The sequence below is a fragment of the Pseudophryne corroboree genome, chromosome 4, assembly GCF_028390025.1.
Source record: "Pseudophryne corroboree isolate aPseCor3 chromosome 4, aPseCor3.hap2, whole genome shotgun sequence".
Taxonomy (NCBI): Eukaryota; Metazoa; Chordata; class Amphibia; order Anura; family Myobatrachidae; genus Pseudophryne; species Pseudophryne corroboree.
This window is the reverse complement of record NC_086447.1, coordinates 376,935,839-377,080,017: the sequence shown is the minus strand read 5'-3', so window position 1 is coordinate 377,080,017 and position 144,179 is coordinate 376,935,839.

Genomic DNA, 144,179 nt, shown 5'->3' with positions numbered 1-144,179 from the left:
CAAGTCCCTAGTAGGTGCAAGGCACCACAATAAGCTGGTTCAGGTGAAACACTGACACCACCTTTAGGGAGAGAACTGGGGACGAGTCCGCAGCTCTGCCCTGTCCGAATGGACAAACAGATATGGGCTTTTTTGAGAAAAAACCACCAATTTGACACTCGCCTGGTCCAGGCCAGGGCCAAGAGCATGGTCACTTTTCATGTGAGATGCTTCAAATCCACAGATTTGACTGGTTTTAAACCAATGTGATTTGAGGAATCCCAGAACTACGTTGAGATCCCACAGTGCCACTGGAGGCACAAAAGGGGGTTGTATATGCAATACTCCCTTGACAAACTTCTGGACTTCAGGACCTGAAGCCAATTCTTTCTGGAAGAAAATCGACAGGGCCGAAATTTGAACCTTAATGGACCCCAATTTGAGGCCCATAGACACTCCTGTTTGCAGGAAATGCAGGAAACGACCGAGTTGAAATTTCTTTGTGGGGCCTTCCTGGCCTCACACCACGCAACATATTTTCGCCACATGTGGTGATAATGTTGTGCGGTCACCTCCTTTCTGGCTTTGACCAGGGTAGGAATGACCTCTTCCGGAATGCCTTTTTCCCTTAGGATCCGGCTTTCCACCGCCATGCCGACAAACGCAGCTGCGGTAAGTCTTGGAACAGACATGGTACTTGCTGAAGCAAGTCCCTTCTTAGCGGCAGAGGCCATAAGACCTCTGTAAGCATCTCTTGAAGTTCCGGGTACCAAGTCCTTCTTGGCCAATCCGGAGCCATGAGTATAGTTCTTACTCCTCTACGTCTTATAATTCTCAGCACCTTAGGTATGAGAAGCAGAGGAGGGAACACATACACCGACTGGTACACCCACGGTGTTACCAGAACGTCCACAGCTATTGCCTGAGGGTCTCTTGACCTGGCGCAATACCTGTCCCGTTTTTTGTTCAGACGGGACGCCATCATGTCCACCTTTGGTATTTCCCAACGGTTTACAATCATGTGGAAAAAAAAACTTCCCGATGAAGTTTCCACTCTCCCGGGTGGAGGTCGTGCCTGCTGAGGAAGTCTGCTTCCCAGTTTCCATTCCCGGGATGAAACACTGCTGACAGTGCTATCACATGATTTTCCGCCCAGCGAAAAGTCCTTGCAGTTTTTGCCATTGCCCTCCTGCTTCTTGTGTCGCCCTGTCTGTTTACGTGGGCGACTGCCGTGATGTTTTTCCCACTGGATCAATACCGGCTGACCTTGAAGCAGAGGTCTTGCTAAGCTTAGAGCATTATAAATTTACCCTTAGCTCCAGTATATTTATGTGGAGAAAAGTCTCCAGACTTGATCACACTCCCTGGAAATTTTTTCCTTGTGTGACTGCTCCCCAGCCTCTCGGGCTGGGCTCCGTGGTCACCAGCATCCAATCCTGAGTGCCGAATCTGCGGCCCTCTAGAAGATGAGCACTCTATAACCACCACAGGAGAGACACCCTTGTCCTTGGATATAGGGTTATCCGCTGATGCATCTGAAGATGCGATCCGGACCATTTGTCCAGCAGATCCCACTGAAAAGTTCTTGCGTGAAATCTGCCGAATGGAATTGCTTCGTAGGAAGCCACCATTTTTACCAGGACCCTTGTGCAATGATGCACTGTTTTTAGGAGGTTCCTGACTAGCTCGAATAACTCCCTGGCTTTCTCTTCCGGGAGAAACACCTTTTTCTGGACTGTGTCCAGAATCATCCCTAGGCACAGCAGACGTGTCGTCGGGATCAGCTGCGATTTTGGAATATTTAGAATCCACCCGTGCTGTTGTAGCAGTATCCGAGATAGTGCTACTCCGACCTCCAACTGTTCCCTGGACTATGCCCTTATCAGGAGATCGTCCAAGTAAGGGATAATTAAGACGCCTTTTCTTCGAAGAAGAATCATCATTTCGGCCATTACCTTGGTAAAGACCCGGGGTGCCGTGGACAATCCAAACGGCAGCGTCTGAAACTGATAGTGACAGTTCTGCACCACGAACCTGAGGTACCCTTAGTGAGAAGGGCAAATTTGGGACATAGAGGTAAGCATCCCTGATGTCCCGGGACACTATATAGTCCCCTTCTTCCTGGTTCGTTATCACTGCTCTGAGTGACTCCATCTTGATTTGAACCTTTGTAAGTGTTCAAAAAAATTTTTAGAATAAGTCTCACCTAGCCTTCTGGCTTCAGTACCACAATATAGTGTGGAATAATACCCCTTTTCTTGTAGTAGGAGGGGTAATTTAATTATCACCTGCTGGGAATACAGCTTGTGAATTTTTTCCCATACTGCCTCCTTGTCGGAGGGAGACCTTGGTAAAGCAGACTTCAGGAGCCTGCGAAGGGGAAACGTCTCGACATTCCAATCTGTACCCCTGGGATACTACTTGTAGGATCCAGGGGTCCTGTACGGTCTCAGCGCCATGCTGAGAACTTGTCAGAAGCGGTGGAACGCCTCTGTTCCTGGGAATGGGCTGCCTGCTGCAGTCTTCTTCCCTTTCCTCTATCCCTGGGCAGATATGATCTTATAGGGACGAAAGGACTGAGGCTGAAAAGACGGTGTCTTTTTCTGCAGAGATGTGACTTAGGGTAAACACGGCGGATTTTCCAGCAGTTGCCGTGGCCACCAGGTCCGATGGACCGACCCCAAATAACTCCTCTTCCTTTATACGGCAATACACCTTTGTGCCGTTTGGAATCTGCATCACCTGACCACTGTCGTGTCCATAACATCTTCTGGCAGATATGGACATCGCATTTACTCTTGATGCCAGAGTGCAAATATCCCTCTGTGCATCTCGCATATATAGAAATGCATCCTTTAAATGCTCTATAGTCAATAAAATACTGTCCCTGTCAAGGGTATCAATATTTTTAGTCAGGGAATCCGACCAAGCCACCCCAGCTCTGCACATCCAGGCTGAGGCGATCGCTGGTCGCAGTATAACACCAGTATGTGTGTATATACTTTTTATGATATTTTCCAGCCTCCTGTCAGCTGGTCCTTGAGGACGGCCCTATCTATAGACGGTACCGCCACTTGTTTTGATAAGCGTGTGAGCGCCTTATCCACCCTAAGGGGTGTTTCCCAACGCGCCCTAACTTCTGGCGGGAAAGGGTATACCGCCCATAATTTTCTATCGGGGGGAACCCACGCATCATCACACACTTTATTTAATTTATCTGATTCAGGAAAAACTACGGTAGTTTTTTCACATCCCACATAATACCCTCTTTTGTGGTACTTGTAGTATCAGAAATATGAAACACCTCCTTCATTGCCTTTAACGTGTGGCCCTAATAAGGAATACGTTTGTTTATTCACCGTCGACACTGGATTCAGTGTCCCTGTCTGTGTCTGTGTCGACCGACTAAAGTAAACGGGCGTTTTAAAACCCCTGACGGTGTTTTTGAGACGTCTGGACCGGTACTAATTGTTTGTCGGCCGTCTCATGTCGTCAACCGACCTTGCAGCGTGTTGACATTATCACGTAATTCCCTAAATAAGCCATCCATTCCGGTGTCGACTCCCTAGAGAGTGACATCACCATTACAGGCAATTGCTCCGCCTCCTCACCAACATCGTCCTCATACATGTCGACACACACGTACCGACACACAGCACACACACAGGGAATGCTCTGATAGAGGACAGGACCCACTAGCCCTTTGGAGAGACAGAGGGAGAGTTTACCAGCACACACCAAAAACGCTATAATTATATAGGGACAACTTTATATAAGTGTTTTCCCTTATAGCATCTTTTTTATATATTTCTAACGCCAAATTAGTGCCCCCCCTCTCTGTTTTAACCCTGTTTCTGTAGTGCAGTGCAGGGGAGAGCCTGGGAGCCTTCCCTCCAGCCTTTCTGTGAGGGAAAATGGCGCTGTGTGCTGAGGAGATAGGCCCCGCCCCTTTTTCGGCGGCCTCGTCTCCCGCTCTTAACGGATTCTGGCAGGGGTTAAATATCTCCATATAGCCTCCGGAGGCTATATGTGAGGTATTTTTAGCCAAAATAGGTATTCATTTGCCTCCCAGGGCGCCCCCCTCCCAGCGCCCTGCACCCTCAGTGACTGCCGTGTGAAGTGTGCTGAGAGGAAAATGGCGCACAGCTGCAGTGCTGTGCGCTACCTTTAGAAGACTGAGGAGTCTTCTGCCGCCGATTCTGGACCTCTTCTTACTTCAGCATCTGCAAGGGGGCCGGCGGCAAGGCTCCGGTGACCATCCAGGCTGTACCTGTGATCGTCCCTCTGGAGCTGATGTCCAGTAGCCAAGAAGCCAATCCATCCTGCACGCAGGTGAGTTCACTTCTTCTCCCCTAAGTCCCTCGTTGCAGTGATCCTGTTGCCAGCAGGACTCACTGTAAAATAAAAAACCTAAGCTAAACTTTTCTAAGCAGCTCTTTAGGAGAGCCACCTAGATTGCACCCTTCTCGGCCGGGCACAAAAATCTAACTGGCTTGGAGGAGGGTCATAGGGGGAGGAGCCAGTGCACACCACCTGATCGGAAAGCTTTACTTTTGTGCCCTGTCTCCTGCGGAGCCGCTATTCCCCATGGTCCTTTCAGGAACCCCAGCATCCACTAGGACGATAGAGAAAATAGGGGCGTGGCTTCGTGGGGAAGGGGTGTGGCCACAAAATAATACCAGTTCATATGACGGTGCACAGTAGTCTCCATTATTCAAATTACGCCGCACGGTAGTACCACTACACCAGGTAGAGACCCTTTTACACATTATGGCGGACAGCTTCACCTTTTTTACACATTACGGCAGACAGCACCCCCCTTTTTACACATTACGGCAGACAGCATCCCCTTTTTACACATTACGACAGACAGTGTGCCCTTTTTACACATTACGACAGGCAGCGTCCCCTTTTTTTACACATTACGGCAGACAGCGTCCCTTTTTTACACATTACGGCAGACAGCGTCCCTTTTTTACACATTACAGCAGACAGCATCCCCTTTTTACACATTACGGCAGACAGCGTCCCCTTTTTACACATTACGACAGACAGCGTCCCCTTTTTTACACATTACGGCAGACAGCGTCCCTTTTTTACACATTACAGCAGACAGCGTCCCCTTTTTACACATTACGGCAGACAGCGTCCCATTTTTTGCACATTACGGCAGACAGCGTCCCATGTTTTGCACATTACGGCAGACAGCGTCCCATTTATTACACATTACGGCAGACAGCGTCCTATTTTTTGCATATTACGGCAGATAGCGTCCCATTTATTATACATTACGGCAGACAGCGTCCCATGTTTTGCACATTACGGCAAACAGGATAGATAGATAGATAGATAGATAGATATACTTACCGTTTCCGCTGGCTCAGGCTCCTCGTGCAGCTTCTGTTCTGGCAGGGGAGAAGAAGGATGAGGAGGGGTGGAGGAGGGAGCCGCAGCAGCGCTATGTCATTGGTAGAAGCGCTGCTGCTGATGGACCTCTCCTTTACCATAGGCTGCCCTCCGCCGCTGTGAATGCTGGGATGCGATGCGCATCCCAGCATTCACAGCGGCGGAGGGCAGCCTATGGTAAAGGAGAGGGCCAGCAGCAGCAGCGCTTCTACCAATTACACAGCGCTGCTGCGGCTCCCTCCTCCATCCCCCCTCCTCCTCCTCCCCCCCTGTAGCCGGTGCGCGCATCATCTCCTCGGTGGCGGCGGAACACAGCGGCAGCCAGGCGGCATGTAATGAGTCAGTTTGACTCATTACATGCCGTTCTGGCTGCGGGCCCCATGACAGTTGCGGGCCCCAGTGCAAGGCACTGCCTGCACTGGCGCTAGTTCCGCCTCTGGCCCATACACTTGTGAGATAATCGGTGCTATCCTTCAACCTCATCTGTGAGGGAAATCGAAGGATTGTATGCACATTTTAGGTACCTTGAGACGCGATGCGAATATCGCGTCTCAAGATATTATGTGCTGCACTTAATATCTCTCGCATCGCAGTGCGATCACATGTGGTTTTAAAATCCACATGAGATATATCGCACTGCGATGTGCGATGGGCACCCGCCAGAAGCGGCCAGAGGCCGCTTCTAATTGGCAGTGACGTGCCCATCACGTGATTACCATGCGATCTATTGCATGATCTATTGCATGATCGCATGGTAATCACTTTGGCAGTTCAGGTGCTATTTTATCGCACCTGAACTGCTGGTGCGATGCCCCACAATGTTGCAGCGCGGGGCATCACACAAGTGTATGGGCACCATTATGTGCATCATACCAAGTCTTTTTTTCTTCCAAGTCACAGAGGACATATTTGGAGAGTCACAGTACTCACCCAGCATAGTGTATTGGGGGAGTGCTGTACTCACCTTGCAAAGAGTATACTGGGGGGGGGGGGGGGGGGGGGGTGTCAGTGGACAAATATGACAAATATTGGGGGGTTACAGTATTCGCCCTGCACATAGTATGGGGGGTTCAGTGCACATATTGGGGGGTGAGGGTCAGCGCTCATAGTGCATGGTGTACAGTGGGGGTAGGTCACAGTACTCAGTCTGCACAGTGTATGGGGTAGTCAGAGTACATATTGGGGAAAGGGTCAATACTCATCATGTATGGTATGTAGCAGTGGAGGGGATCACAGTGCTCACCTTGCATGGTGGTCCCAGTGGTGGGCAAGGGTCCCGCCACTGCCATGCTGAGCCAACAGATTGAAGTGGGCAGGCACAGGGAAAGCAAGCAAGGCAGGGTTTGGATTTTCAGCTGTTACAGCCACCTGTCTCAAGCAGGTTGAGGGTGGCCCTCTCTTCAGGTAGGGCACAGAGACTGAGAGCAGGCCACCTCCATAGTCAAGCTCCTAGGCGTGTCCCGGGCTGCGCTGCCTCCTGTGCTGGTGTCACCACTCCGGTGGCCTCAGGTTGAATCCCAGCGGCCCAATCCATGCATGACTGGATGCAGGAGGAGCATCAGGCCCTGGAGGCCCTATAGTTGCACCCCTTGTACCCACGGTAGTTACACCACTGCTTAATACTCAGAAATATAATTAGCCTAGGCTCATTACAGCAAGTGATTCTTTTGTGGAGCACTCTTTTAACAAGTATATGGATAAGTGGCAGTATAATAAAACATAACTTTTATTACAAGACTATAGTGAGAAAAAATTATATAGTTAATCCCTAGGGGTAAATTTACTAAAGTCAATGTTTGCCTGAGACCAAACACGCGATTGTTAGGTAAAATACAAGTTCAAGGACATATGATCAAATATACCATCGGCCAAACTCAGATGTCATTTCCACAGACAACACTGAAACATGGGAATTTACCTAGAATCGTTCCTGTAAATACACCCGTGAATTGTGCAAACTCAGATCAAAATGCACTTTTCAAATAGACATCCTCAACATCGTCTTCAGAGTGGCATGCACAGATCAGTGAGAAAAGTATTTAAAGTGTTAGAAAATAGGAAAAAAAACTGTATGCCCCCCCCCCCCCCCCTCTCCATTACCAACCTTGGGCTCTTTGAGCCGATCCTGGTTCAAAAAAATACAGGGTGGAAAATGCATGCGGTCCCCCTGTATTTTAGGAACCAGCACCAGGAGTCTTGGATCGGTCCTGGTTTTGCCTATATTGGTGCCCTGGCCGTATCATAAACCCCCCCTAACTAGTCAGCCCTGGCTTGAATTTCCTGGGGAAGTGAGGACCCCCCCCCCCTGATAAATGGGTTTCCCCTCTCTAGGCACCCACCGCCAGGGCTGAAGCCTGGGGCTATCCCCGGAACCCCTGAGCTGTGGGTGCCGAGTTGATAGTCAATTAGTTACTTTAGAGTTGTAAAAAAAATTGTCTGTTACAGGAGGGACTACGGGTCCCAGAAAGCCTCCCCGTTTGCTGGTATTTGGAGAATCAGAAGTACCAGCATGTGGGGCATTAAAGGACTACTGGTACCTATATTCCCCTTGTAAAAGAAATTTAAAAAAATACAGAACACACACCATGAAAGCATAACTTTAATAAGCACTCTTGCACACTCACACATACAGTACTTACCTACATTACTTGTAGCCATTCTGTCCTCTTGCCAAGTAGGATCCAAAATAATTCATACTCACCTATTTCTAGTGGAGATCAGGTCCTCTTAAGTCCAAGTATGCGTCCCAGGGTTTAAAAACATAACAAACCGCAAACCTGAATCAATATGGACATGAGAAAGTGTATGTGTTAAGGCATACACTTCCTCTATGCGACTGAGTGGGACCTGGGTGTCATTAGAAAAACCTCCAGCCAATCACCGGATACCTCCATAGGTGCTGTTTACTGTTGAGCGGTTTTCCAGTGATGAGCAGCTTTTGAGCTCAACCAAACCCACAACTATAGACTTCAATGGTTGGAAACCTCTGTTGAAGCATTTGTTGGAAACCATTAGATTGTATCCTATGATGTTAACCACAAGGTTAACTTCTATTAACCTTTTAGTTAGTTTCCCTGTATTGCAAAGAGACTCCTTCTATCAACCTAATTTACTTTTCCAAATATGAGCTTTCAGCATCAAAGCACTCCAAATGCATACAATTTAATTGAAAAAGACAATTGACTGATATGGCTGCATGTAACATCAGTCTGTATAAAATGCACTTCCTAGTACCACATGATAGTGTTATCAAGCGTGTGTGCACAAAATAGCTGGATGCACCAGATGACCATGGACGGATGATACAAACAAATACTCTGTGTTGCTTCTTCAGTCTAAATTAGTAGATCTCAAACTATTTTGTCTGGGACTCCATCAGACAATAAAAATTGTAACAGGATACAGCAAGTTACTGCAGAAAGGCCGCCACACGTGTGGTAAGCAGACCGCACATGCACAGTAGCATTTGTGTAGGCTGCTAATGCAGTCACTTCATTTGTTACACGATTGCAGGGACTAGCTCCTTTTCGGAGTCCCTGCCCTGCATGTGTTTTTATATATTCATACAAAGGTTATGTTTATACCTGCTGTGGAGGACTTAGGGGCCAGGGGGAGGCAGTGGGAGTTGGGAATGGCACAGTTTAGCAGTGGGTGACATGGATGGGAGAGGGGGACAGATGGAGGCGGTGGCTAATGGGAGATGGCAAGGGTGATGGAAGGATGGAAGAAGGAGGCAGAGGGTGACTGGGGAGAGGCAGTGGAGGTTTAATTAATGTGTTGCCCTGTTCCCCCTCCACATCCTACACTGTGTACTCCATTGTTACCCCCATCCAAAGACACAAAGTCTGTGCTCAGTGCTCCTCTCCTTCCCACTCATAGTCCCCTGCTGCTACTTCCTGGAACCCTCCTCCCCCATAGTGCCCTCAGATGACCCTGAGTTTAGGGAGAAAGACAGCACATTAAACCCTGAAGACTCTGAACCTACAGGTGAAGCTACAGGTAGCAGGGGTACAGAAGAAATGCAGGAGGAATTGAACACAGAGGAGACACGTAACCACACAGGAAGCAGATGAGGTATAACACTGCAAAAGACAGATGATGAACATGACAGATTATGCAGCTGACACAGAGCTGGACACAGGAACTCTGCAATGGAATTATAGTAGGAACCAGGCAAGGTATCCACAGGCTAGAACTAGTACCAAGAGACAAGGGCTCCCGCTGCAGCCAGGACACTATGACCAGCAAGGAGTGAAAGACAGACAACACATATAAAGGAGACAAGAGCCAATGAGAATCACAACACAGTCAACCTCCCCTGATTAACAACTCACGGCAGCTGTGCTGCTCTATGTCCACCAGCCTCCTGACCCCTTACTGAGGAAGCTTCCGGCTTCCTCGCTGCCTGGCAACCCCGGAAGTTTGGGAGCATCTCAGTCACCTAGCGATGACCGGACTATGTGTGCTGCGGCTTGTAACAGGTTTGAGGGTCACCATTTGCAAGAGTAAGGTTCACCTCATTGTTCAGTAAAACATTTCCCTAAACTACTCTAAAAAAAAAGTACCTTTATAACAATATTCTATAACATGTATTCCTCAGAGTAATACATACAACTAAGGATGGGTACACACTAAAACGATCTCAGGCCGATATGTCATTTCCCTCCAAATTGGAATGATATATTTTCCAGATCATTAAGTGTGTACCTGCAATATCTTCCAGTCACATACGATGCCATGCTGCCAAATGCAGCATAGCATCCTACATCTTGCCATTGTTCCCTGCATTATGCAAGTGTGTATGAACTTGCTGTTAGGATCTACTGCTCTGTGCTGCCACGTCGCCATGGCAACCTGGAGGCAAGTGTTAGCGAAGTAACCTGAGCGCAGCTGATACTCCGGTCCGGGTTTTTACTGTGTAGTGGTTACAGGCTCTGTGCACGGCAGGGAATCCGGCGCTGGTTTTGTGCTCACAGTCTGTGAGGTCTGAGTGGGGCGTGGACAGCACCTGCTATATAAACCATCCTCTCAGGCTAGGCAAATGCTGCTGAATCTTTGTTTGTTAGTCAGTTCCAGAGAGTTAGCTAGTACTGTGTGACTTTGTATTTACTTGTTGCTTACTGCGAATAGGCCTTGGGATTCGGTACTTCATTCTGCCAATCCGGACCTAGCAGTAAGACTAGAGTCAGTTGTTTGACCTGCTGGGGTTCTTTTGCTATTCTGTGAACCCAGCAGGTTTGCGGCTGTACTCTCAGACCTGCTTGCTTAATCCTCCCTCACTGTGCAGGGCGTCCAGGTGTCAGTTTAGTGGCAGTAAGCTGAACCTGTGCCCTGCAAGTGGGGGTTAGGATTGTGGATACTCTCCTTGTGTCTATATTTCTATCTCTGACCAAGGAGTTTATTCCCACACCCGTTGGTAACCCTTTGGGGTTTTTTCTGTTGCTCTTAGCAACATCATTTCAGGTGCTCCACATGTTAAATCACTACGCCTCGCTTCATTGTCCGCTCTATTCCATCTGAGCATTCCTGACACTAGGGAGACACCCAATTCCTGAGCCTTTGGGCTTCTCCGTTCACTTTGTGTTTATTAGTTATTCCATCACCTCCTGTGTATGTTATGTTATACTGTCTGTGAGTTCGTTTGCTTCGCTTCCCTCTCTGTTCATACACCGGTATACTCCTGTTAGCACTGGTGTGTGTAACATATTCAGCAGCCCTACTCCTGTTGAAATTTTGTGGGAATATGGAGCATACCCCTCAAAATACTTTGCAACAGGTGGTCGATCAGGTGCAGGTCCTGACTCGACAATTTAATGAGATGTCCATTAAAATGAACACCCCGCAGGCCGCTAGCGGAGCTCCCGCAGCAGCAGCGGCAAGTTCAGGGGTTAAGGAGCCGAAAGTAAATCTCCCGGATCGTTTTTCTGGAGATCGCTCGCAGTTCTTTTGTTTCAAGGAGAGCTGTAAGCTATATTTCAGGCTTAGGCCCCAGTCTTCTGGGTCGTAGATTCAGCGGGTGGGCATGGTGATTTCCTTGCTACAAGGAGACCCACAGGTCTGGGCATATGGGTTACAGCCTGACTGTCCGTCGCTTAAAAGTGTTGATGCTTTTTTTACGGCACTGGGCATTTTGTATGATGACCCTGACAAGATGGCTTCAGCCGAGGCTCAGATTACGGTTCTTAAGCAAGGGCGACGGCCAGCTGAGGTTTATAGTATGGAGTTTCGGAGGTTGGCTCATGATACCCAGTGGAATGACCCAGCCCTGAGAAACCAGTACCGAAGGGGCCTTTCTGACCAGATAAAGGACCAACTGGTACAATATCCCTCGCCTGATAGCTTAGATCAGCTCATGCAGTTATCCATCCGGGTGGATAGACGGCTGAGAGAGCGTAGGCTTGAAAGGGAGACCGCAGTTTCCTTTTTTCCCAAGGGAACCTCAGACTCTGAGGAACATTCCGAGGAGCCTATGCAGATTGGGGCTACCCGCCTCTCCTCGCGTGAGAAGATGCGGAGGAGACAGCAGGGTTTGTGTTTGTACTGTTTGAATAAAGGTCATGTTGTAGTATCATGCCCAGAAAAACCGGAAAACTTCAGGGCCTGAGGGTGATGGGAAATATCCTGTCAGGCCAGAAGTCAGAATTTCCCAAAAATACTTTTCTCATTCCGGTGACTTTGGAGATCCTCGGTCAAACTGTCAAGACTGAGGCCTTTGTTGACAGTGGGGCCGATGGGGTTTTCATGGACCGTCAATTCGCCCTGGAACACTCTGTTCCCTCAGTACCTTTGGCATCAGAGATTGAGATCTGTGGGTTAAACGGGGAACCATTGTCCCAGGGTAAAATTACCTCCTGCACCAGCCAAATTCCTTTGTTTATTGGAGCCACACACTCTGAAAAATTGTCTTTTTATGTGACTGTCTGTTCTTTTGCCCCATTGGTTTTGGGGTTACCCTGGTTAAGGGCCCATAACCCTCAATTTGACTGGGTCTCTGGGGAGATTCTTAGTTGGGGTAGTGATTGTTTCAGGAGTTGCTTGAGCCTTCCAGTCAGGCTCTCGCAGCTAAGTTTGCCAGGATTGCCAGGCTGTTATGCAGATTTTGCGGATGTGTTCTCCAAAAAAGTTGCGGAGGTACTACCTCCCCATCGCCCCTATGACTGTGCCATTGATTTGTTGCCGGATGCTAAGCTTCCCAAGAGCAGGTTGTACTCCCTGTCACGTCCTGAGACTCAGGCTATGGCAGAGTACATTCAGGAGAACTTGGCTAAGGGATTTATCAGACCCTCACAGTCCCCAGTTGGGTCGGGGTTCTTTTTCGTGGGTAAAAAGGACGGTTCGTTGCGACCCTGCATCGACTTCAGGGAATTGAACCGTATCACGATTAAAAACTCGTACCCACTGCCTCTCATTTCGGTTTTGTTTGACCAGCTTCGTGCTGCCACCATTTTTTCTAAGATTGACCTACGCGGTGCTTACAATCTAATCCGAATAAGAGCGGGGGATGAATGGAAGACTGCCTTTAATACCCACTCAGGGCATTATGAATATTTGGTGATGCCTTTTGGGCTCTCTAATGCCCCGGCAGTCTTCCAGGAATTCATGAACGATGTGCTCAGGGAATATTTGGATAGATTCTTAGTTGTTTATCTAGATGACATCCTAATCTTCTCTCATTCCCTGGAGGAACATCGGAAGCATGTACGCTTAGTCCTCCAGAAACTCAGAGACCACCAGCTTGGGGCGAAGCTGGAGAAGTGCGAGTTTGAAGTCCAGCAAATCGCATTTCTAGGGTATATTATCTCCTCAGAAGGTTTCCAAATGGAGGGTTCTAAAGTACAGGCAGTCCTGGATTGGGTGCAGCCCACTAGTTTGAAGGTGCTTCAGCGTTTTCTGGGCTTTGCGAATTTTTATAGACGGTTTATCGCTGGATTTTCGTCTATAGTGGCCCCCTTGGTGGCACTCACTAGGAAAGGGGCGGATGTTGCTCACTGGTCTTGTGAGGCCAAAGCGGCCTTTGCCCGTCTCAAAAGGGCATTTGTCTCGGCCAAGGTGCTGCGACACCCAGATCCAGAGCGTCCTTTTGTGGTAGAAGTGGATGCCTCTGAGATAGGTATTGGGGCAGTGCTCTCTCAGATGGGGGTGTCTGATAATCGCTTTCATCCCTGTGCTTACTTTTCCCGTAAATTTTTGTCTGCCGAGATGAATTATGATGTGGGTAACCGGGAATTGTTGGCTAGAAAGGATGCACTCGGGGAGTGGAGACACTGGCTTGAGGGGGCTAAGTTTGTGGTCTCAATTCTCACCGACCATAAGAATCTGGCATATTTAGAGTCAGCGAAGCGGCTCAATGCCAGGCAGGCACGATGGGCTTTGTTTTTTGCTCGCTTTAATTTTTTGATAACATATCGCCCTGGGTCAAAAAACATCAAGGCTGATGCGCTCTCGCGGAGTTTTGCTCCAGTTCAAGAGACCACCGAGGAGCCATTGCCCATTGTGTCCCCATCATGTATTAAAGTGGGCATTACCCAGGACCTCTTGTCATTAGTCCTTAGAGCACAGGAGCAGGCTCCTCCAGACCTTCCGGTAGGTCTCTTGTTTGTGCCTCCTAGGTTAAGACAGCGAGTGTTCCTGGAATTCCATGCCAAGAGGTCGGCAGGGCATCCGGGTATTGCCAGAACTCGGGAGTTGCTGTCAAGGGCGGTGTGGTGGCCCTCGGTGGCTAGGGATGTGGATCAGTGGGTTCGGGCATGTGACGTTTGTGCCCGAAATAAAACTCCTAGAGGGGTTCCTGTCGGCCCATTACATCCACTCTCTATTCCGTCTAAGCCATGGACCCACATTTCCATGGATTTTGTGGTGGACTTGCCCAAATCCTCGGGGATGACAGCCATTTGGGTTGTCGTTGACAGGTTTTCGAAGATGGCGCATTTCGTTCCACTGGTTGGTTTGCCATCGGCCAGACGCCTGTCTGAGTTATTTATGCAGCATGTTGTGCGCCTCCACGGGTTGCCACTTGATGTGGTCTCTGACCGTGGATCCCAGTTTGTGGCCAAATTCTGGAGGGCATTTTGTTCTGATCTCCAGATTTCTGTGAGCTTGTCGTCAGGCTACCATCCACAGTCTAATGGGCAGACTGAGAGGGTGAACCAGTCCTTGGAACAGTTCCTCAGGTGTTATGTCTCCAAGTGTCATACTGACTGGGTTGCTCATCTGTCCATGGCGGAGTTTGCCTATAACAACGCGGCTCACTCTGCTACAGGGATCTCTCCCTTCCTTTGTGTGTATGGGCATCATCCTAAGGCCAATTCTTTTGACCCCCTGGATTCCACGCCTGGTGGTTCCTCTGTTGTTTCGGTCCTTAGGGGTATTTGGAGGAAAGTGAAGAAAGCCCTTGTGTCTGTGTCATTAGTGACCAAAAGGGTTTTTGATAAGCGGAGAAGACCCTGCAGCTTCAAATTAGGAGACTTCGTCTGGTTGTCCACCAAGAATTTGAAGTTGAGACAGCCATCTCATAAGTTAGGCCCCCGGTTCATCGGCCCTTATAAGATCACCAGGGTTATCAATCCGGTGGCATTTCAGTTAGATCTGCCCCGTTCATTGGGTATCAATAAAACATTTCATTGTTCCCTTTTAAAACTGGCGGTTAGTAATCCTTCTTCCAGTGGAAGACCTTCTCCTCTTCTGATACGGGGTCAGAGGGAGTTTGTGGTTGAAAGGGTTCTTGACTCCAAGATGGTTCGGGGTCGGCTGTCATTTTTGGTGCACTGGAAGGGGTATGGCCCGGAGGAGCGGTCGTGGCTGCGCAGTTGTGATCTTCATGCCCCCAGACTGATACGCTCTTTCTTCTCGCAGTTCCCCGATAAACCCGGTGGTAGGGGTTCTTTGACCCCTCGTCAGAGGGGGGGTACTGTTAGGATCTCCTGCTCTGTGCTGCCACGTCGCCATGGCAACCGGGAGGCAAGTGTTAGCGAAGTAACCTGAGCGCAGCTGATACTCCGGTCCGGGTTTTTACTGTGTAGTGGTTACACGGCAGGGAATCCGGCGCTGGTTTTGTGCTCACAGTCTGTGAGGTCTGAGTGGGGCGTGGACAGCACCTGCTATATAAACCATCCTCTCAGGCTAGGCAAATGCTGCTGAATCTTTGTTTGTTAGTCAGTTCCAGAGAGTTAGCTAGTACTGTGTGACTTTGTATTTACTTGTTGCTTACTGCAAATAGGCCTTGGGATTCGGTACTTCATTCTGCCAATCCGGACCTAGCAGTAAGACTAGAGTCAGTTGTTTGACCTGCTGGGGTTCTTTTGCTATTCTGTGAACCCAGCAGGTTTGCGGCTGTACTCTCAGACCTGCTTGCTTAATCCTCCCTCACTTTGCAGGGCGTCCAGGTGTCAGTTTAGTGGCAGTAAGCTGAACCTGTGCCCTGCAAGTGGGGGTTAGGATTGTGGATACTCTCCTTGTGTCTATATTTCTATCTCTGACCAAGGAGTTTATTCCCACACCCGTTGGTAACCCTTTGGGTTTTTTTCTGTTGCTCTTAGCAACATCATTTCAGGTGCTCCACATGTTAAATCACTACACCTCGCTTCATTGTCCGCTCTATTCCATCTGAGCATTCCTGACACTAGGGAGACACCCAATTCCTGAGCCTTTGGGCTTCTGCGTTCACTTTGTGTTTATTAGTTATTCCATCACCTCCTGTGTATGTTATGTTATACTGTCTGTGAGTTCGTTTGCTTCGCTTCCCTCTCTGTTCATACACCGGTATACTCCTGTTAGCACTGGTGTGTGTAACACTTGCCAATGCAGAGTCCCGTCACCTAACGGATTATCTTGTACACATCATTCTAGTTTGTTACCAACCTAACTCTATTAATATTTTTATATAATACCTCATATGGAATAACTCATCTTTATACAGCAGTATAAAACAACCTTAGTGGCATATAAATCTCTTGTGGGCTTAATGGTGGGTTCAGCTGATTGGTGCACAGGTTGCTCTGGTGTTTATCTCAGTGAATCCTAATTTGGTTGCTACCTGAATGCCACTGTAGTAATGAAACTGAATTTCAGCTTTAACGAATAATTATTGCCACTTTTTACAAAAGGTTCTGCAGCTCAAACCAGTAAGGAGAATTGAAAATCTCTATCAGTTTCAATGTTGTAATTTAAATACTGACTACAATGTAACAAGTTCTGGGCTTCAAGCCAAGAAGTAGCAATATGTTTCTAATATCACTCTCAGACATAAAATGCCAGCTTCAACCCACCTCGGACCCAGGACACAGAGCACAAAGTTGACGCCGGGGTTACCCTTTCATACATGTGTGACGACCCAATTATTACTGGGTCAACCCCCTTCACACCAGACCCATGTCTTCCAGTGACCCGTGTCTTCTGGCATTAATTGGGAGTTTGGAGATTATCTCTTCTCCAAGCGCTACTGTCCACAGTCGATCATTTTTTTTAGGGGTCACCAAGACCTTGGTTGCACCTTTCAGACCTCAGCCGGGTCGTCTACTTGGGTTGCACATCCTGGGAAAAAGCCTGTGTCATGTACCTAGGACTCTCAACCCGGATAGATCTTTTCAGACATAAACCGGACCTGGTCGATGCACTTTCACCGGCAAAAAACAGGGTTTTAGGTTTATGTCTGAAAGGGGTATAAATGAACTCCGTGTGCAGGTGAGTTTACTGTGTTTTAAGACTTGCTGACAAAATGCAATGCACACAAAATGTTTCTTTTCAGCACTACTCTCTTCACGGTTACTTTCTCTAAGAGTACAGTGGGGCTAACAATTGTTATGGCAGTTTTAAATGAGGGTGTTGTCCTAAAACATGTATTTGTAGATAGTAAACTCGATTTCTCTACTTTGCTTCACTATTTCTATAACAGCAGAGTCTATCTTAGTACATAGTGAGGCTTGAGCCAGGGCTACAATTTAACTGTCACACCCCTCCTCTGCTACTTGCTTAGTGGGTGTCAAGGCTGTTGTAATGGGCAATGAGGCTGCTAACAGAGTAGTCCCAAATGTATTAAGTCTTAACAAGAGATAAAGTGGAGACGGATAAATAGTGATAAAGTACCAGCCAACTAGCTCCAAACTGTCATTTTTCAAATACAGCCTGTGACATGGTAGTTAAGAGCTAATTGGCTGGTCATTTATCCCTCTTTATCCATGGCCGCAACTAGGGGGGGGGGGGGGGGGGCACGTGACCCGGGCGCCGGCTCAAAGGGGGCGCTGACAGAACTGCCACAAGTGACAGCATGCACTGCTGAACAGCGCCGGATCAAAGGGGGTGCTGACAGTGCTTCCGTGAGTGACAGAACGCATTGCTGAACTGCGGCGGATCGAAGGACAGTACTGCCGCGAGTGGCACCGGTGCCATCCCCACTCCACCAGCAACAGGTGATCTGCATCTGCCTGACAGGCAGGAGGCTCCCGGCTGCTCTGATTGCAATTATATGTCAATCAAAAGCAGCAGCCGCACTGCCTCCTCATTATGCTTCCCGGCCATCGCTGTCATAGCCACGATCCGGCATGTAGTGGGTGAAACGAGTGGCTGTGCTACTAAGAAGTCTGCTAGAATGCTGATTGGTGAATAGTACTGGCCAATCACAGTGATGAGAGGGCTACACGCTGATTGGTGGATGGCTAGTGTTATTCACCAATCAGAGGGCAGTAAGATGAAGAGCTCAAGGCAGACTGCTGGAGAGCTCGTCTGCAGAAAGGGTGAGTTATGTGATTGGGTCGTCCCATAGAGCTGAGGTCTGATTAACATTGTGAAAGATTTACATTCAATTGTTATTGGGCTGTTGATCTGACTATACAGGGCACATCCTTGTTTTGTGGAAATAAATAACTTTGCTTGAGGGTTTAAATAGAGGATCAAAAGGCACAGAGAGAAGTGTGTGTGTTGGAGCCGTTCAGTGTAACCCAGTGTGTGTGCTGGAGCAGTGCAGTGTAACCCAGTGTGTGTGCTGGAGCAATGCAGTGTAACCAGGTGTGTGTGCTGGAGCAGTGCAGTGTAACCCAGTTTGCGTATGTGCTGGAGCACTGCAGTGTAACCCAGTTTGTGTATGTACTGGAGCAGTGCAGTGTAACCCAGTTTGTGTATGTGCTGGAGCACTGCAGTGTAGCCCAGTGTGTGTGTGCTGAAGCTGTTCAGTGTAACAAGGTGTGTGCGTGCGCTAGAGCAGTGCAGTGTAACCCATTGTGTGTGTACCGCAGCCATTTAGTGTAACCCGCTGTGTGTTTATGTTGGAGTAGTGCAGTGTAACAAAGTGCGTGTGTGTATGTGTGTGTTGGAGCAGTGTAGTGTAACCTGGGCTGTTTCTAGCCAATTTGGCTCCCAGTGCGAGATTTCAAAATGCGCCCCGCCCCCATTGACATTAAAAAAAATGTGCCCCCCCCTTAGCTATAAAAAAGAAAAAGCATGCACCTGAGGCAGACACCCGCGTTCACGGCAAGGAGGTGTGGCCTCATTAAAATGGGCGTGGCCTCATCTGATATCATCACGGCCACCACAGGGAAATAAATAAATAAATCAAAAGTCCCCATTTTACACAGTACGGCAGGCAAGAGTCCCCATGTTGCACATTACAGCAGGCACGTGTCCCCATTTTACACAGTGCGGCAGGCAAGTGTCCCATTTTACGCAGTACGGCAGGCCAGAGTCCCCATTTTACACATTACGCAGGCAAGAGTCCCCATTTTACACATTACGCCAGGCAAAAGTCCCCATTTTACACAGTGCGGCAGGCAAGAGTCCCCATTTTATACAGTACGGCAGGCAAGAGTCCCCATTTTACACAGTGCGGCAGACAAGAGTCCCCATTTTACACAGTGCGGCAGGCAAGAGTCCCCATTTTATACAGTACGGCGGGCAATAGTCCCCATTTTACACAGTGCGGCAGGCAAGAGTCCCCATTTTATACAGTACGGCAGGCAAGTGTCCCCATTGTACACATTACGCAGGCGAGAGTCCCCATTTTACACATTACGCAGGCAAGTGTCCCAATTTTACACATTACGCAGGCAAGAGTCCCCATTTTACACAGTACGGCAGGCAAGTGTCCCCATTTTATACAGTACGGCAGGCAAGAGTTTGTTTTTGTTTGTGTTTGTGTATGTATGTATGTGTATAATTGTTGTGTGTTTTTTGGAGGAGGGGGCGCACCAAATTACAACTTTGCCCCGGGTTCCAAAAATCCTAGTTTCAGCCCTGCTTTATCCATCTCCACTTTATCTCTTGTTAATGCTTAATACATGTGGGCCCTTATGAGCTATCTGGGGTGTGAATTTGTTTATCTCAAGGCTCTTTCTGGTCCACTGCTAGGCTCACCACTGTTGGCCTGGCTCCATGGGGCAATTCTAAGGTCTGGGAGGTGATTTACCCTGATTCACAGCTGCCCAATGCTGTACTTACTGATGTTCCTCTTCTCAGATTGGTTCTCTGCTCAGCCTGGTCTCTTTGCATACAGTGTATAATTTCCAATAGCCCTGCCTCCAGTTCTGCCATCACTCTTTGTCCAGAATAGCTGTACAAGTTACTGGGGGTGGGATGCATCAAGCATCGCATTTTGCATGCAATGCATCTTGCCACTCATCACATACATATCAACATTTATTAATGCCGTATGCATGAATATTTCTGCAAAGGACTGCTTTCCCAATGAGAGCTGTCCCTTGCAGTGTGGGAACGTTTGGGTGATAGACCCAGGAGTCCGTCTGCGACTGTGCCATATATGTAATATGTCAAATCAGAAAATGTTTATAATTTTTTCAGGAAGACAGAAATACAACTTTAATATATAGACTTATGGCCAACTGCAAACTAGGCAGCTGGTTATCATCTTACCATCATGATAATGGGCCTGTTTTTATGTTCAGGCCTGCAGCTATAGCCCATGTACTCCATTTTGAATCTGGTCCTCAGTGTTGCTAAAGAACATGTCTATACAAGGTTTGTGCATACACACTGTGGCAAAATTTCCATGAGATGCTGACTACAAATGCACTTTTGAGCAAATTTAAGGGCTGTATTTATTAGTCGGCAGGTTTTAAAAGCTTACAATTTTTGGTGGTTTTGACTGCTCTGTTGACAACAGTAATAATAATGAATCAGAACCATTCCATTTAATATTACTGTATTGCCATTCTAAATCTCGCAAGAAAAACTGACGAACATCGTCAGCTGTGAAAACCTACCACTTAGTCCTAAATCTGGCCCCCAATGTCCAGGAGAATTAGGCATGTCAGGCTTAGAAGAAATCACTGTATACTACTAATACTGGTGTCAGCGCAAAGATCAAACAGTACCTGTATAAGTCATATACAGTTTTTGAAATTTGTTAATCCTTTGATTAATGATCCAGTGAAAAACAAAGACATCTGAGCATAAACAAGAGGAATGTGTGATGATGACAGTAGTTTCCACTGACATTCCTAAAATGACTTGTGTTCCTGTAATAAAGGAAGCTGCTATTGATGATTGTGTAGTAACGTTGGACCTATTCCTGAAAATGTAGACAAAGGGCAGTTACTTGTAGTTATTTATAGTGAGACATTCACTAAGAAAGGCAAATTTTACAGTTGTAATCATTTATGCCTGTTCTTCCTTAATAGGGTGGTTCCCCATCATGTAATAAGCTAAAATGTATGTTAGCCATTTCTAGATAAATATGTTTGAACTTCTAATGCAAAATTCTATGGGCTACATTTTTTTTAAATGGGGGTTAGTAAAAATGGGGTCAGTTTAGCCATTCTGTAGAAAAGTGGACATATTAATGACTGGCATCCACCAGCTCGGGTTTCTGCCTATCACATTAATCATTATTAATTTTATGTGGTACTGGGACAACAACCAGGCACCCCTGCAAGTTTGATAACCACTGCTGTAAACAAAATATATAATATTTTAGATCAACCAATAATATAAAAAAATGGAAAACAGTATGACGTTTACGGGCATATTTTTCAAAAAATATTTGCAGAATACTTGCAAAATATCAAGTATGCCCGAATGTACATTATCTATGTGGGACTGCAGCATATATCATAGATATTGCTGCGATCCCCCATTTTTGAGTGCAACAGCAGCCCTCTTAGGTTTCTGTGGGGGCTGCTTAATTTTGCATTCTTCAGATGGTGTTAGCCGATTAGCCTATAACACAGGTTCTCAAACTCCTTCCTCGGGACCCCATACAGTTCACATTTTCTAGGTCACCTGTGGATTTTTAAAATGTGACAGTTGGTGGTACACAGTGCACCTGATGGGCGACCTGGAGAACATGAACTCTGTGGGGTCCTGACTCCTGAGGACCGAGTTTGAGAACCACTGGCCTATAGGCTACACGGGCACTCGCACATGCATGGTCAACAGGCCACACATGAGCAGTTGCACAGTGGGGTTCCAAAGGAGAAGTGAATGATCACTTCACTCCACTGCTAATACATCACAGGGATGGGCTTCAATCAGAGCCCAGGTTCTAGCATGAATGTATTTTGTTAAATTTCAGTGAAACTTAATTTTTTTCATTGTGGCGATAAGACATTAGGTCTTAAGGTCTAAAACCCAATAATTAATAAATATGCTCATCATAGTAACATAGTAACAAAGGAACATAGTATTTGAGGTTGAATAGAGGCAAATTGCCCATCGTGTTCAACCTGTTTTAAGTTGTGATGTTTCTACATACTTGCTAAATAATGTTTTATGACTAGTTAGCTACTATAACTCATGTTACCCCCAGATTAACCACGTTTATATTTTAAGTATTATTATAACCTTGGATAGCTTTTTCATTCAGAAATTTATCTATTCCTTTTTTAAATCCAATTACAGAGTCCGCCATTACCACCTTCCCTGGAAGGGAATTCCACATCCTGATTGCCCTAACTGTGAAGAACCCTTTCCTCCGTTGCGTTCGGAACTTTCTCTCCTCCAGTCGCAGCGAGTGCCCACGTGTCCTAAACTGTGTTCTTTTAATAAATAATTCCTCTGATAACTCTTTGTGATGTCCCTTTACATATTTGAAGATATTAATAATATCTCCTCTTAGGCGCCTCTTTTCTAGTGTATGCATATTCAGCCTGGTAAGTCTTTCCTTATAGTCCAATCCTTCTAGGCCTTTAATCAATTTAGTAGCTTGCCTTTGAACACTTTCGAGTTCACTGATGTCTTTTTTTATACAATGGTGCCCAAAACTGAACACAATATTCCAGGTGCGGACGTACCAATGCCTTATACAGCGGCATGATTACATCCGCCTCCCTTGTCTCAATTCCCCTGTTTATGCACCCTAGCACCTTACTTGCCTTCTTTACTGCGTTTTGACATTGTGTACGGTTATTAAGCCTATTATCAATGAATACCCCCAAATCTTTTTCCAACTCTGTTTCCCCTAGGCGTTCCCCATTTAATATGTAGGATGCAAGTTTGTTTTTAGTCCCAAAATGCATAACCTTGCATTTGTCTGTATTGAACCTCATTTTCCATTTAGACGCCCAGAGTTCAAGTTTAGATAGATAATTCTGCAAGGACTCCACATCCAATTCTGAATTAATTACCATACACAGTTTAGTATCATCTGCATAGATTGACACTGTGCTTTCCAGGCCTATTTCTAGGTCATTGATAAATTTGTTGAACAGTAGTGCTCCGAGTACGGACCCTTGTGGTATTCCGCTGACTACTGGGGACCAGGTTGAGGACTTCCCGTTGACCACTACTCGCTGTACCCTGCTATCCAACCAGCTGCTTATCCATGTGCAAATAGTTTTTCCTAGGCCAATCTCCTTTAATTTGATCATCAGCCTCCTGTGAGGAACTGTATCGAAGGCTTTTGCAAAATCTAGGAAGACCACATCCACTGCTTTTCCTTGATCAAGATTATTGCTCACTTCCTCGTAGAAGCTAATTAAGTTAGTCTGACATGACCTGTCCCTCACAAACCCATGCTGGTTCTTGCTAATAATCCTAGCGGACTTTAGATACTCCTGTATGACGTCCCTTAGAATTCCTTCCAATATTTTCCCCACTATAGATGTTAAACTAACTGGTCTGTAGTTTCCCGGAAGATTTTTGGATCCCTTTTTAAATAATGGCACTACCTCAGCTATACGCCAATCCTTCGGTACCATGCCTGATCTAATTGAACTATTTAAAATCAAGTATAGGGGTAGTGCTAGTTGTGAACTAAGCTCCATAAGAACCCTCAGGTGAAGTCCATCAGGACCAGGTTATTTATTAATCTTAATTTTGCTTAGTCTCTCCTGGACTACTTCTTCGCTTAAACAAGTATCTAACCATGAATCATTACTGTCACAATTGTTATGCTCTACTCCCACCATCAGTTCTTCACTGGTGAATACTGATGAAAAGAATTTGTTCAGTATTTCCGCTTTAATTTCGTCATCATTTATCAATTCTCCTAATTCATCTTTTAATAGACCTATATTCTCCTTTTTTAACGTTTTACCATTTATGTATTTAAAAACTTTTTAGGATTGGTTTTACTCTCTATAGCGATTTGCTTTTCATTTTCCATTTTAGCTGCTCTTATTGATTTTTTGCATTTCTTATTACACTCCTTGTAATACTTGAAAGACTCCTCCTTTCCATTAGATTTAAATGCTTTGAAAGCCCGCTTTTTTTTTATCCATTTCTGCTTTAATCTTCTTGTTAAGCCACATCGGTTTGAGTTTAATACTCCTGCATTTACTGTACATGGGAATAAAGTTATGAATATTGCTATCCAGTAACCCTTTTAAAACATCCCACATTTCTGAAGTGTTCTTGTTATTAAACAGAACCTCCCACTCTATGTCGTTAAGTGCACATCTAAGCATACTGAAATTAGCCTTCCTAAAGTTAAAAGTTTTGGTGGAACCCCTGTAGCTATGTTTCCTGAAACTGATGTCGAATGTGATCATATAGTGATCACTGTTACCCAAAGTCTCCCCAACTTTAGTGTTTGATATAATGTCCACATTATTAGTAATTACTAGATCCAGGGTAGTTTTACCCCAGGTTGGGTCATCGACTCATCGAATGTATGGAAACTCTTTTGTGGAACACTCTTGGTTTACAATATTAAAACCAGTGGCGTCAGAATGTGGGTGCAGGGGGTGCGTCCTGCACCCGGGTGTCACCCGCCGAGGGGTGACACCAAAGTGCCGGCTCCTGCTCAGTGACAGGAGCCGGGTGTTGCACTGTAATATTACGTGCAGCAACCCGGCTCCTGTCACCATGTTGAAGCCGGCACTAAAGAAATTCCAGTCTCTGGGGTCATGCCGCATCTCCCGGACCCCCGATCTATCAAAAACAGGGGTAGGGACGCGAAGCCACGCCCCGATCCCCAAAGCTATGCCCATTTTTTCAGTCAGCCGCCCCGGGTGTTTGAGAGGTGAGTGACGCCTCTGATTAAAACATTACTTTTATTATAATAATATGAAAATTAGGGTTATTTTAGACAAGCAAATATAAACAAGTCTATTCAAAACTACATTTACAGCACTTTCTTCAGTATCAAGCTGAGAAAAGAGTGGAGAAGTGGCCCATTGCAACCAAGCAGCTTTAAGAAAGTATTCATCAAATACGTACATTCTATAAAACGATAGGTAGATGCTTATTGGTTGCTATGGGCAACTTCTCCAATGGCCCACTTTACTCTTTTCTCTGCTTGATACATCAACCCCTAAGTACAATGGCTCTGCATAGCTTCATCTGACCATCTATTAGTAGTCAGTCGAAAGTACCTATCTGCAGATTCAGACTGGCCCACAGGGGTACAGGGGAAACCCCCAGTGGGCCCCGCAGCCTGAGGGCTCACCCCATCCTTTAGGGATCAGGTTCCAGACTGTGCACTTTCATTATACATACATTTATGTTACTTTATACTAGAGATGAGCGCCTGAAATTTTTCGGGTTTTGTGTTTTGGTTTTGGGTTCGGTTCCGCGGCCGTGTTTTGGGTTCGAACGCGTTTTGGCAAAACCTCACCGAATTTTTTTTGTCGGATTCGGGTGTGTTTTGGATTCGGGTGTTTTTTTCAAAAAACACTAAAAAACAGCTTAAATCATAGAATTTGGGGGTCATTTTGATCCCAAAGTATTATTAACCTCAAAAACCATAATTTACACTCATTTTCAGTCTATTCTGAATACCTCACACCTCACAATATTATTTTTAGTCCTAAAATTTGCACCGAGGTCGCTGTGTGAGTAAGATAAGCGACCCTAGTGGCCGACACAAACACCGGGCCCATCTAGGAGTGGCACTGCAGTGTCACGCAGGATGTCCCTTCCAAAAAACCCTCCCCAAACAGCACATGACGCAAAGAAAAAAAGAGGCGCAATGAGGTAGCTGTGTGAGTAAGATTAGCGACCCTAGTGGCCGACACAAACACCGGGCCCATCTAGGAGTGGCACTGCAGTGTCACGCAGGATGTCCCTTCCAAAAAACCCTCCCCAAACAGCACATGACGCAAAGAAAAAAAGAGGCGCAATGAGGTAGCTGTGTGAGTAAGATTAGCGACCCTAGTGGCCGACACAAACACCGGGCCCATCTAGGAGTGGCACTGCAGTGTCACGCAGGATGTCCCTTCCAAAAAACCCTCCCCAAACAGCACATGACGCAAAGAAAAAAAGAGGCGCAATGAGGTAGCTGACTGTGTGAGTAAGATTAGCGACCCTAGTGGCCGACACAAACACCGGGCCCATCTAGGAGTGGCACTGCAGTGTCACGCAGGATGTCCCTTCCAAAAAACCCTCCCCAATCAGCACATGATGCAAAGAAATAGAAAAGAAAAAAGAGGTGCAAGATGGAATTGTCCTTGGGCCCTCCCACCCACCCTTATGTTGTATAAACAAAACAGGACATGCACACTTTAACCAACCCATCATTTCAGTGACAGGGTCTGCCACACGACTGTGACTGATATGACGGGTTGGTTTGGACCCCCCCAAAAAAAGAAGCAATTAATCTCTCCTTGCACAAACTGGCTCTACAGAGGCAAGATGTCCACCTCATCTTCACCCTCCGATATATCACCGTGTACATCCCCCTCCTCACAGATTATCAATTCGTCCCCACTGGAATCCACCATCTCAGCTCCCTGTGTACTTTGTGGAGGCAATTGCTGCTGGTCAATGTCTCCGCGGAGGAATTGATTATAATTCATTTTAATGAACATCATCTTCTCCACATTTTCTGGATGTAACCTCGTACGCCGATTGCTGACAAGGTGAGCGGCGGCACTAAACACTCTTTCGGAGTACACACTTGTGGGAGGGCAACTTAGGTAGAATAAAGCCAGTTTGTGCAAGGGCCTCCAAATTGCCTCTTTTTCCTGCCAGTATAAGTACGGACTGTGTGACGTGCCTACTTGGATGCGGTCACTCATATAATCCTCCACCATTCTATCAATGTTGAGAGAATCATATGCAGTGACAGTAGACGACATGTCCGTAATCGTTGTCAGGTCCTTCAGTCCGGACCAGATGTCAGCATCAGCAGTCGCTCCAGACTGCCCTGCATCACCGCCAGCGGGTGGGCTCGGAATTCTGAGCCTTTTCCTCGCACCCCCAGTTGCGGGAGAATGTGAAGGAGGAGATGTTGACAGGTCGCGTTCCGCTTGACTTGACAATTTTGTCACCAGCAGGTCTTTCAACCCCAGCAGACCTGTGTCTGCCGGAAAGAGAGATCCAAGGTAGGCTTTAAATCTAGGATCGAGCACGGTGGCCAAAATGTAGTGCTCTGATTTCAACAGATTGACCACCCGTGAATCCTTGTTAAGCGAATTAAGGGCTGCATCCACAAGTCCCACATGCCTAGCGGAATCGCTCCCTTTTAGCTCCTTCTTCAATGCCTCCAGCTTCTTCTGCAAAAGCCTGATGAGGGGAATGACCTGACTCAGGCTGGCAGTGTCTGAACTGACTTCACGTGTGGCAAGTTCAAAGGGCATCAGAACCTTGCACAACGTTGAAATCATTCTCCACTGCACTTGAGACAGGTGCATTCCACCTACTATATCGTGCTCAATTGTATAGGCTTGAATGGCCTTTTGCTGCTCCTCGAACCTCTGAAGCATATAGAGGGTTGAATTCCACCTCGTTACCACTTCTTGCTTCAGATGATGGCAGGGCAGGTTCAGTAGTTTTTGGTGGTGCTCCAGTCTTCTGTACGTGGTGCCTGTACGCCGAAAGTGTCCCGCAATTTTTCTGGCCACCGACAGCATCTCTTGCACGCCCCTGTCGTTTTTTAAAAAATTCTGCACCACCAAATTCAAGGTATGTGCAAAACATGGGACGTGCTGGAATTTGCCCATATTTAATGCACACACAATATTGCTGGCGTTGTCCGATGCCACAAATCCACAGGAGAGTCCAATTGGGGTAAGCCATTCCGCGATGATCTTCCTCAGTTGCCGTAAGAGGTTTTCAGCTGTGTGCGTATTCTGGAAAGCGGTGATACAAAGCGTAGCCTGCCTAGGAAAGAGTTGGCGTTTGCGAGATGCTGCTACTGGTGCCGCCGCTGCTGTTCTTGCGGCGGGAGTCCATACATCTACCCAGTGGGCTGTCACAGTCATATAGTCCTGACCCTGCCCTGCTCCACTTGTCCACATGTCCGTGGTTAAGTGGACATTGGGTACAACTGCATTTTTTAGGACACTGGTGAGTCTTTTTCTGACGTCCGTGTACATTCTCGGTATCGCCTGCCTACAGAAGTGGAACCTAGATGGTATTTGGTAACGGGGGCACACTGCCTCAATAAATTGTCTAGTTCCCTGTGAACTAACGGCGGATACCGGACGCACGTCTAACACCAACATAGTTGTCAAGGACTCAGTTATCCGCTTTGCAGTAGGATGACTGCTGTGATATTTCATCTTCCTCGCAAAGGACTGTTGAACAGTCAATTGCTTACTGGAAGTAGTACAAGTGGGCTTACGACTTCCCCTCTGGGATGACCATCGACTCCCAGCGGCAACAACAGCAGCGCCAGCAGCAGTAGGCGTTACACGCAAGGATGCATCGGAGGAATCCCAGGCAGGAGAGGACTCGTCAGAATTGCCAGTGACATGGCCTGCAGGACTATTGGCATTCCTGGGGAAGGAGGAAATTGACACTGAGGGAGTTGGTGGGGTGGTTTGCGTGAGCTTGGTTACAAGAGGAAGGGATTTACTGGTCAGTGGACTGCTTCCGCTGTCACCCAAAGTTTTTGAACTTGTCACTGACTTATTATGAATGCGCTGCAGGTGACGTATAAGGGAGGATGTTCCGAGGTGGTTAACGTCCTTACCCCTACTTATTACAGCTTGACAAAGGGAACACACGGCTTGACACCTGTTGTCCGCATTTCTGGTGAAATACCTCCACACCGAAGAGCTGATTTTTTTGGTATTTTCACCTGGCATGTCAACGGCCATATTCCTCCCACGGACAACAGGTGTCTCCCCGGGTGCCTGACTTAAACAAACCACCTCACCATCAGAATCCTCCTGGTCAATTTCCTCCCCAGCGCCAGCAACACCCATATCCTCCTCATCCTGGTGTACTTCAACACTGACATCTTCAATCTGACTATCAGGAACTGGACTGCGGGTGCTCCTTCCAGCACTTGCAGGGGGCGTGCAAATGGTGGAAGGCGCATGCTCTTCACGTCCAGTGTTGGGAAGGTCAGGCATCGCAACCGACACAATTGGACTCTCCTTGTGGATTTGGGATTTCAAAGAACGCACAGTTCTTTGCGGTGCTTTTGCCAGCTTGAGTCTTTTCAGTTTTCTAGCGAGAGGCTGAGTGCTTCCATCCTCATGTGAAGCTGAACCACTAGCCATGAACATAGGCCAGGGCCTCAGCCGTTCCTTGCCACTCCGTGTGGTAAATGGCATATTGGCAAGTTTACGCTTCTCCTCCGACAATTTTATTTTAGGTTTTGGAGTCCTTTTTTTACTGATATTTGGTGTTTTGGTTTTGACATGCTCTGTACTATGCCATTGGGCATCGGCCTTGGCAGACGACGTTGCTGGCATTTCATCGTCTCGGCCATGACTAGTGGCAGCAGCTTCAGCACGAGGTGGAAGTGGATCTTGATCTTTCCCTAATTTTGGAACCTCAACATTTTTGTTCTCCATATTTTAATAGGCACAACTAAAAGGCACCTCAGGTAAACAATGGAGATGGATGGATTGGATACTAGTATACAATTATGGACGGGCTGCCGAGTGCCGACACAGAGGTAGCCACAGCCGTGAACTACCGCACTGTACTGTGTCTGCTGCTAATATATAGACTGGTTGATAAAGAGATAGTATACTCGTAACTAGTATGTATGTATAAAGAAAGAAAAAAAAACCACGGTTAGGTGGTATATACAATTATGGACGGGCTGCCGAGTGCCGACACAGAGGTAGCCACAGCCGTGAACTACCGCACTGTACTGTGTCTGCTGCTAATATATAGACTGGTTGATAAAGAGATAGTATACTCGTAACTAGTATGTATGTATAAAGAAAGAAAAAAAAACCACGGTTAGGTGGTATATACAATTATGGACGGGCTGCCGAGTGCCGACACAGAGGTAGCCACAGCCGTGAACTACCGCACTGTACTGTGTCTGCTGCTAATATATAGACTGGTTGATAAAGAGATAGTATACTCGTAACTAGTATGTATGTATAAAGAAAGAAAAAAAAACCACGGTTAGGTGGTATATACAATTATGGACGGGCTGCCGTCAAGGACTCAGTTATCCGCTTTGCAGTAGGATGACTGCTGTGATATTTCATCTTCCTCGCAAAGGACTGTTGAACAGTCAATTGCTTACTGGAAGTAGTACAAGTGGGCTTACGACTTCCCCTCTGGGATGACCATCGACTCCCAGCGGCAACAACAGCAGCGCCAGCAGCAGTAGGCGTTACACGCAAGGATGCATCGGAGGAATCCCAGGCAGGAGAGGACTCGTCAGAATTGCAAGTGACATGGCCTGCAGGACTATTGGCATTCCTGGGGAAGGAGGAAATTGACACTGAGGGAGTTGGTGGGGTGGTTTGCGTGAGCTTGGTTACAAGAGGAAGGGATTTACTGGTCAGTGGACTGCTTCCGCTGTCACCCAAAGTTTTTGAACTTGTCACTGACTTATTATGAATGCGCTGCAGGTGACGTATAAGGGAGGATGTTCCGAGGTGGTTAACGTCCTTACCCCTACTTATTACAGCTTGACAAAGGGAACACACGGCTTGACACCTGTTGTCCGCATTTCTGGTGAAATACCTCCACACCGAAGAGCTGATTTTTTTGGTATTTTCACCTGGCATGTCAACGGCCATATTCCTCCCACGGACAACAGGTGTCTCCCCGGGTGCCTGACTTAAACAAACCACCTCACCATCAGAATCCTCCTGGTCAATTTCCTCCCCAGCGCCAGCAACACCCATATCCTCCTCATCCTGGTGTACTTCAACACTGACATCTTCAATCTGACTATCAGGAACTGGACTGCGGGTGCTCCTTCCAGCACTTGCAGGGGGCGTGCAAATGGTGGAAGGCGCATGCTCTTCACGTCCAGTGTTGGGAAGGTCAGGCATCGCAACCGACACAATTGGACTCTCCTTGTGGATTTGGGATTTCAAAGAACGCACAGTTCTTTGCGGTGCTTTTGCCAGCTTGAGTCTTTTCAGTTTTCTAGCGAGAGGCTGAGTGCTTCCATCCTCATGTGAAGCTGAACCACTAGCCATGAACATAGGCCAGGGCCTCAGCCGTTCCTTGCCACTCCGTGTGGTAAATGGCATATTGGCAAGTTTACGCTTCTCCTCCGACAATTTTATTTTAGGTTTTGGAGTCCTTTTTTTACTGATATTTGGTGTTTTGGTTTTGACATGCTCTGTACTATGCCATTGGGCATCGGCCTTGGCAGACGACGTTGCTGGCATTTCATCGTCTCGGCCATGACTAGTGGCAGCAGCTTCAGCACGAGGTGGAAGTGGATCTTGATCTTTCCCTAATTTTGGAACCTCAACATTTTTGTTCTCCATATTTTAATAGGCACAACTAAAAGGCACCTCAGGTAAACAATGGAGATGGATGGATTGGATACTAGTATACAATTATGGACGGGCTGCCGAGTGCCGACACAGAGGTAGCCACAGCCGTGAACTACCGCACTGTACTGTGTCTGCTGCTAATATATAGACTGGTTGATAAAGAGATAGTATACTCGTAACTAGTATGTATGTATAAAGAAAGAAAAAAAAACCACGGTTAGGTGGTATATACAATTATGGACGGGCTGCCGAGTGCCGACACAGAGGTAGCCACAGCCGTGAACTACCGCACTGTACTGTGTCTGCTGCTAATATATAGACTGGTTGATAAAGAGATAGTATACTCGTAACTAGTATGTATGTATAAAGAAAGAAAAAAAAACCACGGTTAGGTGGTATATACAATTATGGACGGGCTGCCGAGTGCCGACACAGAGGTAGCCACAGCCGTGAACTACCGCACTGTACTGTGTCTGCTGCTAATATATAGACTGGTTGATAAAGAGATAGTATACTCGTAACTAGTATGTATGTATAAAGAAAGAAAAAAAAACCACGGTTAGGTGGTATATACAATTATGGACGGGCTGCCGAGTGCCGACACAGAGGTAGCCACAGCCGTGAACTACCGCACTGTACTGTGTCTGCTGCTAATATATAGACTGGTTGATAAAGAGATAGTATACTCGTAACTAGTATGTATGTATAAAGAAAGAAAAAAAAACCACGGTTAGGTGGTATATACAATTATGGACGGGCTGCCGAGTGCCGACACAGAGGTAGCCACAGCCGTGAACTACCGCACTGTACTGTGTCTGCTGCTAATATATAGACTGGTTGATAAAGAGATAGTATACTCGTAACTAGTATGTATGTATAAAGAAAGAAAAAAAAACCACGGTTAGGTGGTATATACAATTATGGACGGGCTGCCGAGTGCCGACACAGAGGTAGCCACAGCCGTGAACTACCGCACTGTACTGTGTCTGCTGCTAATATATAGACTGGTTGATAAAGAGATAGTATACTCGTAACTAGTATGTATGTATAAAGAAAAAAAACCACGGTTAGGTGGTATATACAATTATGGACGGGCTGCCGAGTGCCGACACAGAGGTAGCCACAGCCATGAACTACCGCACTGTACTGTGTCTGCTGCTAATATATAGACTGGTTGATAAAGAGATAGTATACTCGTAACTAGTATGTATGTATAAAGAAAGAAAAAAAAACCACGGTTAGGTGGTATATACAATTATGGACGGGCTGCCGAGTGCCGACACAGAGGTAGCCACAGCCGTGAACTACCGCACTGTACTGTGTCTGCTGCTAATATATAGACTGGTTGATAAAGAGATAGTATACTCGTAACTAGTATGTATGTATAAAGAAAGAACAAAAAAACCACGGTTAGGTGGTATATACAATTATGGACGGGCTGCCGAGTGCCGACACAGAGGTAGCCACAGCCGTGAACTACCGCACTGTACTGTGTCTGCTGCTAATATATAGACTGGTTGATAAAGAGATAGTATACTCGTAACTAGTATGTATGTATAAAGAAAGAAAAAAAAACCACGGTTAGGTGGTATATACAATTATGGACGGGCTGCCGAGTGCCGACACAGAGGTAGCCACAGCCGTGAACTACCGCACTGTACTGTGTCTGCTGCTAATATATAGACTGGTTGATAAAGAGATAGTATACTCGTAACTAGTATGTATGTATAAAGGAAAAAAAAACACGGTTAGGTGGTATATACAATTATGGACGGGCTGCCGAGTGCCGACACAGAGGTAGCCACAGCCGTGAACTACCGCACTGTACTGTGTCTGCTGCTAATATATAGACTGGTTGATAAAGAGATAGTATACTCGTAACTAGTATGTATGTATAAAGAAAGAAAAAAAAACCACGGTTAGGTGGTATATACAATTATGGACGGGCTGCCGAGTGCCGACACAGAGGTAGCCACAGCCGTGAACTACCGCACTGTACTGTGTCTGCTGCTAATATATAGACTGGTTGATAAAGAGATAGTATACTCGTAACTAGTATGTATGTATAAAGAAAGAAAAAAAAACCACGGTTAGGTGGTATATACAATTATGGACGGGCTGCCGAGTGCCGACACAGAGGTAGCCACAGCCGTGAACTACCGCACTGTACTGTGTCTGCTGCTAATATATAGACTGGTTGATAAAGAGATAGTATACTCGTAACTAGTATGTATGTATAAAGAAAGAAAAAAAAACCACGGTTAGGTGGTATATACAATTATGGACGGGCTGCCGAGTGCCGACACAGAGGTAGCCACAGCCGTGAACTACCGCACTGTACTGTGTCTGCTGCTAATATAGACTGGTTGATAAAGAGATAGTATACTCGTAACTAGTATGTATGTATAAAGAAAGAAAAAAAAACCACGGTTAGGTGGTATATACAATTATGGACGGGCTGCCGAGTGCCGACACAGAGGTAGCCACAGCCGTGAACTACCGCACTGTACTGTGTCTGCTGCTAATATAGACTGGTTGATAAAGAGATAGTATACTACTAATATTATATATACTGGTGGTCAGGTCACTGGTCACTAGTCACACTGGCAGTGGCACTCCTGCAGCAAAAGTGTGCACTGTTTTAATATAATATTATGTACTCCTGGCTCCTGCTATAACCTATAACTGGCACTGCAGTAGTGCTCCCCAGTCTCCCCCACAATTATAAGCTGTGTGAGCTGAGCAGTCAGACAGATATATAATATATATAGATGATGCAGCACACTGGCCTGAGCCTGAGCAGTGCACACAGATATGGTATGTGACTGACTGAGTCACTGTGTGTATCGCTTTTTTCAGGCAGAGAACGGATATATTAAATAAACTGCACTGTGTGTCTGGTGGTCACTCACTATATAATATATTATGTACTCCTGGCTCCTGCTATAACCTATAACTGGCACTGCAGTAGTGCTCCCCAGTCTCCCCCACAATTATAAGCTGTGTGAGCTGAGCAGTCAGACAGATAATCAGATATATATAATATTATATATATATAGATAATAGATGATGCAGCACACTGGCCTGAGCCTGAGCAGTGCACACAGATATGGTATGTGACTGAGTCACTGTGTGCTGTGTATCGCTTTTTTCAGGCAGAGAACGGATTATAAATAAAACTGGTGGTCAGTGTCACGATCAGCAAAACTCTGCACTGTACTGAGTACTCCTAATGCTCCCCAAAATTAGTAAATCAAGTGTCTCTCTAATCTATTCTAAACGGAGAGGACACCAGCCACGTCCTCTCCCTATCAATCTCAATGCACGTGTGAAAATGGCGGCGACGCGCGGCTCCTTATATAGAATCCGAGTCTCGCGATAGAATCCGAGCCTCGCGAGAATCCGACAGCGTCATGATGACGTTCGGGCGCGCTCGGGTTAACCGAGCAAGGCGGGAAGATCCGAGTCGCTCGGACCCGTGAAAAAAAACATGAAGTTCGTGCGGGTTCGGATTCAGAGAAACCGAACCCGCTCATCTCTACTTTATACACAGTACTATGGTGCATTTCCTGCAGTGCATTAATCTGGTAAATTATCATGCATGGACTATAGCTATAGAAGGGCCCAGACCAAAACACACTCTAATGGTTAGCTAAGCCTCTGTAGCATGAGCCCCTACCACTGCATCCTCCTGGTGGGCCCTTCATGCCCCAATCCGACACTGCCTATCTGTATAATCAATTTATAGGTTACAGTAATTTAATCAAGTAGCTATAATTAGGACACTGACCTACATACTAACAGAATAAATTCCACATGATTACTAATATGTGTTGCTACTACACAGGTATAAGGGCTAGAGAGGTGCACAAGTCCTGTGGTGGCATAGTTATGCAATTTGAGGTGAATTAACTCCATAATCTCAAAAATAAATATTAAAAATGTTCCACAAAATTCTAATATAGGGGGTCATTCAGATGTGTTTGGAGTTACTTTCAAGGAACCATCAGTGATAGCGCTGTATGGTAATGCAGCAGGAGGTGTCTATTACAAGCAGACGCCTCCTGCTGCAGTAGTGATGCAAGCTGCATCCTAGAACGCAGCATTAGATCTCTCTCCTACCATTGGGTGGCTTGTGGCCCTCATGGTACCGCGCAAGCCACCTGTCACAGTCAGTAGGTCGACCCCATATGGCCAACATGCATTAGAGTAACACTGACAAAAGGTCGACATGCACTAGGTCTACACATTAAAGGTCAACACAGAAAATTGTTGACACAAAAAGGTTGACCCTTTTTTGTGTCGTTTTCACCGTCAGAGCACAGGGATTCCCAATTAGTGTACCGCGTCCCTTGCATTGCTCTCCTCACTCCCCATGCTGAGTGCAAGGTGCCTCGCTCCACTATCGCTGCGCTCGGCACAGGTTATTATTCCCAATCGTAGTCCACATGGATGGTAAAGTATAAAAAAAGGTGTAAATAATGCAAAATTCCTTACAAAGCGGTGTGGACATGTGTCAGCCATGTCGATCATCTGAACTTGCTGACCTTTTCCAGTGCCAACCTTTTGTCAGTATTAACTTAATGCATGTCGTCTTTTTGTCAGCGTCGACCTAATGCATGTCGACAATATGGGGTCGACCTAATGCTTGTCGACCTAGACATTGTCTATCTAAACATTGGAACCCGTTTTCAGAAGATATTATTTTCACTTTCCCTTTTGTCCTTGGAAGCTCACACCTCTGTTATCTATACTGTATAGCCAGATATGAGTCAGCTGAATCACTGACAGCTGTCTGCAGAATTCCAGACCCGAAGGCTGCTTCCCGTAAGACTGTCTAGACATTAATGCTTTGTAAATGTGTGAGGATTTCCAAGTTGCTGCCTTGCATAGATTATCAAAGGACACCTGTACCACCTGTCCCTAGGAAGGTGTCCTAAATTTGGTGTATTGGTGCTCAGTTTGCAATGTGCACTGATCAGCCAAACAGCAAATACAGTATTTCTCTACTTGCACTATAGGCCTTATTCAGGTTTGTTAGCAAACCAAAAAAAGAAGCTATTGGGCAAAACCATGTTGCACTGCAGGTGGGGCAGATGTATCATGTGTAGAGAGATTTACATTTCAGTGGGGTGTGTTCAAACTGAAATCTAAATTGTAGTGTAAAAATATAGCAGACAGTATTTACCCTGCACTGAAACGGGATGCAGTTACTATACCATCTGTCGGCATCCCGGCGTTCAGGAGACTAACGCCAGCTGGAATACTGACAAAGGCTCCCAACTGGAGTGGGAATAGAACCAGCGGCGAGCGAAGTGAGCCACCGGGCACGAAGTGCAGCGAGCCTGCGAGGGGACCCGCTTCCTCGCTGCTGGTATTTCAACAGATGGGATGCCGCTCTCTGTATAGTGGCAGCAGGCATCCCGTCCCCGACTCATGTGAAGAGCCAGGGCTACTCAGAATAATGAGAATGCAGTTGCACCATTTTTAGTCGCAACTGATGTCAGATATATGCCCTGAAAACGGCCATGATCTGCCTGCGTTTTTCCAAGCAAGCCCCACAAACGCCATGTAACTACCCACAAATGGACACTTCCTGGCAACCAATATGCGATCACACCTTGCTGGGCCTGCAATCTCATTGCAGCTTTGATGCATGTGCAATGCGTATGCAGCGCATGCGCAGTCGTCTGACAATCAGACGATTTTCGATTTTGCACAACTGCAACTGAACCTGAATAAGGTCAAGTGTGTCATAGTTCTAGGACTCCAAAAGCGGTGCTTCCTCAATATGATGTATTGCATATCTAGCAATACCCCAAAAACAGATCATGGCAGAGGTACGTAATTTATCTTGCTTCAAATTTCAAAGATTTATGCAGCACAAATTCATACTGTACCTCTCAACATATTGAAGATGGGAAGAAGGACCCTCTGTTCGTGCCTTTGATGAGCCTACGGAAAAGGACATGGCTTTGCAGTTAGTGGGCGTGGCCTCACATCACACCCCATATTCATCGCTTTGGGGGCATGCCCAGTGCTTCCTGAGCTGGTGGTCTGCCCCCAGTCTCTTCCCACTGCTGTTTCGATTAACGTTCCATGCGCTATGCAGAGATACGGTGAATGCTCCCCCAACCTTCCTGTCCCCACTAAGGACACTCCAGCTCACGGGACAGTGCCCGAAAAGCAAGACTGTCTTGCCCATAGCAGGATGATTGGGGCATATGAAAATTCATTGTTTAAAAAAAAAATATGTTTTCCACAAGATACTGTAAGTAAAAGACAGTATCATGGAACTTAAAGAGTCATCCTCTAATATATTTAACATGCATTAGGTTGACGTGGACAAAAGGTCGACCATGTTAAAAGGTCGACATGGCAATGGCTGATGCAGTAAAAGGTCGACAGGAGTTTTTAAAAAATATTTATTTTCAACTTTTTCATACTTTACCATCCACGTAGACTACGATTGGGAATAGTAACCTGTGCAGAGCACAGAGGTAGTAGAGTGAGGCACCTTGCCTGCAGTATGGCGAGCGGTGCACTAATTGGGGTTTCTGGTCATGTTACGGAGAAAACGACACCAAAAACATTTAACAAACTCGTGTAAACCTTTTTTATGTGTTAACCTTTCCTGTGTCAACCTTTTTTACTATGTCAATCTTTTTCACATGTCGACCTTGTCCATGGCAACCAATAGTGGTCGACCTATTCCTTACCCAGGTGGACCCATTGATCCATAACCGACTTTATCACTTTTTCTTTTTTATAAATGCAGCTAAGAAATTCTTTATCATACATACATACATTATTTGCCAACATTTGGATTGTAAGCCTTGCAACACAGAAAAATACGTGTTGTATATATACAATGATATATTTTATTATTCAATATTTGAGTGTTCCTCACACTGATTGTAAGCTATCTGCACAAAGTATACTGTGTACAGTATAGTGTTGATATAGGGCAGGGCTGTATTATTCATAAGGCTGACTAGGATTAGGATGAAGCCTAGGGGCCCTAAAGGAACTAGGAGCCCATAAATGATTTTGTGGAGACACTGTTACCTGTTATAGTTAAATGTACTTTGCATTCTGCACCGTAGCAAGGCACACTCATGGTCAGCTGAGGTTTGTTTTGAGACAGTAGAGAGACAGCAAACCAATAGCGCACTAGCATCAGGGTTGTGATGTCATGCCGCCTCCTCCTCCCTTATTACACTTCCATGAGCAATACAGTCTAGTCGTGACCTTGAACGCGTGTGCTCGAATGTTCCCTCGGGCCGTTGGGACCATCCAAAACAGTTATTATTTATACATTTTTAAAAAGAACAAATAGCAGTCAACATGTATAAGCACAAGTCAGGATTTGAAAAGAGAAAAGAAATAATGGTCCACAGACTGTATGTCAACTGGGTATCTGTGTCCATGTGAATACTGAAAGTGTAAATGATGGCCTAAGCTCTGCTTCCCAAATGTCAGATGTATTGTGGTGAAAGTCTGAAGTGCCCGAAATACCTGAAAGCCTAGGAGTCCGGCCATGGGTTAATACAGCCCTGATAACCCTTGTAGCCATAAGGATTTCCCCTATGGTAGAAGGAGATAGCTCATGTAATTATAGTTATGGCTGTTTTCAGTTCTGCTGCAATGAAGGGATTCAGTAGCAGAGAGTCATTTAGATGCCAGGTGTATGGACAAGAGGAGGTGTTGAGTGTTGTGTGCACGGCTGAGTGATCTGTCTATGGGAGAGGATGAAAGACATATTTTGTTATGTGTTGTGTAATTAGGAGCCTGCAAACAGCATGGCTATCTGTGCACAGTGCTATCATTATCGGTAGAGGTCTTAAGATGTCATGTATCATACAAGTTTTGTGCTTTGAGCAATAGTGTGAGCTTCTTTGTGTGGGCTGCTTTTCTGTGAATTACTGGATGCTGGGTGCAACTGATCACAAAAGACACAAATGAGTCTGAGGGTCATGCAGAGTGGATGTAGCTGTGGGCAGCCACAGAAGCCTAATTACCTTATGCAATGCGAGAATCCATAGGGCTAATGCAGGGGTTTGTGTATCTGCAAGCAGAAACCAGTGTCGTTCATTGATTTTACCCCAGCCGCTGCAAATGTCATTAATTGTATCTGCACTTACACTAGTCCCATGCTCAGTGGCGGTTTTAGGTGCGGGTCAGCAGGGTGGGTACACAGAGCGCTGTGGCCTGAGGGTGCAGCCACAGTCACCATGACCGCACCTTCAGTGCCTGCCGGCACCGACTTCCTGCATCGCACCTGGCCTGGCCTGTCCCCTGGCCACCTCCCGCTGCCAGCACCCCGCTCCCCCACCCCAGCTGCTCATTTCCACCCAGCTTCTCCCTGGGCAGAAGTCAGGTAAGAGAGCATGGAGCCGGGGGACCTACTGTGTTAAGTGAGTCTATATTCCCTTTATGGACAGGAGTCGGCACCAGATGGTGAGTGACGTGGACACAGGCAGCATGTCGGATAGCACACATACAAACACACACACACACTCACTCTCTCTCTCTCTCTCTCTCTCTCTCTCTCTCTCTCTCTAGAGGCGCTCTATCTGGCACAATGTGTATAAGGGGCTACCTGTTGCAATGTGTATAAGAGGCTACCTGGTGCAATGTGTATAAGTGGCTACCTCGTGCAGTGTGTATAAGGTGCTAGCTGGTGCAATGTGTATAAGGGGCTACCTGGTGCAATGTGTATAAGGGACTACCTAGAACAATGTATATAAGGGGCTACCTGGCAAAAAGTGTATAAGGGGCTACCTGGCACAATGTGTATAAGGGGCTACCTGGCACAATGTGTAGAAGAGGATCTACCTGGTGCAATGTATATAAGGGGCTACCTGGTGCAATGTGTATAACAGGCTATACCTAGCACAATGTGTAGAAATGGCTCTACCTGGTGTAACGTGTGTAAGGAACTATGCCTGGCATAACATGTGTAGGGGGCTCTACCTGGTGAAATGAGGGTAAGGGGCTCTACTTGGTGCAACATGTGTAAGGGGCTGTACCTGGTGCAACATGTGTAAGAGTCTCTACCTTGCACAACGTATGCAAGAGGCTCTACCTGGCACAACATGTGTAAGAGGCTCTTCCTGGCATAATGTGTATAAAAGGGCCTCTACCTGGTGTAACATGTATAAAAAGGGTCTCTACCTGGCATAATGTGCATAAAAGGGGCTCTACCTGGCATAATGTGTGTAAGTGGCTCTACCTGGCGCAATATGTATAAGGACCTCTTCATGGCATGTATAAGGGGCACTACTGTGCAATGTAATGTGAATTTGTACTATTCTGTGTACAAAGACAAAGACATGTCCCATTTTTCATGGTCTGTCCCGCTGTCCCACGGTGTGGGGGGGGGGGGGGGGGGGAGTTGGGAGGACCCCCTCTGTCATTTGCTGCTCTGATCAGAGCAGCGGTGAATAAAATAAGAATTTACTTACCGATAATTCTATTTCTCATAGTCCGTAGTGGATGCTGGGAACTCCGTAAGGACCATGGGGAATAGCGGCTCCGCAGGAGACTGGGCACAAAAGTAAAGCTTTAGGACTACCTGGTGTGCACTGGCTCCTCCCCCTATGACCCTTCTCCAAGCCTCAGTTAGGATACTGTGCCCGGACGAGCGTACACAATAAGGAAGGATTTATGAATCCCGGGTAAGACTCATACCAGCCACACCGATCACACCGTACAACCTGTGATCTGAATCCAGTTAACAGCATGATAACAGAGGAGCCTCTGGAAAGATGGCTCACAACCACAATAACCCGATTTTTGTAACAATAACTATGTACAAGTATTGCAGACAATCCGCACTTGGGATGGGCGCCCAGCATCCACTACGGACTATGAGAAATAGAATTATCGGTAAGTAAATTCTTATTTTCTCTGACGTCCTAGTGGATGCTGGGAACTCCGTAAGGACCATGGGGATTATACCAAAGCTCCCAAACGGGCGGGAGAGTGCGGATGACTCTGCAGCACCGAATGAGAGAACTCCAGGTCCTCCTCAGCCAGGGTATCAAATTTGTAGAATTTAGCAAACGTGTTTGCCCCTGACCAAGTAGCTGCTCGGCAAAGTTGTAAAGCCGAGACCCCTCGGGCAGCCGCCCAAGATGAGCCCCTTTCCGTGTGGAATGGGCTTTTACAGATTTTGGCTGTGGCAGGCCTGCCACAGAATGTGCAAGCTGAATTGTGCTACAAATCCAACGAGCAATAGTCTGCTCAGAAGCAGGAGCACCCAGCTTGTTGGGTGCATACAGGATAAACAGCGAGTCAGACTTTCTGACTCCAGCCGTCCTGGAAACATACATTTTCAGGGCCCCGACTACGTCCAGCAACTTGGAGTCCTCCAAGTCCCTAGTAGCCGCAGGTACCACAATAGGCTGGTTCACGTTAAACGCTAAAAACACCTTAGGGAGAAATTGAGGATGAGTCCTCAATTCCGCCCTGTCTGGAAGATCAGATAAGGGCCTTTACAGGATAAAGCCCCCAATTCTGACACGCGCCTGGCCGAGGCCAGGGCCAACAACATGACCACTTTCCATGTGAGATATTTTAACTCCACAGACTCAAGTGGTTCAAACCAATGTGACTTTAGGAACCCCAAAACTACATTGAGATCCCAAGGTGCCACTGGAGGCACAAAAGGAGGCTGTATATGCAGTACCCCTTTTACAAAACGTCTGAACTTCAGGAACTGAAGTTAGTTCTTTCTGGAAGAAAATTGACAGGGCCGAAATTTGAACCTTAATGGACCCCAATTTTAGGCACATAGACACTCCTGTTTACAGGAAATGCAGGAATCGACCTAGTTGAAAATTCCTCCATCGGGGCCTTACTGGCCTCGCACCCCGCAACATATTTTCGCCAAATGCGGTGATAATGCTTTGCGGTTACATCCTTCCTGGCTTGATCAGGGTAGGGATGACTTCATCCGGAATGCCTTTTTCCTTCAGGATCCGGCGTTCAACCGCCCTGCCGTCAAACGCAGCCGCGGTAAGTCTCGGAACAGACAGGGTCCTTGCTGGAGCAGGTCCCTTCTTAGAGGTAGAGGCCACGGGTCCTCCGTGAGCATCTCTTGAAGTTCCGGGTACCAAGTCCTTCTTGGCCAATCCGGAGCCACGAGTATAGTTCTTACTCCCCTCCTTCTTATAATTCTCAGTACTTTTGGTATGAGAGGAAGAGGAGGGAACACATACACTGACTGGTACACCCACGGTGTTACCAGAGCGTCCACAGCTATTGCCTGAGGGTCCCTTGACCTGGCGCAATACCTGTCCAATTTTTTGTTTAGGCGGGACGCCATCATGTCCACCTTTGGTTTTTCCCAATGGTTTACAATCATGTGGAAGACTTCTGGGTGAAGTCCCCACTCTCCCGGGCGGAGGCCGTGCCTGCTGAGGAAGTCTGCTTCCCAGTGGTCCACTCCCGGAATGAATACTGCTGACAGTGCTATTTCATGATTTTCCGCCCAGCGAAGAATCCTTGCAGCTTCTGCCATTGACTGCTTCTTGTGCCACCCTGTCTGTTTACATGGGTGACTGCCGTGATGTTGTCCGACTGGATCAACACCGGCTGACCTTGAAGCAGGGGTCTTGCTAAGCTGAGAGCATTGTAAATGGCCCTTAGCTCCAGGATATTTATGTGAAATGATGTCTCCAGGCTTGACCATAAGCCCTGGAAATTTTTTCCCTGTGTGACTGCTCCCCAGCCTCGCAGGCTGGCATCCGTGGTCACCAGGACCCAGTCCTGAATGCCGACTCTGCGGCCCTCTAGAAGATGAGCACTCTGCAACCACCACAGGAGGGACACCCTTGTCCTTGGTGACCGGGTTATCCGCTGATGCATCTTAAGATGCGACCCGGACCATTTGTCCAGCAGGTCCCACTGGAAAGTTCTTGCGTGGAATCTGCCGAATGGCTTTGCTTCGTAGGAAGCTACCATTTTTCCCAGAACCCTTGTGCATTGATGCACTGAGACTTGGCTCGGTTTTAGGAGGTTCCTGACTAGCTCGGATAACTCCCTGGCTCTCTCCTCCGGGAGAAACACCTTTTTCTGAACTGTGTCCAGAATCATCCCTAGGAACAGAAGACGAGTCGTCGGAACCAGCTGCGATTTTGGAATATTGAGAATCCAATCGTGCTGTCGCAACACTACCTGAGATAGTGCTACACCGACCTCCAACTGTTCCCAGGATCTTACCCTTATCAGGAGATCGTCCAAGTAAGGGATAACTAAAACTCCCTTCCTTCGAAGGAGTATCATCATTTCGGCCATTACCTTGGTAAAGACCCGGGGTGCCGTGGACCATCCAAACGGCAGCGTCTGAAACTGATAGTGACAGTTCTGTACCACAAACCTCAGGTACCCTTGGTGAGAAGGGTAAATTTTGGACATGAAGGTAAGCATCCTTGATGTCCAGAGACACCATGTAGTCCCCTTCTCTTGAATTTGAACCTCTGTATGTAAGTGTTCAAAGATTTTAGATTTAAAATCGGTCTCATCGAGCCGTCCGGCTTCGGTACCACAACAGTGTGGAGTAATACCCCTTTCCCTGTTGCAGGAGGGGTACCTTAATTATCACCTGGTGGGAATACAGCTTGTGAATGGCTTCCAACACTGCCTCCCTGTCTGCTTGTAAAGCCCCAGCGTCATGCTGAGGGCTTGGCAGAGGCGGGAGAGGGCTTCTGTTCCTGGGAACTGGCTGATTTCTGCAGCCGTTTCCCTCTCCCTCTGTCACGGGGCAGAAATGAGGAACCTTTTGCCCACGTGCCCTTATGGGAACGAAAGGACTGCGCCTGATAATACGGCGTCTTCTTATGTTGAGAGGCGACCTGGGGTAAAAACGTGGATTTCCCAGCTGTTGCCGTGGCCACCAGGTCTGAAAGACCGACCCCAAATAACTCCTCCCCTTTATAAGGCAATACTTCCATATGCCATTTGGAATCCACATCACCTGACCACTGTCGTGTCCATAACCTTCTTCTGGCAGAAATGGACAGCGCACTTACTCTTGATGCCAGTCGGCAAATATCCCGCTGTGCATCACCCATATATAGAAATGCATCTTTTAAATACTCTACCGGCAATAATATACTGTCCCTATCTAGGGTATGTGGGGTGAGGGGATAGTGTCCTGCACAACCTGTTTTGAATGGTAATGAAAAAGATGTAACAAACCAGCAATATGGAAGATATTTGTGGAGAATGCTCCGAGAGTAAATTATCCTGCTGGTGGTGCTCCCCGAGGTCAAAGATAAATCAATCACAAGAGAAGGTTGTTCCTTGAAAGAGATCAGGGAACCTAGAAGTAAACCTCTTTGTGGGGGCACTCTTATTTAATTATTATAATTTAAAATATAACTTTTATTTAATCAATTTAAATGAATATAGTATTCAACCTTTCCCAAACATAATTTTTTTCAAATATAATTTTTTAAATATGCATAAAAAGTAATTAGGTTCAGAATGCAGTAAATATACTCAAAAAACTGAGAGTTTCTTTATCCTAATTAATCAGGCCCCAAAATGCGGGTCGCCCATGGGTGAAAATATAGTCTCTTACAATTTTGAAAAATAAGGTCAAGAAAAATAATAATCTTATTCTGACCCAACGGCACGTCAGAATTTCCTAGCGGGACACCCGGCCTGCGGCTCATAAAAAAGTATCAAGATCATATGATGTCTAAGTGTTGGTGGTTACTCATAAAACCACCAAAAGCCGCTAATTCTAACAATATCTCACACAGTCACATAGTGTTTATGTATGTCACTCCTGTTGGAGAAAAAGATATACTGTAAAAATTAATGATTTCGCAGCAAGGAGATGTTCCCAAGTACCTGTAAAAAAGTATCAAGATCATATGATGTCTAAGTGTTGGTGGTTACACATAAAACCACCAAAAGCCGCTAATTCTAACAATATCTCATACAGTCACATAGTGTTTATGTATGTCACTCCTGTTGGAGAAAAAGATATGCTGTAAACATTAATGATTTCGCAGCAAGGAGATGTTCCCAAGTACCTGTAAATGAGAGAAACATGTATCTGTTTTTTGCAATTAATTGCTGTTTCTGATGAAAATAGGAACCGTCAAAACAATCTTTGTGAATCAGAATCTCAGACTTTGTATTGCTAGTTACATTGGAAATATCAGACAATAACCAAAAAACAGAAAACAGGTAGGTAACTGAATGATGTCGATCTCCTTTTAAACACTCCACAAGTTTATGACAGTCCACTTTAGTAAGATATAGTAATATTTTTGTTGCAGCAAGAAGGAGTAACAATGAGATTGAAGTCTCTCTGTGACTGATGCAGATATAAATTGACAGAATTGGATTTTCAAACAATTATAGCTCAAAGACATGTAATGTGGAGAATACTGATCATTTTCTTTAGCGTTGTGAAATATCTAAATCATCTCCTGCTGTAGATAGTACAGAGGCCCGTCCCATATGTCTAACCGACTTCTGCTGCCTTCCCATATGTGTGCAAGCACACAGTGAATGAGAGGTGAGAGAGCCGGTCCGGCGGTAACGGGCTGAAGAAAGAAAGAAGTGTATCATCTGTCACCCGCTGCGGCGCCCTGCAACCCTGTTAACCGTGGTCAGCGCAGAGTTCACAGGAGCCGCCGTGCAGGTGATGAGAGTGCACTGAAATACCTAGTGGGGATGAGATGTCCCCATGTGCAGCGGCTGCGGCTGGTGTCTCCGTCAGTGCCGAAGTCCGGGCCCAGTGACGTATCTCGGGATTCCGGAAGTTGCGTCATGTGACGCGTAAGAACAGGAACGTACGTTTCACCCTAACAGCGGGCTTGATCACCATCTGCCTGACTGGTATACCCCTTCATGGAGATTTTAAATGGTAGTGACCCAATCACCATCAAGCTAAAGTAATGAATGACAGTTCGATCAACCAATGAGAGAGTAATTAAATCATTGGTTTCCATGTGTGATGTAGTCTGAGAATTTCACTAATTCAGCGCAAAGAATAGGGAAAGATAGTCCCTATTGCTGATTTTTCTAGTTCAGTTAGTAAATAAATATATAAAAAAAGGATGAGTAAAATTAACGGAAAAAAGGACAAAAATAAATAACAAATGAAAATATAATAATTGAGGATATAATTAAAGGTTATGTAAATGATGAAATTAAATAAAAAATAATAATAATAATATGTAACGTTTCTGAAAGAAATAGGAAATAAACTAAAAAAGTATATATACTAAAAAAATATATATATACTAAAAAAATATTGTTGTAGAGGATTAGAAATAAAATATAATAGGTAAATGAGATAGTGTAGATAAAGGATCAAATTACTGAGTGTGATGATTTACTGAGGATATTGTGAATATAAAGAAATAAAAAATATTAAATAATAATAAATAATAAATAATAATAAAATCAAAATAAAGAAATATATAGAAATATAAAAATAAAAAATATATAGTAGGATAAATGAAGATAAATATTGAAGAGTAATTAAACATGATATAATTATGAGCTTATGTGGATAGAAGATGATGATAATAAACATCTGAGATAGTAATTATAATAATATGTGTAATTTATTGTAATTTTTTGTTTTATAATATGACTATATTGATATATGATAAAAATGACAAACGCGTATGCAATTATGCACTCCCGTCTGTATAATTCGCTAGATGTCTATGATTGACTTGATACAATTAACTATGTACTGACATTTATAGGTATCCACTGGATATATATGAATAAATAGGTATAATTTTGAATGAGGAGTAAAGAAAAACAATGAGATTGATACGGAGGGTTAGGTTAAGTTGTTAGGAAAGCACTATAATTAATGTTTTCATTAAGGCCCATGGGAGATATCGAGCCCAATCTAAAAATCCACTGACTCTCCCTTCTAAGGAGCTCCTTCTGAAGGTCACCCCCTCTTATACCCAAGTTGATTTTTTCGAGTCCAAAGACTTTTAGGCAATCCGAGGAGTTCCCATGGACATTGTGGAAGTGTCTAGCCACAGTCGTTAATGATTTGAATTTCTTGATGTCAGTTTCTGCATTTCTTATAGTCCCGATATGCTCCAGGATGCGTTGTTTAAGCATCCTGGAGGTCATCCCAACATAACGAATGTTGCACGTGCATGTGATGCAGTATATCACATTTTTGGTCTTGCAATTAAAAAAGTCTGTAATAGTGTGTTCTATACCATATTTGTCTTGTATAGAAGATTGTGTGTGGATGTATTTACAGGCTTTGCAAGACCCGCATGGGAAACTACCTCGTACTGATGATTGTCTGGGGAGTTTTTCCTCAAAGTGACTTTTCACCAGTCTATCTTTGAGGTTAGGCGATCTCCTCCAACTCATAGAGACTTGTTCTTTCAGAACACTGGCCAGGTCATCGTCCAGGTGTAATACAGGCCAATGTTTTTGAATGATCTGTTTAATTTCTCGCCACTCGGTACAGAAATTACCAACAAATCTTACTTCTGTATCACCCTTCTGTTTTGTTTTCTCTCGAAAAATCAGAGTTTCTCTGTCTGTGTGCTCCACTTCTCTTTTGGCTTGTTTTATCAATCTGTGACTATACCCCCTGTTTTTGAGTCTGCTTGTTAGCTCGATACTCTGATCTTGAAAGATACGTGGGTCCGAGCAGTTTCTTTTAAGCCTCAAAAATTCACCCTTGGGGATATTTTTCACAGTCGGTGGAAAGTGGGAGCTAGATTGATGAAGCACAGAGTTTGTAGCTGTTGGCTTACGGAAAAGTTCTGTGGCCATGTGGCCGTCGTCTGTACGATATATGGACAAATCCAGGAAGGAGACTCTATCTTTGTTGGTAACGTACGTAAACCTCAGATTTAAGTCATTTTTGTGTAGATCTTGAACAAAGTCTTCAAAGGATTTTTCGTCCCCGTTCCAGATGACCAGGATGTCGTCTATATATCGTAACCACATTAAAATTCTTTGAGTGTGGTGATCATTTTGGTCAGAAAAGACTTGTTCACGTTCCCACCATCCGAGGAATAAGTTTGCATACGTGGGGGCACATGCCGCCCCCATCGCCGTGCCCCTCGTTTGTACGTAAAATCTATTATTAAATGTAAAATAATTGTTATGCAAAACAAAGTGTAAGAGGTCGAGGAGAAAGCGATGGAAATCACTAGTCCCCTCTGTGTCAAGGAAGTGTTTGACTGCATTGATTCCTTTCATATGGTCAATTGAGGTATAAAGTGATTCCACATCCATACTTATCAATAGTTGAGTATCTTCCAATTGTACATCATGAATCTTCTTTAGAACATCCGTGGTATCTTGAACATAGGATGGTAAGGTAACCACGTGGTGTCTCAGATGAATGTCAATGAATGTACTAGCTTGTTCCAAAAGGCCTCCGATCCCGGAGACAATCGGTCTGCCAGGGGGTGAACAAGACTCTTGTGCGTTTTTGGGAGGAGGTAAAATGTAGGTACCTTTGGATTTGTGACATTCAGGTACTCAAATTCAGTTTTGGTGATGGTGTTATCCTTAAGTGCCTTCTCAATTAACCTGATGTATAGGGTTAGGAGATTCTCTGTGGGGTTAAAGATGGATCTCTTGTAGCAATCTGTGTCACTTAGTTGTCTCATAGCCTCTCCAATATAGAGTTGCTTGTCCCAGATCACAACATTGCCACCTTTATCAGATGGTTTGACCACCACGTCTTCCCATGACTCAATTTCAGTAATGGCTGTCCTTTCCCTGTAATTCAGGTTGCGTCGACCGGATCCTTTCCGTTTCTGATGTAAATTGTCGAGATCTTTAGACACAAGGCGTGTGAAGACCTTAACCTCTGGACATATGTTGTCCTGCGGGAAGAAGTTACTTTTCTTTTTGCATATAGGTCTACTGGTGGATGTATCATCATTGGTATCCTGATCATCCTGGAGTTCTTCCAGTATGGCGAGCATCCTCCTATCATCCTCCGATGATAGTTCAGTTTGTTCAGCAATAACAAACGTAGAACTAGATGGTTGGCTCATATATACCTCCTGTTGGACACCCATCATAGGGGCATCAGACTTGTTTTTATTAGCAAAAAAATTTTTTAAAAGCAATTTTCTCCCGAAGAGGTTTAGGTCTTTCTCCCATTGGAAGCGGTCGAATTTCTTTGCTGGTGCAAATGTGAGGCCTTTGGATAGGACCTTTCTGTGGTCATCAGTGATGATGTGATCTGATAAATTGATAATTGTGAGACTCGAGTCCTCTACTAGTACTTCCTTCGATTCCGTATTGGATAGTGAGATGGAGGTGGAGGGTCCCATCTTCGTTCTCCTCTTCCTCTTCCTGCCGCCCCTCCTTGGCTTCCTTTTGGACGTCCTCTTCTGGGTCTCTGATTCTCTAAAAAAGAGGAAGAAGGGTGATGTTGTGCCTGATTGATATTGGTTTCGTCTCTATAATGTGAGTAAGTTTCTCCTAGATCCTCATCGGTCCCTGATGAGTCAATCTCCGATGATGAGGGGTGTCCTTGTGAGTATTGTGGTCTTTCCCTCCTAGGTGGTCTGTTCCACCTGAAAATTTTGCCCGAGGAGAAATCCTGTTTATCACGTTGAAATTTGGATTTCTTACGTTCTGTGATTACCTCCTCATATTCTTGGAGAGCTTTTTTGTCCAATTCAAATCTAGTTTGAAAGGAAAGCTCATTCTCAAATGTTTCCAGTTTTTTACCTATGTTATCTATTTCTTTTCCTACTTCCTCCAAAATTAGATTGTTGTGCTTGATTAGTATCAATATCAAGTCGTTGGAGCATTTCAATAAACAGTTTTCCCAATCTCGTTTCAAATTTTCCGTTGCTAGTGGATAGGTCGGGAAAACCTTTGGGCGCAGACCTCGCGGGACTATCTTCTGTTTTAGATAATTTTCTAAACTTATCAGGTCCCAATTGACTCTTGTTTGTCTTTGTCTTAGTAATTTCAATTTGTGCATATCATCATTCCAACCTGCAGAAGAGGTGGCAGATACAATGGGATCCGAGAAAATACCCCCAAGGTCCTCAGTCCTTCGTTTATTAATCAATTCATTCCTCAGACTGAAGCTTGACATCTTTGTCAAAAGACTTTGGGTCAAAAGATATTAGGCAGTTTGTAAAAAAAGGAGACAGGGAAAGGAGGATTTCAGAATAGGCCTAGTATATCTATAAGGCAAAGAAGTGGTGTGCTCGGACAGAAACTGAGGTGACCTCAGTAAATATGGTGTGTGGGGTGAGGGGATAGTGTCCTGCACAACCTGTTTTGAATGGTAATGAAAAAGATGTAACAAACCAGCAATATGGAAGATATTTGTGGAGAATGCTCCGAGAGTAAATTATCCTGCTGGTGGTGCTCCCCGAGGTCAAAGATAAATCAATCACAAGAGAAGGTTGTTCCTTGAAAGAGATCAGGGAACCTAGAAGTAAACCTCTTTGTGGGGGCACTCTTATTTAATTATTATAATTTAAAATATAACTTTTATTTAATCAATTTAAATGAATATAGTATTCAACCTTTCCCAAACATAATTTTAAAAATTTTTTTTGCTAATAAAAACAAGTCTGATGCCCCTATGATGGGTGTCCAACAGGAGGTATATATGAGCCAACCATCTAGTTCTACGTTTGTTATTGCTGAACAAACTGAACTATCATCGGAGGATGATAGGAGGATGCTCGCCATACTGGAAGAACTCCAGGATGATCAGGATACCAATGATGATACATCCACCAGTAGACCTATATGCAAAAAGAAAAGTAACTTCTTCCCGCAGGACAACATATGTCCAGAGGTTAAGGTCTTCACACGCCTTGTGTCTAAAGATCTCGACAATTTACATCAGAAACGGAAAGGATCCGGTCGACGCAACCTGAATTACAGGGAAAGGACAGCCATTACTGAAATTGAGTCATGGGAAGACGTGGTGGTCAAACCATCTGATAAAGGTGGCAATGTTGTGATCTGGGACAAGCAACTCTATATTGGAGAGGCTATGAGACAACTAAGTGACACAGATTGCTACAAGAGATCCATCTTTAACCCCACAGAGAATCTCCTAACCCTATACATCAGGTTAATTGAGAAGGCACTTAAGGATAACACCATCACCAAAACTGAATTTGAGTACCTGAATGTCACAAATCCAAAGGTACCTACATTTTACCTCCTCCCAAAAACGCACAAGAGTCTTGTTCACCCCCCTGGCAGACCGATTGTCTCCGGGATCGGAGGCCTTTTGGAACAAGCTAGTACATTCATTGACATTCATCTGAGACACCACGTGGTTACCTTACCATCCTATGTTCAAGATACCACGGATGTTCTAAAGAAGATTCATGATGTACAATTGGAAGATACTCAACTATTGATAAGTATGGATGTGGAATCACTTTATACCTCAATTGACCATATGAAAGGAATCAATGCAGTCAAACACTTCCTTGACACAGAGGGGACTAGTGATTTCCATCGCTTTCTCCTCGACCTCTTACACTTTGTTTTGCATAACAATTATTTTACATTTAATAATAGATTTTACGTACAAACGAGGGGCACGGCGATGGGGGCGGCATGTGCCCCCACGTATGCAAACTTATTCCTCGGATGGTGGGAACGTGAACAAGTCTTTTCTGACCAAAATGATCACCACACTCAAAGAATTTTAATGTGGTTACGATATATAGACGACATCCTGGTCATCTGGAACGGGGACGAAAAATCCTTTGAAGACTTTGTTCAAGATCTACACAAAAATGACTTAAATCTGAGGTTTACGTACGTTACCAACAAAGATAGAGTCTCCTTCCTGGATTTGTCCATATATCGTACAGACGACGGCCACATGGCCACAGAACTTTTCCGTAAGCCAACAGCTACAAACTCTGTGCTTCATCAATCTAGCTCCCACTTTCCACCGACTGTGAAAAATATCCCCAAGGGTGAATTTTTGAGGCTTAAAAGAAACTGCTCGGACCCACGTATCTTTCAAGATCAGAGTATCGAGCTAACAAGCAGACTCAAAAACAGGGGGTATAGTCACAGATTGATAAAACAAGCCAAAAGAGAAGTGGAGCACACAGACAGAGAAACTCTGATTTTTCGAGAGAAAACAAAACAGAAGGGTGATACAGAAGTAAGATTTGTTGGTAATTTCTGTACCGAGTGGCGAGAAATTAAACAGATCATTCAAAAACATTGGCCTGTATTACACCTGGACGATGACCTGGCCAGTGTTCTGAAAGAACAAGTCTCTATGAGTTGGAGGAGATCGCCTAACCTCAAAGATAGACTGGTGAAAAGTCACTTTGAGGAAAAACTCCCCAGACAATCATCAGTACGAGGTAGTTTCCCATGCGGGTCTTGCAAAGCCTGTAAATACATCCACACACAATCTTCTATACAAGACAAATATGGTATAGAACACACTATTACAGACTTTTTTAATTGCAAGACCAAAAATGTGATATACTGCATCACATGCACGTGCAACATTCGTTATGTTGGGATGACCTCCAGGATGCTTAAACAACGCATCCTGGAGCATATCGGGACTATAAGAAATGCAGAAACTGACATCAAGAAATTCAAATCATTAACTACTGTGGCTAGACACTTCCACAATGTCCATGGGAACTCCTCGGATTGCCTAAAAGTCTTTGGACTCGAAAAAATCAACTTGGGTATAAGAGGGGGTGACCTTCAGAAGGAGCTCCTTAGAAGGGAGAGTCAGTGGATTTTTAGATTGGGCTCGATATCTCCCATGGGCCTTAATGAAAACATTAATTATAGTGCTTTCCTAACAACTTAACCTAACCCTCCGTATCAATCTCATTGTTTTTCTTTACTCCTCATTCAAAATTATACCTATTTATTCATATATATCCAGTGGATACCTATAAATGTCAGTACATAGTTAATTGTATCAAGTCAATCATAGACATCTAGCGAATTATACAGACGGGAGTGCATAATTGCATACGCGTTTGTCATTTTTATCATATATCAATATAGTCATATTATAAAACAAAAAATTACAATAAATTACACATATTATTATAATTACTATCTCAGATGTTTATTATCATCATCTTCTATCCACATAAGCTCATAATTATATCATGTTTAATTACTCTTCAATATTTATCTTCATTTATCCTACTATATATTTTTTATTTTTATATTTCTATATATTTCTTTATTTTGATTTTATTATTATTTATTATTTATTATTATTTAATATTTTTTATTTCTTTATATTCACAATATCCTCAGTAAATCATCACACTCAGTAATTTGATCCTTTATCTACACTATCTCATTTACCTATTATATTTTATTTCTAATCCTCTACAACAATATTTTTTTAGTATATATATATTTTTTTAGTATATATACTTTTTTAGTTTATTTCCTATTTCTTTCAGAAACGTTACATATTATTATTATTATTTTTTATTTAATTTCATCATTTACATAACCTTTAATTATATCCTCAATTATTATATTTTCATTTGTTATTTATTTTTGTCCTTTTTTCCGTTAATTTTACTCATCCTTTTTTTATATATTTATTTACTAACTGAACTAGAAAAATCAGCAATAGGGACTATCTTTCCCTATTCTTTGCGCTGAATTAGTGAAATTCTCAGACTACATCACACATGGAAACCAATGATTTAATTACTCTCTCATTGGTTGATCGAACTGTCATTCATTACTTTAGCTTGATGGTGATTGGGTCACTACCATTTAAAATCTCCATGAAGGGGTATACCAGTCAGGCAGATGGTGATCAAGCCCGCTGTTAGGGTGAAACGTACGTTCCTGTTCTTACGCGTCACATGACGCAACTTCCGGAATCCCGAGATACGTCACTGGGCCCGGACTTCGGCACTGACGGAGACACCAGCCGCAGCCGCTGCACATGGGGACATCTCATCCCCACTAGGTATTTCAGTGCACTCTCATCACCTGCACGGCGGCTCCTGTGAACTCTGCGCTGACCACGGTTAACAGGGTTGCAGGGCGCCGCAGCGGGTGACAGATGATACACTTCTTTCTTTCTTCAGCCCGTTACCGCCGGACCGGCTCTCTCACCTCTCATTCACTGTGTGCTTGCACACATATGGGAAGGCAGCAGAAGTCGGTTAGACATATGGGACGGGCCTCTGTACTATCTACAGCAGGAGATGATTTAGATATTTCACAACGCTAAAGAAAATGATCAGTATTCTCCACATTACATGTCTTTGAGCTATAATTGTTTGAAAATCCAATTCTGTCAATTTATATCTGCATCAGTCACAGAGAGACTTCAATCTCATTGTTACTCCTTCTTGCTGCAACAAAAATATTACTATATCTTACTAAAGTGGACTGTCATAAACTTGTGGAGTGTTTAAAAGGAGATCGACATCATTCAGTTACCTACCTGTTTTCTGTTTTTTGGTTATTGTCTGATATTTCCAATGTAACTAGCAATACAAAGTCTGAGATTCTGATTCACAAAGATTGTTTTGACGGTTCCTATTTTCATCAGAAACAGCAATTAATTGCAAAAAACAGATACATGTTTCTCTCATTTACAGGTACTTGGGAACATCTCCTTGCTGCGAAATCATTAATGTTTACAGCATATCTTTTTCTCCAACAGGAGTGACATACATAAACACTATGTGACTGTATGAGATATTGTTAGAATTAGCGGCTTTTGGTGGTTTTATGTGTAACCACCAACACTTAGACATCATATGATCTTGATACTTTTTTACAGGTACTTGGGAACATCTCCTTGCTGCGAAATCATTAATTTTTACAGTATATCTTTTTCTCCAACAGGAGTGACATACATAAACACTATGTGACTGTGTGAGATATTGTTAGAATTAGCGGCTTTTGGTGGTTTTATGAGTAACCACCAACACTTAGACATCATATGATCTTGATACTTTTTTATGAGCCGCAGGCCGGGTGTCCCGCTAGGAAATTCTGACGTGCCGTTGGGTCAGAATAAGATTATTATTTTTCTTGACCTTATTTTTCAAAATTGTAAGAGACTATATTTTCACCCATGGGCGACCCGCATTTTGGGGCCTGATTAATTAGGATAAAGAAACTCTCAGTTTTTTGAGTATATTTACTGCATTCTGAACCTAATTACTTTTTATGCATATTTAAAAAATTATATTTGAAAAAAATTATGTTTGGGAAAGGTTGAATACTATATTCATTTAAATTGATTAAATAAAAGTTATATTTTAAATTATAATAATTAAATAAGAGTGCCCCCACAAAGAGGTTTACTTCTAGGTTCCCTATCTAGGGTATCAATATTTTCAGTCAGGGAATCCGACCACGCCAACCCAGCACTGCACATCCAGGCTGAGGCGATTTCTGGTCGCAGTATAACACCAGTATGTGTGTAAATACATTTTAGGATACCCTCCTGCTTTCTATCAGCAGGATCCTTAAGGGCGGCCATCTCAGGAGAGGGTAGAGCCCTTGTTTTGACAAGCGTGTGAGCGCTTTATCCCCCCTAGGGGGTGTTTCCCAACGCACCCTAACCTCTGGCTGGAAAGGATATATGCCAATAACTTTTTAGAAATTATCAGTTTTTTTATCGGGGGAAACCGACGCTTCATCACACACCTCATTTAATTTCTCAGATTCAGGAAAACTACAGGTAGTTTTTCCTCACTGAACATAATACCATGGTACTCGTATTATCAGAAATGTGTAAAACATTTTCCATTGCCTCAATCATGTAACGTGTGGCCCTACTGGAAGTCATATTTGTCTCTTCACCGTCGACACTGGAGTCAGTATCCGTGTCGGCGTCTGTATTTGCCATCTGAGGTAACGGGCGCTTTAGAGCCCCTGACGGCCTATGAGACGTCTGGACAGGCACAAGCTGAGTAGCCGGCTGTCTCATGTCAATCTCTTTTGTAAAGAGCTGACACTGTCATGTAATTCCTTCCAGCAGTTCATCCACTCAGGTGTTGACCCCCTAGGGGGTGACATCCCTATTACAGGCAATTTGCTCCGCCTCCACATCATTTTCCTCCTCATACATGTCGACACAAACGTACCGACACACAGCACACACACAGGGAATGCTCTGATAGAGGACAGGACCCCACTAGCCCTTTGGGGAGACAGAGGGAGAGTTTGCCAGCACACACCAGAGCGCTATATATATACAGGGATAACCTTATATAAGTGTTTTTCCCCTTATAGCTGCTGTATTGTTTATACTGCGCCTAATTAGTGCCCCCCTCTCTTTTTTAACCCTTTCTGTAGTGTAGTGACTGCAGGGGAGAGCCAGGGAGCTTCCCTCCAACGGAGCTGTGAGGGAAAATGGCGCCAGTGTGCTGAGGAGATAGGCTCCGCCCCTTTCTCGGCGGCCTTTTCTCCCGTTTTTCAGTGTAATCTGGCAGGGGTTAAAATTCATCCATATATCCCTGGGGGCTATATGTGATGTATTTTCGCCATCCAAGGTGTTTTTATTGCTGCTCAGGGCGCCCCCCCCTAGCGCCCTGCACCCTCAGTGACCGAAGTGTGAAGTGTGCTGAGGAGCAATGGCGCACAGCTGCAGTGCTGTGCGCTACCTTGGCGAAGACAGGATGTCTTCTGCCGCCGATTTTCCGGACCTCCTCTTGCTTCTGGCTCTGTAAGGGGGCCGGCGGCGCGGCTCTGGGACCGGACTCCATGGCTGGGCCTGTGTTCGATCCCTCTGGAGCTAATGGTGTCCAGTAGCCTAAGAAGCCCAATCCACTCTGCACGCAGGTGAGTTCGCTTCTTCTCCCCTTAGTCCCTCGATGCAGTGAGCCTGTTGCCAGCAGGTCTCACTGAAAATAAAAAACCTAAAACTAAACTTTTCACTAAGCAGCTCAGGAGAGCCCCTAGTGTGCACCCTTCTCGTTCGGGCACAAAAATCTAACTGAGGCTTGGAGGAGGGTCATAGGGGGAGGAGCCAGTGCACACCAGGTAGTCCTAAAGCTTTACTTTTGTGCCCAGTCTCCTGCGGAGCCGCTATTCCCCATGGTCCTTACGGAGTTCCCAGCATCCACTAGGACGTCAGAGAAAAGCAGTGCGCATGCGCACAGCGTCTATTCCAGGCAGAGAGGGACAGGGGGCATGGCCAGCAGCTCTCTCAGCGTTGTCCATGCCACCATAATGACGAAAACGGGGGGGCATGGCTTGCGATCGCAGCGCTTGTCATGAGGTCATGCCCACTTTTAGATAGGCCATGCCCCCTTATTTCGGGGCGCGATGATGTCCCTCCCTGGCTCAGCACAAAGTTTGGAGGTATGGGATAATACAGTATTAAACTGTGTGCAGCAGGTAGAGGATACAATTTCTCCAGATTCTGCCAGAAACGTATAGAGTTAATGTTGGTTGGCATAGTGCACCAATATGCACATATGCACACAGTGGTGGTTGCTGGATGTATGATATATGTAGTAGTGGTGACACAGTGGTATTGTAGGGTCTCCAGCAGTGGTACACAGTTTCCATTATAGGAGATACTCAGGGGCACGTCCTTCACAGCGAGATTCAGTGAACTGCGCACTTGGCTGAGTCAGAGGTCACACATCCGGTGGTCTTGGGTTCTAGTGCCCAGAGAAAGAAGAGACAGTGCACATAGCGCTCTACAATAATTTCCTGTAAGAATATTAAACTGTCTTGAATGCATTAAAATAGGGAAGCAAAATATTTTTTATGTGGGGGCACTCTTTGAAATTGAATACCTCTTCTTTCTGCATTCTCTTTTTGCGTAATGTCTGTCTTTCTGGGTCCATCATATGGCCAGTATGTATTAGAAATTAATATAAAACATATAATACTTGAAAGCGAGTTGACATTTTAATAATTTAACATGGTTTCCAAATTGGATGTTTGAGTGTTGCCCTATACAGATATCTAATGTTTTGTGTGTGGAACGTTTACAGGCAGCCTGCGCTATGCTGCATTTCTTCAGGGTCCCGCATCGTCTTGGGGACATGGCTTTGCCTCCCTGATAGACCACCTTTATTTACTTGCCATTACGGGTGAGGGGCATCAACATGCTATTTGCTATCTGAGGAACTACATGGTGACCGTAAAGGACAGGACCAGTAACATTAGTACAGTGTTAGAAAGGATCCGACGGTTAGAACTGAAGCAGGCAGAGACTTGAAAGTCAAGTTGCAATTGCATTAAAACAAGAGAGAGATCAAAATATAATTCAAAATAATAGCCAAAATAACATGTTGCTGAGACACAAAGCTGTGCATTACGAAAACAAATTGGAACCTGGTACTGTACCTGGCGCATCAAGTATAATACACAGGTTATTGGCGCATGCTGCATGTGCCTAAAGAGAATCGGACAGCGCCCTGCAATAGAACATGAGACTCTTTAGGGAGCATGGTATTATGTGATACCTCCAAATTTATTTATTTCTCCACCTAAATTTATTTTTTATCATGTTCAAAGGAAATCATGTCCATTGTAGCGTCCTCCCCCTCAAAAGGTCAATTACGGATGTCTTGACTTATCCCTTCATGATCGTTGCTGTTGCATATTTGGGCCTGATTCAGAGATGGATGCAGATTACAGCCATTGTGTCCTTGTATGTAGCGGCTGTGAGATAATATGCTAATGCTGCAGGATGGCGCTTTGTGGAAATAGATGCCCTCTGCCGGCTTCTGTGATCCACTGCTGCCTTCAAGGATGCAGCTATGTTATGAGTCGCCACCGCAGCTCATTCCTGTTTGTATTCCGGCTGTCACCTAGCAACTAGGATGCTGGCTAATACATGCAGCAGCACACCTGTTTGGAATGCCTCATTATTTGACTCCAGCCTGATGTTTCTTGTGATTGGTCTGGCTCCCTTTCATTAGAACTTCTGGCCAGTTGTGCAACAGAGAAATTTGCAAAAAATCAGATGTCTGTCCTGAACGTTGATTTTACTAATATCTCACAGTGGTGAAACTAAGTGACACTCTATTAACTTTGTCCCTAATCACCATAAACTTGCACAGGGCCTGACTCAATGCCAAGGTTTGCACTGTTAGCAGATGTTTTTTTCTACTGCACATATGCCGCAATTGTCTTGTGATGGCAGTAGTAGTGTGTATTAGGTGCTGTGGCCCTGTCCTGTGTGCTGTAAAAAGAAAGGGGCACTGTTCTGTGTGCTGTAAAAATAAAGGCGCTGTGGCCTTGTCCTGTGTGCTGTAAAAATAAAGGGTTGCTGTAAAAATAAAGGGGCACTGTGGCCCTGTCCGTTGTGCTGTAAAAATAAAAGGGTGCTGTAAAAATAAAGGGGCACTGTTCTGGTAATGGTAATGGTAGGGGGAACTAGTTCCACCACCTCCATTGCCCTGCACAGAAATGCCAACAGAAACACCTGCCCCATCACCTACATAAATAGATGATGCAGGCTGTGCTGGTGTTACTGATGAGCTGCAGCCACCTCCCCCTTCCTTAGGTCTTTGTGGCTCCATGATCCTCCTCCATTTACAGCCCATTCCTCCTGGTATTCAAACACGCTGTGTCTGTTGGACAGCATTTATCCCCTCTTCAGGTCCCAGTGGTTTCCTTTTCCGGCACAACGTATGTGATGTCATACTGTCACCGCTGATGAAGTGAAGAGGAGCAATGAAGAGGAGCAGGCTCTGTGCATCTTGAATATAAGATGAGAGGTGGCTGGGGAGTCAAGAGAGGTGGGGAAGCTGCTGAAGGGATACAGGGCATGGAGCTGCTGGAGGGACAAAGGGGCACTGTGGCTGCTGGAGTGCAGAGGCAGAGATGTGTATAAGGGGCACTACTGTGGGCATTGTATATATGTCACAGGCCACCAGGTGGTGAAGTGGCGGTGTTTCGTACCTTAATTTCCCCTGATGATGTCGGTCCCAGTCTTCTTGGACTCTGCTTTCTTGTCACCTCTAGACACCCAGCAGAAGGATGAGGACCCCCGAACAGACCCCAGGCAAACAAGTCTCCACACTTTTGGACAGTGACTGGTATTTTATTATCACCAATAAGGTGTCACTGCTATTGGGTTAAATGGGTTAGTAGGGTAGAATTGAAATTAAGCAATGTCACTATATATAGGAATAGATCAATATACAGATCAGCAGTTCAAGATCATATGGTATCACAGGTAATATAGTCAAGCATTAAACATTTTAGTTACATATAACAAATTCACGGCTTTTAGGAGAACTCACAATTGCAAGTATTTCTTCAATACACTCGTCGTAAATGAACTTCTCACAAATTATTTATCGTATACTATTACGTCACTATTAACCATAACCTTAAATGTCTACCAATTGACTGGCAGAAACTAACCAGGAACGGTGTCCAAATTAGTGTCACAAGTGTCCACACAGTTGCTGTAGAATTACTATTAACCGTAGTGTTCCTTACAGTATCTCAAGTGTCCACTAGAGGGTGTAGGAGTACAATCCGGCAGTGACTAGTAACTGGGTTTTGTATATTATCTCAGATATCTTCTAGGAAAGCTTTCAGTACAAATCCTGAGGTAAATACGCACTAAGATAACTGGATGCAATTCTGTCAGATAGCCACTCACTATCTAGGGTAAGGGGGGGTCAATACTGTTCGCACGTGCTGGTTCTGTCGGCACTAGTGCTGACTAATATCACCTTCTTTAAGGTAACTCCTAATAGGCAGTAACCTCTTTTTCTCATTCCTTGAATACAACACTGTCGCTGTCCCTGGATGACCTTGCGCAGATTAAAAGCATCAAATTCTCCCCCTGGGCTCTGCCTGTCGGACACGGCTGTGCTGCTGCTGTACTGGTTGGCTGACAGGTGTCATATATCTCAGGGCTCTTCCCCTCTCTGTCTGTAGTAACAAATGGGAATATTGCTGCATGAGGGAAGCGCCTGGCTGAGTTGGCAAGGGTTGGCTGGCTGTCAAGTTGAGCTGCTGCTGAAATGGCCTCACTGACTGACAACACCTCTAACTGTCTGTCTGACCCTGGCAGCCTCAGATGATGGGTGACAGGGGTCTTAGGCTGTGCTGACAGACTTAAACAGGGCTGACTGGAGAATGACACAAAAAGGGATTCTGGCTGTCACTGGGGTAGGGCTGGCTGTGCTGAGGCACTGTCACTGAGGTATGGCTGGCTGTGCTGAGGCACTGTCACAGACACAATGTGAAGGGGCAAGGTTACTCACTGTTCCCCCCCGCAGCTGCACTCCACCCTCTCACTGTCGGGCAGCCTCTTCAGTGCTTCCCAGCTGTGATGACAGATACTCCATGCTGCTTCACTTGCGGCTCGCACGCTGATATGATTCCTGTCAGCACTTCTCTCTCAGCAGCTGCAACGCTTCCTTCCCTAGCGTCTCACTCAATTGTCGGGCGCAGACAGCTCCACTTGCCACCGCTCACCTTTCGCCGCTGGTCACCCCTTTTAGGGCTCTCTGGACGACAACTCTCCACACTGCAGCCTCACACACTCTCCTCAGAGCAGTAACCCTGCCTCCTCAGCTTCCCGCTCTGTAAAGGTCATGGGGTCAGCCAATTGCAGGGTACTTTTCTCCCAGCTCTCTGGCTGTGACAGTTGGGCGCCTCTGATTCTAGGCTTGACTCCCCTGGGTCCTAGTGCCCCCCATGTCAGCTCCTGCTGACATCACTAAAAGTTAGGGGATAGTTAACCTATGCAGTGCTGCGTTGAGAGGCATCAATATGCATGGGCCTGTGCTGCAGTGGGAACACCACAGGATAGTGGGGTGCCACACACATAGTGCTCAGCCTGTCTGTCTTCAGTAAGTCCGCCCCTAGACTACTGTAAAACCAGCCAATGGGAGTCTGGGGGCGAGCTTATTGAAGATAGGCTGAGCACTGTGTACCTGTGTTCCGTGCTGTGGCAAATAAGTTATCTTCATCAGACATACTGTATAACGCACAGAGGTTAGTAATTATTGCCATATTGTCATATATTAATACCCACACTGTGATCCACCTTTTGCAGAGAGAAACCCACAGCGGTGAGCCACCTTTTGCCCGCACTGTCTCCAACCGCTTAGTTTCCCGGGACCTCCACCACTCTCCCCTAAGGAATCATTTGGAACTGATCAAGAGCCCCTTGGTCCTAAATAACACAGAAAAGGTGCCGAAAGGATGTGTTCTGAGAGGCAGGCAGTAATGCTAACCATGAGACTATCATGTCACTCATATCATAATGGGAGTTGATCTGTGCTGAACCAACCCATTCCATCACTGTCCTGACGTTATTAGTATCCTGACATGGGCTTTTGTTTGCTCTTATGTATGCAAACATTGGACCCTATTCAGTAAGGTATGCAGTAAGGGACCTACACATGCGCCCGCCGGGCGAACACAAAAATTCCAGTTGGAACTCGATTTGCGACCCAACCTGAATTAGGCCCAATGTGAATAAAATCAACAAAGGTTTATGTCATCTGAAACATGCGTGGATTCTCAAAATTATCAACTTTGAAATTTATACAATAACCCATCTACTTCAATTGTTACCATATACATGGTGAATATTCATTATTGTAGATACTGTACATAATGGTTATTTGCTTCTTGCAATATTAAGCAGTTGGTATCTATAAAGGACTGTCTGACCACCATTGTTCAATTCAATGTAATGCAAGGTGGACAAGAAACACACAAACATAGCGGGTGGGCATATATCCTTAGTTATTAAGAAGTCTCCTCAACTCCAAAGGTAGTTGTAAAATGTCTTAAGGGCATCATTGTGCATAGAAATATTGTTGAAAGCATTAGACGAGCAATTACTGATATTAGAGATGTAACTGCTCCACCTAGAGGCAGTCCCCTAGAAAGCAGAAAATTAGGTTTCTTTGCGAAATACCATATACAGCATACAACACGTGCTAAATCCTAAGGCCTAGTAAGAAAAGATACTTTACCAACTGATGTTTCCTTGCCATGCAGGGCTAGGCCTCAGATTTAAGAGATTCTGAAGTGCTATATAAGTATTTAATTGTAAATAATGCATTTTTGTTGCTGTAAAAGACTAAGGGCAGGATGTATCATGCATTGCATACAGTGGGGCATATGTATTAAGCCTGGAGAAGTGATAAAGCAGTGATAAGTGCAAGGTAATAATGCACCAGCCAATCAGCTCCAATATGTAAATTGACAGTTATGAATTGATTGGCTGGTGCATTATCACCTTCCACTTATCACCACTTTATCACTGCTTTATCACTTCTCCAGGCTTAATACATCTGTATCAGTATTACACGTGTGACATCCTGCAACGTACCGCATGCATAGTGGTATTTATTCATGCAGTATGCATGAATAATTGCAAATATAAACGCAAAGGATGACTCTTCCGATAAGAGCTGTCCTTTACATTGAGAGAACTTCAGGGCTTATGACCATGCAATCCTACTGCACATGTGCAAGCTGCAGGTGGGGCAGAGGGGGATCCGTTGGTTCCCTCTCAGGAGATTCCTGCGGTGAGAAGCCTATTGGCCTCTACAGAGCTGGCCCTAACCAATATGAGGCCAAAGGCAAGATTTTGGCTGGTGACCCCTTGCACAGACGCTAGTTCCGCCTCTGACCCTCTACTGCTTTACCAGCACCATCAGCCCTTACCCATAGCAGTCCCCATTTTGGTGCTACTACCCCCTATATTTAAAATAGGAAAAGTGTGCACATTTGTGCGCAGCCCAAACCGGGGCGTGTTCTTGCTGGTAAGGGGCATGGACAAACAATAATAACCCCAGTTGAAATTATGCCACACAGTACTGCAACTTTATTTACATTATATCATGCAATAGTGTCTCTTATTCACGTTAGATTACACAGTAGAACCACGGTACTCCTCACAGTAGTGCCCCTTATTCACGTTACACCACACCATATTGCTCTTTATTTACATTAGACCACACAGTAGTGCCCTTTCTATACGTTAAGCCACAAAGTACTGTAGTACACCTTATACACATAATGTCGCACATTAGTAATGCATTTCGTATGTAGATACAGCCGCAGTCACACACAGAATATAGGCATGCTGCATATAATTTTAATCAGCAGAAGCTGCTTGTGCCCCTAGGCATTCCAAATGCCCTAGGCATTTGGCTAGTTTGCCTATGCCTAGGGCCAGCTCTGGGCCTCTATAAGTAATGCCATCTATAGATGGCTTTGCCTATCAGGTACAAGCTCCGGAAAGTTTCTATTACTGTACAGTATAACAAAATACTTTATAAAATACTTATTAAATACATCAGGAATTAATTTAATGGAAGGACTAGAGAGATGATGTTAGCTTGCATTATTATCAGAGTAAAAGACATGCTAATGAAAATTGCGGTCAATTAATCTTTCAAAATCCATTTAATATTTGTTTTATGTGTATAAATAAGTAGAGGCATATTTCTTCTTTATCGATACATGTGTGGATTATGGCAAACTTTAACCACATTTTACCCTTAGTACATCCCACCCTATATTATGGTTTTCCACATCCAGGAAGCACAATTACAACACAAGCCCATGTTGTCTTGTGTCTTACTATGGTAGTTGTACAGAAAATAAAAAGAGCTACAGATATTGCCTGACTAGCAATATACTGTATATTTCTAGGACACATGAGGGGAAATGTAGTAGGGTGTGAGAATCAGAGAAAGTGAGAGATTCTGTGAGAGTTCTCCTGTTTTTTTTAAAGTGGCAATCATTTACATGACAAAATCAACCTGGTTTTGCCATGTAAATGATTGCCACTTTAAAAAAAAAACAGAATTCTCACAAAACCTCTCACTTTCTGATTTTCACACCCTATAACATTCGTCCCGTACCTGAACTCCTCACCTCCAAGACTTTACTATTTTTCACAGGAATATCTTTTTTTTTCCTTTCAATTATATGTATATATCTGGTCAGACAGATTTACTTGTGGTACCATTATAAAAAAAAATAGAGAAAAGTTGTAATATAGCTCTGGGTGCACTTTGGGCATTGGAAATAAAGTGTAGATCTGTATTGATATGTGTTTGTTTTTTTTGTTTTTTTTAAAGGGTTCAGCAAACAATGCAAAATATTAAAAGGCTGTAAGAACTGATAAAGCTAAATATTTATCATATATATATAACCCTTTATGAGGTCTAAGAACACTGGGGGTAATTCCAAGTTGATCGCAGCAGGAAATTTTTTAGCAGTTGGGCAAAACCATATGCACTGCAGGGGAGGCTGATATAACATTTGCAGAGAGAGTTAGATTTGGGTGGGTTATTTTGTTTCTGTGCAGGGTAAATACTGGCTGCTTTATTTTTACACTGCAATTTAGATTGCAGATTGAACTCACCACACCCAAATCTATCTCTCTCTGCACATGTTATATCTGCCTCCCCTGCAGTGCACATGGTTTTGCCCAACTGCTAAAAAATTTCCTGCTGCGATCAACTTGGAATTACCCCCACTGTACGCTATCTACGTAAGAAGTACCGTAAGGGTACGCAAGTTGCGTAACGATCGCTCAGCCGTAGGCGAGACGCTCAAGCGTCGCGTTCGCTCACGGCCCAGAGATCACAGGCATGCACGCTATTGGCTGCCGACGAACGAAATGATTCGCTATGGCGTAGCGGACGCTCGGGACCACGAGGAGATCACCAGCGGCGCAGACGCTCACAACGTTAAACCTTTATATCTATACCTTTAACAATGAGATACACAGTATACTTTAGTGTAGAGACAGAGTGTAAGTGCAACCTGGTGTAACCTAATTAACTACAAAGCTGCTTTAGCGTCACCGACGCTCTGTGAACACTTAACACTATAAGGAATACACAGATACCTGGGTTTAGGGTCCAAAGCCTATTATATGTATTATGACTATTATACTTGCAAAAAGGAATCACAGTACAAATGATACACTACAATATAACAGAGACTACCTAACCAGATAACTACACAATAAATACAATACAATACAATGAAGTCTAATCAAGGGAAAAATACGAGGAAAAGAGAAGAGAGGGAGAGAGAGAAATGGCTCACAGTAAGACAATATGATTACGGAGAAAACTTACGCACAAGGGGAAACGATCGCAAGCGCCTCGATATCCAGCTCCCGGTTATCAGCAATGAGAACCGTTGATGAGAGAGTGCAGTTGGATATGGTCGGCCCGCTATTTATGCCCCACACACAATACAATTCAATGGTCCCTACAATCTCATTGTTCATTGGACACAGGAATTCGGCTCTGCATTATAACAAAAGGTCATAGGTTGATTCATACAGGTGGGCTGTCTTGTATCAGTGGCCTTGGTTATGCAAAACAAAGGGTGATGACTAACACATTCCTGTCTTCTGGAGAGCTATTGTTTGGCGAATACAAAACAAAACCCTGTCTCTGGGTTTTGTTCAATATTCATGATGTCCACTTTCAGTTGAGACAATGACATCTCAGCCATCATTCTCCTGGATACAAACCCTAACCCATTCGTAAACACAGGTGTTGGCCCTCCTCATTGAGTCTCAAAGCTCAGCGTAATTAAAGGCTATTGTACTCCGTCTGCGGGAAAGATACTGATTTGGAGTACAATTAATCTTCAATTACTATTCCTGTGCTTACCTTATGCATGTGAAGATGTGAGGCCCTCCCAACATGCAAACTATTGTTTGGGGGATCTCTAAGGTCAAAGAGCCATTTGAGACCCACTGATACCTGTTTCCAACTGTTACTAAGTAAGAACAAATAATAGTAAATGGACATAACTTCTTATGTCCATAACTATTCGCACGAGCGATTAATCCGCTCCAAACCAACACCGGAATATTGCTATTTAAATACTCTTCCGATGGGTACCAAACACCACTGTATGACCCCTGTTAGACCCTTCGCACAATACAAAGAGGAATCTCTCTGTTCAGGAACATGCTATATTAACCAAACTTTCAGAATCTATCAAAGGGACCATGATCTACAAAATACATTATTACTGAAAATATGTAACGATTGAGTCGCACGCTACGACTACACAAACTTTACCATAAATACGCATACCGTGCACCAGCGGGTGCACGCAACTGCGGGTATGCGCCTTCACGGGAGAGCGCACGCATGCGCAGCGCGGACCAGTGTGAGGTGCAAATATGGCAGTGTGCATAGAGATATTTTTCTGACTTTGACAGTCTACCCTTTGGCAGTCAATAATAACTGCCACCTTCTAAAACATTTCAAAAGGAGAAAAATATATGTCAAGGGTTAATTCATTTCTATGGTTGGGTAAGGGAGGAGAGAGGAGAAGGTGTGAAGAGGGTATGACCTAGTGAGATAGCAGAAGCATGTGTGTATGAGTCCATGTTTGGGGGGTCATGTATCATCGTGCCGTACGTGTTGTAAATCAAGCTTCGAGGTATTGCGAAGTATACATTTGAATTCCTTCTTATCCCGTGGTACGGGTCTGTGGATGGGCTGTCAAACTTTACCGAGCTCTTTTCGGATTTTGAACAAAAATGGGGAGCACATTTTAGTTGATGATACATGAATGGGGGAATATGTGATTGCTGATATCTGTGCCTGTATTCCCTATACTATGTGTGTCATTACCTGAGGGTTGTAGAAATGAAGAGAAGACATAATTACGGTAAATGCAGTGGTATTCTATGTCAGGTTAATGTACATCTGTCGGTTGAAGTTTTGTTCGGTATCAGTTGAAAGTCGTCTTCTTTGCGCTGTTTTGCTCATTAGGCGTGAGCAATAAGCTTTGTCAATGCCATCAGATTTACAAAAAATGTTGGGCTAGCGTAAGTTTAAGAATTCTAGGGAAACTGGAGATCCATGGCAAAGTTCATCAAATGTCCGTATCTCAAGTGGTCAAAACTCCTTCTTTGGTCCATCCGTTGTCTGTATAGCGTCTCGTCAACTTCCTCGTCCAAGGGGGTCTTTTTATCTTGGAGAAAAGCAGAAAAACAGGTGAAAGAAACGGACCGTATAATCGCATTTTCATCACATCATTGTTTCTATCGTTGGGTCGTAAATCAAATCCAGGTTAATTACAGTTTCCTCACTCCTCAAACTCATCACTCTGGTACTTTGTTTGCACCTCATTAAAGCCTGCCCGCATCTAAATATCAACCCAATCGATATAACGACACCCAAGATACATAGTAGAAACTTCCCAACATCCATTATGACTCCTTGAGCCCAGTCTCCCAAACCGGAGAACCAATTTCGCGGGTTCAACCATGACACCCAACCAGTCAGCTCATTACCTACAGCAGCAAGAGTGAGATTGTGTTTTCGGCGAAATTCCCACTTTAATTGGAGAATATCGTCCATCTTTTGGTCTATGACCTCTACCGGATCCTCGGTGCTATTCGTGATATACGTGCAACACTTCACGCCGTACTGTGTTGCCAATGTAACACAATATCCGCCTGTCACTGCTGTGAGGTAATTAAGAACCATTCTATGCTGCACCAGTTCTGTTTTATAAGCTTGAAGTTCCCTTCCAGTATATCTAAACGTGTCATCATACATTTCAGTGATATTATCTAACAAATTTGCGAGCGCCGATATGTATTTATAATTTAGCACTCCTCTAGCGGTGCGGGTGAAATCTAACGCGATTAGGAATTGAATCCCGGTGGATTCACTTATCAGATCAGAGGCCGGATGCTCTGACCTTTCTGACAGTTGTCTTTTAACGAGGTGCTCGTAATGAGTGTGAGTATAAGGAGCTTGGGCACCACGGTGTATGTCTTTCATTTTATCATGAGTTACAGTCATTACTTCAGGCAATACTCTTCCAATATAACACAATCCTTCAGAGTTTGGGGCAAGCCACTTGTACGCCTTTCTCCCGCATATGAAATATGCATCATCGGGGAGAACATATGGGACGGAGAAGGACATGACCATATTACACACCTTCCATGTGAAATCTCCTGACCCTAATTCTTCCATCTGCTTAATACACGTATCAGGTTGTACGATATGTGCACAGTATCCTGGTGATACTTCTCCAACTCTAGTAATCCTAATTCCTAAGGTGTACTTATACCGAAAAGATTTTCCTCTACTGGCTATGTGGCGTACATGCTCTGTATCTGTAGGCATTCTATCTGCTCTATGTGAAAAGGTCATGGTGTGGTTACTCCATGATACTTCCCAATTTCCCGGCTTTCTGGGATTGGAGATGTTAAAACATAATAGGGACCTATCCACGTGGTATTGGTGGAGCTTCAAACTAGGAGGGCTGGAGATATTAAACCTCCTGTCCACCGGTCTCCCACCCTTTAGCTCAAGTACCTCCCCTACCGTTAAAGGAAATGGTACTAGCCCTGATTTGCTATGAACTTGAGGTACTTGAGAGCATACCCAACAATCTGTTTTATTTTACACACTACCCACTAAGGAGTGATAGTCACTCAATGGATGCCGGTCCGTATGGATATTAAAACTGGATTGGCATTTCTTAATGCACCCATCTTCAACTACGTTGTTACAGAGCCTACAGATACAGTTTTCTTCAGCTAATAATCCTTAAAAGAAAAATGTTTACAAATAACATGGCTGCTAGATCGTTTCCGGTACTCGCCTTTGCTTGGTGATTGGGTTGCTATTGGAAATTTACACCTCCGTCTCAGTCATCAGGACCTTTCTGGATCCTTTCTCGACCTCACTGGTACTCTCACCGAAACAGACTGCTCTGGTCAACATCATGGTTAACGGGAAAATCCATATCACAGTCTCTTGGGGCAAGTCCATCTTACAGGAGGAGAAAAGAAGAAATTTGTAATGGGGGTATAAGAAAACAGTTTGAGGGGGAGAGAACTTGTTACGATAATAAGTTCTCTCGTCTTGTTGTTCTTCTTGTTCTGCTGTCCTCTCAAAGGTGCTGTCTCTCAGTCTTCCAAACGAACATTCTGGTGATGCAATATTCCTTCCCCATCAGCGATCTTTCTGTAAGGAGCAAAAATCTGGCATTACCATTGGTCCAACTGAGGGGTGACATACCATCTTTAAACCATGAAAACATGAGTGAGAAGAGAGAGAGAGTCAAAAAAAACAAAAGAGAGAAAACACTTCATATGTATATATATTACATAACTCAACAACAAACAACAATAGGAAACGAGAAACAAAGCATTTTTATCAAACCTTTTTCAACATTAAGAAAACATTGGTAGCATTATCAAGCTGTCATATCTACGTGTCTAATGGTCTCCTTGAACAGTCCCTCCCCACCAGCACCTGCATTACTCCACTGTTTGTATCTGGCCAGAAATACATTGTGGCGGATAGGTCCTGCTGGGGTTTGGTAGGCTTCTGCAAGGACCAAGTGGATATGCAAAGTGTGAATTCTTACCGATAATCGTCAGAGATGGGGATAGAGAGAGAGAGAAAAACACTTTTCTTCACAAATACATTTACAACGTTTCACCTGGTCATTCCTGTGTCTTCAGTGAATGACCTCCCAATTTATTAACCGTTACCTCAGGCTTACCGTCAGTCTTAATGATCACCTTCCCTGCCTATGTGATCCCTGATTATAATGGTGTGTGTTGTAATTTTGCTCATTTCTTGGTCTAGGGGGTCTAACTTTATGTGGGTTATTACAGTTGCTGGCATAATGCCCTTCTCTTCTACAATGGTAACAAATCCTTGGCTTTCTCCATGTGCTAGGGGCCTGGGGTTCCGGTCGACTTGATGCATCCTCTAGTGCTTGGATGTTCAGTGCCATCAACCGCTCTCCCTGCGCTTCCCTGGTTCTTTGGATATTTCGGTCATGCTCGATAGCGGACTCTCTTAATGCCGCAACCGAGATACCTCTCCAATGAGGTATTGAGGTTTGTACCCTAATTTTTAGTGTGTCTTTTAAGTTGTTCATTAATACGGACACAGCTACCTCTCTGTGGTGTACATTAGTTTCAATGTCATCTATACCAGTGTACCTAGCCATATCCTGCAGAGCCCGGTGAAAATACTCTTCTGCGGATTCAACTTCTTTTTGTTTTATTGTAAAGATTTTATTCCACTTTTTACTACTGTAGGAAAATATTCTTTCAACTGTAGATTGATTCTTTTTACATTATCTTGGTTATACTCGTTTGTTAGTGGCACTTCCTCATCTAGCTTACAATCAGCGATAAATTTCAATGAATCAACATCGGGGGGTAAACATGCCCTCAAAACTGTCCTCCAATCTTTGTTACTTGGCTCTGCAGTATGTCCTAGCACTCTAATGTATCTTTGACAAGCAACTAAGTCTTTCCTGGGATCAGGAAATTCAGACAGAATTGCTCTTAATTCTGTTCGGGAAAAAGGGCAGTACATGGCGATGTTCCTGACAGGAGTGAATCCTGAAATGTCAGTTTTCCCATTTGGTACTGCGATTACCCTAACAGGATTAAGTCCAGTAACGTCATTCTGAATTGATTTTACGATATAAGGTACATTTGTTTGTGCGTGATGTATAATACCATACGTACCTGTGGACACGACCTCACCTGACCCTCCATTAGGGGGTTTGTTTACAGTCTTTACCGATTGGGTCGCGTCCACCTGGATGTCTTGTGTGATGGCTTCTGGAAATGGTGCCGACATCGTTCTGGGCTCACTTTCTTGTTGGTGTTCCTGAGGAAAGTTTAACATGGGGTGCGACTTGCATGGGTTAATAGTTGTACATTCAACAGTATTACAATTATCTTTGTTACATTTATTACACTTATTCTTATCATCTATACTACAGTTGCTAAGAGCGTTTTTATTGTTCACCCTTGTGCTCTTCTCCGCAACCACAATCCCCTCCATTGCCATTTCTCTCCTCTCAAGATGAAAGTTAGGTGAGTAAGTTACATTTCTCTGCATTTCACTCTCCTGTTGCCATATCTGTAAACAATCATAATGCTTGATTCGTCTCTTTGCTGATTTAATGAGACATATCCTTCACCTTAAATTATGCAACACCTCTGAGTTAAAACTACCTATCCCGGGAAATGGTACCTTATCCCCCGCAGTCATTCGTGTCCATTCATCACAAAAGGTCTCAGAGTGGGGACCATATTTCCCCCACATTACTAACCGAGCAGACCCTCGGGGTCTGCAAGCCTCTGGAGTCTGAATCCTGACCTCCGACCGTCTCTGTATTGTGCACTTGGCTGCCATTGTGGACCTTTTTAACACAGAAAAACTTCCTAAAATGCACCAAACACAGAACTTCGTTGGAAATCCTTAAAGCTCTTCCACTGAACTTCTTCTGCTCCGGGTATCTCCGTTCCGCCTTCTAGCAGACACGTGTAGCCGTTGCAGGCCCTATCTCTAGAGATTTTCCTGAGAAAATTCCCTTCCTTTTTCTTTTACACAAATCACGCTTGCATGTGCTCCCTACAACACGTATGAGGGCAAGATTTACGCATGGATATACGACCTCATATCACGTTGCGTTATTGGTCACACATACAATCGTGCGGTCCAATCGTACCACTTATAGACACTTGTTGCCCATAAATGGTAGGATCATTGGAGTCTCCCTACTGTGCTCCAAAACAGCCAGAGCGTAATACAACAAAAACTTTATCAAACTCTGTTGCACGTTTTCACTTCAGACCGTGCTCATAGATCACACAGCTTCACAAAGTCCACAAAGCGGGGTTCAATACCGTCATACCGTTTTCAACCCACTATCATTCTTATAGTTTTCTGATCAGAAAAATCATTTCCCGTAGTCTGATAGCTCTCCCCAGAGGTGTTACAGTAAAGTAAGGTATTTAAACTAAGTTTTGGAAAGCTGAAATCAATTTGTGCTATTTATCGCCTTGCGTTATTTACCGCGTTGCGCTACTTATCGCCTGTTGTTTGAGTTACGTGGGCGTACCCAGACGCTCCGTTGCGTAATATACGCAGCGTGCGTCGGTCTTTGGATTGTGTACGCAAGTCTTTGTTAGAGACACGTGTACGCAAAGCAAAGATCCACCGTAACACAATTTATACTTTTATCAATGTAGATGATCCTTGATCATCTACCACACACACCACACTGACTTCGCCTTATCTCTCAGGCAAAAACTGTGTGTTTGTCTACACTTTAACTATATTACCTTTACTCAAACTATTGAAATAGCGGCAAATTTCTCTCAGCACTTTTATCAACTATAAAACTAGCAGACAGGAGAGTGATATACGAAAATACAAAAATGAAAAAGAAATGCAGATATATATATGTGTGCGTGCGTGTGTACGCAAGACAGAAAAATAAACAGTTTTAAAAGACTATCGTTTTGTTCTTACCTCCGGTTCCCGGATTCCTTCAGCACTCTTTACCTAAGCGAAGCAGACGCTTATCCCGTCAGCACTACGAGGGATACAATCTCCCGCCCTTTGCTGAGGGATAATGTCTGCTGATCTACCTAGTGCAGATATGTGAAGGACTGGACGGCCCCCAATTGATAAAGCTAAATATGTATCGTATATATATAACCCTTTATGAGGTCTAAGAACACTGTACGCTATCTACGTAAGAAGTACCGTAAGGGTACGCAAGTTGCGTAACGATCGCTCAGCCGTAGGCGAGACGCTCAAGCGTCGCGTTCGCTCACGGCCCAGAGATCACAGGCATGCACGCTATTGGCTGCCGACGAACGAAATGATTCGCTATGGCGTAGCGGACGCTCGGGACCACGAGGAGATCACCAGCGGCGCAGACGCTCACAACGTTAAACCTTTATATCTATACCTTTAACAATGAGATACACAGTATACTTTAGTGTAGAGACAGAGTGTAAGTGCAACCTGGTGTAACCTAATTAACTACAAAGCTGCTTTAGCGTCACTGACGCTCTGTGAACACTTAACACTATAAGGAATACACAGATACCTGGGTTTAGGGTCCAAAGCCTATTATATGTATTATGACTATTATACTTGCAAAAAGGAATCACAGTACAAATGATACACTACAATATAACAGAGACTACCTAACCAGATAACTACACAATAAATACAATACAATACAATGAAGTCTAATCAAGGGAAAAATACGAGGAAAAGAGAAGAGAGGGAGAGAGAGAAATGGCTCACAGTAAGACAATATGATTACGGAGAAAACTTACGCACAAGGGGAAACGATCGCAAGCGCCTCGATATCCAGCTCCCGGTTATCAGCAATGAGAACCGTTGATGAGAGAGTGCAGTTGGATATGGTCGGCCCGCTATTTATGCCCCACACACAATACAATTCAATGGTCCCTACAATCTCATTGTTCATTGGACACAGGAATTCGGCTCTGCATTATAACAAAAGGTCATAGGTTGATTCATACAGGTGGGCTGTCTTGTATCAGTGGCCTTGGTTATGCAAAACAAAGGGTGATGACTAACACATTCCTGTCTTCTGGAGAGCTATTGTTTGGCGAATACAAAACAAAACCCTGTCTCTGGGTTTTGTTCAATATTCATGATGTCCACTTTCAGTTGAGACAATGACATCTCAGCCATCATTCTCCTGGATACAAACCCTAACCCATTCGTAAACACAGGTGTTGGCCCTCCTCATTGAGTCTCAAAGCTCAGCGTAATTAAAGGCTATTGTACTCCGTCTGCGGGAAAGATACTGATTTGGAGTACAATTAATCTTCAATTACTATTCCTGTGCTTACCTTATGCATGTGAAGATGTGAGGCCCTCCCAACATGCAAACTATTGTTTGGGGGATCTCTAAGGTCAAAGAGCCATTTGAGACCCACTGATACCTGTTTCCAACTGTTACTAAGTAAGAACAAATAATAGTAAATGGACATAACTTCTTATGTCCATAACTATTCGCACGAGCGATTAATCCGCTCCAAACCAACACCGGAATATTGCTATTTAAATACTCTTCCGATGGGTACCAAACACCACTGTATGACCCCTGTTAGACCCTTCGCACAATACAAAGAGGAATCTCTCTGTTCAGGAACATGCTATATTAACCAAACTTTCAGAATCTATCAAAGGGACCATGATCTACAAAATACATTATTACTGAAAATATGTAACGATTGAGTCGCACGCTACGACTACACAAACTTTACCGTAAATACGCATACCGTGCACCAGCGGGTGCACGCAACTGCGGGTATGCGCCTTCACGGGAGAGCGCACGCATGCGCAGCGCGGACCAGTGTGAGGTGCAAATATGGCAGTGTGCATAGAGATATTTTTCTGACTTTGACAGAACATAAACATATATGTGTTTCACATAGGAAAACAATTGTGATTCTAAAAAGGAGGTCCACGAGTCAGCTTATAACAGCTGTGAATAAAGTTTATTTTGATCCTGTTTTTGAATTTTGCTTACAAGACAAAATCCTACTTACTTTGTACTGTTTAAATAATTTGCAATACATGTATCCTTATTGCAAGTGTGACTATCAGTTGTAAACGTCAGTTTACTTACAGGACTAAAAGCACTACTTTAAAAAGACATTTAATACACTTTAAATGGAGCCGCTGCAGCCGCTGTACTCAATCCTTAGCCTACGTACTTTTTACACCATTAGCGTATAGAGCCCCGTACCGTGTACGTACTTTGCGTACAAACTCCGCACTGGCCGTACAAAGTACACTCAGTGCGTACACACCCAAAGATGCTCCGTGAACACTTAGCAGCTACACATGTGACTGTAATACACTTATAACCTTAGCAGGGAAAGGAGACACGACACCAGATTGTATTTAAAATGCCGGGTTCTGACACACCAACATATAATTACTGAAAGGGGGTTACAATAACAATACAATACAATAGAATAATGGCTACAATCAATGGTACATACGTTTTTGGTTTCACCTGCGCTTCCCAGTCTGGTCCTCAGTCATCAAGGTAGATGACCTTCAGAGTCTGTGATTGTGACCTGGCATGCAGCTGGCTTTTTATACAGTGGATCAAAACATAATACAATAGACACTGTGTGCTCATCTTCCATTGGTTCGGGGGTGGGACATATCCTGTACACAGGAGATCATTGGTCAGCTCAAAAGGTGGGTGATGGATAAGACTTGAGATGTGATTTCTGTTGTTTGCATCTGAGTTCCCGCCCCATGACCAGTAAAAAACACATCACATTAATCATACATAAATCTGGAATTATTAATAACTTAATGTTGTAATATATGATAATATTCTTATTCCCACCAGATTAATGTTTACGTGACTCTGAACAATATGATCCCACACATGATATGATTATCTATTTCCATCCTCAATATATACATATATCTATCTATCTATCTATATAGATAGATAGATAGATAGATAAATATATATTTATATATATATGTGGAGAAGAAAGGCGGCACTCGGAGACTGATAATGTGGTGAAACGGAACCAATCAGTGTTTAATCACGTCTACGTTTCGGGGGACGTACCCCCTTCCTCAGGTTAAACCAAACACAAGATTATTATTATATATATATATATACACATACACACACACTCCTGCTATTACAATTTGTTAGGAATTATATATATATATACAGCAGCAGTCAGGCGGCACTCACGGCGATAATAAAAGAAACAGATGCCTTGTGGAGCAATCAACGTTTCAATGTATGAATAAATACATTTTCATCAGGACAACAAGACAGTACAAACATACATACCTATATAGCCCTCTCCATCTGAGCATGGCGCCGTCCGCCCGCCGCGTCCCGCTCAGTCCAATGACGTCATCCGCAGGCGCCGGCGTCCGGCGTCATGACAACCAGACGAAGTTCACTAGAACACACAAGAAAACCGCATTACAGCAATTAAAAAGACAAACACCTGTAAGTGAACAAGAAAGAGAAAAAGAAATCTAAAAACTAATACATAGTGTAACACATGTTGGATCGAAATGCCAGCTACAAAAAATTTCTAAACAGTTACATTTAAAGAGAAAACAACTATACATTAGTGGCATCAATCTCACATTATGGACAATGGTCCACAATGTGGGTAATATACAACGATCCTATCATCCAGAGTAGTAGACAATGTTAATGGAACTACTTCATGACCATACTAAACAAAAAAACATGAAAAAAAGAAAAAGTAGAAAAAGTGGAGAACATACAAACTCCCCACCAAAGTTTATCATACTATAATTACAAGTATATTCAAGTTGTTAATTCGCAACTAAGCCACAAAAAAGATTAAATAAAGCATGATAGTCCTTGATGTTCATTAAGCCCTCGGGGAGACAAGGTGTCTAAAAGAAAAATCCACTTTGCCTCCCTTTTTAATAATAATGGACCCCTAGCCCCCCCCCCCCCCCCGTTTGAGTGGAGGAATGTGGTCTATTATGCAGTGTCGTAGCTGAGCTAGAGAATGACGTGCCTCAATAAAATGGCGAGCTATTGGCTGATCACTTTTGCCCGAATTAAGCGCTGCCCTAATTGATGACCTATGTGCCGCCATCCTTTCTTTGAAGGCACATTCCGTCTTGCCTACATAATGTAGGCCACACGGACAGCTCAACAAATACACCACAAATCTAGTGGTGCAAGTCACCCGGTGAAGGATCCTCATTTTTTTTCCAGTGTATGGGTGATGAAAACTGTCTCCCGCAATCATGTGGCTGCACGTTGTGCAGCCTAAGCACTTAAAACAACCTAACCGAGCAGGATTGAGAAAACCAGTCTCCCTTCCACTATTTGATGGAGGAAATTGTATGTCAGTTTTCATGACATGATCCCTAATGTTCTTACCCCTCTTATAGGCTGGCATGATTTTAGCATTATTAAGGCTCTTAAGTTGTTTATCCGATCGAACTACTGGCCATAGGGATTTACAAAATTTATTAACTTGATTACTCTGACAGTGAAACTTATTCACCCAATCAAGCGGTCCTCGGTACTTTTCACAGTTGGAGTAAGTGCAACAGATCTTGGAGTGGTAAGTACCTTTAGCTTAGTCGCTAAGAGATCATCCAAGGGGTAGCCTCTCTGATGGAATTTGGTCACCATAGAATCTAATACTGGCTCAACTTCATTAGCATCATTAATGATTCTACGTACCCGTAGCATCTGTGAATAAGGGAGACCTTTTTTGAGGGGTAACGGATGATGGCTTGAAGCCAACAACATGTTATTCCTGTCAGTAGGCTTCACAAAGAGCCCAGTGCTAACCTTTCCATCATTGATGGTAATGCATACATCCAGAAAATTAACGCTCCTCTGATCAATGGTATATGTGAGTTTCACAGGGGAGTCTGACGCATTATGCACGACAATCAGGGACTCTAGATCTTCCCATGGTACCCCCCAGAGGACTAATAGATCGTCAATAAACCGTACATATAGTACGATCTTGCGGCGAATTTCCGGGCATTTAAAAAACAAAGTTTCCTCCACTGTGAACATGAAGCAGTTCGCAAATGAGGGGGCCACGTTGCTGCCCATGGCACAACCTTGAAGTTGAAGGTAGTATGCATTATTGAACATAAAATAATTGCGTTGGAGTGTCAATTCTAACAAACGCATGAAAAGGTTAACATCTGGACCCTTATACAAAGAATTCCCCTCAATCACTGATCTCACAGCCAATAACCCTTCCTGGTGGGGTATACAAGTGTACAGGCTCTTAACGTCAATAGTTGCCAAAAAGCAACCCGTTGGAATATCATCAAGCTCATCCAGCCTTTTTAGGAGCATGGTGGTATCCTTGAGATATGACGCCTTTGCCTGCACACATGGCTGCAAAAAGTGATCCAAGTACATGGAGATTTTCTGGTACATGGAACCCCTAGCCAATATAATGGGCCTAGCAGGGGGGCACCGTGCATCTTTATGGATCTTAGGAAGCGAGTAAAGCAAAGGTGTTACAGGGAAACGAGTGATCAAGGCATCACACGTGGATTGTGAGATAAGGCCATCAGAAACCGCATTGGTCAGAATATAATCCAATTCCTCCTTGAACCGTGGAGTGGGATCTGCAGGGAGTCTGCAGTAAACACTGTTGTCACCCAGTTGTTTATCCAATTCTAACACATAGTCGGATATGTTCTGTATAACAATGGCCCCGCCCTTATCGGCGGGCCTGATGACAATGTCATCATAATTACTGAGTGACTTCAGTGCCTCCCACTCATCACGGGAAAGGTTGGAATTTGTCTTCTGCGGTATAGAAGTAAGCTGTTGCACTGAACTATCCAGAGTGCGGCAAAAGATTTTAATAGACTGATTGTGAGAAACGGGATCAAATCTAGATTTGATAGTGGCAGATCACCACATGAGTCCACTTTTGTAGATTTGTCGTTGAAATATTCTTTAAGACGTAATTGTCTCCCCAGTTTGTACTGTTCAATCTTCCACTCAAAGGGGTCAAAGCGGTTCGTGGGTACAAAATTAAGTCCTTTGGATAGCACCAAGGTTTCCATGGGTGTAAGGGTTCTCTCCGACAGGTTGAATATTACTTGGTCTTCTTCTTGTACCGGGGACGACCTGCCCCTCGACCTTTTGTTCTGGCCCCCCCTCCGCGTGCGTTGCCTGCGGGGTTTATCAGTTGTGCTCTTGTGAGCACCCCTAAAGGGGGACGACCTGAGAGATTCCCTTGTGTATCCACCTCACTTGCTGAACCATTCCCGTCTGTAGAGGTATCAGTATCCAGAGCAACTTGATTGTTATGGTTGGGATAACGTCGTCTATTAAATATGGCTGGATTTGACGTGCCAGTAATCCACGGATATACTTGTTTACGGGTATAGTCCATGTTGACTTTCTCAAGCTTATGTCGCTTGTATTGGATAAGATCTTTCCTATATTTATCCAATTGTGTGGATAGACTTCCCAACCAATCATTGGATTGGTCTGCCGTAAGCGTGGATTTATGAGAGATTTCAAACGTCTCTATTTGAGATCTAATACTGACCAATTCGCGAGTGACTTCCTCTATCACCAGCAGGATTAAATCGTACAAACACTTGTTCAAAATGGAGATCCATTTTTTGCAGAAAGGTGCATTGAAGCGGCCAATGGTGGGCACATTCTTAATCCGAAACCCCCGGGGAATTTTCCCATCCCGGTGGTAATCGGACAATGTTACACCATGATAGTAGTAGTCCAACTCTCGCTTCTTTAGTTTTAGTAGATCTCTAAACAAGTGTAAGTTGTCAACATCACCACTCGTAGTGCTCAGTTTGTCTTTAAAGCGAATGGAATCAGTATCTCCATCTGAATAGCTGAAAGTCTCACCCTGTGTGAGATCAATCACAGCCAATAGTGCATCCAAGTCTGTGTCTATATGCGAAGTCATAGTTCCAAGTACTCTGCCGTATCCAGACTGGTGTTACTCAGTATAAACCAAAGTGATACCAAAAAATATAGTGAACTTAAAAACACGTCCAACCAGATCAGAGCTGAGTCATAAAAAAAGAGTAACAGGTGCCTTCCACAGGTTCATTCAAACAAGCATGTCCGTAAACATACCAAGATACTCCAGCATGTCAGGCGGCACTCCGTTTATAACTGTAATCACTGATAGTGCCGGTGCCCTCCAGAAGGACTTCGTCTGGTGGTCATGACGCTGGACGCCGGCGCCTGCGGATGACGTCTTTGGACTGAGCGGGACGCGGCGGGCGGACGGCGCCATGCTCAGATGGAGAGGGCTATATAGGTATGTATGTTTGTACTGTCTTGTTGTCCTGATGAAAATGTATTTATTCATACATTGAAACGTTGATTGCTCCACAAGGCATCTGTTTCTTTTATTATCGCCGTGAGTGCCGCCTGACTGCTGCTGTGTTTGGGAAGGGTTTTGTCCTAATTCCTTCTGGAGGGCACCGGCACTATCAGTGATTACAGTTATAAACGGAGTGCCGCCTGACATGCTGGAGTATATATATATATATATATATATATATATATATATCTGCAAGAGTTTAGACTATGAATGTTATAACCTCAGATTTCTAAATGGCTGGTTTGTAATTTTGTTAGCTATTGCTAATTGAGTTTCTCTTCAGCCAACCTAGGTTCCTGGATATTGTCTTTCTTGTTTGTCCTGTCCTCAGATAAGACAATGACAATCCAGTATTTATTGTCTTCGACAGATACTGGGCTGTTCTAGAATAATAGGGGTAAACAAAGGTATTTGCCTTCTTCATAGGATTTCAAAGCTTTGTGTAAATAAGGCCATTGTATTTGAGTCTCTGGGAGTATAATTTATGTGTGACCCATCTTCATGCTATTAGAAGAGAAAGCAGACGGTGGGTGATTTATGCAATATATGGATTAGATATATGATATGTCTTTGTGGCTTTTCCATGCGAGTACAAATTCCACTGTAATTACTCATACCACGTGCTAATATGCAGGACCGCGGGAGCGACCATACGCAAATTGCGAATATGTGCACGCACGGCCGAGTAAGTACGCACACGGAGGCCATCTATGTGGTGTTTGTACGTGATGTGTTTACTGTAATATTTTCCGACTTCGACACGGTGTATAGTCGTAGCTTAACACCTCAGTTAGTGCATAAATATACATCTCAAATATTGTTTAGAGTCTTGAAAGCAATGGCGTTTCTATAATGGGAGTAGTGTGTGTGGAACACATGGGCCCCTAGGTTCGGGCAGGGGGGCCACACCGCACACACTGCACCCATATAGTATACTTACCCCCTGGATTCCCACAGCGGCGGTCCTGTAGTGTGGGCACAAATCACTTGTAAAATGGCCGCCACAGCCATTTCCAATTGATTTGCACATGCGCACTGGATATGTCCCCGGAATAAATAGCACTGAATGAGTCAAAATGTAATGTCTTCTCCACTGTGACGTGATTCTATAAATCAGGAATAGTAGTATCCACAGAGTCTGAATTACATGTGGGATATGGGAGTGAATTATTCAGATGCTATAATAATGGCTAGCACACCCCAAAGGGTGGATGATTAATATATAATATATTGCAAATCTAATTTGAGCTTGTTTGTTCTCTGAGTGAATTTGTTAATATCATGTTATCAATGTTAGTATATAATTTCATAATCAGGAATAATAGTATCCCCTCTTGGAGTCTGCATTACTCATGAGACGTGGGAGTAAAATTTTCAGATGCTGTAATAGTGGCAGGCATACCCCACAGTGCTAAGTGATTATTATATAATACTAAGAATATGAGATTGGTTGTTCTCTAAATTAATTTATTTAATACCATCTACGCCAGTCAGAGAAAAACATGACTACTGCTGTTGCGTTATAGGCTACGATAGTAGTAGGGTTAGTTGTGTTCCAAATTACAGTCATACAGTTACATTTAGTGAAGGCACTTGTGACGTATACATTATAATGTTAAGTTATTACCAGAAAGTACCATGCTCTGTGCTGCCTGGACCTTCCTCCAAATATTTCTCAAGCATACAGTAACTCCCCCAATAACATAAGCATCTAGCTGTTGAATACCATAAAAGAAGTTGCCCCGGGTTGATGACCATACACATAGAAAAACAGGGAAAATTCACCCATTCACATGTAATGTGCAGCTGTACAGAACACATTTTGTTATATTTTTTAGGTCACTGTTAGTGACATTTATTATTAATACTTCATTGTAATAATTATTGCCTGGTTCTTGTGTGTATTTTATTTTTTCATTCCCCTGCCAAGGCCTCGTTGCTTGTTCAACATAAACCAATAAAATGCAATCACAGTAGATGGATTTATAAATGAATTGGCTGTAAAACAATAAATCCCAATAATACATACAGAGCAGTCCCGGAATTGCGGGAAGAGATCCTAATTACCAGGCATATTGGCCAGCAGAAGTCTGACTAACTGGTGGCCACCTTGATGCTTTAGCGCAGTGATTTTCATAACTAAGTCCTCAAGAAGCACTAACAGTTCATGTTTTCCAAGTCACCTGTGGATTTTGTAAAATGTGACAGTTGGTAATACACAGTGCACATGCCGGATGACCTGGAAAACCTGGACTGTTAGCGCTCCTTGAAGACCACGTTTGGTAACCACTGCTGTAACTGCAATCAATAGAAACTGTCTCAATGAGGAGGCAAAAGGCTATAAACTGGATACAATCTGTCCAAATATAATAAAGAGCAATGTGGGAGACAAATATTCTAACGGAGCTCAGGGAGACAAGCTGACACATTTCGACGAGTTTTAAAACTCATTGCGTATAATTCAAACTCATTGATAAATCTTCCCCTTAGATTCATATTACACAGAAGGCTGCTTCAAGTTAATACTACCAGTTGTAATTACAGTTGAATGAAATAATTCACAGAACTTCCCTGAGGGGAGGTCTAGAAATGTTGATTACTTTCAAGAATTGTCCGATAAAAAGGGTCCAGACAAACAGCATCATTGGGATCCTTAAATCCCTCCTCAAGGGCGAAGTGACATTGTATCCTGCCATATGGGTGGCCAGCACTTGGTATTAGAAGAAAGGTCTTTACATGCTGCCACCATTTCTTTTGCAGTCTTAGCACCCCACTAGTGTGGTCCTCTTATAAGGATCTTCCGTCTTTCACCAGTTATAGTGGCGCTGCACTGAATTAGAGAGCTCAACTAATTGGCCTATTGCTGGGCAGTTCTCAAATTCCGATGATAGTTTCTGCTTCAGTGTAGTGACCTGTGTTCCTGTGATCTTACATTGCTGATCTGGTTCCAGTGGTGGCTCCTACCATTTTATGTCCAAGGGGCAGCCCATGCTGCAGTTTAGGTCAGAGCTGGTCTGAATCTATAAATAAAGCGCACATGCACAGAAAATGTAGCCAGGGAGGAAAAGAAATAAACATGCATGTGCACAAAACCCACCTTAAAGAGATCTGCTCATCTGGTAAACATTAAAGAACCCATTGATACCCCTTTCACACAGAAAGTCAAATTACAAGGTTAAGAAGTTCTACCCGGTAATTTACCGATAAACATTGTCCTTTTTCTGTGTGAAAGGGTCAAACCGGGTTGAAATTCCCAGGACTTCGACCCAGGAATTTACCAGGGTCGGAGACCCGACAATTTCTAACTAGGTTGACTCTTTCACACAGAAGAAATAGCCATGTTGATCTGCAAATTACTAGGTAGAACTACTTCACCAGGTAATTTGATTCCCAGTGTGAAAGGGGGTCAGGCAGTACCGACGTACTTTCACAACGGCCGATGCAGTTTTACACAAGGTCTAGCGAAGCTTTTCTGTCGCACTGCTGGCCGCAGAGTGATTGACAGGAAGAGGACGTTTCTGGGTGTTATCTGACCGTTTTCAGGGAGTGTTCGTAAAAACGCAGGCGTGCCAGGAAAAACGCAGGCGTGGCTGGCTGAACGCAGGGCATGTTTGTGACGTCAAAACAGGAACTGAACAGTCCGAAGTGATCGCAAGCGCTGAGTAGGTCTGGAGCTACTCTGAAACTGCACAATTTATTTTTATAGCCGATCTGCGATCCTTTCGTTCGCACTTCTGCTAAGCTAAAATACACTCCCAGTGGGAAGCGGCATAGCGTTTGCACGGCTGCTAAAAACAACTAGCGAGTGATCAACTCGGAATGACCACCTATATCTTTATGTTAAACCATTTCTAAAACCATACTTAAAGGAGTTTTTTTTTTTTACAAGGGAACTGGAGATACTGTGGAGACATTATGGGTTGAAATTTCTATAGGAGGATAATGCCCAAAAAAGCTTTTAATAGGCACATGCTATAAACCACCTGATATTATTGTGACCAAGGAAGTGCAACGTTTGATGCAAATCAAGAAAGCTTCAGGACTGGGGGAGGTACTAATCATTGGGGATTTTAATTATCCAGACATAAATTGGGCCAGAGAATCATGTGAAACAGCTAGAGGTAATAGGTTCTTAAATACACTAAAAGGTAACTACTTGTCGCAAATAGTTGAGGAACCAACCAGAGTAAGGACTATACTGGACCTAGTACTAATTAACAATGTGGTGATAATTGCAAATACCACAGTACGCGAGACCTTGGGTAACAGTGATCATAATACTGTATAATCACATTCGACATTAGTTTTCAAAAGCAGAATCCAAAAGGTTGAACTAAGACTCTTAACCTTAAAAAGGTTAATTTTAACAGGCTAAAACACGCACTAAAGGACATAGATTGGGAAACTTTGTTTCAGGGAAAGAACACTGCTGAAACGTGGGATGTTGATAGACAAATATACCCATAAGTGCATCGCCATGGGCAGTAAAAATAAGAGTATTACATTTAAACCAATGTGACTAAACAAAGGAAGAAATGGATAAAAATAGGCGGCCATTCAAAGCTTTTAAAGCAGATGGGAAGGCGGAGTCATTCCAGTAGTACAAGGAATGTAATAAAAAATGCAAAAAGGAAATCAGGGCAGCCAAAATAGAAAACGAAAAACAAATCGCTAAGGAGAGCAAAACTAACCCTAAAAAGTTCTTTAAGTACATAAATGGTAAGAGGCTAAAAAAAGAGAATATAGGACCATTAAAAAGCAAACTGGGACTCTTGTTAAATGATGACAAAGAAAAAGCTGAATTATTGAACACATTTTTTTCATCAGTGTTTATTAGAGAGGACCAGATGGTGTGATTCGTGAGTAGCATTAATAATTGTAATGTTAAAGGCCCATTACTTAGTACTTATCTGTCTGAGGAAGTAGTCCGTGAGCGATTAAAAAAAATTAAGACTAATAAATCTCCTGGTCTAGATGGACTTCATCCTAAGCTTCTGATGGAGCTAAATGCTGAAATAGCTAGGCCTCTGTATCTTATTTTCACTGATTCACTTACATCAAGAATGGTACCAAAGGATTGGCGTATAGCAGAGGTACAGATAGATCCACGGTTATCTTGGCTTCTTTGCTGCGCCTAGGCACGCCATGGTTTATTTACATAAACCCTTCATCTATTGTTCTCAGCTGCAAGACAATACAGAGAACAATACAGCAGGGGATTAAGTCATTACAGCAGGGGAATTAAATCCAACTGCCCAGTCTCAATTAATCCTATTAAAGGCCAAGATAAACATGGACCCATCTGTAGTCCCAATATATAAAAAGGGCATCAAACTCGATCCTGGTAACTATAGACCATTTAGTCTGACATCAATAGTGGGGAAACTTTTGGAAAGTATACTAAGGGATAGCATACAGGAATTATTGGTGAACTCCCATGCTATTAGTAAGATCCAACATGGTTTTGTGAGAAATAGGTCGTATCAAACTAATTTGATTATCTTCTATGAGAAAGTAAGTGACAATCTTGACGAGAGTAATGCAATAGATGTGGTCTATCTGGATTTTGCAAAGGCTTTCGACACAGTGCCTCACAGGAGGCTGATTTTCAAATTAAGGGCGCATGGTATAGGAAACAATGTTTGTACATGGGTGGGTAATTGGCTTGAAAACATAACAGCGAGTGGTGGTTAATGGGATGTTTTCCACCTGGGCTAAAGTAATGAGTGGAATTCTGCAGGGTTCTGTTCTGGGGCCTCTATTGTTTAACATATTTATAAATGATCTAGGAGAAGGACTAGATAGCAAAGTGTCAATTTTTGCAGATGATACTAAAATATGTAGGGTAATTAAGTTAGATGTCGATGTGGAGTCTCTTCAGAATGATTTATAGAAACTGGAAGTTTGGGCAACGAAATGGAGTATAAGGTTTAATGTGGAAAATTGTAAAGTTATGCACTTTGGGACTAAGAATAAACACGCAAATTACCAGTTAAATTGGGAAAATATGGGGGAAACTAGAAAAGGATTTGGGGGTGTTCATTGATAGTAAATTTAGTGGCAGTACACAATGTCAAAGTACAGCAACAAAGGTAAGTAAGGTGTTAGCATGCATTAAAAGAGAGATTAAGACAAGGGATGAGAGTGTAATCCTGCCACTGTATAAATCATTGGTATGACCGCATCTTGAGTATTGTGTACAGTTCTGGCACGACACCATAAAAGAGACATGTTAGAACTTGAAAAGGTTCAGAGTAGTGATGAGCGGGTTCGGTTTCTAGGAAACCGAACCCCCCCGAACTTCACCTTGTTTACACGGGTCCGAGGCAGGTTCGAACCTTCCCGCCTTGCTCGGCTAACCCGAGCGCGCCCGAACGTCATCATCCCGCTGTCGTATTCTCGCGAGATTCGGATTCTATATAAGCAGCCGCGCGTCGCCGCCATTTTCTCACTTGTGCATTGGAGATGATAGGGAGAGGACGTGGCTGGCGTCCTCTCCGTTTATTGTAGAAGACAGTTGATTGGTTGTTTATTGCTTAATTGTGAGGAGGATTGGGGAGCAGCTGTTAGGAGTACAGTGCAGAGTTTTGCTGATAAGTGACCACCAGTTTTTATCCGTTCTCTGCCTGAAAAAACGCTCCATACCATATCTGTGCTCAGTGTGCTGCATAATATATCTGTGCTGAGTGCTCACACTGCTTAATTGTGGGGACTGGGGAGCAGCTATAGCAGGAGTACAGTGCAGAGTTTTGCTGACAGTGACCACCAGTATACGTTGTCTGCCTGAAAAACACTCCATATCTGTGCTCAGTGTGCTGCTTTATTGTGGGGACTGGGGACCACCAGTATAATTAATATTATATAGGAGGAGTACAGTGCAGAGTGCACTGCTGTACCTACCTCTGTGTCGTCATCCATTAAGTATACTATCTATCTACATTCTGTACCTGTGGTGCATTTTAGACAGTTTTGCAGTTTGCTGACAGTGTCCACCAGTATACTATATATATACTTATAGCAGTACGGTAGGCCACTGCTGTACCTACCTCTGTGTCGTCACTCGTCATCCATTAAGTATACTATCCATCTACATTCTATACCTGTGGTGCATTTTAGACAGTTTTGCAGTTTGCTGACACTGTCCACCAGTATACTATATATATACTTATAGCAGTACGGTAGGCCACTGCTGTACCTACCTCTGTGTCGTCACTCGTCATCCATTAAGTATACTATCCATCTACATTCTATACCTGTGGTGCATTTTAGACAGTTTTGCAGTTTGCTGACAGTGTCCACCAGTATACTATATATATACTTATAGCAGTACGGTAGGCCACTGCTGTACCTACCTCTGTGTCATCACTCGTCATCCATTAAGTATACTATCCATCTACATTCTATACCTGTGGTGCATTTTAGACAGTTTTGCAGTTTGCTGACAGTGTCCACCAGTATACTATATATATACTTATAGCAGTACGGTAGGCCACTGCTGTACCTACCTCTGTGTCGTCACTCGTCATCCATTAAGTATACTATCCATCTACATTCTATACCTGTGGTGCATTTTAGACAGTTTTGCAGTTTGCTGACAGTGTCCACCAGTATACTATATATATATATATACTTATAGCAGTACGGTAGGCCACTGCTGTACCTACCTCTGTGTCGTCACTCGTCATCCATTAAGTATACTATCCATCTACATTCTATACCTGTGGTGCATTTTAGACAGTTTTGCAGTTTGCTGACAGTGTCTACCAGTATACTATATATATACTTATAGCAGTACGGTAGGCCACTGCTGTACCTACCTCTGTGTCGTCACTCGTCATCCATTAAGTATACTATCCATCTACATTCTATACCTGTGGTGCATTTTAGACAGTTTTTGCAGTTTGCTGACAGTGTCTACCAGTATACTATATATATACTTATAGCAGTACGGTAGGCCACTGGCAGTACGGATGGTGTAATGGTTAGCATTACTGCCTCACAGCACTGAGGTCATGGGTTCGATTCCCACCATGGCCCTAACTGTGTGGAGTTTGTATATTCTCCCCGTACTTGCGTGGGTTTCCTCCGGGTACTCCGGTTTCCTCCCACAATCCAAAAATATACAGGTAGGTTAATTGGCTCCCAACAAAATTAACCCTAGCGTGAATGTGTGTACATGTGATAGGGAATATAGATTGTAAGCTCTACTGGGGCAGGGACTGATGTGAATGAGCAAATATTCTCTGTAAAGCGCTGCGGAATATGTGTGCGCTATATAAATAACTGGTAATAAATAAATAAATAATAATACCTACCTCTGTGTCGTCACTCGTCATCCATTAAGTATACTATCCATCTACATTCTATACCTGTGGTGCATTTTAGACAGTTTTGCAGTTTGCTGACACAGTGTCCACCAGTATACTATATATAGCAGTACGGTAGGCCACTGCTGTACCTACCTCTGAGTCGTCACTCGTCATCCATTAAGTATACTATTATCCATCTACATTCTATACCTGTGGTGCATTTTAGTTGTGCGCAGTAAATATAGTAGTAGGCCATTGCTATTGATACTGGCATATAATTCCACACATTAAAAAATGGAGAACAAAAATGTGGAGGTTAAAGGGAAAGATCAAGATCCACTTCCACCTCGTGCTGAAGCTGCTGCCACTAGTCATGGCCAAGACGATGAAATGCCATCAACGTCGTCTGCCAAGGCCGATGCCCAATGTCATAGTAGAGAGCATGTAAAATCCAAAACACAAAAGTTCAGTAAAATTACCCAAAAATCAAAATTAAAAGCGTCTGAGGAGAAGCGTAAACTTTGCAAATTTGCCATTTACGACACGGAGTGGCAAGGAACGGCTGAGGCCCTGGCCTATGTTCATGGCTAGTGGTTCAGCTTCACATGAGGATGGAAGCACTCATCCTCTCGCTAGAAAAAATAAAAGACTTAAGCTGGCAAAAGCACAACAAAGAACTGTGCGTTCTTCTAAATCACAAATCCCCAAGGAGAGTCCAATTGTGTCGGTTGCGATGCCTGACCTTCCCAACACTGGACGGGAAGAGCTTGCGCCTTCCACCATTTGCACGCCCCCTGCAAGTGCTGGAAGGAGCACCCGCAGTCCAGTTCCTGATAGTCAAATTGAAGATGTCACTGTTGAAGTACACCAGGATGAGGATATGGGTGTTGCTGGCGCTGGGGAGGAAATTGACAAGGAGGATTCTGATGGTGAGGTGGTTTGTTTAAGTCAGGCACCCGGGGAGACACCTGTTGTCCGTGGGAGGAATATGGCCATTGACATGCTTGGTCAAAATACAAAAAAAAAATCAGCTCTTCGGTGTGAAATTATTACAACACAAATGCGGACAAAAGGTGTCAAGCCGTGTGTTGCCTTTGTCAAGCTGTAATAAGTAGGGGTAAGGATGTTAACCACCTCGGAACATCCTCCCTTATACGTCACCTGCAGCGCATTCATCATAAGTCAGTGACAAGTTCAAAAACTTTGGGTGACAGCGGAAGCAGTCCACTGACCACTAAATCCCTTCCTCTTGTAACCAAGCTCCTGCAAACCACACCACCAACTCCCTCAGTGTCAATTTCCTCCTTACCCAGGAAAGCCAATAGTCCTGCAGGCCATGTCACTGTCAAGTCTGACGAGTCCTCTCCTGCCTGGGATTCCTCCGATGCATCCTTGAGTGTAACGCCTACTGCTGCTGGCGCTGCTGTTGTTGCTGCTGGGAGTCGATCGTCATCCAAGAGGGGAAGTCGGAAGACCACTTGTACTACTTCCAGTAAGCAATTGACTGTCCAACAGTCCTTTGCGAGGAAGATGAAATATCACAGCAGTCATCCTGCTGCAAAGCAGATAACTCAGGCCTTGGCAGCCTGGTCGGTGAGAAACGTGGTTCCGGTATCCATCGTTAATTCAGAGGCAACTATAGACTTGATTGAGGTACTGTGTCCCCGGTACCAAATACCATCTAGGTTCCATTTCTCTAGGCAGGCGATACCGAAAATGTACACAGACCTCAGAAAAAGACTCACCAGTGTCCTAAAAAATGCAGTTGTACCCAATGTCCACTTAACCACGGACATGTGGACAAGTGGAGCAGGGCAGACTCAGGACTATATGACTGTGACAGCCCACTGGGTATATGTATTGCCTCCCGCAGCAAGAACAGCAGCGGCGGCACCAGTAGCAGCATCTTGCAAACGCCAACTCGTTCCTAGGCAGGCTACGCTTTGTATCACCGCTTTCCAGAATAGGCACACAGCTGACAACCTCTTACGGCAACTGAGGAAGATCATCGCAGAATGGCTTACCCCAATTGGACTCTCCTGGGGATTTGTGACATCGGACAACGCCAGCAATATTGTGCGTGCATTACATCTGGGCAAATTCCAGCACGTCCCATGTTTTGCACATACATTAAATTTAGTGGTGCAGAATTATTTAAAAAACGACAGGGGCGTGCAAGAGATGCTGTCGGTGGCCCGAAGAATTGCGGGCCACTTTCGGCATTCAGGCACCGCGTACAGAAGACTGGAGCACCACCAAACATTCCTGAACCTGCCCTGCCATTATCTGAAGCAAGAGGTGGTAACGAGGTAGAATTCAACCCTCTATATGCTTCAGAGGATGGAGGAGCAGCAAAAGGCCATTCAAGCCTATACATCTGCCCACGATATAGGCAAAGGAGGGGGAATGCACCTGACTCAAGCGCAGTGGAGAATGATTTCAACGTTGTGCAAGGTTCTGCAACCCTTTGAACTTGCCACACGTGAAGTCAGTTCAGGCACTGCCAGCCTGAGTCAGGTCATTCCCCTCATCAGGCTTTTGCAGAAGAAGCTGGAGACATTGAAGGAGGAGCTAAAACAGAGCGATTCCGCTAGGCATGTGGGACTTGTGGATGGAGCCCTTAATTCGCTTAACCAGGATTCACGGGTGGTCAATCTGTTGAAATCAGAGCACTACATTTTGGCCACCGTGCTCGATCCTAGATTTAAAACCTACGTTGTATCTCTCTTTCCGGCAGACACAAGTCTGCAGAGGTTCAAAGACCTGCTGGTGAGAAAATTGTCAAGTCAAGCGGAACGTGACCCGTCAACATCTCCTCCTTCACATTCTCCCGCAACTGGGGGTGCGAGGAAAAGGCTAAGAATTCCTACCCCACCCGCTGGCGGTGATGCAGGGCAGTCTGGAGCGAGTGCCACTGCTGACATCTGGTCCGGACTGAAGGACCTGCCAATGATTACTGACATGTCGTCTACTGTCACTGCATATGATTCTCTCACCATGGAAAGAATGGTGGAGGATTATATGAGTGACCGCATCCAAGTAGGCACGTCAGACAGTCCGTACGTATACTGACAGGAAAAAGAGGCAATTTGGAGGCCCTTGCACAAACTGGCTTTATTCTACCTAAGTTGCCCTCCCTCCAGTGTGTACTCCAAAAGAGTGTTTAGTGCAGCCGCTCACCTTGTCAGCAATCGGCGTACGAGGTTACTTCCAGAAAATGTGTAGAAGATGATGTTCATCAAAATGAATTATAATCAATTCCTCCGTGGAGACATTCACCAGCAGCAATTGCCTCCAGAAAGTACACGGGGACCTGAGATGGTGGATTCCAGTGGGGAATCTGTGAGGAGGGGGATGTACACAGTGAAAGGGGTGAGGAATCGGAGGATGATGAGGTGGACATCTTGCCTCTGTAGAGCCAGTTTGTGCAAGGAGAGATTGATTGCTTCTTTTTTTGGTGGGGGCCCAAACCAACCAGTCATTTCAGTCACAGTCAAGTGGCAGACCCTGTCGCTGAAATGATGGGTTCGTTGAAGTGTGCATGTCCTGTTTATACAACATAAGGGTGGGTGGGAGGGCCCAAGGACAATTCCATCTTGCACCTCTTTTTTCTTTCATTTTTCTTTGCATCATGTGCTGTTTGGGGACAATTTTTTTGAAGGGCCATCCTGCCTGACACTGCAGTGCCACTCCTAGATGGGCCAGGTGTTTGTGTCGGCCACTTGTGTCGCTTAGCTTAGTCACACAGCGACCTTGGTGCGCCTATTTTTTTCTTTGCATCATGTGCTGTTTGGGGACAATTTTTTTGAAGGGCCATCCTGCCTGACACTGCAGTGCCACTCCTAGATGGGCCAGGTGTTTGTGTCGGCCACTTGTGTCGCTTAGCTTAGCCATCCAGCGACCTCGGTGCAAATTTTAGGACTAAAAATAATATTGTGAGGTGTGAGGTGTTCAGAATAGACTGGAAATTAGTGGAAATTATGGTTATTGAGGTTAATAATACTATGGGATCAAAATGACCCCCAAATTCTATGATTTAAGCTGTTTTTTAGGGTTTTTTGAAAAAAAACACCCGAATCCAAAACACACCCGAATCCGACAATAAATTTTCGGTGAGGTTTTGCCAAAACGCGTCCGAATCCAAAACACGGCCGCGGAACCGAACCCAAAACCAAAACACAGAACCCGAAAAATTTCCGGTGCACATCACTAGTTCAGAGGCGAGCTACAAAACTGATGAAGGGGTTGGAGACACTGGACTATGAAGAAAGGCTTTCTAGGTTAGATATGTTTACACTAGAAATGAGACGAACAAGAGGAGATATGATTAATATTTACAAATAAATAAAGGGGCAATATGCGGAGCTATCAGGTGATTTGTTTATTATGAGACCTCTACACAAAACACCCATATAAGGATTGAGGAGAGGAAATTTCGTACTCAGCGCAGGAAGGAATTCTTCACTGTAAGGGCAATATGAATATGGAATTTACTGCCAGTGAAGGTTGTAATGGCGGACTCGGTCAATGCGTTTAAAAATGGGTTAGATAAATTTCTATCAGAAAAAAATATCAGAGGATATAGCCTTTAACCAGAATAGAATAGAAAGTATAATATATTTCAGGTTGGACTACCGGTCTATTTTCAACCTCACCAACTTTGTTACTATGTTAAACTATATTAAATTAAAAAATAAAATAAAATTGTGAATGGTATTGAAGGGAAAATCATCAGTTAAATGGTTAGGAGACACACAATTGCTAAAGGTATAGATCTCATGTAGTCGTTCTAGAGGTCTTATCAATTGTCTTCAGGTATTGTCATGACATTTATCCTATATTAATTTCTCAGTACTTGATAATTATTTTCTTGCAGGTGTGTGCTAATGGAGCATTTAGTATTTCATCATCTTGTTCCATTGTGTAATAGAAAGGGTACTGTATTCACACTTCTGAATAAATGCATGTAGGTATTACATTTGTAATAGTTGCAAAATACAATGTGTAATAGAAGGGTTATTCAGACACAGAGATTCAAACTGATTAAGTAGTGGATATTCTGTTTGTTTATTGCTCAGCTTATCCTTGCACGACCTTCTTCCATGTATTGCTTATTCACACTTTGTGACTAATGTAGTGTGCCCAACATGGCTGCCTCCCAGTGGCGGAACTACCGTCAGTGCAAGCAGTGCCTTGCACCGGGGTCCGCCACTGTCAAGGGGCCCAAAGCCAGAGCGGCATGTAATGAGTCAAACTGACTCATTACATGCCGCCTGGCTGCCGCTGTGTGCCGCCGCCGAGGAGAGGAGTGCACCGGCTACGGGGGGAGGAGCAGGAGGGGGGGTGGAGGAGGGAGCCGCAGCAGCGCTATGTAATTGGTGGAGGCGCTGCTGCTGCTGTCCCTCTCCTTCACCATAGGCTGCACTCCGCCACTATGAATGCTGGGATGCCCTTCCCAGCATACACAGCGGCGGAGGGCAGCCTAGGTGAAGGAGAGGGACAGCAGCAGCGCCTCCACCAATTACACTGCACTGCTGCAGCTCCCGAGTCCCCCTCCCTCCTCCTTCTTCTCCCCTGCCCGGGATCTGCTAGAAGCTGCACCAGGAGCCTGAGCCAGCGGAAACAGTAAGTATATCTATCTATCTATCTATCTATCTATCTATCTATCTATCTATCTATCTATTGTCTGCCTTAATGTGTAAAAAGGGGGACGCTGTCTGCCTTAATGTGTAAAAAAGGGGACGCTGTCTGCCGTAATGTGTAAAAAGGGGATGCTGTCTGCCGTAATGTGTAAAAAAGGGGACGCCGTCTGCCATAATGTGTAAAAGGTTGACGCTGTCTGCCGTAATGTGTAAAAAGAGGAATCTGTCCGCCGTAGGGTATAAAAGGGTCTCTACCTGGTGTAGTGGTGCTACCGTGCAGCGTAATTTGAATAATAGAGACTACTGTGCACCGTTATATGAATTGGTATTATTTTGTGGCCACACTCTTTCCCCATGAAGCCACGTCCCTATTTTTTTTTGCGCGCGCCTACGGCGAGCACTGCCCCAGTTTTACATAGTGGGGGGGCTCCGATGCCGTTTTTTGCCCACAGCGCTAAAATGTCTAATTACGGCACTATTGCTATGTATCCATTTCCCTAGACCTGAGCAGGTCCCCCTCGCCAGATCCTCTCCAGGGGTGAGGGGGTGGACTTGGATGGGATGGGGGGGGGGGGCCTGAAGCATTTTGTCGCACATGGGCCCACCGCTCGCTCGTTCCGCCACTGCCTGGTGTCCTGTGCAGAATGAAAAAATGCATGGCTCTGATGATCATGCAAGGATCTTGCAGTTTAATTTCATCTTGCTCATTATCTGTCATCAGTTGCAGGCATTACCTGCTTTGCTCATTGTAATCCTAAATAGTGCGCCTAAAATGGCTGCCTAACCTGGATCCTTTATGGTTAGGATGAATAAGTCCTGCAACTGATGACCCAAAATGTCTACCACACTGCTGTAGTAATTCCATGGTCTCTGTATGTCTTTTATTCTCTATTGTATTTTGATGGTTCAAGTTCATAACATGGAACCCTTGGTTAGCATACCTAAACTGCTTTAGAACATCAGTAAACTTGTTCAGAATATCACGAAAACTCATTTAACACTTAAGGGTCTATGGGGGTCATTCCAACCCGATCGCTCGCTGCAGTTTATCGCAGTGCAGCGATCTGGTCGGAACTGCGCATGCCGGACGTCGTTCCCTAGCGATCGCCTCTGCCTGATTGACAGGCAGAGGCGGTCGCTGGGTGGGAGGGGGCTGGATGGCGGCATTAAGCCACCATTTAGGGGGCACGGTACGGCCATCGCAGGCATGGCCGGACCATTGGGGGGCAGGCCGCGGCAGCTGCGTGACGTCACATGCATCCGCTGCGACCCGGGGCAGCGAAGAGGTTCTCCCGGCCAGCCGCAGGAGCTGCGCTGGCCGGGAGTAACTCCTGAAATGCAAAAGCATCACCACTGTGCGATGCTTTTGCACTTCTGCGGGTGGGGGAGGGGGAGCGGCACTGACATGCACAGCGCAGCGTCTCAGTACACACAGGATGCAGCTGTATACACACAGGGTGTGGCTGTGGTGTAGACAAGGTCACACACTCAGGAGAGCAGAAGCTGCACGTCAGTGCAGTTGTCTCTCCCAGGAAGAACTCTCTCAGACTGTGCAATAAGCACCTCCTCCTGCACTGAGCTAACACTATGAGGGAAAACACTAGAGTAGGGAAGCTGCCTCTAGTGCTGGGAACAGAGACAGACAGCAGAGTGATCCACTCTCTAACAAGTTCTGCATTGGTTTTGATACAAATGAGAATTACCATTTGAAACACAGCTATGTTGCATAATAGATCTATCCCAATATATGTGCAGACTGGTGGCTTCCTAACATGCAAGTGACAGCTGCCTGCCTGTAGGGAGCAGTTAGGGATCTGCAAGCTGGCCACAGCCTCTTTAAATGAATCAGGATGAGACAGCAATCAGAATAGGTAACCTCACAGGCTACAGAGGTGCAAAACTGTACTTCAGCAAAACTGAATTCAATTGAATGTAGGGATGGCCATCGACCATCAAAGGTTTATGGCCAATGTCAAATGCTTTTGCCATCAATGGGAGAGATTCAGTTGATTTCCCTCCATCGATGGCACAGCGTAAACAACTTTTTTTATTTTGCGAGGTGTCTGCACATGGAGCATATCTCTGCCCCTGACATCCCCTAAGCCCACCCCCATCTTTTTATTGGCCCGCAACACAGCTAGCATCTTTCAGCGGTGGCCATCGAGTGGTGCAAACCATCAATGGTTCGCCATAGATGGTTTATGTGCCATCAATGGTTAACACTGATGGTGTCATCAATGACAACCATCGATGGACAGCCACCGATGGCCATCCCTACTTGAATGGCTTTTGTATGGTATCTGTCTATCCTTGACTGTGTTACAAGATGCAGTGGCAGTGTTGGAGGTGGACAGATGCATCCGGCCTTCAGTTAGTTCATAAAGGGGGAACTGACAGATATCATGTAAGTCATACTATAGCTTAGCATGCTGACTATAAACTTTTGGGTCAAACAATAATATCACACTTAAAGATTACTGTACATCACCATCCAACCTTTTTCCCTTCAAAAACCAATCAGATCTGATAATATAGGATTTTGACCATGTGTATGATTATTTCTGCATCTACATTCTATAATGATTTGTACATTGGGCCTAATTCAAGGTTGATTGCAATAAAATTTTCCTCTAATGGGCAAAACCATGTGCACTGCAGGGGGGGGGGGGGAGATATAACATGTGCAGATAGAGTTAGATTTGGGTGGGGTGTGTTCAAACTGAAATCTAAATTGCAGTGTAAAAATAAAGCAGCCAGTGTTTACCCTGCACAGAAACGATATAACCCACCCAAATCTAACTCTCTCTGCACATGTTATATCTAGCCCCCCCACCCCCACCCTGCAGTGCACATGGTTTTGTCCATTAGAGGAAAATGTTATTTTGCAATCAACCTTGAATTAGGCCCATAGATTTAACTAACAAACTGCCCATTTAAATGATGCTGCATGTAGCCCGCTTTATATAACCCTATAGATGAAAGCGAGGATCCTTTTTGAAAATACCTCCAGAAGCTCATCAGGACTATCAGGACGAGTAGTGTTCAATGTATGTCCGATGCTTGAAAAATGGCCAGTGTCTACAGACACAGCGATTATCATGGGGATCAGTGATCCCTATTACTATATCCACTCATATGAGCTGAGAACAATCATATGGTGGAGCAGTGCATACAGTGCATGCCATTAGGCCAGTCAAAGGATAAATCAGAGAGCCGATCTGACGTGTTGCAGGCGATCACCCAAGCAGCCTCCTGGGCAGCAGGATTGCCCAAGATACATCGTATGCGGTCCTTTTGCATACAATGAAACTTTGGTGATCCCAGCCATGCCTGCGGGGTCCGATATATCACGAGTGCAGCACGTTCAATCTGGAGGATCCGATGCTCACGGAAAAGCGCAACGGATCGGAAACACCTCCAAAATGCCGATTTCACCCGATATATCGGGCCGAATGCCTGAAATCGGATAAAATCGGGCATTATCGTTCTAGTGTATGGGGCAGTGACGTGCGGTGGGGTGAGGCAGAGCCTTTCCTGTCTTACTAACGTTTGTGCCAACGTTTTGACTGTATAAAGTATATGGAAAATACAAAGAATTTGTTTGAAATATCTTCTTTGCATTATTCTAAGAATTTTCATAGCCAAAACTCTGGAGTGAAAAGTCTATGGCAGGTGAGGCAGTGTCTTCTCCGCACATCTCTGATTAACACTAACCAAATTTCCAGGAGTTTATACTGCTGCACCTGTATATAATGACCAGATGTACGCTTTGGCTCATATATTGCATGTAAATCTGGCTCTGGTGCTAGCCAGTGGCTCCTAAGCCATTTAGCTCACTGCACATCCCTGGTATGGGGCCCTTAACACGTATGCACGAGTGTATGGCCAGCTTTAGCTTTGCCTATCACAGATGTCTCCAGGTATAGTGATGTACTAATCCTGCCTACTTTGGTGTTGGTTCTGCCTACAGTTGGATTGGTGCCACTTACATGAGGACACTTCTCAAAAAATTTCTAGGGCCACTATTAGTTCCCAATCCACCCCTGCGTGGATCCCCAGTACCATCTTCGCTGGGTGGCCTAGAAAGTAATATTCTGTCTATGGATTTTTGTGACACATTTCAGAAAGAGTTTTTTGTCAGCAAGTAGAAATAGGAGAGAGACAGAAGCATAGGAAATGTTTACACATAAATTCCATCTACCAGGATTCAAATGAGAGCAAATAATTTAGCTATATCATTCAAGATCGTAGTTCCTAAGTAATTACTGTGGCAGTATTACCATTTGAAAGGAAATGTCTTAGCTAGGCTGCCTGCAAGTTGTGAACAGTATAATGATCAGAGCCACAGATTTTATATAATTCATTTTGAAATATGAAACTCAACTAAACTTCTTCAATTCTGTCATCGGGTTGGGGAGTTATATAACTGGCTTAGTTACAAAGACACAAGGTCATCTGTTAACTGAGCAGACATACGTTCTATCTCAGACACCAGCTGTGAAACATTCAGTTTATTTCTGATGCCGGTAACTAAGTGTTGGCTTTCTATGTATTACTTTTGATACACTTTTTCAAAAACTTTTCCAGCTCTGATGGCAATCAGCATCATATGAATATTGTTATTGCTAACATATGATATGGCATTGATCGTTTGTTTGGAGTACTGTTATTTCTAATATACGAGGGCTGATTGAAAAGTAATGAGACTGCCCTGGGTTTCTGTCCCATAAGTAGACGTGGCAACACTATGCTGGTTATTGTGAAGCTCATACATCATACAATGTGTTATAACCTGCGGTTGGACTGCCATAGGGGCTAATTCAGACTGGACAGCTGCAGCGGCAGCAATCGCAGTCTGAATCCTTTTGTGGAGTGCGCATGCACACCTTGGGTGCCCAGTGAGATGCTAAAAGTATCTCTGGACTGCAATTGCCTCAGACTGACTGACAGGGAGAGGCAGTCGCGGGGCAGGTGGGGGCGTGCCAACGGCATTAGAACACCGTTGGCGGTGCACGGTCCGGACAATGGAGGCATGTCTGGACCATTGCGGGGGTGGGCCGCGGCAGGCTGCGTGATGTCACACGCAGTCGCTGCAACCCGGGATACAGCGATGCAGGAGCTGCGCTGACAGGGAGCTACTGAGCAGGTGCAAAAGCATCGCCACTGTGCTTGGAAAAAATACTTGGAAAAAGCGGAAACTCATGAAGTGTTACGGCAAGCATACGGTGGAGAAACAATTAGCCACGCTGCAGTATTTCGGTGGTGGAAGCACTTCAAAGAGGGTAATACACAAGTGACTGATGAAGCACGTTCTTGGAGAGTATCCACTGTGGTTACAAATGTGAACATTGCAAAAAACATTGCCTCTGCCCAAAAAATGTGTGTGATTCATTTGGCGTGTAAAGTCGTGCTTCTGCTGTTCTTTGATGTGCACGGTATGATCCTACAACACTGGACAGACAATTAATGGTGACTACTATGCAAATGTCCTGAAAACCCATTTGCTTGGAGCCATGAGGAGGAAAAGACCACATTTACTGCAGAAACAGTGGTTTTTGCTCCAAGACAATGCCTGACCACATGTTGCTGCTGTTGCATTGGCAGCATTGGTGTATCTATAATGGATGCAATGTGTGCAGTGCACATGGGCCCCTGGGTCCACGGGGGGCAACACACCACATACACTGCACTCATGTTGTAATACTCACCTTTCCGGAATCCAGCAATGGGCACTGCTGATGTGGTGAAAATTGCAGTCAAAATGGCCACCACACATGCGCAGTAGCCAAATTGGTCTCCGGAACATGGCAGACACCATTTTTCCGGAGACCTGCGCATGCTCAGTAGACTCCAGCACAATGCCAGAGACTACTGTGCTGTGCAGAGGAGGGGGCCCACCCAGAGGTGCACACGGGCCCCCTCCTCTGTTAAAGCACCCATGATTGGTAGCACTAACTATAATTAATGGGGCAGCATTGTAGCCTGGACTTAGCGCCCTGTGATTTCTGGGCATTCCCAACCCTAAAAAAACAACTACGCAGAAAGATGTTCTCAACAGATGATGGAGTGAAAAATACTATAGCACTAGAAGTGATGTCACAAAACAGTCTACTACACATCTTTAAATCATTGGGACACTCTGCAAACAGTGTAATGAATATGAAGGAGGCTACTTTGTATAAGAAACATATTCAGATCCTGTGGAGACATCTGATTCTGAATAAAAAAATCAGTCTTAATTACTCAATTACTTTTCAATCAGCCCTGGTATAATATGGCATTAATTGTTTATTTGGAGTATTGTTATTTCTAATATATGATATGGCATTACTTGTTTTATTTGCACTATCCAGTAATCTAAAATAATAATAATAATAATAATTATAATAATAATAATAATAATAATAATAATAATGTTATTTATATAACACTTTTTTTTATCATCAAGACTCTTCCATTTACATCATCCATGTTGCAGCACACGGATGGATGCTGACCCGTACTTTAGGACAGAGGCATGGAGTGTAACATGCCGGTGGTTTTACTAGGGACCCCTGAGCAACAGGCAGAGATCAAACAGGGATCGAGACACAGGAGAACTATGAATCAAGTAACATAAATCACCCACCGGAAAGCACTAGGAAGCACAAGGATATATGCTGGAGTAAGGTATTGGAGCCTGTATTCTGGTACTTGCCAGTGCTGAGAGACTCACTTAAAGGTGCATAAAAAAATGGCGCCAAACTGGATATCACATTTGGTGCATTCCCCTTTAGATCACAGACAGATCCGACCATTCAGTTACGAATATACACTTACCGATTGGCCGCTCAATGGGAAGTCATTCCGATCCGATCGCACGCTGCGCTTCTTCGCAGCCGTGCGATCGAGTCGGAACTGCGCATGTGCAGCAGCCGCATTGCGTAGGTGCATCATTTGCCGGGTAGCAATGCCGCTAACGAAGAAAACGGTCACATCGGCGACCACAAGAAGATTGACAGGAGGAAAGCGGAACCGAGCGTCATCTCACCGTTTTCTGGGAGTGGAGATCCAAACGCAGGCATGTTGAGGCGTTTGGAGAGCGGATGTCTGGCATCAATTCAGGGACCTGCAACGCTGGATTGATCGCACAGGGTAAGTAACTCTTACCCTGGTCTTGTTCTACACAAAACATTTTTTTGCATTGCAGGGCTGCACAAGCGATAGCAGCCTTGCTATGCAAAAATACACTCCCCCACAGGCGGCGTCTAGTTAATCGCATGGGCTGCAAAAAGTTGCAGTGTGTGATCAACTCGGAATGATCCCCAATGTGTCATCCTTGTCATGACTGGTGTCGGTCTGATTGTATTCCCAGCTTGGTATTAGTGCTAGAAGCTAGAGTTGAAGCCATGTGAGAGAAATTGGGTGGCTTTATGTAATTCCTGCGCAAGTGACGTTGAAATGACAGATATCAGGAGAAACTTCAGTCGGGATCAGTATGAAATACTCACGTTCGGGATGCCGGCCGACTATAGTATACAGACAACGACATCCCAGCTGTCAGTATGCCAGCAGTGGGGCGAGTGCAGAGAGTCCTCTTTTGGGCTTACTGTGCTCACCACACTGCAGGCTTGGTGGCTCACTGCTACAGGTTCTATTCCCACTCTATGGATGTCGTCGACACCCATGAGTGGGAATAACCCCTGTGAGCTGGTATTACGGCTGGCGGCATTGTGGGCAGTCAGGATTCTGGCGTAGTGGTAAGAGAATGGAGTAGACTAGAGAGACTGGGTATAGCCAGAGATAGGTGTCTTGCTGAATTTTGCTTGGAAACAGTGGTACTGGATGCTGCTGAGATTGTGTGCTAGGCTGGACACCAGGCTGGTACTGGTGATTCTTGATGCTGCTGGACAGTGTGCTGTGAACTGGACACCGGGCTGGCACTGGTAATGCTTGATGCTGCTGGACAGCAGACTGTAGGCTGAGCACCAGACTGGTATTGGTGGTTCTTGACTCTGCTGGACAGCGGACTGTAAGCTGGATGCCGGACTGGTACCGGTGGTTCTTGATGGTACTGGATAGTGGACTGTGAAGTGGACACCGGGCTGATGGCAATGATACTTAACGATGCTGGAATGAGAAATGTAGGGTCGATACCGGACTAGTAGCGGTGGTTCTTGACGATACTGAACAGCGGACTGTGAATTGGACACTGGGCTGATGGCGGTGATACATAAGACTGCTGGACAGCGAACTGCAGGCTGGATGCTGGACTGGTACCTGTGGTTCTTGATGCTGCTGAGCAGCGGACAGTGAGCTGGACACTGGGTTGTTACTGGTGGTTCTTGACGTTGCTGGACAGCAGACTGTGAACTGGACACCGAGCTGATGGCAATGATACTTAACGCTAATGGACAGTGAACTGTAGGGTGGAAACCAGACTGGTACCAGTGGTTCTTATCACTACTGGACAGCAGACTGTGAACTGGACATCGGCCTGATGGCCGTGATACTTAATGCTGCTGGACAGCGAACTGCAGGCTGGATGCTGGACTGGTACCTGTGGTTCTTGATGCTGCTGAACAGCAGACTGTGAGCTGGACACTGGGCTGTTTCTGGTGGATCTTGGCGCTGCTGGACAGTGGACTGTGAGCAAGACACTGGCTTGTTACCAGTGGTTCTTGACACTGCTGGGCAGCAGACTGTGAGCTATACACCAGGCAGGTACTAGTGATTCTTAACACTGCTGGGCAGCGGACTGTGAGCTGGACTAACAACAAATAAGGTGAGACCACTTCTCAGAGAAACAACACCAACAGTATACTGGGGAGCACAGAACCTCTCCACACCTTCAGAGCGATGTGAGACATTCTGGTGATCAGTGCAGGAGATTCTTTTATACCCCCTTGCTGGTTGGTGATTGGTCAAAGTACCAGAAAGTGTCTTAACATTGGTGGGACAGTGGTCAGCTGACTCACTGCAGTATGGCTGCGCCCATGGACCAAGCCAGCAGGAGAGTCCGCACGTGGAATGCCGAGATCGCTGGTGACTACGGATGCGGGTGCAACCGGGCACTGCCACAGAAGGCTCCTGTGATGGGACAGCGGGGAGAGGCATCCACCTGTATGTTCCCAGAGTTAGACACTGATGGTCAGTCAGTGCCTGAACGGACAAGTGCTGGGGCCTATTCTGGGGTCTCAGGGCTGACGTCTGACAGTCCTGATGTCGCAGCTAGGTGGGCATTTCAATTTGCGCGCCCAATTGTGAAAGTCAGTCCCTGCAACAAGTATACGGGCAGTTGGCAGACCATATGTACCCACAGGCAGATGCACCAATATATCTTCAGATATATCTGCCCTCAGCCAACTCAATATGTCTATGAACAATGTTGTTCACAGACATATCGGGTGTACACACCACTCACCGCCTTGTGATATATATCGAAATTCACAAGTGGCAGTGTAAGTAATCAGACGCTGCTTCCGGTTCCTTGGATCCTGGCAATGTCCACTTTTGAAATAGAGTCAACATTGTAGAGGCAGCCAGTGAAGTCAGTAGGAAATGCATGTTAAGGTATGTAACAGAAACAGGCCTGGTTAGTTAGCAGAAAAGCAGTTGTTGCCAGTGCTATTACTGTACTAGAACTGCAAATCTGTCTATCTAGCAAATAAAACATGGGGATTTACCATTAGGTATTTTCAGCAATGTATTTTACATCCTGGGGGGGGGGGGGGGGGTCAAAGCTAATATGAGAAGTCTGATGTCTTACATTTGCAGGCTTGGAGCCTTGGCACTCATTTGATGGCACGGTTGGGATTTCAGACCAGAGGAAGGATAATTTTTCTGAACAGAAGTTAGCAATCTCATTGCATCTTGATTGGGAGAGGGTTGTATCAGGCCTTAGACTTGCTGGTTTGCAAAGCAACTCCACCACACGTAAAAGTTGAGCTGGCTGCCTACCCTCCCGGAAGCTGGACTGTTAGGGTGCCTTGAGGACCAAGTTTGAGAACCACTGATAATTCAGCAAATTCAATATTATACCCATCTGGACTAGGGCTTTTACCCATAGGCATGATTTACCTGGATCTAATATCTCAATGTTCTTTGTTGGTATTGTTTTTAAAACTTCACATCATTCTTTGCAAGCATAACAGCATTATGAAAAAGAATCACAAAGGACAGTTCTCCCAGTAAGAGCTGTCCTCTGCATCAGAAGGACTTCCGAGATTAGGACCAAGGAGTCCTTCTGTGCATGCGACTAGTGATGCACGCTCCAAGGGTGTGGGGGGGGGGGGAGGGGGTTTCTGGAAAGAAATCTGAATGGATCCCTCTTGGGGAATTATGGAAAGAAGTCCTTAGGCTTCTTTAGGGCAATGCCATCTATGACGTTGCCCACCGCATACAAGCCCAAGAATGTATAGCACTCTGGAGCTTAATGTATGTACAGTAAGTGGGCAAACCTTTGAAAACTGCATTTTTTGAGGTTTGCCGGTATTTGTAGCTTTGGTGCATCCTGCCCATTGTATTTTACTAGAGCCAATATGGTAATAAAAAAAGTTTATCCATATCATGTGATGTGATATGGTCAATATCCTTGACAAGGACAGCTTAAAGTTCATTTTTCCAGACCTCATACTGTAGCTGTTGCACAGGTGTAGTTGTTACTGTTACATTTTAAAATATGTGGTGCATTCATTCCTAATGTTGGCCATACATTTGTCAATATAATGAATGTCAGACCTACAGACATTTCATCTTACAAGCTGAACCCATCAGATATTGTGGCCATACAATGAGATGCCCCACAGTGTATGGCCACACGGGATCTGCATTTCACCCTGGGAATGAAACATTTTCCCCGTTCCTCCCCTGTGAGAAATGTCAGGCAAATTAATAATGTCAGTGACTGGTTGAATAATTTTGTTAATGGTGCTACCAGTACCTCTTTAAATACCACTTAACTAATGCGTTTTCCGTTCAAAACCATTCATAACATTGTTTTTTGTTTTTTTTAAACTTTAATATTGTTTAAAAAGTATTTTTTAAAATATTTAAATATTATATCATGCACATCTGCAGAATGGATATCCTCGTAAAAAACTGGGGAACACAGTGACAATGCCAGTTGAGTGGTTAAGCTCTTTCATTATCCTTGGATGTATTTTACTGACATACAAGGCTATTAACCAAACTGCACTAACATACATCTTTTCACTCATCTCAAAATATCTCCCTACCCGACCTCTCCGCTCTGCACAAGATCTGCGTCTCTCATCCACACGCATTACTTGTTAACACTCAAAATTACAGGACTTTATCCGGGCTTCACCCACTCTGTGGAATGCCCTCCCACGCACAATAAGACTCGCCTCTAGTCTCCAAACCTTAAAACGTTCCCTGAAAACTCACCTCTTCAGACAAGCCTATCAAATTCCAGACCCACCCACATAACCTACAGTGCTTCCCTATCTAATTACATCCTCCCTGTACAGTATACATAACATCTAAAATGTTGTCTTTCTTTACTCTCACACCCTCCTGACACTTGGCCAACATTGCGGGGTAATCATATCATACATCCCATTAAGAACCTAGCAATCTGGTGGACCATTATGCAATAGGTAGCATCTATCCTTGTGTATCAATGCCTATTTCCCTATAGATTGTAAGCTTGCGAGCAGGGCCTTCCTACCTCTATGTCTCTCTGTTTTTACCCAGTTTTGTTCTATTACTGTTGTTCTAATTGTAAAGCGCAACGAAATATGCTGCGCTATATAAGAAACTGTTAATAAATAAATAATAATCCCATCTGGCCCCAATGATTTATCTACTTTCAGTTTTGAGAGCTTTGTTAGGATCTTCTCCTCTGTAAATTTGCTTGTTTCTACCTCATTTTTCTGAATATACCTGCAACTTAATTGTGGGCCCTTCCCCTCTCTTTCAGTAGTGAGTACTGAGCAAAAATAATTAAGATGATTGTGTCCCTCAACAAGACTCCCACTCTCTATCTGAAGTCTTATTATTCCGCCTTTTTTCTCCTTTCGCTTATATACCTAAAAAAAGTGTTGCCTCCATTAGTCACTGACTGGCTGACTGGGGCATTTTCTCATCAGCTTGTGCCTTTTCACATCTGATTACCTTCTTAGCCTCCTTCTGTCTAATTAGATACACCTCTTTGGGTTAGATGCATCATCGCTTGGAAAGTAATAAAATGGAGAGTGAAAAAGTACCAGCCAATCAGGTCCCACCTGCCATGTAACAGGCTGTGTTTGAAAAATGGCAGTTAGGAGGTGATTGGCTGGTACTTTTTCACTCTCCATTTTTGCACTTTTCAAGCGATGATGCATCTGGCCCTTTGTCTTCTTTATTTTATGTCTGTTTATACACTTTGTATGTAGACAATAGTGATTGGACACTGACAGCAAGCAGATTGAGATTTTATTGACATCGGTACTTTGTAGGTCCACCACACGCAGTAATTACTGCAGACACCCTTCTTGGCAAACTGTCCACAATTTCCTGGACAACAGCAGGCAGAGTCGGCCCTAGGCATAGACAAACTAGGCAAGTGCCTAGGGCATTTGGTATGCCTAGGGGCACAAGCAGCTTCTGCTGATTAAAATATGTGGCATGCTTATATTCTGTGTGTGACTGCAGCTGTATCTGCATACAAAATGCTACGTTACAGTGTATTCCTGGAAATCACTGTAAAGTAGCATTTTGCATGCAGATACAGATGGGTGGTCTTCAGTATGCCGGCTGTCGGGATCCCGGTGCACAGTATACCGGTGCCGAAATCCCGACAGCCGGCATACCGACACTTATTCTCCCTCGTGGGGGTGCACGACCCCCCTGGAGGGAGAATAAAATAGTGTGGCGAGCGCAGCGAGCCCGCAAGGGGCTCATTTGCGCTCGCCACACTGTGGGTGAGCCGGCGGTCGGGCTCCCGGCGCTGGTATACTGGTCGCCGGGAGCCCGACCGCCGGCATACCATACCACACCCGATACAGACACAGTCGCACACAGAATATATGCATGCTGCATATCATTGTAATCAGCAGAAGCTGCTTGTGCATCATATTCACATGGTAATGCAAATAAGATGAATTTTCTAAAAAAAAAAGGCGCCAAACATTAGCAGAGCTGCCACCTGACTCACGCCAGGCATCTCCTGCTGCATAGCGTATTGAGTAAAGTTGTATGAGGACACATCTGTATCCAAGCAGAGGCCACAGTGTTAGCGGCTATGTGAGTGCTGTGTGCGGGTGGGTTAGTTGTGCAGTAGTGTTCGGCATATGTGTAAGGGCCATTATGTGTGTCATGTGTATAAATGCATTAATAGTGTGCGGCATATGTGTAAGGTGCACTATGTGTGTCATTATGTGTATAAGTTTACTAATAATGTGTGGCATATGTGAAAGGGACATTATGTGTATATGTTTACTAATAATGTGTGGCATATGTGTAAGGCGCATTATGTGTATAAGGGCATTAATAAAGGTTGGCATAAAGTGTAAGGCGCATTATGTTTATAAGGACATTAATAATGTGTATAAGGTGCTCTACTGCATGCCATAACATATAGAAAAGGCACTACTGTGTGGTCTTATGTGATTAAGAAGCAATATGGTGTGGTGTAATGTGAATAAGGATCAATTCAGTGTGATATAATGTGAATAAGGGGCACTACTCTGAGGAGTAATGTATATAAGGTGAAGAGGTACTACCAGTGGCGGAACTCCGGGAGGCAGTGGAGTCGGCTGCCGCCGGGCTCCTGCCCTCAAGGGGGCACCTGTCTCCAGACATTGTCTCCAGTTCTGTGCCTGCCGCAATGACTCAGACTCACTCATGCCTATAATTCCTCCAGCGCTCACCTATTGTGCGTTGTAGGTGTTAGGAAGAGGGGAGGCTGCTGCAGGGGACACACACTCACGTGCGAGGAGACATGTGCGCATGCGGCGGCGACGGTGGGGGGGGGGGGGGTTGACTACCTAGAAACCCCCCCTGCCCGCCGGCCGATCCATAGCCACAGTCGATTTTTTTTTAAACAGAGCTCCAGTGAGCTGCCATGCATGAACGGCAGCTCCTCATGTAGCTGGCAGGGTGATCCGAAGCGGCAGCGAGCAACAGTTGCTTCCCATGGGGCTTTGAGAGCTGTGCTACACACACACTCTCTTCCTCCATCCTGGTCCACGGGTAAGGCAGCGCTTGCAGTCTCCACAGTGCGGACCCACACACACCGCACCCGCAGATGTACAACAGGGCACCAGGGATATACAGTAATGCTCCCAATAGTGCAGGCAAGCTGTCAGTGATGTGTGTAAACTCTGCCAGTAAACTCCATGAGGGCTATGCCTCTATGCATGCGATCAGTGGTAACATGACATTCAAAATGTAATGAGTGATGCATCCTGCCCTCCAACTCTAGGGCATCTGTCCTGTTGTTATTTTGTATTGAAAGATTTGTACTTTAGCTTTTTCATTTTTTTTTAATATACAGTAGACTTGATGTGCCATAAAATATAGGATAAGTGTCTGGACTAATATCTTCCTCTATCAGACATGCTGATTTTGCAGAACCCAGACTTTAGAGTTGTCAGATAGGGGCTTCTCTTTCCTCCTAAAGAATTGTGCATAATCAGAGCCTATTTTGTACATCCTCCTCTTCAACATTTTGTCAAAACTAGTTAATAAATTACATATTAAGAAAAATGGTACACGCAGTGTTACTTGAAGGCTGGTATAACTGATGAGGAACGCTACACAAATTAACATGTAGGGTTCAGGCCATTATCACAACTGTTTTGTCCATGTTGTGGGATTTATGTGATTTGGAACTTCAAGCAGACTAGAATGTGAAGACGTATACTGTATCACATCATAGAAGACCTTTCAGTAGGCCACAGGTCTGGCGATGAAAGCGCTGCAACTCCATGGAGGCTGGGGCTAGGTGAACCTTAGTAACTGTTGTTACTGAGGCTGCATTCTCTATCTTGTACTGTAGGTTTTATTACACTCTAAACAGTGATCAGTATGAAATTCATTATCCAATTATTTGAAATGAAGAATCAACCAAACAGTTCTAACCCTTTGAATGCTCCAAAGTTCTGTTTTGATACATGTTGGTTTTAGTTCTGTGAGTATTCTAATGAGAGACTACTGGTTGCTAATGCTTGGATTAAAAATGTTCACTAGCCCCTTCACTTAAAAGTTGCTTACACCAAGACAAAGAAAGTGATTACAATATGTACTCACATTCTAGTAATATCTGCCAATAATAGCTGGAAGAATAATCAGGCCCTGTCTACTTCATTAGTCATTTTTAAACTGTTCTAAGATGCAGTACAGACTTATGAGCCAAATGTATATACAGTGGGATATGTATCAAAGCTTGGCGAGATATAAAGTGGAGAGACATAAAGGAATATATTTATTAAGCCTTGGAAAGAGATAAAGTGGACAAGGATAAATTATCAGCCAATCAGCTCCTAACTGCCATGTTACAGGATGTGTTTGATAAATAACATTTATGAACTAGTTGGCTTGTACTTTATCTCCGACCACTTTATGGGCCTAATTCAGACCTGATCGTACCCACAACTTTGTTAGCAGTTGGGCAAAACCATGTGCACTGCAGATGGGGCAGATATAACATGTGCAGAGAGAGGTAGATTTGGGTGGGTTATTTAGTTTCAGTGCAGGGTAAATACTGGCTGCTTTATTTTTACACTGCAATTTATATTTCAGTTTGAACACACCCCACCCAAATCTAACTCTCTCTGCACATGTTATATCTGCCCCACCTGCAGTACACATGGTTTTGCCCAACTGCTAACAAATTTGCTGCGGTGATCAACCCTGAATTACCCCCTACATCTCTCCAAGGCTTAGTACATAGACCCCAGTGGGGGGGGGGGGGGGGGGGGGGGGAAGTGTCTCTATTATAAATTAAATGATTGTGGCAGCTAATATTTGCTAGGGGAAGGAGGGGGATGGGTGGGTAAGTATCTATATGGAGGGGTGGGGTTTACAGTTGATGACTGCAACAGCCAATGTTTGCTGGGAAGGCTATGATGGCAGCAGCCTATATTTTCTGAGGTGCATATGTGTGTGTATGGGGGTGTGGGGCATATGCATGTGTGCTATATGTGTGTGTGTGTGTGTGTGTGTGTGTGTGTATATAGATATATATATATATATATATACACACACACACACTATGTATATATATATATATATATATATATATATATACACACTATATACATATGCGCACACACACATAAAAATCACGCGTTTACCCCTGCGAGGCAGTGTTGTTATTAGAAGAAGCAGAACCGCGCTCGCCTCAGATTCCACTCCCTACTGTATTTGCTCTCTGTCTCTGGTAATTGGGGAGAGGAGGAGTAGAAGGGGCACTAGGAGGTGAGGGAACAAGGTGTCATTACAGATTCTAATAATTACATTGTGATATACCGTGATATATATATATATATATATTTATTTATTACACATTAGTCACCAACAAACCCCATCCTGCCTCATCCCTTGCTCCATCTGCCCCCCCCCCCCCCCCTCTTTGCTAAGTCTTGCTGCCCAATTGGATCCCTTCCAGCAACCCCCAGCGGCGTGCGTCAGCCCGCACATGCGCAGGTAGGATTCCGGGTCATTAACCTAGAAGACCTATCACCGCAAAGAACAGCTCTTACCGCAAGAACAGTCCTTTGGAATTTTCTTCAAGCATACACCGTTATGCTTTCGAAGAATGGCGGGATATAAATATAGTCGGTAGGATAACTATTGGTGCTCCCCACCCCTATAATGCATTGTATGCATTTATACTGAATTATCCAACCTCCTGGGTGCCGCCTATAACCTTATCTCTCTCTCTCTCTCTCTCTCTCTCTCTTTCTGTTATATATATTTGTCTAAACATAGAGGTGGGAGGGCACCAATATTTATCTTGCCTCCGGGCGTCTGGGACGAACTTACGCCACTGGGTACTACTGTGTGATGTAACGTGAATTAGGGACAGTATTGCATGATAAAATGTGAATTGCATTACTGTGTGGCATAATTTGAATTGGGGGTACTATTGTATGGCCATGCCGCTTCCTAGCAAGAACACACCCTTTTTTGGGCTGTGCTCCGAATGTGCGCACTGTCCCTATTTAAAATATAGGGTGTAGGAGCACCAAAATGAGGACTGCTATGGGTGAGGGGTCATGGTGCTGGGAAAGGGGTGCAGGGACAGAGGCAGAACAAGCGGCGGTCTTGGGGGCACCAATCAAAATCTTGCCTGGGGCATCATATTGGTTAGGTCCGGCTTTGACAGCAGGTTGTATATTTTTTGCCACTCCACCTATGACTCTAAAGAAGGTTGAGTCACTCTAGAATGCAACCATCGCTCCAATCATCCCAGAGGTTCTTAAGCCCATGTATGTGAACTGGATGGTTCCTTTAATGATTCAATAATAATGGAAAACCAGGGATATCTGGAGTAAAGATGGAGCACAGGGTTGACTGGGCATGATCATGGACCTGGGAGCTATGTCTACTTGCGGGACTTCATTCTGCAAACAATGGGGCAGATGTATTAACCTGTAGAAGGCATAAAGAAGTGATAAACCAGTGATATGTACAAGGTGATAAAGGCACCAGCCAATCAGCTCCAATATGTAAATTAACAGTTAGGATCTGATTGGCTGGTACCTTTATCACCTTGCACATATCACTGGTTTATCACTTCCTTATGCCTTCTCCAGGTTAACACACCTGCCCCAATATTCTCTGAAGTCACGGGCCTTACATTTAAAGTAAAGTTAAGTATAATTAGCTGAGACCTTCTCTCCTCTTTCTCCTTTCTTCTACCCTTCTTTCTGCCTTTTCATTTTGCATAGGTCTCAGTGGGGATCAGTACATTTTGCATATCCCTCAACAGTGACAGTACTCTTTTCCAAGTCAAATAAAGCTGTATTTAGAAAGAGACTATATGCAGCTAATGTTGGGCAAAACATGAATGTCAGTAAGAGCCCATTTTTGCAGCCTCGCTTATGTATTTGGGGGTGATTGTTTGTCTGCATGACCAACAATTAAATCACCGACAAATGACTTTTGTTTCTTCTTCAGGTTTTACTGCTACAATCTAGATTCATTGTTCCCATGGACAGTGAGTATGTCATAAACAGTTCATATTCTGAGTTCTAGAAATCTCAGTGGTTATTAATAAACTGGAGATGGGAAACATTTCAGGCTCTTATTCCACAGGGCATTATACGAGATATGCCATCTAGTGTGTCCTTTGCTGCCACTGAAAATTCTGTGCAAAATTATTCAAATTGTTACGCCACCCTTACCTGTGACTAATCACCGGTAAATACAAATAATTCTAAGACACTGCAGAGTTGTACAACACAAAATCCAGTTTCTGAAAAAGTTCTGTCAGATAATCCACGTTTCGTTATCCCAAAAATGATAATAGGTTATAAATAATGAGTGGTGAAGGAAAAATATTGCAACAATAAGCAATAAATTACCAGAGAAGAAAATTGTAGCTCTCTTAAGACTTGGAGAGGTCAGCAAATTGCTTTGAAAACCCCAAAGTTATACAGAGAGCTGAGTCATTAGCAGAAGCCATTACACCATAAATCCTTAGGAACGAATATAAAACTGTCAAACTGTTGTAACTATTGCATTGAAACAAATAGACTTATATACATCTTTGTTTTCTTAATTAGCATAAATGACATTTCTTCTAATTAGGAAGAAATACAAAGGGTTTGAGAAACTTCAGCATGCAAAGGCAATGTGTTCTGTCTAGCATTTGTATAAAGCCAGTATCCGAGGTAATCGGGTTGAAAGTAATGATTTTCTGTTCATCCTCAGCATAGAGTTACAATCTTAGGGGTTTATTCACTAATCTTCAGGTTCTAGAAGATGCTACAGCTGTTATGGAACTAGAAGTGTAAGCATGTCTGCCAGCATTTGGCACTAATGGGACTTGTAGTTGCAGACAGGGCTGCCATCAGAAATTGTGGGGACCGGAACTGACAAAATAGAAAGGGCCCTTACCTTCCAAAAAAAAAACAGATTCTGCGGCACTGCTCCACCCCTATGTGATGTCATATATTGTGACATTACATATACAGTAGGTGGAGTGTTGTGGACCTACAGGAACTGTTTACAGAGAGATGAGTCACAGATAAGTCATGTTTTAAGAAGTCCTCCCTGTGCATCTGCCTGCTGTTGATTCACAGACTGGTGCAACTCTACAGGTATTAGCGGTAGAAGACAGGGGTGGGCCCCCCTCTCTGTATGGGCCTGGGACACCAGTCCCCATAGTCCCCCCCTGATGGCTGCCCTGGTTGCAGAACAACTTGAAAATCATAGTCTATCTATGCCTGATCTATTCCATGAATGCTAAGTTTCCATCCATTTCTGTTAAGAAATCATGGTCTTTATAAGATGATCATTTATAACACCCACCATATATGTGTCTGGAGGGTGTGGATTATTAGATCTACACTAAAAAGGTCTACAGTCAATAGGTCTACCACTAATGGCAGACAGGGCCCCGGCAACAGAAATCTTGGGGCCCCATACTGTGATATCTCTGGGGCCCCCTCAGATGAATATATATATATATATATATATGTATATATATATATATATATATATAAAAATGTGTGTATTCATTTATTAAAGCGCAACAGAATTTGCGCTATATAGGAAACTGTTAAAAAATATAAATATATATTTATACAAATATAGAAATATGTATATCTCTCCTTCCTCCCCCCTACACCACAGTTTGCGTCTCCCTCTCTGCTTCCTCCCACACACCCCACAGTATGTCTATCCCCAATGACTCCATGCTGCATTCCCAGCTCCCCCAGCCCATCCCCAAATCCTGTATCCCCTCACCAAGCCACTCTTACCCCGGGGAGAGACTCACCAGTGCTGCATTCCCCAGACCAAAACACAGCACAGCAGACCCTATCAGAAGAGGCCAGTGCAGGGCATGGGAATCCTGGCCAGCAGAGCTGCTGCCATGTCCCATAACTGCCTGCAACAGAGCAGAACCCAGAAGAGCGGATGCACATTCGCTCCACAGTCACTTTGTGTGAGAGGCTCCTGTCACTCTAAGGCTGTGGCCACACCGCTGCCAGCTCGCTGCCCTATTTGGACAAGACGGCTCACATCCCTGTCAGGTACTTCTCAGCATATACTTGGGGCCCCTCTGATCCTTGGGGCCCGGTACAGTGTCCCCTTTGTACCCCTCTGTCGCCCGCCCTGATAATAGACATGCATTAGGTTGACAGGGTCAAAAGGTTGACATGGAAATAGTTAAGACAAAAAAGGTAGACACATTTTTTTTCCATTTTTCCCCCCATCTTTTTGGGTGTTTTGTCACTTTTCTGTCACAAACAAGCCCCATTAGTGTACCACAACCCCTCGTATGACTCGCTCTGCTACCTCTGCACTCAGAACAGGTTACTATTCCCAATCGTAGTCCACGTGGATGGTAACGTTTAAAGAGATTTAAAAAATGGAAAAAAAAAAGAACCTGTGTCTACCATATGTGTGTCGATCATTGTCATGTCAACCTTTTGACCCTGTCTATCTGTTGACCTGTTTAACTGTCTTCCTTTTACATGTCAACCTTTTGACCCTGTCGACTTTTTGACCCTGTGGACCTAATGCATATCTAACATTGGTGGTAGACCTTTTTAGTGTAGATCTATAGACCGGATACCGTGTGTGGAGTACAACTCAGTAGTACATGTATCAGGTGTGATTGAACTGGAAGACGGATCCCTTTAGGGGGTGATCATCAACATTTTGTATAATTATGTTTACAGTTGTGTTATGCTAAGACTATTTTTCAAAGGGCATTAAATGTATCTATTACATAGACAGTATGCAGTTAACATCAATTTACTGCATGTTGATTCTTTAATAGACGAATTAGAAAAAGTTAAGTCTTTGACTAAATACCTATCACACAGGTGTCTATTGTGTACACACATACATATGACAATGAGTAAATCCTGTGTTTTCTCTGACTATTTGAACGTGATTGAAGTTTGCTAACCATCTGGTTTCTCAGCCCCTCATTGATAATCCACCTGTAAATGTTTGAAATAAATTTTATAGACATTTCTTTTGAAGTCAACTTTCAAAAGGATTTAAAGCATCAATTATTGCAATAAAAACATTAAAGACAGATTTGGTACATGCAATACCGATAAAAATATGCTTAAAATATGCCTTGAAATAAACAGTGATTATAGTGCAAATATGTCCTCTGATGTTTGTATTCCATTCATAGCCTGGATTTCTAGATTTATGTAGTCGCTATGGAGACATTACCCTTAAAGTGGAACTGAACCCCAAAATTAATAAACACATGATTCTGCCACTTCTGTCTCAACGTACATGTTTGTTCCTGTAAAAGATCTGTAATTCCTAATATACTCATAATACCAGCAAAGTTAAAAACCAAAGTTAAAAGCCAGCAAAGTTAACCAGGTAAAAGAAATGCAGCATTTAAACTCTGTAGTTCCTGCCTCCTATAATCTATATAAACTCCTTATTTCTATTATGGGAATACATACGAAATACTGGTACCCGGGATTCCAGCTGTCAATATACCGACAGCAGCATGCCGAAGCATATCCCTAACTCTCCCCAGTGATACATAACCTCCTTTCCCCACAGCCTAACCCTAATCTGTCCTACCTGCAGCCTAACCCTACCACCTCCGCAGCCTAACCCTAACCGTCCCCCCGCAATTTAAACCTAAATCCCCCCATCCACGAGTTAATAGTCTTGAAGTCCGGCGACAGCTTGATTGGGATTCCGGCGTTCGGCATCCTGGCGACAGCATTTCAACTGATGTCGGGAAGTCAGTGTCGGCATTCTGATCAGTGTCGAGATTCGATGTTGGCATCCCGACTGAAAAGGCAGAGGAGTGACATTTTTCCACCACTAACCTACCAACTCTAACAGTATTGCTGCCCCTGCCTGGAAAGTTAGGTCTTCATTAATGCAGATTTTCGGGAACTTACTGATAGCAATCCTAGTATCTAGAACACCTCGATTTAATATTGTGTGTGGTTGGAAAATGAGCAGAAAACTACCACACTTTATGTCTGAAACAGCTGAACAGCTGACTGAACCAAAGCAAACCCAGAGAAGAGAAAACTTCAATACATCAGTATATCAAGAAATGGAACTTCCTTATAAATTAGGCAAATACAGTTTAAAGAACAATAAATGTCCACAACTGCAACAGGCATTGGCCATTTATCTACAAGTTATGTTAGGCAGATTGTGCGTGTACCTTCATAGGCTACAAGCATGCCTAGTTAAACAATGAGGAGTATAGGACAGCTCACCTCCAGGCATCCACATACAAATAGGCCTCATTTCATGACAACATGATAATGCGCAGCTACCCGTCTGGCTACAGATCAGCCATATTTTCTTCACAAAATGATGCAAATTTCAACTTTTACACATTTAATGAGAAAATGGGGTTTATAGTGTAAGGGATGTATATGCCCACATGGCTCTGGCCACAACCGCACAGCACTGGATACAGCTCACCCACCTATCACATTTTCAGCCCCAGGCTCACAGGGCCTTTAATCTGGCAGAATTTAGCTTCTGTGCGTTAACTGCAGATGGCAAAATCTGCTTGGAGCCAGGGCCAGATTAAGGGCCCTCTGCAGTTAGCGTACAGAAGCCAGCAAAACTCGTTCCAATGGATTTCACACATAACTGCATCTGACCCTATGTTTGAACTGTTTTCATGGATTGTAAATAATGGTACAGGTTGAGTATCGCTTATTCAAAATACCACATTTTTGGGTCCCCTACTGCGATAATGACATATATAGTATACATTATGTGTATATATAGATATATTATATAGATATATATATATATATATATATATATCATTATCTCAGTTGGGGAACCAAAATGTGTGATCTTCAATTTTGGATAAGGGATACTCAACATGTAAATGATATTGCAACAAAATCCCTTTGTTTTGAAAGTGAAGGTACAAAGAATATTGAGGTATCTAAATTTTTAGCCCTTGGGGGTCCTATGTAAATGTAGAAAAAATAGCCTCAGGGCTGGAGCTACCATTAGGCAGCTCTAGATAGCTACCTAGGGAGACGCTGAGGCTGCCAAGGACAACAATTAAGAATGTCTAAGATGTCGTTATCCTACCCAATGCTGGAGGGAGCCACAAATTTTTAAAGCTGCTGCCTCTGCACATCTTTTTTCCTGTTCTGATCCAGCTGGGCTATCACTGACATCATCCATGCCTGGTGCTGACAGGTAGCGGTAACCAGGGTATGATTGAAATCCGGAAACAACTGTAATCTGCAATGCTGTAACAAGTCTTTTCCCTGCAGCTCTCCCTGCTACTACTTGTCTTCAGTGGAGGTTGCAATGCACAGCCCTGTCTGTCATTGTTTAGCTGACAGTTGTCACCAGGGAAACAAATGAATAAACAGCCTCCATTAGAATTACTGATTCTGGACTTTTCTAATTCCACAACACCTCCCCTCCCCTCCCCTTTATTCCCAGGTAATCATAAAATATAGAAATATATAAGCTCAACAGTCAGATGACATGAGGAGTGGAGCGGAATGGAATGACATGAGGAGTGGAATGGAGACGGCCAAGTGATATTTATTAATGGCTTCTTGGTGATTGGGAATGAATAAATGGGTGCAGCAGGTGAATGTATTAATGAGTCCTGGATGGGGGGGTTGATAATAGGTTATGACTGGACGGGGGAATGGGTTAATAGGTGCTTACTCACTCACTCACTAATTTTCTTACTTCCCGATATGTTAGGAAGCTGACATTTAACATTGGTATTCTTCAGGTGGGAAATAGCCTAAACAATGTAATTAGAATTTTAATAAACCTCCTCTAAGGGGATAAACAGGCGGTTGACATAATGACAGCATTACTGATGCGTGGCTTACGTTGCGTGAACGATAACACCCAAATAGACAATCGGATGAAAATTTGGATTGCACCTCCAGTGAGTAGAATTTCATAAACTACAAAAATGGTCCTGTCACTTTTTACTGTAACGCTTACTCACTTGCTCACTCACTTACTCTTCACTAATTCTCTTATTTCCCGATACGTTAGGAAGCTGAAATTTAACATAGGTATTCTTCAGGTGGGAAATAGGAAAACGACGCAATTTGAATTTTAATAAACCTCCCCTAAGGGGATGAACAGAGGGTTGACATAATGACATCATTACCTATGCATGTCTTACGTCATGTGAACAATAACACCCAAACGGACAATTAGGTGAAAATTTGGATTTCCCGTCCAGTGTGTAAAATTTCATAAACTACAAAAATGGTCCTGTCACATTTTACCTATCTGCTACGGGTGCTCCTCGGGTAACACCAAGAACCATAGATTAATATTTACTTACATTAAGACATCTCGAATTTACATCTCTATAGATTTACCAAATTTTTAACACTCATTTATATTTACAACCGTGGAAATCAGAAACTGTGAAGAACGGGTAGAACACAGGGCCGTCTTTTCGTATGGGCTCAATGGGCTCTTGCCCAAGGGCCCCAGGAGTATAAGGGCCCTAGGCTGATAGCTGAGAGTCCCCTCTTTCCAGGGGTACCAGATTTTTGAAAATCGGCCCTGGGGAACCAGAGATATCGGACTTCAAAGCAGTGGTCCACATCTGAGCCTGTTAATTGCTCTTCCCAGCCAGATATCTCGGGCTCTGTATGACTTAGAGTTTTTCTGAGGGTACATTTCAAAAGCTGGAACTCTCCACTTTCGGTGGACACTGGCAGCTTGTCTCTACTATGCCCAGAACCAGAGATATCAGCCTTCCAGCAGCCGGTCCCTGCTCCAGCTCCACCTGCCTAATATGCAGTTTTATATATTTGTTGGTGGATTGCTCTGGTTCCTGAACTGTGATACGCAAGTCCCAGTACCTCCTAACAGGTGGGACTCTCTAGTTTTTTTTTTTATCCCATTCAAATCTAAGGAACTTGAGATATCTGCAATCAAGTAAGCTGCTCTCTCACCAGAAAATGATGAAAATTAAGCCCACTCCACTATCTACCCCTCCCTTATGTATTAAACACCCCATACCACCCTGGAAGTCATGTACCAGGGCCCCTTCATTCAGCCCAATGCCTCCTTCTACAGTTTAGTGTTCTCCCTCCCGCCCCATCTGTTCAGTAAAGGAGTAATAAGCAGAAATTACTGCTCCAGGTCCTACATGCTGAGCGGAAGATAGAACACCCCCTACCACCCGCGGGACATCAAAGCTGCCGCTGATAGCACCCCCACCCCTACCGCTGGAGGATGAGTAGGGGCCCCAGTGTATTTCTGTGCCCAGGGGCCCACACTGCTGTTAAGACGGCCCTGGTAGAACAGCCAGTTAATGGATATTGGAGATGAATGTAGTAATGGATGATGGGTTGGGGGGGATGTTAATGGCAGTGGGGATTTTCCCATTAGGCACTTGTTGGGGGGAGGCACTTGGATGCTTGTTTCAGTATTGTCAGTCCGAAATTTATCAGTAACTACAAAATATTTAACTCTGCTGTACCATACACGACCTTGAGTGGAGCGTAAATAGGTAGAACATGCACATACTGTAAGCTGTCCTACTTCATAAATATGTAAACATAATTAAAATAAAATGAAATATTATTGTTCAGAGCTTTTTATTATTATTATTATTATTATAATAATACTACATAATGAGGGCTTATATCCAAACAATGAAAATAATAAAATTGGGAGGGAGGGGCGGCCAATACTGTCGTGATTAGGGGTGCTGTGATTTCTAAATCCACCCCTGGTTAATCGGTGCTCACAGGGTAGGTGAAAGTGCTAATGGGTGCTGAGGGTAAATTTATTATGGATTCTTGAGGAGAATGGATTAATGGGTGCTGGCTGGAAGGAAGTTAATGAGTGCTGACTGGGTGTGTTGGGGGTAAAAGGGGGTTGATGGGAGTGCAGGTGGATTGGTGTATTCGGTGCTCTGGTTCTGCACCAATGTTTACTAGATTCACTGATTGGATGTGTAATGTGCATATGAAAAATTACTCCCCGATGGGCATAGACTTTGGTTCTTATAAACTACTGAAACTGTGGCATATACTTGTGAATTTTCCTCAATTTATCAGCAACATACTGTATCCTACAGTGCTGTACATTCAGAGATCATTATTGTTAGGAAACGAGTATCTGGAACTCTGGAGACTGGGTTGCAACTAAGGAGTTCCAAAACTCACATGTGGAGCTGCGGCTGGGAATGAGTAATCGCAGCTACACCTACTCTACCCCTGACTCCGTTACTCCTCCCAGTGGTCGGATGGTGCCCGCAGAGCTAGTCTTCTGCCTTTAGCAGCCGCGTTTGAATGGGCGAATTAGGTCCGTTTAGTTGCTGCCCTCAAATAAGGGCCAATGAAACAAAGTATAAGTAATTAGTGTCACACTGGTCAAGCAGGGTGTCGGGGAAATCTTCAATGGGCCCCACTGCACGCGGTGCCTACGTCAAGGGAGAACTACCATAGCGGGTGTGGCTGCTGTGGGGCCCACAGCTGAGGGGGGCAGTCTTTCTTGTTTGTCCCTTGTTTTAATGTGAATTCTTCCATCAGCTGGTACACACTGCATGGGGCCCTTACATAAGTTGCTATAAGGACCACAAATGACTAGCTGATTTGGTCAGATACATGTGGTTGTGGCTTTATGTGTATGGCTTAGAACAGGGTACTGGGGAGAGCAGGGGCAGTAAGGTAAAGCTTTGCTTTAGGGTGCCTAGAAACCATGCACCAATTAGATTAGCACATACTTGCCTACATTTTGGCTGCTCCCTCCAGGAGGGAGCAGCCAGGTCACATAGGAAGGGGCGTGGAGGGGGGCGGTATGGAAGCATGGAGGGGGTGGTACGGAGGTGTGATGATGCATTCGCTTCATTGTAGACCCGCCCTCTGCTTTACAATGCCTACATTACCGGCATTGTAAAGCGGGGGCGGGGCTGTGATGGCGCGTTTTAGCACAAATTGCATCTTCACCCCACCCCATTCTATGTGATTGGATGCTGCGGTGGTGTGCGACAGGGGTGAGCGGTATGCGGGAGACTTGCCCATGGATGGATGGATTAGCAACAGAGTACCTAAAAGTAAACGGGAGACTTACCCATGGATGGATGGATTAGCAACAGAGTACTCAAAAGTAAGCAACAGTTACTTTGTAATTTATGGCATGGAAGGGTTTGTCACTGTTGCTAAAGAAAGTTTGCAGATCGTAGAATCCTGTAAACTACAGTTTGTTCTTCTGGAGATTGCCATTTAGAAACAGCTGGTGGGGAGACTACCACACACCCAGTGGTTGCTCTGAGGGTCCACATCTTTTCATGATCACTATGTCTCCAACAATGTTATGAAAATGACGACACTGATCACTGACTACACATATTCATAAATGTTTGTAGGGGAAGACTTTTTAAGATCCCTTCATTTTGGAAATTCCTATCAAAAAGTGGCCTCTAAACTGATTAGTGTCAAAACCTGCAACTCTCATTGCAGATACAATCCATCCTCTGTAAGGTAAGGGTATATCAAAGGCCATTTTAAGGGTATAAGCAGCATGCCCTCTAAATACTAGTCTCCAGTGGTATTTTGCAAATGTTTATGCAGAAGACCAACCTGACGCATGGATGATAGTTTGAAGAGGTAAGATGCAGTGGCACCCAGTAAAGAGAGGCTGTTAAATTGAGAAATATCTGCACTGGCCTCTATCATGCAATAAACAATTCATCCTCTAAGGATAGAGGGTCTAGTTGGACAATAAGATATTCCACAGGTAATAAATAATTGCTGTATATTCTTAAGAGTGTGATAGGTGCAAGGTACGTAGACAAACAGGAGACAATCTAAAGGCTTAGTTCTTTTAAAGTGGTCCTGGAGAGATGGAACTAATTTCTCCCACAACTTACCCCCCCCCCCCCCCCCCATTAGGTAGAGCCAGGGCCAGTGCTACGGTGTTCACCCCCATGCAAACTATAAATTTGTGCCCTACCTCTCACACAATCTCTAAAGGAACATTAATGCGTGCCAAAAGCATATGCCTGTGGTCTAACACAGAAAGGGTGTGGCCACACAATAGTACTCTTAATTCAAATTACACCACACAAAGTACCCTTACACACATAATGCCTACCACAGTAGTAGTGCCCTTTATACACATAATGCCCACCACAGTAGTAATGCCCCTTACATACATAATGCCCACCACAGTAGTAATGCCCCTTACACACATAATGCCTACCACAGTAGTTGCACAACTTACATACATAATGCCCACCACAGTAGTAGTGCCGCTAACACACATAATGCCCACCAAAGTAATAGTACCCCTTACACACATAATGCCCACCACAGTATTAGTGACCCTTACACACAGAATGCCCACCACCGTTGAAGTGACCCTTACACACATAATGCCCACCACTGTAGTAGTGACCCTTACACACATAATGCCCACCACAGTAGTAGCGACCCATACACCTACAATGCCCACCACAGTAGCAGCGAGAGGAGACGGGCCAACTCAGAGCTGTCTTAACAGCAGTGTAGGCCCTTGGGCAGGGCAAAGAAGAGCACTGGGCCCCACACCACCCACTGTATGCATGGCTGCTGCTGTCCCCCCCAGCCACATGCATACTTGAACTGTATGCATGACTGCTGCTGTTACATCTCCCCCCATCCATTGCATGGCTGCTGCTGCTCTCCTCTCCCTCCCTCCCTGTTTGCCGCCCTCTCACCCTCCCTCTCACTTATCTGCGGGAGTAAGAGGAAACAGCACATCATCTTGCCAGCAAGCTAGCTCTCAAAGCCCCATGGTAACTGCCAGGGCGGAGCTACAAATGGGTACTGGGGGCAAGCAATTGGGGTTTTCGGGCACTACAGCCTGCAGCTGAATGCTGGGGAGTTTCAGCATCACAGGCTACAGGGGGTTCAGGCATTATCACCTGTGGCTACATGCCTGACTGATTCTGTTGTGGCCAGGCAAGGTGGGCGGACGCTCCGCCTCCAATTACAGTTCCACCCTGTTCTGGTCCACTTTAACCCCTGCGTACATCCCTCGTACACCTCTGAATATTGTGTGTTGCAGACGATTTATTAGGACAAATAGCTTATTAAACTTGATCAGTAAATGAGCAAACTGTAACCAGGCTATCCATAGGCTGTGTGCGGTATGATATATCGGTAGACGGAAAGCCTTCTGTCAGTATACCGACCCACTAACCAAGTGGGAATTACGGGGGGAAGGGGGGAAGGGGGCGGAATTCTGACTGTTGGTAAAATGTCTGATGTCAGGATTCTGGCGTCGGTCTCCTGAATGCTGGGATCCCGGCCTGCGGCATTTTGAATACATCCCCACAGATTAAATGAGTTTGAATGAGTTATGAATTGGTAATGAAGCATATTAATGCTACCAAATTTCAGAAGACTCCATTATTTTTTCCTTCTACAATAATACAACAACTCAGTCTCACTCCATATGGAATAAAAAAAAAAATTTCCTACAGAGACTAAAAACAGTGAGGTGAGGGATGTATTCAGTTCCGGAGGACAGTCTTACTGACCACTCCAATCATAGCCAACAATAATGTCTGATAACCTTGGACATCATTTGTAAGGTGGTTTCTGCATATCACTTAACCTGCAGCCTACAATTAAGGATAACAGGGCATCTCCACATTGGATATGAAGGTGAGGCGGACAGTCCCATGAGGAATCTATGGTAGGTTGAGGTAGGTTGACGAAAGACATTAAGAAACAGCTCAGTGTAAGCACTCACCCTCAGTGTTCATGAGTCCAAACACAGACACATCCCGCGATTATCAGCAGACCACACATGCACCACAGTAAGTAAGCGCAGACTGTGCATGCGCTGCACCTAACATTCATACCTTGACGAAGGATATGAGAGCAGATAGTTGCTCTGTGCATGGCCGCATCTCTCTATCCATGAAATGGGCATTTCAGGATGACAACTGGGTGGTTACTGTGTGGACACAATGAACAGATCCATCTTGTGGGAGTCGTACAAGTGTTGTAAGCTTGTACAGTAGGTAAACTTCCAGGCTTGTCTGAGGCATGCCTATGAAAATGGGATGATTATTTGTGCCCAGCATGGATATGTGTAATGGGTATAGTTGGCAATACTGCTGATGATGACTGCAATCTCCGGTAATGTAAGGGAAGAAAATGCGGATAAGCCCTTTGCCACACAGGTGCCAATCATACCATGATCTTACTCTACTCCGAGAAAATTATAGTCACTGCTAGATTGTGTCAGTCAACTTTTGAAAATGTTCAGACCACAGAGCTAATAGGGTTGGGATTGTAGAAATGCAAGCTGGTATGTCTGTGTATCCTCAAATGCTTCTAGATAAGTAAGTGACCTATAAGCCTGAGCGTGGACCAAGTTACTTATGTAGGACAAAACATTAAGGGGGAGATGCATAAAGCAGTGAGAAAAGTGAATTAGTGGGCTAGTGGAGAAATAACATTTATTAAGTGCATTTTATAAATTTTATAGTATTTATTAGCTGATTGTATCTTCTCCACTTGCCCACTTCTCCACTCTTTCACTGCTTCAAACCCCCCCACCCCCCCCAGAAAAAAAAAATCTCTAAAGGGGAAAAGGGGAGCAGCCGTTTCATCCAGAAACTTCAGATTACCTATTAGTATGGAGGTGAAGGGAGTTATGGGTGTTAAATCCGGGTGGTCTTCAGTTTGCCAGCCGTCGGGGTCCTGGCGCACAGTATACTGGCGCCGAAATCCCGACAGCCGGTATACCGACACCGCTTCTCCTTCTTGGGGGTCCACATCCCCCTGGAGGGAGAATAGATAGCGTGGCGCATGTAGCACACCACCGTGCCCGCATCATGGCGAGCACAGCGAGCCCACAAGGGGCTCAATTGCGCTCACCACGCTGTCGATATGCCGGCAGTCGGGATTCCGGCGCGGGTATGCTGTGCGCCGGGACCCCGACAGCCAGCATACCATACTACACCCGTTAAATCCAGCCCTGTGGCGTAGGAGATGGCAGAGATTCAGAGTTTTCTGGTAGATGAAAGCAGCAGATTATCCCTCACCCAAACAGCAATTCAAGGCCTCTGTATAATTCAGAGATGGCATGTCTAACCTCCTCCCTTATGCAAGCATACAATCAATTCAGATAATACACAGGGCGAAGCACCCAGTCATAGCCTAGGCTGTCCTGTGAGGTACAGAAAGGGAATGTGTCTGTGGCTATAAAAATAAAAGTTACTAATCATAGAAAACAAGATATGAAATATAAAATGGCGTAACAGTGGTACATAGGCCTAAAGGAGACAGATAGTATATCGCTGTATCTTACTGTGAGTATTACCTTTGATGGACAACAAGTGGCAATATTAACAAGAAATAAACCTGAGGATAAACTGTGCCCCCAAGTAGGAGGAGGACAAGAAATAAAACATAAAATATTATATCAAATTTGCTGAACAACATAAATAATGAACTAACTAAATTAGTACTGTATTAACCCTGAACCACCACTGCCCCCCATCCCCTGCAGCCTAAGCCTATTATCCCCCATCACCAGAGCCTAACCCATCCTATGCCTACCCCCAGTACTTACCGTCGGGATCCATCGAGATTCTTACCATCAGGATTCCACTGCCGTCTGACCACCAGAATCCTAAATGCCGGGATCCTGACCGTATCCCCTTGAAACTATGGGCCTAATTCAGCATGGATAGCAAACTCAAAATCTATCTCTAATGGGCAAAACCCTGGGTCTAATCCAGATCTGATCGCAGCAGCAAATTTGTTAGCTAAAGGGCAAAACCATGGGGGTCATTCTGACCCGTTCGCACGCAGCAGTTGTTCGCTGCGGTGCGAACAGGTCAGAACTGCGCATGCAAGGCGCGCGCATTGCGCACGCTCGACGTTGCCCGGCGACAGACGTCGCCAGGCAACGGAGCGCCTAGCGTGTAGAAATGACGCAGCGCTGGACGGAAAGAAGATTGACAGCGGAGAGGTGAGGCGGATACTCACCATTGGAGACCGTTTTTAGGGAGTGGTAAGAAGAACGCAGGCGTGTCCAGGCGAACGGAGGGCGGATGTCTGACGTCAGGATCGGGACCTTCATCGCTGGATTCGTCGCACTGGGTAAGTAGCTGTAGGGCTACTCTTGTTTTGCAGGAAAAATGTTAAGCATAGCAGGGCTGCACAAGCGATCGCAGCCCTGCTATGCTAAAGTACACTCCCCCATAGGGGGGGTTGATCACAGCAGCAGCAAAAAGTTGCTGACTGCGATCAACTCGGAATGACCCCCAATGAGCACTGTAGAGGGACAGATATAACATAGAGTTAGATTTGGCTGGGGTGTGTTCAAACTGAAATCTAAATTGCAGTGTAAAAAATAAAGCAGCCAGTATTTACCCTGCGCAGAAACAATAACCCACCCTAATCTAATAGGCCCTACACACTGGCCGACATCACTGCACGATATGAACGATCTCGTTCATTAATGAACGAGATAACGGCCCTCATTCCGAGTCGTTCACTCGGTAAATTTCTTCGCATCGCAGTGATTTTCCGCTTAGTGCGCATGCGCAATATCCGCACTGCGACTGCGCCAAGTAATTTTGCTATGAAGATAGTATTTTTACTCACGGCTTTTTCTTCGCTCCGGCGATCGTAGTGTGATTGACAGGAAATGGGTGTTACTGGGCGGAAACAGGCCGTTTTAAGGGCGTGTGGGAAAAAACGCTACCGTTTCCGGAAAAAACGCGGGAGTGGCTGGAGAAACGGGGGAGTGTCTGGGCGAACGCTGGGTGTGTTTGTGACGTCAAACCAGGAACGACAAGCACTGAACTGATCGCAGATGCCGAGTAAGTCAGAAGCTACTCTGAAACTGCTAAGAAGTTTGTAATCGCAATATTGCGAATACATCGTTTGCAATTTTAAGAAGCTAAGATTCACTCCCAGTAGGCGGCGGCTTAGCGTGTGCAATACTGCTAAAATCGCCTTGCGAGCGAACAACTCGGAATGACCTCCAACGTTCATATCGTGCAGTGTGGAGGTACCAGCGATGAACGAAGCGCGGCCCCGCGCTCGTTCATCGCTGGTGCCCCGTCAGCTGTGCATGCAGGCCAAAATGGACGATCTCGTCCATATTTGCCTGCAGTTCTATGGAGCCGTGTGACGGGGGAGTGAAGTAACTTCACTCCCCCCGTCACTGCCCCCCGCCGCCGGTTCGCCCGTCGGCCGTATCCGCCGTCATGCAGCTCGGCGGCGGATCGGACAATGTGTAGGGCCCATAACTCTCTCTGCAAATGTTATATCTGCCACACCTGCAGTGAACATGGTTTTGCCCAACTGCTAACAAATTTGCTGATGCAATCAACTCATAATTACCCCCCCGTGTGCACTGCAGGTGGGGCAAATGTTACATGTGCAAATGTTATATCTGCCCCCCCCTGCAGTGCACATGGGTGGTCATTCCGAGTTGTTTGCTAGCTGCATTCGTTCGCTGTGCAGTGATCAGGCTAAAAAACGGCAGTACTGTGCATGCGTATGCGGCGCAATGCACAAGCGCGATGTACTATTACAACAAACTATGTAGTTTTACACAGGGTCTAGCGAAGCATTTCAGTCGCACTGCTGGCCGCAGAGTGATTGACATGAAGTGGGCGTTTCTGGGTGGCAACTGACCGTTTTCAGGGAGTGTTCAGAAAAACGCAGGCGAGCCAGGAAAAACGCAGGCGTGGCTGGGTGAACGCAGGGCGTGTTTGTGACATCAAAACAGGAACTGAACAGTCTGAAGTGATCACAAGCGCTGAGTAGGTTTTGAGCTGCTCTAAAACTGCACAAAAAAACTTTGTAGCCACTCTGCGATCCTTTCGTTCGCACTTCTGCTAAGCTAAAATACACTCCCAGTGGGAGGCGGCATAGCGTTTGCACGGCTGCTAAAAACAGCTAGCGAACGATCAACTCGGAATGACCCCCATGGTTTTGTCCATTAGAGAAAGATTTTGCTTTTGTAATCCATTCTGATTTAGGCCCTATGACCATAGAGTATGTCAGCAGAAATATTCAAATCTAAGTGTGTGAGTAATAAACTTAAATGAAGCAGATGAACTACCCAAAATAAAGTTCATAAATGTTAAACGACACTAAGAGCCTGATTCTGAGTCGCATGCAATGCCGATATTCATGCAAATGGTCAATGCTTTTCATCTGCGCATAAGTGTAAGTAGCTACAAATCACACAGCGCATGTGTCCATTGGTGTGTAGGTCACAGTAGTCGTTAACAATCACAGTCTCAGAAATGTTTTGGAAAACTATTGGGTGTTCTTGGGATGTGACTTATGCATCCAAGAACACCATCTTATGGGCGTGTTATGGGGGTGATGCAGACGTGTCACATAAGTGGTTGCAAGCTCAAATGCTTATTTGCTTCCACTGGATGCTATACTCCAGTGGTTCCCAAACTTTTGTGAGTCACGGCACCCTGGAGTGTCAGATTTTTTTTTCACGGCACCCCTAGGCCACAAGTTTCTTATTGAGAAATTTAGAAAAAAATATTAGATTAAGTAAATTATTTTTATATGTCATCCGTAGGGTCAGTTGTGTGGTGAGGGACAAGATTTGCTTCTGTATGTCCACATATTTTATAATTGGCAGCCACCAGCACTGGTTTTGCCTATTAAATTGACAATAAATAATTTGAATTGGTCCTTGACAACCAACCTGAGGCACCCCTGCAAGTGTCCCGCGGCACCCCAGGGTGCCACGGCACACAGTTTGGGAACCACTGCTATACTCTAATGGACAATCTGCACCTAGCATAGGATAGTAGCTAGTTTCAAAGTGTCATCCAATTGTTTCATCTAAAATCGCACTGCGTCTACAGATGCACAAAGTGGGTGTCCAAGTCTTTGTACATTCAGACACACACTGTGGGGTATATTTACTAAAGTGGGGGTTTTTAGAAGTCAAGATGTTGCACATATCAACCAATCAGATTCTACTTTTTATTTATCTAGCTCCTTCTACAAGATTTTCGCTAGAATCGGATTGGTTGCTATGGGCGGCATCTCCACTTCTATAAACCCACACTTTAGTAAAGATACCCCTTATACACCAGTGAAGAGCCTTTACTAGCATTAGTATAAAATAAATGCGATTACAGCAAAAGACGATAAAGAGGTGAGAGCAGCGTGCGACTCAGAATCAGCCCTTGAATGTTGCTTACATGTTCCGACTGCACGCAACTAAGTATTTGCGTTCAAAGGTGCAGTTGCACTAGCATGCACTTATTCGTATTAGTATACAGGTTGAGTATCCCATATCCAAATATTCCAAAATACGGAATATTCCGAAATACGGAAACTTTTGAGTGAGAGTGAGATAGTGAAACCTTTGTTTTCTGATGGCTCAGTGTACACAAACTTTGTTTAATACACAAAGTTATTAAAATATTGTATTAAATGACCTTCAGGCTGTGTATAAGGTGTATATGAAACATAACTGAATTGTGTGAATATACACACACTTTGTTTAATGCACAAAGTTATTAAAAATATTGGCTAAAATGATCTTCAGGCTGTGTGTATAAGGTGTATATGAAACATAAATGCATTCTGTGCTTAGATTTAGGTCCCATCACTATGAAATCTCATTATGGTATGCAATTATTCCAAAATACGGAAAAATACGATATCCAAAATACTTCTGGTCCCAAGCATTTTGGATAAGGGATACTCAACCTGTACTAATATGCTGGGCGTTCATGCGGTTGCTTATGCATGTTAATCAGCGTCTCATTGTGCAGTAAGCAACGTAGCAGAATTGAGAAATTGTGTCAATAACAGGACTGTCTTGAAGGAACAAAATATATGGACAATGGTATTAAATATGTAATATACAGAATTCAAGTAAGTGTAATGTCACCACTAACCACCAGGTGGAGGTACAAACCACACATAAAATACAAGAATCTACCACAGTGCATATCATCTAATTAACTGACAATGGAATAGTCTAGAGAAGGGGACAAAAAAGTGAACAATGCAGCAGTTCTCAATATTTCCATTGGGTGAAGCAGCTTAGATGAAAAAAAGGAATGCACCAAGCAGACGTCCCTTCTAAGCAGTGGAAGTGGCATATGCTCTGTACTTGTCCAGAAGAAAAGCACGATGTAGAAGCTCCCACAAGCAGGAGGGTCCAGCATAAATGGAGGCAAACCAGGACAACAGGGGGGATGAACCAGGTAAATGAACGAGGAACTCACTGCAGACAGACACCGCTCCCCAGTCAAGCAAGCACTCTAGGTCAGGTAATCAAAGAGCATCCCACTGGCCCCAATATTTCAGGCACACAAGAAAAAGGATTGTAAGCCACCAGCCAAAGGCAACAAATTTGACAAACAGTGTTCTAAGAGGAGAATTGGTAATACATCAGATAGAGAAGATCCTAGCGCAGCACAATGCAGCAGACAGGATTATTTATGCCAAGTCTGATCTGACATAAAAATCCCCTCAAAATCCTGAATCAGGCCAGAGTATAGAAGAGCCAGTAAAGTAGGGCTTGCCAGCAGAGTCCCGAGGATTGGATTGTAGTATGGGCCCAAAATGGCAGGGGGCAAGGGTGTAGATGCATTATTCGTCGATATGGGGGAGAGGTGGGGTCAGCGCACATAATGTGCACTATACCACTTCTCCCCATGGGTTGGGTATGGGTGACCGGTGCCCGGAATCCCGCCGGTCACCATACTGATGCCGGGATTCCGGGGATTAGAATGCCGATTGAGGGGGGGGGGGCAGGTAACGCCATGAAGCCCCTTGCCGGCTTGCTGCACTCACCGCAAGTTCTATTCTCACTCTATGGGTGTCGTGGACACCCATGAGTGCGAATAGTCCCTGTTAGTTGGCATGCCGACTGTCGGGATGATGAGGGGGGCGGGATGTAGGCAACGGTATTGTGACCAGCGGGATCACATAACTACATCCCCTCCCCATGTATGAATGTAAGATAGCACACCAATATGCAATGGGGGAGATGTATTATAGCAGCATGGATCACACTTCCTGCTTCACCTCATTACCGAAGTAATTAACATCTCGTCTGCCCGAGCGAGGGAGTAATCCCCATCAGAGCACACAGCACATAAGCACATCAGTTTAGTGCTACTGCTAATGTGCTGTGTCTCTCCTCCCGGCTGGCTCCAGGGTGCATGCACAAAATCTCACTATTATCACAAGATCTTCTATGCAGCCGGAGCAGGCAACCACCACTGCAAGGAACAAACCTGTGGTGAATGGGCAATGACACCTGCAGCTGTTGAAATCGATTGTCAGAATGGTCAATACTACTGACCGTTCATACATTGCCCGGCATATCGGTGTGCTATCTTAGCTCCCCTGTCATGTATCACACCAGCACATTCATACATGGGGGAGAAGTGGTATAACGGACATAATGTGCGCTGATACCACTTCTCCCCCATACCAACGAGTAATACATCCACCCAGTATGCTATAAATGGACTGTAACCCACGATCCTTCTCTGGTGGCAATCTCTGGATTATCAGTGAATTTGCTAGTGCAGCATGAGGTCCAGATTGTTGAGGTGGAGATTGTCTCTCCTACTGGTTGTCCTACTTATGGTATATCACAGAAAACAAGGTGAACAGCAAGAGAAGGAAGTAAAAGGGTAAGGCAAAGGAAATGAGAGACCAGGTGTACTGGTCTATGATGATCAAAAAACTAGAGAAAATGGTAAAGGGACATTAAAGTGTGATGCCCATGCAGTCCATATCTTATACCCCTTTCAGACAGAGAAAAGAACCCGGTAATTTCCCGGCTCCTGAAGGGTCGACCCGGGATTTTTTTCTGTCTGAAAGGGTCAACACGGGACTGAGTTCCCGGGAATTCAACCCAGGAATTTACCTGGGTTTTTCCCGGCTCTTACACGGGTTGCCGGCTGTCTGAAAGGGTCCGACCCAGTATTTTAGAAACGGGTCGCGGCTGACGGCGCTAATTGGCTGAGCTGGCGGGGCACTGGCGATTGGCTGAGCAGCAGGGTCTCTCTGATTGGCTGAGCGGGCGTGGCGCTGACGTCTGAGGTTATCTTTATGCTGCAGGGAAGACGGAGGGAGACAGCATGGCGCATTGGAAGGAGGAAGAAATCAGGGAGCTGCTTTCTGTGAGAGGGGAGGAGGAGATCCGGAAGCAGATCACTGGGACAGTGAAGGACGCCACAGTGTGTGATGTGTGCAAAAGCGTACCTGTAGTCTTGCGTCTGTCCCGTTGCGGCTCTTCCGGTCGTCCAGTTCCTGCTTGTGCGAAGCCTGTTGGAATCTGCGGAGGACACCTGTATAGGACCTGGGCAGAAGGACGGAGATACCCCAGTACAGACAACACCCCCAAGTGTGTAAGGACCACTACGGTGGGATACGGTAACAAAGATTTATTGTAAAAGCGACTAGTCCCCGTTCAGGGAAACTGGATTTGTGGTTAGTAAACCTAGTACAGTTCGGTTAGGATCATTACCATTTCTCACATATCATTCACAAAAGGAATATGAACATGGCATAATAATAACACAAATGCTTTTCAGAACTTTAACATCCCAAAGGGTATTTAGAAAAGCAGGTTTCATGAATACACCGGCACTACGCTGAACACGCCACTAGATGGCACTATGAATTCAATAAAGGGGGTCTCTGGCCCAATATATATAATCCGGAGAAGTTCAAGTGTATGTCCTTGCCAATAGTACTGAACGAAAAGTCTGGCGAGTGATCAATGCACAAGGGAGGTATAGAGAAGTGGTTTCTGCAGTTTAGCGGTTTTCCTAAGTTTGGTGGGTGACTGCGCATATAACTACGGGGAGTGAGGTAATGACCCCGGGTGAGAATGGTCGGGGCACTATGGTGGCTCAAAGTCCTGTCTATTTCAGTCTCCACAGCTGCAGAGGGGATATAGTGTTCATGGGTGCACAGCTCTTGCTTTATTGTGGACAATTGTACAGTAGCAAGGGGGTGCATAGGCAGTGTGACCCTTATTCAGCAGGAATGAAAGAGAAGGGGGAGTAAAAAGGGCTGGCCACGTGGTGGCTACCTGTACTTTAGCTCTTCTCCCTTCTGGTCGGCACAGCTCCTCTGTCCTGGGGCTCTCTCTTCCCCCCTCTCGGTAATCAGGGCAGCAGGTCCTCTTGGCAGTGCAGCGGCGGGACACGCTCTCCTCCGGACGGCTTCCCACTTTCACCACGGCTGTCCTCCGCCAGCAGCTCTCCTGCACGGCGTAGCGGCGGTCATGGCGCTGGGCTCCGTATCCCTCTTGACGGGTGCAGTCGCGTCCTCTCCTCTCTCCGTGGTGCAGGTCCGACCCTCCGTCTCTCTCAGGCAGCTGCCTCTTCTCTCAATTGGCGCGCACACCCGACTCCTCCTTCACTTCTCCCGCTCAGCGGGCAGCCAATCACCCCAGTCTCCTCCAGATCACGGTCCGGCCCGCTGTGGTCACCTAGCGACCGGGCAGTCTATTAACCCCTGCGGGGACAGCGGCTGCCGTTGTGTTAGCAGGGGTCGGGGGGGGGGGGGGGGGGGCGGCAGATGCTGGGTATCACAAGTGTACACCAACATTGCCAAGATATTTACCTCAAAGGGCACTGAGCGCACACAGCAGCAGGTAGTGAACAAATTGAAAGCTCTGCGCAAATACTACAACAAAGTTCACGACCACAACAGGAGGAAAGGTGGTGCTGCTGGAATGGAGTGGCTTTACTACGATCAGTGCAATGAAGTATTTGGCAATTCTGCACTGGTTAATCCCATTGCCATTTCATCGTCCAGTTGTGCGTCCTCACGTAGCGCCACCCCAGAGAGCAGCCAATCCATCCCACTGACGCCGCCAATGCTGTTTGATGACATCACTGAGATCAGTGACACCGATCCGCCGGCTGCCGTGGGGGACCCAGTCACCGATACTATCGAGGTTGATACCAGTGGAAGCAGTGTGGTGACTCCGGCTGGGACACTGACTTCTGCGCAGACTGAGGCGCCAAAGTTGCGGAGGAACAGTAAGTTTTTTTGCTTTTATTTTACACACACTTAATATTTTTCTTATATTTAAAACCCAGTATATAGTATGGGCCGTATTCCACAATGATGTTGTTTGCTGTTGTTGCTGTTTGTTGTTGAAGGAGACATCGTACATATCATGCAGTGTTTGTACAATTGCGCAATTCCATGATATCTTTGTCATGACCAATACCAAAAAAAATGTAATGTTGCAGTGTGAAGCTAGTGTGCATGAGGAAGAAGGCCTCAAGCACATATATGCTGACATCACTGCTATTTGCTATTCTAAATATGTTGTTTTCCTTTCATTTCTAGTCTTTGACGTCCCAGAATGGAAGAAAAAATCTTCAAAGATGGAGCAAGCTACGCGCGCTATGTCGCGAATCCTAGTCAATCAGCTGCGAGAATCCGATGCAGAAATGCAGGCACAGGAGGATGCCCGACTACAACGCTTTTTTGACAACGAGAAAGCGTTACAAAATACATTTCTCACACAACTTGTGGGTATGCATGAACGCATTTCTAGGGAGAACAGAGAGGCACAAATTTCCTTTCTTAACGGTCTGGTGTCTAGATTACACAATCTGCACCCTCCACACCCTTATCCAGTGAATACTCCTCCTCAATATTCTGAGGGCAATTTTGCAAACTACCAGCATCATAGCAGAGGCATGCAGTTTATGGCAACAAACCACTCAAATCAACATACTGCTGCGCCACATAATATTCCAGAGGGCACAGTGAATACTACTAACTATGGCGCAGTGCATAGTTATCTAGATGGCACAGCAAATAATTTATCACACGAACCAGTGCGGAGCAGTCCACATGTCAATAAGCAGACCAGTCCTGAAGTTACAATGCATAGCAGTCCACATGAAAGAGTGCATAATAGTCCAGATGGCACAGGGCATAATACTACACATGGCACTGTGTATACTTATCCAGATGCCACAGTGAATAATACTCCACATGGCACTGAGAATAATTATCCAGATGTCACAGCTCTCACCCGTCCACTGGGCAGCACTTCGTACAGACAGTTGTAAATATTGCCAAGTGTCCGGCCCATAGCTGGCCATTACCTCAGCCACTTCTACAGATAGGGGTGTACATGTAGCAAAATGTACAAGCATTATGCCCTCTATTTATTATTTATTTATTTATTTATTAGCAGTTTCTTATATAGCGCAGCATATTCCGTTGCGCTTTACAATTAGAACAACAATTATAGAACAAAACTGGGCAAAGACAGACAGACAGACAGAGGTAGGAAGGCCCTGCTCGCAAGCTTACAATCTATAGGGAAATAGGCATTGATACACAAGGATAGATGCTACCTGTTACATAATGGTTCCCCAGGTTGCTAGGTTCTTAATGGGTTGTATATGATATGATTACCCAGCAATGTTGGAAGACAAAATGTGAGTTTATGTGGACTGTACAGAGGGGATGTAACTTGATAGGGAAGCTGTGAAGGTTATGTGTGTGGGTCTGAAATTTGATAGGCTTGTCTGAAGAGATGAGTTTTCAGAGAACGTTTAAAGGTTTGGAGACTAGAGGAGAGTCTTATTGTGCGTGGGAGTGCATTCCACAGAGTGGGTGAAGCCCGGGTAAAGTCCTGTAATTTTGAGTGGGAACAGGTAATACATGTGGATGAGAGACGCAGATCTTGTGCAGAGCGGAGAGGTCTGGTAGGGAGATATTTTGAGATGAGTGAGATGTATGATGGTGCAGTTTGGTTAATAGCCTTGTATGTAAGTAAAAGTATTTTATATTTGACACGGTAGAATACCGGTAACCAATGGAGGGACTGACAGAGCGGATCAGCAGATGAAGAACGTCTGGCGAGGAAGATTAGCCTCGCAGCTGCATTTAAAATGGATTGAAGTGGTGATAGCCTATGTTTGGGCAGACCAGTAAGGAGACTATTACAATAATCAATGCGGGAGATGATGATTTATGTACCTACAGTGGCAAATAATCTTTTTTCTTCTTCTTTAATGTTTTTAAGAATGATGTTTATGTGTATTCAGCACTTTTCAGCAGTTTAAACTGCAAAGTAATAATGAAAGTCATACATGTGAGGTAACATGTACAGAACTTTACTGAAACAATAAAAGAATTCAAAGAACAAAAAATAAAACCAAACATTTTTTACAACATATCCCTTGTGTCCTCTACTGTGTCATATAACTTAAGTTAGCAGTGATGGTGTTGCGTATCTCCTCTGCACTGCCACTACTTATCTCCCACTCGTAGGCTGCTTCTGCTGCTTCTACAGGAGTATCGCACAGTTCTGCGTCCACAACATTCCACTCAGGTAAAAAGTGTTCCTTCTGTATCTCGCAAAAGTTGTGCAAGATACAGCAAGCAGCAACCACATCTGGCACCAGGGTGATGGCAATGTCATTGTGCTTTAGTAGACACCGCCAGCACCCCTTCAGTCTCCCAAAAGCGTTCTCCACCACCATCCTGGCCGAGCTGAGAGTGTGGGTGAAATGCACTTGTTCCGGAGAGAGTGGGAGATGCTGTGTGAAGCCCTTGATGAGCCATCGCCTCAAAGGGTATGCCGCATCTCCAATAAGGTGAACTGGGATCTCCACACCATCCACAAACTTTGATTTCTGTAATGGGAAATAAAAATTAATATATAGTATAGGTGGCATACATAATGTTCCTGAAAGTACAGGCAATAATTATGAATACCAACAATCTAATCCTGACATGGGGGAGCTAAGTATCCTAAACTCTCCCACCCCTCCCCTAATGACTAACCCTCCCTTTCCGCAGCCTAACCCTAGCCCAGGCATGTCCAAACTGCGGCCCTCCAGCTGTTGTGACACTACATATCCCAGCATGCCCTGACACAGTTTTGCTGTCTGAGAATGCTAAAGCTGTGTCAGGGCATGCTGGGATGTGTAGTTTCTCAACAGCTGGAGGGCCGCAGTTTGGACATGCCTGCCCTAGCCGAAACTTGTGATCCTCCAGCTATTGTGGAACTAGACATGCCAGCATGCCCTGTCTGCCATTGTTGCAGTAATATTACCCATATATACCCGTATCCCAAAAATATTACCCATCACAAGATAAATATTTACCTCTCTAGGGAACAACCAGCCATGTTGGTTCTCCTCTGCAATCTGGAACAATTCCGAGTTGCCAAGTACCCGGGAGTCGTGAGCACGACCCGTCCAGCCAATGAAGACATCTGTGAAACTGATGAATAGTATACGTATTAGCTGTGTTTAATAATACACATCATGGGTCCAGCATATAAATCACATTAAAACACCATACTACTTACCAATACTTATGGTCCACTACAGCCTGCAGGATGATGGAGTGCCAGTCTTTTCGGTTGTAGTAATCGGCTGGGTTGTCTCTCTAGGGGTTATAATGGGTATGTGGGTCCCATCTATGGCTCCAGCACACTGGGGATATTTAAGTTTCTGGAAACCTTTGATGGTATCATCCAGCCGGGCACCTTGCGGTAAGGAGATGAAGCGGTGGTAAAGGGTATCCAGCAATGCCTGGGTCACTTCCCGCACTAGCACACACACCGTCGATATGCCAACACCGAACAAGCAGGTGATGGTGCGGTATTCCCCCGGTGTTGCATACCACCACAACACAATCGACAGTCTCCTGCACGGCTCGATGGTCTTGCGGTAGTTGGTGCTTCCCCTGGTGAGTGCTGGAGTGAGAAGTTCCAGCAAGTAGTAAAAGGTACCACGCGACATCCAAAAGTGTGCTATCCACTCCTCTGGCGGATAAGCTTCCACGGTCGCCCAGAAAGCTTGTCCATGCCTGCGGTCTCTGGCCCACAACGATCGATTAGTTGAGCTGGTAAATCTCAGGGTAGACGTAATGCTGCCCAAAATCAGGGCTCTCCTGCGCAAATACCGGCATCGAGTATTAGCCCTCTCCGCCAGAAATTGCTCCCTTCTCCTCTTGGCATAAGACTGTGCCAGGTAGCACAGTGCAAGCAGCTGCATCAGGCTCTCATTTGCTGTGTGAAACAGCAAAAAACAGCAATAAGCCAGGAACTCCGGGCTACTCAGCAGTAACTCGTCGGCCATGGCTAATGCAATGCTGTGATCAGTCACCACCCACTTTCATGACCTCATCTCTGTGTGCCATAAAAACAGTTCATTTTTTATGACACACAAGTCTATTGCAGGGCTGACACAGGTTCTGTCATTATTAGTGCCCCTATACACATAATCACACTCATACAGTAGTACCCTGTTACACATATGCCGCACATTATTAATGCCCTTATACAAATAATGACACACATAGTGTCCCTTTACACATATGTTGCACATTATTAAAGCATTTTTACATGACACACATAATGCTCCTTACACATATTCTGAACACTACTGCACAACCAACCCACTCACATGCACACAGCACTCACACTTCCACTAACACTGTGACCTCTGCCTCTGCTTGGATACAGATGTGTCCTCATAAATCTTGCATCAATGCTAACGTCGGGCACCTTTTTTTTTTAAATGAAAATGCATCTTATTTGCATTGCTATGTGGCTAGGATGCACAAGCAGCTTCTGCTGATTAAACTGATATGCAGCATGCCAATATACTGTGTGATACGGTGGCTGTATCTGCATATGAAATGCTAAACACAGAATATAGGCATGCCGCATATCATTTTAATCAGCAGAAGCTGATGATGCCCCTAGGCATATCAAATGCCCTAGGCAATTGCCTAGTTTGCCTATGCCTATGGCCGGCTCTGGTGCCAGCTATGCCCCCAGTGCCAGATACACATGTCCTAACAGTGCCAGATATGCCCCCAGTGCCAGATACACATGTCCTTACAGTGCCAGATATGCCCCCAGTGCAGACACACATGCCCCCACAGTGCCAGATATGCTCCCAGTGCAGATACACATGTCCTTACAGTGCCAGATATACCCCCAGTGCCAGCTACACATGTCCCCACAGTGCCATATATGCCCCCAGTGCAGATACACATGCCCCAACAGTGCCAGATATGCCCCCAGTGCAGATCCACATGCCCCCACAGTGCCAGCTATGCCCCCAGTGCATATCCACATGCCCCCACAGTGCCAGCTATGCCCCCAGTGCAGATCCACATGCCACCACAGTGCCAGCTATGCCCCCAGTGCAGATACACATGCCACCACAGTGCCAGCTATGCCCCCAGTGCAGTTACACATGCCCCCACAGTGCCAGCTATGCCCCCAGTGCGGATCCACATGCCCCCACAGTGCCAGCTATGCCCCCAGTGCAGATCCACATGCCTCCAGAGTGCCAGCTATGCCCCCAGTGCAGATCCACATGCCCCCAGAGTGCCAGCTATGCCCCTAGTGCAGATCCACATGCCACCACAGTGCCAGCTATGCCCCCAGTGCAGATCCACATGCCCCCACAGTGCCAGCTATGCCCCCAGTGCAGATCCACATGTCCCTACAGTGGCTTCCCGCCCCCCAAGTGCTGCTCACCGTGCTGCTGCTGTGAGGGGAGGAGAGCACAGAGCATGCCTCTCCTGTTCCTCTGACTCCGGCGGCGGTGTCTATCTTCAATTCAGCGCCGGCCCGTGAGCCAATCAGAGCTTGCGGTCTGGCAGCCAATCAGGAGCTTAGCTGCCAGACCGCGAGCTCTGATTGGCTCATGGCCCAGCACCGAATTGAAGATAGACACCGTCGCAGGAGTCAGAGGGGCAGGAGAGGCGCGCGCTGCGCTCTCCTCCCCTCTCCTCACATGCCGGAGAGACCTTAGATTAACACACAGCAACTTCTAAGCCTTAGAAGTTGCTGTGTATCTGGCAGCTGTGGCCGGGAGCGGATTGGGCCGCATGCGGAGGATGAAAGAGCCGCATGTGACTCGAGAGCCGCGGGTTGGCCACCGCTGGCTTAGGGGGTCATTCCGAGTTGATCGCTAGCTGCCGTTGTTCACAGCGCAGCGATCAGGCTAAATATCTGCATTTCTGCGCATGCGTATGCACCGCAATGTGTAGGCACGTCGTACGGGTACAATGAGCATCATGGGTTTGCACAGAGTGTAACGAACATTCCGGTCGCACGGTCAAACGCAGGAAGATTGACATGAAGTAGGCATTTCCGGGTGTCAACTGACCGTTTTCAGGGAGTACTTAGAAAAACGCATGCGTGGCAGAAGAAATGCAGGCGTGGCTGGGAATTCGCTGGGCGGGTGTGTGACGTAAAAATCCGTCCCTCCATCGTTAGAATCAACGCACACGAAGAGTAACTACAGGGCTAGTCTTGTTTTGCACAAAAAGATTTTGCAGTCGCTCTGCTGCACAAGCGTTCGCACTTCTGCAAAGCGAAAATACACTCCCTGGTGGGTGGCGACAATGCGTTTGCACAGCTGCTAAAAACTGCTAGGGAACGATCAACTCAGAATGACCCCCTTAGTCATCCAGCGACCTCAGTGCAACCTTTTGGCACAAAAACAATATTGTGAGGTGTTCAAAATAGACTGGAAATGAGTGGAAATAAATGTTCTTGAGGTCAATAATACAGTAGGTTCAAAATTATATCCAAATTCTGTGATTTTAGCTGTTTTTGTTTTTCTCCAAAATAATCCAAAACCAAAACCCGAAAGGGTGGTTTTGGCAAAACCAATCCAGATCCAAAACGCTAACGGAAATCCTGATCCAAAACCAAAACACAAAACCCGGAAATTGTCCGCCGCACATCTCTAACAGTAACACACAAACCTAACCCCTGATAGATCTGTAAACTGACATTTATGAAAACATTTTAGCTATAAAACATCTACTGCTAAATGTTATGCAGTCATATTGTCAGCAGTCACTATGGCGACATTCATAATGTCAACATTTTTGACGTCAACATGAAAATGTTGACATGGACAGAATGATGACATACTGTATGAAATGTTGACACAGTGACAACACTGACATCAGCGATAGGTATAATATGCTGAATGTTAACATGGTGAATATGTCAACATGTACACTGTCAACAAAATATACCAAACCCTGCTAAATAAGCTACATGTCCATCACGAGACGCAGTATCAGGAGGCCAATCAGCATGAAATTCACCATCTCATTGTGGAGCAATGTGTTTGCCCCTGCTAGTATTTTTTTTATTATTATAATTACATATAGTAATTTAAAGTATTTCATTAACAGTACCATACGTTATACAAGCATTGTGTTATTTCAGTCAGTCAGTAGATGGCACTGTATAACCTATTTTGCATGCTAAATATACATAAACGCTTATTACAGGGCTGAGTGCATAATATTTAGAAACAGAACTTTTTACACTTAATAAAAAATGATTATAACATATAATTTAACTACATATAATATCCTAACAAAGGTGGTCATTCCGAGTTGTTCGCTCGTTGCCGATTTTCGCTATGCTGCGATTTGGTGCCAAATGCGCATGGTACGCAGCGCGCATGTGCTAAGTTATTTAACTAAAAACTTAGCAGTTTTGCTGTTGCTCGAGAGCGCTTTTCAGTTGCACTGCTGATCGGTGAGTGATTGACAGGAAAGGGGCGTTTATGGGAGGTAACTGAGCGTTTTCCGGGAGTGTGCTAAAAAACGCAGGCGTGCCAGGGAAAAACGCAGGAGTGGCAGGAGAAACAGGGGAGTGGCTGGCCGAATGCAGGGCGTGTTTGTGACGTCAAACCAGGAACTAAACGGACTGAGCTGATCGCAATCTAGGAGTAGGTCTGGAGCTACTCAGAAACTGCAAGAAAATATTTATTAGCAATTCTGCTACTCTTTCGTTAGCAATTCTGCTAAGCTAAGATACACTCCCAGAGGGCAGCGGCCTAGCGTGTGCAATGCTGCTAAAAGCAGCTAGCGAGCGATCAACTCGGAATGAGGGCCAATAGACAAAAATTATACCTAGCAGTTGCGCAAAAGATGCAGCCTTAAATGTAAATCCTAGAACATCACCAGTGCTCGAAAATATGTAACCTGTAAAAGCTCATCTTATTGTTTCACAGCCATGAGCACAAGGACAGTCAAGTTCAAATAATTACTGTGGTAAGGGCAATGTCATTAAATATGTAGTCTACATTTTTACAATTGGAAGTTTATCTTCCTGAGGCTTTCTCTATCAGATACAGCATCTAGAAGACATATTACCATAAAAGAACACAGAGACAATAATATAGTGTAATAGGCAGTGATGCAAGTATGCAAGTACGCTCGGGCAGTGCCGTTTCTTGCGGCGGGCGAGCCGTGCAACTGCACGGGGCGCCCGCTGCGGCACTTTGCTGGTCCCTGTTTCCCCCTCCTCCCTCTTCCCAAGTACTCCTGCTCGGGGGGCGGAGTTTTGCGGAATGACGCGGTTGCGTCATGACGTCACGACGCAATCGCGTCATTCCGCGAAACTCCACCCCCCCAGCAGGAGTACTCGGGAAGAGGAGGGGGAGCCAAGCTGGAAGGAGGAGGCGGCTGGCGCGAGGAAGGAGAGGCAGCCTGACCCGAAGAGCGGGAAGAACATCTTCAAATGTAAGTTGTCTCTCTCTCCCCCCCTCCCTCTCCTTTCCTTCCCCCCCACTTTACACTTGCCTGCTGTACTGTGTAAAATGGGGACACCTGCCTGCCGTACTGTGTAAAATGGGGACTCTTGCCTGCCGTACTGTGTAAAATGGGGACTCTTGCCTGCCGTACTGTGTAAATTGGGGACACTTGCCTGCCGTACTGTGTAAAATGGGGACTCTTGCCTACCGTACTGTGTAAATTGGGGACATTTGCCTGCCATACTGTGTAAAATGGGGACACTTGCCTGCGTAATGTGTAAAATGGGGACACGTGCCTTCCGCAATGTGTAAAATGGGGACACGTGCCTGCTGTACTGTGTAAAATGGGGACTCTTGCCTGCGTAATGTGTAAAATGGGGACACGTACCTGCCGCAATGTGTAAAATGGAGACT